The sequence below is a fragment of the Diadema antillarum genome, unplaced genomic scaffold, assembly GCF_040938485.1.
Source record: "Diadema antillarum isolate AM-2024a unplaced genomic scaffold, OU_Dant_1.0 seq00001757_RagTag, whole genome shotgun sequence".
Classification (NCBI taxonomy): domain Eukaryota; kingdom Metazoa; phylum Echinodermata; class Echinoidea; order Diadematoida; family Diadematidae; genus Diadema; species Diadema antillarum.
The window spans coordinates 332995-461589 of record NW_027272439.1 but is presented as its reverse complement, the minus strand read 5'-3'; the positions used below and the strand labels follow the sequence as shown (position 1 = coordinate 461589).

The 128595-nt window shown below is 39.2% G+C and overlaps 2 protein-coding genes across 2 annotated transcripts; both read right to left on the bottom strand.

Annotated features, from left to right (window-relative positions):
- Window positions 1–6990: 6990 nt before the first annotated feature.
- Window positions 6991–30499, bottom strand: LOC139712092 (uncharacterized). The gene is made up of 13 exons (XM_071623927.1): window positions 30367–30499; window positions 26530–27156; window positions 25510–25635; window positions 24858–25049; window positions 23028–23110; window positions 20897–21074; window positions 16709–16865; window positions 11644–11814; window positions 11084–11177; window positions 10485–10658; window positions 9771–9900; window positions 8935–9255; window positions 6991–8440 (listed from the first exon to the last, which is right to left on the bottom strand). Exons 1-13 carry the CDS (start codon window positions 30380–30382, stop codon window positions 8118–8120), a joined length of 2592 nt encoding a protein of 863 aa, XP_071480028.1. The 5' UTR covers window positions 30383–30499; the 3' UTR covers window positions 6991–8117.
- A 7648-nt stretch (window positions 30500–38147) lies between these two features.
- LOC139712091 (uncharacterized) lies at window positions 38148–54148 on the bottom strand. The gene is made up of 8 exons (XM_071623926.1): window positions 54092–54148; window positions 47714–48755; window positions 47136–47367; window positions 45251–45382; window positions 44108–44233; window positions 40235–40340; window positions 39037–39186; window positions 38148–38314 (listed from the first exon to the last, which is right to left on the bottom strand). Exons 2-8 carry the CDS (start codon window positions 48748–48750, stop codon window positions 38148–38150), a joined length of 1950 nt encoding a protein of 649 aa, XP_071480027.1. The 5' UTR covers window positions 48751–48755; window positions 54092–54148.
- Between the last annotated feature and the right edge of the window lie 74447 nt (window positions 54149–128595).

The window sequence follows — 128595 nt, the reverse complement described above, 5'->3', positions numbered from 1 at the left end:
CATCCCCATTTTTTTTTTTTGGTCAAAATAAAAGAAATAAAAGTAAAAATAGGAAACGCGTGCCCCCCTTTTTTTTTAATTTTGTAAAGTCACCCCCTCTTTACGGAATTCCTGGATCCACCCCTGCACTTTTATAGCAGAAAACTTAATTTTCATCACCTCACTCAACTTTGAACTGATCCGGAATTCTCCTCCAAAACTGTCATTACCAGCGGCAACAGTGATACATAACAAATTTCAAATGTCATAATATGCAATGTAGCGGTGGTATGAAAGCTTAGGCTAACAGGAGGGTTAAACGGAAGTGAAAGTGGCTTCCTCCTACAGCAGAAATCAAAAGGTAAATCGTAGAGCTTCGAAATCCCAGCATGAAAACAGGGCTTTTACAATCAGGCTTCTCCGTATGCAGGGAATTCACTCCTTGCGTCACACTTGGCCACACTTTGATTTCGGCGTGTTTCTGTATGAACTACTGATGCTTTCTGGTGTTATTCAGGATCACACGCTATCATTTTAAAGGGACTGTACAGTTCTGGTTGAGGTGAAGATTTCGCTTTGAACGTTTTGCGAGATATCCAGAAACCACTCTATGAGATGTCAAAGAGCATGCAATTCCAAGGGGTATCAAAAGTTTATTTGATGAAAATCGGTTTTGAAATGGCTGAGATATCCAAAAACAAGGTGAAACAGAGGTCCTAATAAAAGTCGTTGCCTGTCGTCTGTTATTATTATCACTTTTTTATCTCTCAGCCATTTGAAAACCAATTTCCATCAAATAAACGTTGGATCCTTTGTAAAATTACATGCTCTTTCATATTTCATAAGAGATTTCTCATTATCTCACTGAGGAATGTTATAAACATGAATTCCCACCTCAACCAGTACTGTACAGTCCCTTTAGAAGGCTGCAGAGGAGAGTAACTAACATATTTGAAAATGATCAAAATTGGGAAATGACCGGATCAAGCATATTTCATGTACCCAAAAAAAAGTGTATATACGAACGTGGGTCAACTTATTGTTGAAATGCCGAGTCAGTTTGGTGAGGAATTGCGTTGGCCTTTTTGACGAGAATTTTTCCGTTGGCAAATGGAAAGTGTTTTGAAGAATACTCTTCGAAAACCGTCGAGGGTCATGTCAGAAACTAAGTGAAATGTCTCATTGCCATTACTAGACGATGTTACAATGCGTTTTGCGTTTACCCTCTTACTTTAATCCCCCATGCAACCTTTTTCATACTGCGTCAAGGGACTATCATATGCAACCCATCCGACGCCACATTACGCCTCAGCGTTCTATTTGTGATTGATTTCAAACTTTGCCCGAGACGTTCTACGGATGGGTGGTGGTGAAGAGTGTTAGCACGAGAGCATAGCATTATAGTCAACTATTCCATTCTCAACAATAGTCACACTTGGCTGTATAAAACAATGATAAAGCAAATTTTGCTCTATGGCTGTGTGGAAAAACATGGGTGCCGCTGTGATTATAGGCTAAGCATGATCCCAGCGCAATGTGATCGGCAAAATGAAGTAAGGATACTCCATAGCGCCTACCCCCTTCCGAGTCGCCTCGTCCACCCGGTAGCCTAGTTTCGGCGGACGTAGTCCGAAGCCTACCTGCTCCTCGTCCATTTCGGCCTGCGATATCGAAATCGCAGAGCAGACGACAGCCACGACGAGCCACAGCATCATTTTCAGAATTTTTGTTCGCGTCATCTTCTAGGCCGCTGAATTTCGCCCGAATCTTGTTGCAATACCGGGAGGAATGTTTGTGTCGAGTTGGTAAATCCGTCTTCAACTCGTCCAGTTCTTGTTCGAATTCACCCCGCCTTCTTCGCCGCTGGTGTTGATACTTACGTTGGACCAGTCTTACAGGGTAGGCCTACTAGCTGGGTACACGTGTCTCTGACGTGTATAGTCCCAATTGTTATTCCGCCCCAAGATTGACAACAATAGAAACTATTCATGCAAATCTGGTCTATCGAGATTGAGATGCGCTCAAGCAGGGAGTTCTTATGGTGTTTTCGCGTTGATTGTCACGAAAGTTGCTGGGCCAACAATGAGACGCCAGCAGTCGAGAACGGCAAATCGATATTGAGGGGTGGGGTGGGGTGCGAATATATCACACCTCGTTCAACTTTAAATAGCCATCATCACAATCCCGCTCGCGTGTGAATTACCTATGAAAATTGATCTTTAGTGATTACCTGATGAGCCAGCCGATCAGGCTCAATGCGGAAACCACTCGCTCAGGGCTGCTTGTTCAGGGCTGCCCTTGATAATGCGGCAAATAATTTAGCAGCCGAATGATAGCTGAAATAACGAAGAATACAGGTACTACAGATCAACTGAGCTGAGACGGACACATAAGAAAAGATTTAGGGTGGGGATGATCTTATTTGTATGTGCATAATGGCGCTCTCTTTGTAAAATCGAAAGACACATCCCATAAAGGACCTCGCAGGGATTACTCTTTAATACCTCAAGTCTCCTAAAGTGAACAATGATGGCGCCGTATCGAAGTCGACGCAAAGAGCGATAAATCGATAAGTGCTCGGCCAAAAGAGGACCGCTAGGTTGAGGAAGATTTTTTGTTTATCTGATTTGGCTTTTAAGCAAACATGCCTATTCAATCTCTCTAAACATGGCTACGGTATCTGTGTAGAGAAAATTTAAAAAGATAGTAGTAATAAGAATTGACTACGTCGAGTAAATTAATCGAGTGGCCCTATTTAAATTCCGGACGTGAACAGCGAACATGAACACATCACGAGCGCGAAGCTATTAAAGTTTGAAGGTCCGTTTGAAGGCCTTTAAGCGGGCCTTGGAAGATCTGGGCGATAGATACTCTGGTCCTATTTCACCTTTATTTCTTTTTCCAATGTATTACGTATGACAAAAAAAAAAATGAATGAGGTATACTCCGATTATAAAGATCATGAATGTCTTTTCTTCGGTTTTTTTTTTGTTTGATTTTTCTTATAGATTTAAAGAGGTCGTTGGACAGAAGAAAGCTGAATTTTAAGAGGGAGACAAACAAATCAAGCTGGAAAATTCAAACTCTGGATAATCGTTTCTTGATATCTATTCATCAATCAAATCATGGAAATGAAGTTCTTTATTTTAAATTGTTCTTTCACACAAAGTTCAACAACCTTTGCACATTTCACATTATGGGACTTTGCCAGCAATCTGATATCAGAACATCATCCGATCACTCTTAATCAAGGAAAATGACACAACGGCATTTTTTCTTCCGTTTAATCTCATTAACAATATTAGGATTGGGTGGACACATGGACAGCTCAAAAAGCAATACAAATCAGTTTAGTCCACATCTTGAAATTAGTGCATGTTGCAAGATCTGAATGTGTGAATACTGTATTGAGGAAATTAGATGTGTGTAGAGTGCACATCACGAGTGCGTGCAAAACGTCACAGCTTATTTCCCGTTGGCTACTTACATTCAATGTTCTATCTAATTTTTGGGCACAAATTTTCTAACTAGTGTGCTGTTATTTAAGTTTTGCAAAAATTTTTACACGTTTTATACATTATTTCGAACATGTCGCCAATTCTTGAGGATGTTGCATGACATGTTGCTGGCTTTTGAGGATGTTGCACAAAAATTTGAGCATGTTGCAGCGACAAACTGAAACCCACCATGGACCATCCTCAGGCTAATAATCTAATGTCTCTAGCACTCTTCTAGATGGAAGCATCAAAATGACCTGATTATTTGTCCCAAAATTAAAATAATTGAATACTAATAATTGAACAAAAGAAGAGACAGCCTCTAGTAATGACAGATCCCATGAACTGCGTCATATTTTCATCATGACTAGGAAGCAAATACTGATCAGTAAAATGGACCTAGAAATGCATATAATACCCTGGAGAGTGAAATGAAGGCTGTGATGATGCATGTCAAAGTGGTCAAAGAATTTAATGTGCAATGTTATAATATTAAGTTAAACTTCCTAGCACCTGAATCTGTAACTGCCTTTGACATTGTACACACACCAATGGCATTGAAACATTAATGGCAGTTGGTGTAACCTCATATCACAGAAACCATAGCATTCTCTCTCTCCCTCTCTCTCTCTCTCACTCTCTCCCATCTCTCCCCCCCCCTCTCTCTCTCTCTCTGTCTCTATCCCTCTCTCCTATCTGCCTGTCTATCTCCTTCTCTATCTCTCCTTTCTCTCTGCTGTAAAATGCATACCACAAATTAAACAAAATCAGGTCAATTATTCATTGGTATTGCTGCTGCTAAAAGTTCTGTTTGATGGAAAGATAAACAGGGATGCCAAGTCAAAAAAAAAAAATACGAGTGAGATTTTCATGACTTAACTGGCATCTCGGCATGCGAATGTGCGCTGCGAGCGAGAGTGTGGGAAGGGTTTTCCCCCCTGTGGCCTCCCACGGTAGGGAGCTTTTTGAATTTTTAGCTCTTTATGGTGCGATCTTATTTTGAAAGACAAAAGGGAAATATACCTTCATATATCACTTTAATTTTCTGAGCTATGCTCATTATTATAGGCCCAAGTTGCAGACTTCGCCCGATGTGTAAGAAAAATGGGTGCCATGCGTGAGATCGTGAGATGGCCCCTAAATGTTCGAGTCTCTGGTAGCTCTGGATAAATCACTTTGATGAACGTGAAGTATGTTTCTTTTTGATGCATTGGTCCATGTGTCAGTGTGAATTCAATGATACTGTAAAAGCGGACATTTTCGTGGCGTGTACATTTTGCTCAGCATAAAACTAGCATGAAAATAAAAACACACTTTTTTTTTAACTTGCTGAATGTAATGCTGCTTTTATATTTTGATTCTGTGTAATAAACTAGAAATGTCACTATGGCGACTGGTATGCCTCCGCCATAATGCATGATTCTCCTAATAGGTACAGATAGTACATGTGGACAATGTGTGATTACATTTTCACAAAAGTGGCAAAATATTAAAACGACAAGTTTGTCACAAATGTGTTAAATGTTCACCTTCCTTGACCTAGGTTTAATTGGCTGAATACAACTGTAGGAGAGCATGTATTTGGGAGTTAAGGACTTTGACTTGACTTTGACCCATTCATATGTTTATGCATCTGAGTTATTTTCAAGGTACGGAGAAAAAGTGCAATTTCTGTATTGAATAGTAAATTGTTACCATTTTCATCTGGCCTTTGACCCTAAAATTCATAAAATAATCACTGTCAGGCAGAACATGCATAAATATGTAGTATGTTTCAGATAACTTGAGCCACTTCCGAGATATGGAGGAAAAGCTTAGTTCAGCACTTTCACTTGATCTTTGACCTTTTGACCTTTGAGGCAAAAACAAAAGAAAAAAAAACTTTCCAAAGAATCTCTATTAGGTTATGCATGCATACACCAAGTGTAAAAAATATAATAATCCTGCCAGCATTGCATACACATGACGGAAATAGTAAAATTTTGAAGTGTTTCCCTTGACCTTTGACCCTTGACCTTTGACCCCATGAACCCTAAATGTTCTAGATAATCACTGCCAGTCAGTACATGTATATATACTATGTTCCATGAAGATACCTTGAACAATTTCCAAGGTACAGAGAAAAAAGGTGAAATTTTAATATTTTTACTTGACCTTTTGACCTTTGACCTCATGACCCAAACTTTCACCAGAGAATTTTAATTGGGTAATACATGTATACACTAAGTTTCAAGAAAATATCTTCAGGCATTGCATAGATATGGTGGAAATAGTGAAATTTTATGTATTTGACCTTGACCTTTTGACCTTTGACCTTGAGCATGTGCACCAAAAAGTTGATAGGCACAACTTCACCCCCTAATACACATACATGCCAAGTTTCATTAGGATACCTCAAAAGGTTTTTATAGTTACCCTGTCCACAAAATTCATTACGGACGGACGGAAGGACGGACGGACAACCCGAAAACATAATGCCTCCGGCACCACTTCGTGGCGGAGGCATAAAAACGGGCAAACTTTATCTTACCAGGCCGAGCACAAAAACTTCCTTGCGCAAACATTTCCACTTTTACAGTGCCACATAAAACTCTCCTACTGAATACGAAACAACACAACAATTTCATCACATCATAAAGGCAATCCTCTTTCCTTGCATATATTTATTCTATCATCCACTCCAATACCAGTAAGGCAGCCACACTGCTCATGAAAAGTGATAGCAAGATTCTTCCATGTTATAAATATAGAATATGTTCACATATAAATGTTATTGTTGGATTCTTTCCAATCATTTGGAAATACACTTTCATTGATAATCCAAAATATAAGAAATGACTGTTTTGCATATATTATTGCAATATATTGCTCTCTTGCAGTGTTTTTCATTTTTTTTTAATTCGATTTTCACTTTTCCTTGGGTCAGCCCCAGAACTCAGGATTTCTAGCCACTCCTTGAGCTGAAGATTCAACCCGCAAGAACTGATTTGTGACTACTGACAGTTTCTCTGAAATAAAGGTAAAATAATACAGAAAGTACCAGGTACAGAGAGAAAAATCGGGAGATATAAAGAGAATGTACGCAACGACACTATGCTTTATCCTCTCACAAAAACGAACTATTGCTTGTGGGAAAATTCTACATGATCTCTCCTAATACACTCACTTTCAATGGGTGTGTGTCAATAGAAGAAACTGCATTGGGGTGAACAATTACATGTGTGTAATTAATACCCTTTCAAATGCAATTCATCTAAACAAAGACAACAAAGTAGAGGGTGCTGTTTAGCACTAAGCTCATTTCTTTTTATCTTGTGATGCACGATTTCCTTTGTGCCTTAGAGTTCGATATTTCATTTGCTTCTCTCTTGAGGAAAGAGGGATTATAATATTACCTCTCTTATTTCCATCTTCCTTTTTCTACCCCTTTCATTCCAATTGCTGCATATGCCCAATAAAAGTCTCCTGCACATACGTAAATCATACAGATTTTTTTTCTCTCTTCTGCTTATGAATGAACAAGTATCTTGATGTTTTATCTTGCCTTGAATAATTCAAACTTTAAGGCAATTAAGGTGTTTGTTGTTTTGATTAAAAACATGCGATGAATCAACCAGTGAGATAAATAATGACCAGCAAGATAAGACTACAATCGAAAGCTGGCTTACATACCTCTTTAACACTACGTGTGCGGTGCATTTCACCCCAACACAAAACAATATCTCCAGTACAATTCAATGAAAGCCAGCTACACAGACAACATGGTTATTCCACACCATGAACACAAATTCAAACCATTTGTGGATTTGGCAAAGCCATGGAAATCTTGAGATACAATATGAAAACACAAATAAGTTTTTGCAGAAACGGCCAGTAAGCGTTACCTTCAGAAGAGATCAAAAGAACAGGAGGACTTGACTTTGAGGCCTTCTTTCAACAGGTAAAGGAATATCTTCTTTGAAACATAATACTGCATCCCAATCTCTGCAGTTCTTTGGGTTTTTGTTTGTTTGTTTGTTTGTTTTTCCAGAGTGGGTAAGAAACATTCACTTGATGGACATAGATATACTGCTAGGTTTCAGTTCCCATGTTTCTTTCTTTCTTTCTTTTGTGTTCTTCCTTTCTTATTAAATGGTGGAGTTATGCTTGAGGTATCATTTCATGTGTTTTAATCAATCAAGACCACCACAGTATAACATCAATTCCCTCTGAGCATACATGGAAAAAAAAAGAAGAAATATACATATATATTCTGATGCCCACTTCAATAAACCACATGTTAAATATAAGATGCCCATCATGATTAAACTGCACACAACATACAATTATGCCATATTCACTTTTCTCCCCAAAACGCTCAAAAACAAGGCAATAGTAATTCACAAAAATTCCTAACTTTAAGCCAACAATAAGCACTGACTCCTTACATTTCAAACAAAAAGAAAAAAATACAAAACCTCACTGTCCTTTATCATCAACAGAGCAATACCTCAACTCACATGAAATAAGCCAAGTTACATAGACATTTTCACTGATACTAATGGTGTGTACATAATATACGTTCATGTCACACTATGACGCATAGGCCTACTGTTGAATGCTGGAGTAGAATCTGCCATGGAGATACATATATTATATTTGCTAAATGTACCACCCGCTCCCATCTGTACCCATATAACCCCACCAAGACTGGACATTGGTATCCATGAGGTCAAAGTGGCCAAAGAGGTCGCCACCAAAGGATGAGTTCCCCACGCCGGGGTCGAGGTAGGTCTTGGTGGGGTCCAGTCTGGGCCTATTCTTCTGGTCCACTGCTTCCTCAAGCCAGAATCGGTGGATGGCAAGATGCTGCCGAGGACCGGATGTTGAGGACGTGGACTGGTCACCATGTTCTTCCGTGGACAGCATGTTCACCAGGACTATTAGTTCCAATGATCCATCATTATCCAGATCACCTATGACACCTACACAACACAGCATAATAAAAAAAGAATGCAGTACAACAAAATGATGTTACTCAACTGTATTTAACAAGTATGAATCCTTGCTATATGAACTGCAAGCAACAATGCCTCAAGATAAGCAACAGATTGTAACTTCTATGCATCCTAAATGATGGGCAAGGACCATTTTACTCTGATTTTATGTAGCTGTGAAGTTCTGATTCATCCTCATCCTACTACGTAAAATTGTAAGCTGGTGAAAAACGGGGCAAATTGTCATAACAAAGTATCAACAATCGATATAAACAAAGATTAGCGACACAAAGATGAGCTGGGTTTTTTCCTGTTGTGTTACTTTTACACAGATTAATGAACATCACCACCAAAAAAATTTAATATCTAAAATCAAATTTCGGGAACATGTTATGCAAAGCGAAGCAAACACTGAAGCCAAGAATGAAATCTCTGGGTGAACATCAAGCTACTGAATCCCAAGGATCAAAACAGACAAGTACCTGTGCTGGTCACAGTTGGTATCATCTGGTAGCAGCCTCCACCAGGAATTGGGCTCACATCTCGCCGTCTTCTCGCACTGCCTGTGGACCACGTTGACGATGCAGAGGACGGCGGCAGTGACGTAGATGTCCAATTGGAGGGCGGGGAGGAAATGGCATCTGAACGTGTGTTCAACATGGATGTGATGTCCAGGACAGTGGTTTGAGATGGATCAGTGGGTATGGGCGGTACTGATGATGAAGCCAAGTGACTGCCCGTCGCCGTGGTTACTGATGGTTCACTTGTAGACATGGGGTCTGGGGAGGAGCCCCCTGATGAATCTGGAAGAGATTAGTAAAGGCAAATTCCATTGTAGATGAGAAGTCTAGCTCTTACACACAAAAGGAACCAAGTTGTTTGAAACTAATTTAAGAAATGCAAAGCACTGAACTCTTAATTCTTTTTATTTTCTGACCCGTGTTGTAAGAATGCAAAGGGAATAGATAAATCAAGATCAGCACCAATAAACCTGCTACACCTACACTGGCAAATAAATCACAAAAGGATCTCCTACAAATCGATATAACACACTGATACCATGGTAGCACCCATGACACTACTTCTGACTACGGAGAAAACAGGAGCCAATACATTCAAAGAAGACATGATTAACTTTTGCCTTCCAAAACCACTAAAATGGGGCTCAATACCAGCATTACTGACAAAGGACTATTACCAGTATCACAGTGTTATCATATGCCTATGAACCAATTTGTTTAGGAAAAGGGTCTAGTGATGATCCCTATCTCTACTTCTGTGCACAGTTGGCCCACACTAGATGCCAATGTATACGTACTGCTGTAGTAGACGTAGGAGGAGGCTGACAACAGCACAGCAGGACTGAAAGCCATATCTCTGTCCATGATCACCAGTCGTAGGGTGCTGAGAGAGGCGGCGAAATCAGAGCACCAGTCTCCACCACTAGCCTGTGGGAAGAGAGACAAGAGAGAACACAAGGTACATTGGAAGATTACAGGTAATTACAGGTGGAAATAACCAGTAATTTAATTGCAATATTGGGAAGTGTATCATATAGTATCTCACAAAATTTGCAAGTTTTTTCAAATTCCATACAACATCTTCATATAGATAAAAAAAAAGAACTTCCCATCTATCTAACATGTATTGACTCTGTAAAGAGTAAAATTGATCCATGGACATTTTCTGCGACAGCCATATAGTGGAAACATATGAATCATGTGTGCTATGGCTGTAAGATCATACTGTAGATATATCCAGGGGAACCTATCCAGGGGAACCTTTTTTTAACAAGGACCTGAAAAACCATGACACCTACCTTTATTATATCAGGTTTCTCATAATATCAGGGTACAAAAACAAAGAAACAAAAAGAGTTCATACCTGCAAAATCACCTTCTGTTAGAGGACAGTTTTGTCATTTCCAGCCTCTTTATAATGAGATTTTGTTGTATAATTATATCTCAACTGGGGTTCAAATGAAAAGGAAGAAAAGGGGGTAGGAAACCACCCCTGAAGTCTGGTAAGATACCTCTGTGGTGGTGGTCATCTCTCCCTCGTCTTGGGACTGGAGCCAGAAGGTGAAGGCATCCCGGTAGTCATCCATCTTGAGGCTCAGCGGGGAAGGGATGAGGGGTGAAAGGTCACCGGGCATGCTCACCGTGAGCCACAGCTCCTTGCCATTCCTCCCATCCAGAATTACAACCTGGAAGAGACAGAGTGAGTTCACCGGTGTAGAAAGAGAATGGATAATGGTCAGTGGAAGACATTTTATAGCAAATCTAAAAGTGTAAACTTGCTTCGCAAACAGAAGAGACGGTTGCCAAATTATTGTAAATGCAGGTCTAATTTGAGGAGAGGAGATTCATAGCTTTGCAATGATATATAACTCATCAAAACTTGGAGTTTCTGGCTAAATGAAATAAGTGATAGAAACTAACACTTTTTTTTACCTTTGAATATTACAAAACTCCTTAATACTGTCATGACAGGATTAGATTAAATGGAAAGTTTCCATTCAACCATTAGCATACCATTATCTCAAACTGATCTAAGATTAACAAACTTTGGGGAATGACTTCAATTCTTTGTGAAACACCCACTGGACCACAAGACAGGAACAGGACCTACCAAATCTTGGGCATCGGCCGAACTGTCCACTGCGCTCAGGTGAAGCAGAATGTCTGGAATGCTGTCATCATTGAAGTGACCGGGAGCTGGCAAACTGTGGATGGACAAAGGGAAAGGACATGGTCTTAGTCCATTAACCAGTCAATTCTTGGGGAATATTACTGCAAAAATGGTTAAGTTATCATCTTCAGAGTGGCACCTCTGAAATTCAATACATAAATTACATGAGGAACACTTCAGTAACTACTATAATAATTCCTTGATCTGAAAAATGTGAGAGAGAAACAGGAACTTTTATCTTCTAAAATGCCTTGCCAATTTGAAAATCAGTTAAAAATCTATCAATATATTTTTCTATCAATTATTTTGTACGGAGAAAAAAAAAAGAACATGCGGAATATGTTAAAAACCTACTACTAGGCAGCTCTGTAAAGACCATGGGGCCAGAATCAGTTGTTTTGGAGTACTTATGCATGCTTGCCTTCCAAACAGAATGAGTCATGGAGTTAAAGTTTAATTTTATCTTTAAATTGTTCTCTTGGAAGAAAACGGTAATCTACCTCAACACTTCGTGGGATGTCGCGTAGTCTGCTACACTCCACAGCTCTTGCATACTGGTGCCGTTGACGACAGTGACGCGGGCATCAGCGGAGGTCAAGATAAGGTCGTTTGTCCCATCCTGGGTCATGTCTGCCACAATGGCTGGCTGGTGGAAACCAACTCCTTCTCCTCTGCAAAAAAATAAAATAAAATTAAAAGTGAGATGAAGTCATCAGTGTCTGAATGTTCAAACAAACTATGTAAAGACTAGGAATTTAATGGAATACCAATCTTATGCATAATCTTAATAATTGTGTACCTGTGTGTGATTGTATGTTAGTGTTTCCTATGAAATGTAATGGCTTTCCAGAATAACACAGATTTCAAATGACCAATGTTAATCTGTGGGGTTTGTTGTGCTATTGATGAATGACATTGCATGAAGCTCCCGAGAGGATTTTTCCTGTGGAGCATAACATAGAACTACAACCTTTGACCTATAGAGGTCAATCCTTTTACAATGAATTGCCTAGCAGAGTTGGAGAAGGGTATGTCACAGCATCAACTCAAAGAAAAATTAAAACAATTCTTAATAGACAATATCTAAACTTGCTATTTAAATCAAATTGGGGGGGGGGGTGCCATACATGGTTGAAATCACAATAGTGGTTACTCAAAGCTCTATCTCCTATGACAACTGTTCATATTACTCTTGGGATCATCAACAAAACTTTGACAAAACTAATCTAAATCTGTCCACAGTAACAAAACTTTGATATCTCACCTTATACAATATTTCACTCTGTATGTATATCTTGCCTTTCTTTCTAAATTGATTTGCTTTACTATCAATTTCATTCTTTATGTAGACTCTGTATTCCATGGTGATTTCTTTTTTTTAGGAAAATCATGAAAATTCAAGAATTGATTAGTAACTAGATGAAATAGAAGAATGTGAAGTACAGAGCGCATGAGTGTTTTTAATACATCATCCATATGGTCATCTCTAAAGGAATTCATCCACATGAAAATTTCCACATAAACTGACTTTCTATAGACATGTGGAATGGTGTTTCATCTGCAAGTACTGCCTTCCAGGCTGCCTCTTGCACTACATTTATCACAGTCATCTACCTGTTTTTTATGGATTATTGTGGGTTTTTTATTCAAATTTGTCAATGGGACATCATCTGTTGCAAAGATACACAACCCTCAGCCAAATATTGATAGTAATCGCAGAAACCAGCAGAATAATTTGAGCTATCCTTTGTTTGACCTACAGTATGCTTAACCCATTGAAGACGGGCTAATTTTGCTACAACAAGCACTTCCCATAGACCCCTGCCCGAGTATACTCGGGACTCGTCCTCAATGGATTTAAAAGATGAAACTCTGTTCTCAATGACCGCTGAATCAAATATGGAATATGAACTCTTTTTGTCAACACCGGCTGAGTAGATGTCATGCAATAGTTGCTGAAAAATATTTGCCACATGTCAAGCCATGTGATATGCTGTTAAGTGACAACACTAAATATTGTGCATCTAATAGTCATAATTTTTTTTTCTTTTGATAGTTATCACTTAGTAATGGGAGAGCAGCCTTAGTTTATTTGGAAAGGTGAACATCATGTACTTCAGACTTTGGATCTAATGGGCTTCAAAAAGACAATAAAACATTGCAATTTGGTACTCGCTGACAGCAACCACAACCAAAAAGTACCATGAAAGAGAATCACCTTTTACGGTAGAAAATAGCACAGTCAGCATGAAAATATTGGCTGAGTCACACCAGTATCAACAGGATTACTTCCAGCATGGAGCTACAATGTGTGTACATGTAGCTCCATGATGCAAGTATGTCCTCTTCTTGAGGGCTGTTATTATATACATATCACATGATAACTGCAATATGACAGTTCATCTCGCATCAGTATTAAAATGGGTAGAGTTCCTCCTCACAAGTGTGACTCAATCTAGTAACCATATGTTGCAGTTCTCAACCAACTTCATTGACAAAAGAATTAAGTATCAAATCAATATGCATAAAACCTACGCTACACACATTCACGCATTTAAAAAAGAAAAGAAAATAAACAACAGGCAAGCTTAGAAACACCTCTCCTTTAAATTGTTTCACTTCATTCTTTCATGGAATGCTTGACACATCATCTGGTTGCTCCTAAGAGAACAAAATCATATTTTGTGCTGTAAATATGATACCGTACAACATATTGTGGACATCAACAGGGATGGTCATTCAAATTCAGATCTAAGTAGATTCCTTTACAAGATCACAACTTTCAATGCATTTGGAATTAATGTAGGTGGATACCTTCAAGAATACCATAGATATACAATTATTTTGTGAGTTTCGACTTCACAAAATTGTTATGTCAGAGCAAAGTACATTTTGTACACACCAGATGTGGATCTGCAACACATGCTATGCAGTGTGTTGTATGTATGATGGCTCAAGCATTGCTTGGAAGTTTCACGCTACAGAACTGTAGCATGAAGGAAAGGGTATCATGTCAGCACATTGTGGAATGAATAAGTAAATGAATGAATGAATGGATGGATGGATGGACGGATGGATGGAAGAATGGACAGATGGCCAGAGACATGAATGAATGAATGAATGAATGAATGAATGAATGAATGAAAGAATGAATGAATGAATGAATGAATGAACGAATGAATGAATGAATGAATGAATGAATGAATGAACGAACGAACGAACGATTGAATGAATGAATGAATGAATGAATGAATGAATGAATGAATGAATGAATTAATTAATTAATTAATCTCAGGGGCTGGTTAAAAGACATGGCAAACACCAGTTGCACAGCTCACTGCTTGACTTAAATCAATCTCTTTAAACAAACAACATAAAAAATCAAACACACACCAGACAAACAGTGTCAGGTGGAGATCTGAATTTAATACTTGGGCTGGCAAGTTTTACAGTGTTCTCAATGCTTGGTTGAGCTCCCGTCACGCAAGCTGATCTTTTTCACTCATGTGCCATGAGAAGGAAAGAGCACTATTGTTTAAATCATAATCACCTCTGACCTGGGAATGGGACCATTGTTTTTCAGTGATCATAACATTCCTAGAGAACCCTTGTGTGCAATACACTGTACCATGCAGATATACAACACAGAAGTCCAAATCTGCAATCTGCAGCATCTTTTATTCCTTTCAAGGTGCTATATTCGATGTATTGAAAAAGACTTGAGAGTACACAAATTTGATTTTCATCCAAAATCAAGTTATTGTTCTATTTGCTTGAATGGAAGTAATTACAAGAGCTAAAGTAAAGGTCCACATTCATTCTTATTCATTTAATTATCATGTGCAATTAAAACAATGTAGAGCCAAGAATTAAGTTTAATACTTCATATGATGGTACAGATAAGTGCTGAAATGAACTTCAATACACATCGTAGGTGACAAGATTATTGATTAACAAGTTCCACATTTGTGACCTTTGAATAAATAGATGATGCAATGATATGACAAAACCAAAGTGAGTCAGAGTCAGAGAAAATTATGTCAGATATAAGTAGCCATGTTTGAACAAATAATCTAGGGTGATAAAAGACGTAAATGAACAAATATGTTAATCTTTGAGTGTGCCATGAACATGTACCTTGACCCTTTAAGACTGTGTTTTGTATGTTGTCATTGCATTGTATACCTTTGTTTTTATGTCAGATACAATAAATGTAGTTTTTGGTCTTTTAATCATTTTCAGGGATCAGGGTGGTCCCCAACTTGAAATTTGAGCACATTGCGAGCTGAGAATCTGAGAATATTGCAGAATTTTTTTGTGGGCAGAGCACACAACACGAGCATGAAGTACACAATATTTCGCAGCTTATCTCTCTTTGTGCTGCTTACATTTGTGACCCGCTACAACAAAAGGATCCTAAAGTCGCTGACAGCTGAGCCGAGAAAATCGAGTTTGAAGTCACATCATCAAAATCGGTCAAAACAATGGGATTTCTGTTTTCGGCATAATTTTGTAGTCTACTGTTTTGTCTATCATCTGCTGAAATTTCGAAGCTTAATGATCAAAGGAAAGGCAAGAAATCAGCGTTTTTCTGGGACTTGATTTTCCGACTTTCAACGTAACAGAAACGTGTCCGAAGATTTGGATTTAGCGCCGCAGCTAGACTCCGCCCCTAGCAACGAGGGAATAATCTTATTGGTCAATGCATGGCATCCTGATTACTGATTGGTCCTGCGTAGACCGCTGGCGCTAAGCTTGAATGAACATCGCGAGGTCGCTAGGAGCATACCTTCTATTGTCAAGAAGTGAAAACTGTCTCACCTCCCCTTGATCATGATAGCGTCAGAAGGAAAACTTTGAAGGCGTTTTTCTCCAAACTCTGATTTCCTCGACCACTTGACATGCGCTAATAAAATCATCAATATCTCCGCAACCGAGTACTTTTATGAGTAGTGTTATATACGAAATTATTAAAAGCAGAAGAGTATGGGAATTATATCATGCCATTTTCAGAAAATTGTCCTCCCCCGACTTTCGGATCCTTTTGTTGTAGCGGGTCACATTTAATGTTCTCTCTCAATGTTTTGCACACAAATATATCTATTAGTACAAGGTAGTTTGATGTTTCTTATACTTTGCACATGTTTCTCACATGTTCGAATACATTTTTTTTTTTCAGCTTGTTGAAAATTCTTGAGGATGTTGCACAAGAATTTGAGCATGTTGCAGTGACATGCTGAAAACCCTTGTGGACCACCCTGACGGATGTGAGTTGGATAAACTTATTTGAATTGCCAGCACAGGAAAGACACACATAGAGTATTTCTGTTTCCATTGAGACTTCATACACTCGTCACTTCATATCATTTCATTCTCTTTTGTTGTTGTTGTTGTTGTTGTTTTTTCTGAACATCAAATCTCATATGTTTAGACTGTGAGAGAGAGAGAGTGAAAAGAAACACCAGAGACAGATTAAAGAAAATTTGGAAGCGGGTTAAACTAGTTGGATAATTGGATCTTGAGTATTCTATCACATCTACACTGACTCTCTAGTTTGCTTCCTACCTCAAAATTTCAGTCACGGGAAGTTGTGAGTTGCTGGTGAGGTAGGTGGCACTCCGGCGGATTGAGCGCCGTTTGTTTGATGACTGAACCTCAGAGGTGCAGTCCGTGCCAGTGACGTGGCAGAGGAGTTGATCCAACTCCACCATCCACATGGATCCTGGGGAGAAAGTAAGGAAGGTTTATAGACAAATTAAGTCGACTTCCAGTAACTTGCAGCTGATATCCATGCCTTCACTATCTTACCACAAGTAGGATCTTTGCAAACATGGGCACATAAAAATATCAAAGCACCTTTTTCCACAGTGCCTCAAGTTAAAAATATAAACTGTTATATCACTGGTATAACTGTCAAACTTTGGCCTGGCACAGAAGGAGCAGAGAAAATTGTGGGTGTGGTCCAGATGACATCCACAGGTCGAGTGATAAGGTTTCACGAGACACCCCTGCCGGACCAACAGCCCCGCATACCAAGCGCTACTGGAAGTTTCTAAGATCTTGGAAACATGAATAGAGTGTTTGGACCGAAAAGATAGCATGATAAAGTTCGATTTTTATTTTTAGTTGTCACAACAAATGAATCCTGTACCATGAGCAAAACAGGATAGCATAAAGACAAGTGATCCTTTCTTGCATTATAACTTATGATACATTATGAATAAATACTGACCAGGAAGATCTCAACTTCTGGTCATGATTATGGCATAAAGTGTCTGAGAGAATCTTGATGAGTTCGCAGCTCTCAAGCTACAAATTAATGGCACTTGGTATCTGATCGATTTGCATATAACACTTAATGTAGTATACCTGGGCCAAATATAACATATATACATGTATGTGTACCAACAAAAGACATCATGTTATTGTTATAACAAGAACTTGGGGCATGCAGATGGAAGGAAAACTCAACATAAGCATATCAAGTATGCCAGAGGCAGACACGGATGTGAGTAACACCACACTACAGTGGGGGATATTGCTGATACATGTATGACAAGACATGCAAAATGATCCTGACCTGCTCATAACACCACTGAAGGTGACGAACAGGCATTCACATGAGTGTCCCAGGATTCCTATCAAGTTGGCCCCATATAGTCAGCATTTTCATCACTTTTCACCTTTTGGCTCACTCTTTTTTCATTGGAATTGACTTTCTATAGATCTACATGTATAATATGAAATTATACCTAGCATGGAAATCATTACTTACTGGCATTCAAACTGATGGGAGGGGATCATTAAGAACTGTTCCCTTTTCGTAATTTCATTCCAGACAAAAACCCCATCAATGTGAAGAAATAAAATACCAAGTGAATTGGGTTTTTCATGTTAAGCTGGATAAGGGCTCCTAATGTCGTGTGATCTGCTATGCACAACACATTTGGCCATTAGTAGCTGACTGTGGAAATTTTGTCTATAAATGCCTATCACAATTGGCACCAAGACTGAAATTGTGATATGAAATGTGGAGCAATGTCAGATCATGAGGTACATGTAAGTTGTTGCGATCACATTGATCGTAAACAATTTTTGATCCATCCAACACTTTTATACGATCAAGATTGCCTCGACTGACCTCAAAATCTGATATGATATGATTAGATCTAATACTAGTATCACCACAATTACTCCAGGATTCAGATCACTATTTCAATTGTGACGCAAATCACAGTAGAAGACATTCAAAGAGAGAATTCCACCATCGGCTACTTATGGCCTATCATGGCATGCATAGCAGATCGCAGAACAGCGAAAACCCAGCATTGACCTTTACACTGAAAATAAACTCACTTCCAGAGAAACATCAGAAGGAAGAACACATTAGTTTCTCCCATTTTATGCCAATTTGAAATGTTCATAATCTATTTAACATGTTTCATGAATTAACAGATGAGGAGGAAACCTGAGCTAGCTGACTGAGATAAAGCCAGTTCAGACAGTTATATGAATACTAAATTGATCGCAAGCTTACAATAGGCCCATCGAGCCCACCCTCTGTGCAAACAAAGGCAGGATCTACGAAGCGCTCAGTATCAACAAGATAAGAAACGTACAGTCAAATGTCACTGAAATATCCCATTATGAACAAAAGTTCAATGTAAGAGGAAAGCAATGATTACCATCCCCTTGATAATGAGGTAAGCAGAGCCGGTAGTAGACATTTTGGCAAACTCTTTTCAACAGCTGTTTTTACTTCCTCTATCCAAATGCTCATGCCTTTTGTGGTACAATGATTTCCAATAGAGCATGAACATGCACATATAGTTCTTGCATGTTATTGGTTAACGTTAGAATTGCCACAATTCATTTTGCTACATGACATTTGTGGATTTTACATCCGTTGTTGTCTGTAATTATTTCTTACTTGACTACTGTAAAACGAGGAATGTTCACGTGCATTTTAATTTCGCGAGCGCCAAGATTCGCGAAATTAAAATGCACGCGAAATTTCTTATCTACACTATATGCATTGAACGCAAGTGGCAATTCTGCGAAAATTTCTTGAGATGAAAAAGGCTGTCGGCTCCAATTCGCGAAAATTTCGTGCCGCGAATATATCATGTTTTAAAGATATTTGAAATCAGAGGGTTATTGTTCAAATATTTTGTCAGCCATGGAGACAGAAGTTGTAATTCCAAGGGAAACACAGAATATGGGTTCTATTACCTCCACTGTTGCCTTCAATTTGGCCTATTTCATCAGTATCTCCATGTTTTCAACTGATGCAAATTTGTGGTGGATTTCCATGAGTGTATTAATTAAATGCATGCACTGCTACTTGTTTTTCAGACAGCTGTGCACTGGATCTAATCATTGGACCACATCTTATCTTCATATCCATGGAAGTCTGCCCACGACTGTTTGACTTGATATGGACAAACTTTGGACAATACACAGGGGCAGAATTACCCTGGTAAAGGGATATTGTAGATTTGTGTAACGTGTAAAAATAATCTGGGGTCAGAGTCCATGGACTGAATGAATGTCTTTTGAACACTTGGGAGATAATGGGCCGAATGCATAAAACTAGCAATTATTCGCAAGCAATTGCTTGTTTTTGTGCACATGGATTAAAGTAAAAGGCTACCACCAGCAATTGCTAGCTTTTACACATCTGGCCCATACTGGTTGTACAATGTACATACTGCCTGATGCAATCTGAGCCTTATTTTGAATCAGTTTTGACATTGGCTTCCTGGCTTACAATTGAGGAGTGTCATCCATTTACTACAAAATACATACACGTATTTTGAAAGTATAATGTATAAATTAATGTGAAATAGGGACTAATGGTCAATAAATACAACAAAAGGACTATTTTGCAAGTGGTGGAATTTGCAATCAAGAACCACACTGAAGGAATGGAAGAAAAAATGCACCCATTTTCAAGAGAAGAGTGAGAATTCTCCCACCTATATTGGCAGGCATTATTTTCAAGAGTGGTCAATTCCATGAATATCTGCCATCAAAAAAAACAACAACAAACAAACAAACAAACAAATCACTGAAAGATCTTGCAAAATATGTACGGCATGTACAATAATTGAAGTTTTGAATCTTTATCACATTCTATCTCTTACTGTTCCATTATAAAAAGCATTTGCGTACTCCAAACCAACACCTGCAAGGCACAGCTTCATTCAAGCAGTCTTTCTGTTCCTTTTTATAATATATCTACAAGTACCACTTCCAAGAACTATTGTAAAATCATCACAGCTTTCGTGTAGCCATTTTCTCAGAGACACATGCCACCAAGGAACATGCACAACACAAAAAGAAAATGTAAGGGATAAAAAGGAAGCATTCTTATCATTTTATAATTGTTGTCTACTGAATAACATCTCTATGACAACAAACACATTATGCCAAAACATGCCTATTAATTATATAATTCTCTGTATGCGTTGGCTCCCTATTCAATCAGTCAAGATTGTGTATATAGGCTAAAATACAATGTATCAGATATGATAGCAAATTCACACTACACTGTATGCAAAAGCACTCAAAACTGCGAGTTCATGAATAGCATCCCCAGACAGAGACACACACAAACACTTCATGATAAGGGCAAAGTAATGCATTCACAGGGAGAGTGTCATAAACAACGAAAAATAATAATGAAAATAAAATTAATACATTTGAATTGTTTATGAACAAGAGACTGCACAAGACTGCTTTTTCACACACCTTGAGATTTTGCCGTGCCCGAACCGAACACGACTTGCGGCGGGGAGTCCTCTGTGGCCTGGTATACAACAGGGGGACAAGTTGTCGTAGCGGCATCAGGCATGTCTAGGTAGCCCCCGAGGGACCGGCCTGTCTTGCCCGACAGAAGCAGCAGCCTGCCTGGCTGTGTGGCATTGACCTAGGGGGCATAGACAAGAGGACAATATTTTAGAGAACATGTTTCCAACCAAGAAATGTGCATCTATCAACACTGTGTTCATGAGGTACATGTAATTAGTACTTGAGCAATCATCAAGTGTATGAACAATCTTTCATGGGTGGCAGAAATAGATCAGCCAGGCAAGAGTGGCATGCCATTTTACCCTAACCTTGAATATTAGTGTGTTTGTTTGTTAGCTCTCCCCATATAAAGGCATCAATGACATGGTGAAGGTATTGACACTCACAAACTTGGCAATCAATGCATTCTGCCCACAAAAAACACTGATGCACACGTGAGAATGTTGTGAAAGTAGAATTCCCTCATGATTTTTTCCAATACACAAGAAGGTTTAAGTTAAAAACCTTTTTCTGAGATAACGAGAAACCTCTTATGGAATATCAAAGAGCATATAATTCGAAGCAGAATTCAAAGTTCATTTGATTAATTTTCACAAAGTTAAAATCTGCATCCCCTATCTCAACCAAAACTATATCATCCCCTTAAATCTCTATAAACTTGTCTTTTTTTTGCTGTTTTTTTTTCCATAGTGGGGGGGAGGTGATAGATTTCAAATTTACAGACTAATGACCACCGGGGGGGGGGGGGGGGGGGGGGGGGGAGGGGGGGATCAAATGACAAGGGCCATGAATGCATCTTTAAACTGCAAGTAGGCAAGGCACGGTGATCATAGTCGTGATGACAAAGATTAAATGATGATTACAGACGGTATAAATGTTTCAAGTGACTATACCTACATGTAGTTTCAAGTTTGATCTGTGACACCATGTTTTGGCAAAGATCTGGGGTACGATAACTGTCATACTTTTAGTTTCACATAATCGTACACTGCCAAAAAATCTCTGTATGAATGCATGAAGAGTGCAGACAGCTTGTGCACAAAGTTTTGTATGGTATTGACAAGTGTGAGAACTGAATCTGATTTCTTGGAAAAGAGGTACCAGGTATATTTCAGTACCTGATGTTGTGACAGAGATCATTGAAGGAATTTGTCATTTGACCTTTGAACTCACTGGAACTCATATCATGAACTGATCCACAATGCTAACCCTCCATTCTGAGCTTGTTTTTTAATAGTTATGTGATGAATGTACTCTCAGTTTTATGCAACTGTCTAAATAGATACCTTTGAAAAAAGACAACACTACCACAAATGTAGTGGCAAGCCAATATACTTTATTGTAATTAAATTTCATGGATTTTTCCTTGGGAAGCTTGTAAATGACAAATACTTGCTTTGCCTTCTACTAGCATTATGTACAGTTTTTGCTTGAGTAGACAAAATATCTTGTATCCCATTTATACACGAGATCAGACCCAGGAGCACTGACCTCGCTTTTATAATTGCAAGTCATGCACAAAGCCCTTGAGTAGTCTAGCAAGACTGATTACACTGTTGACAGAGTAGTCTGAGGATGCGCAAATAACCACTGTGACCACATGGGGACAGAACAGACATAGTGGACAATGATTTTACAGCTCTTTATGGTCCATCTGGTATCAGCTCTGTGAAAAATCTCTTCTTGGGTTTGCCTCTTACTATAATGTTGAGTGAATACCAATTCAGTCCTTATTTTAAGTTTCTCTTTAAAAGCAAAAAGAAACAAGAAGATACAACAGCACAATTGACAACATTCATCAGATGAAACATAAATGCCATATTATCATTCTTGTTTGACAATTGATAAAAACAAACAAAAGAAAACAGCTCATTGATGAAATCAGCACATAATGCCTCACAAATTTACATTTCTCTCAAACTGAGTTAAACTGAACTGAACAGAGGATGTACAATGTTACAGAAACACAGCAGTGAAGTCAAAATCATATGGCCTTTTTATGACACCACATGTTCACGGCGTAAATAAGATATTGATTATTAAAACAGTTATCTGAATGTGACTGACTCACTTGGTCATCTTCAATCTCTTGACCGTGAGTGACCACTAGATCCAGAACCCCGTCCTCATCCAGATCTTGGGACAGGACCTGGGCTGGTAGTAGGACCAGTCGGGAACAGTCACCGCAGGGTCTGCCGTCCAGAGGACATCACCTGAAATGAGCGAGATAAAGAGTGGATCAGGATACTATATTTCTTGATCACTTCCTAGTCAGGATATAAGTTCAGCTGTTTGTTTAAAGGAAACCAAAACCCAAAGAGCAATGTGGATTGAGTGAAAGCAACAACATTAGTAGAACATATCAGGGAAAGTTTGAGGAAAATCAGACAATTGATGCAAAAGGAATGAATTTTCAAAGTTTTAGTGTTGGAACCACTTGATGAGGAGACTACTAGAGGTTATGACGTATGTGTGGACAACAACATAAAGAAAATAGGGAATTCTGATTTTCCTCAAATTTTCACTGACGTTTTCCACAAATGTTGCTGCTTTCACTTACAAATTACTATTGGGAACTACATTAACCCACCTTGACAAATGAATTTAGGCAAGATCACTTTTCCTTTCCAAATTTGACTTAAATATATCTATATGTGCCACATTTGTGTCTACTTGGCTTCTTCAGAGTGCACTGTTCATATTTACATGTACAACATACTGTAAAAGTGCAAAATTTGCATGGCAAGAAAATGGATGTAAAAATAAAAGCATGCATATTTTTTTCTTTGTTATAGTACTACAGATGTTTTGATTACACTGAATAAAAAAAAATCAAATTAATTTCCTTTCTATCGTATCTGGCTTTAGCACAAAAAAATCATGTGAATACTGTAGAATGAGGAATGTTCTCATGCATTTTGATTTCGTGAATTTCAAAAGAGCCGAGTTTCGCGAAATTAACATGCATGCTTTATTATCATATGTACAATGTATGAATTAAATGTTAAGAGGCAACTCGCAAAAACATAATGTTTTACAGTATTTCGGCTTTTACAGTATTGTAGCTCACGGCAGAGTCCGACATGCTTGCTTTACCCCAAATCATCTTACAGTAACTGTCTTTGGTGTTTTTCAGGGATTGTATCAAATGCATGACCGACTCCATTATTAAGTTTCTAATCCCCCTGCCTCCCAGTTCTGCTTGTTTGCCTACTAAAGTCTTTTGCTGGAGTGATCTGCTGTTCCATTTCTTAAGTTTTCAGATACAGTTAGCACTGGAGAACTAGCTACACATAACCCAGCTGAAAACTACAGTGGGCTTGTCACGGGTGCACAAGCATGAAATTCTTTAAAGCTCACACTGAAAGAGGCTTTCTCGTTCTGATTACAATTAAAGTCTTGGAATGAAATGACTAGCTGTAAAAATCATGGTGGTCTGAATTTTTTTTTTTCTTTTATGAATGGTCAACAGTGCGATTCCTGTGGTTTTCGGACCTTGTGGACTATTGAAACAAGGCAAAAATATATACATTTGTCAGGTTAACTGCAACACACTGCCCAGGTAATAAGTAACAAACAAGCAAACTTCCGCTTTGGACCAAATTCTAGATATCAAAGGTTTTCTCATAAACATGTCATCCTAGATACCCACATATGAATTGCATGTACATGTTAGAAATATTTCTCTAACAAAATCTTCAGCTCATTGCAGAAAAAAAGTTTCAACACATGACGTCACACTGCCTTTCTTCCATTAAAAAACAAAAACAAACGAAAAACCATACAAATCAGAAATACACAATGTACTACGAAGCTATCTTATGTCTGGAAAATGAAGAGATGTATGAAATAACGTTGACTCTACTGTCCATCTGCAGATAGAATAACAATCAGGTCTTACCTGATCTGCTGTCAATGGCCAAGATCTGACCATCGTAGCCAGCGGCCAGACAGTCGCTCTGTCCGTCCTGGTTGCAATCCAACTGGCCGCAAACCAGGCTGGTGATGGTCTGATTGGTCCGCACCTCCCACAGCTTGTCGCCACGCCAACCGTTCATGGCCATGACCCCCCCTCCACAAGGCACAGTTACGTCTGGATAACAGTCAATGACGGCAGAGCAAAAGGATAAAAGGAAGTGATGCCAAGTGATATACTCTGGTAGCTCATTTCTTATGTTAGCCCGGCTGCATAAAACTATGGTGACCTTGTAACTATTGGTAATTACCAGAATAACACTTTTTGAAAGCCAAGATAACCAAAGCCAAGAATTCACTGATGGTTACCATTGCCCACAGAGTTATTGTACCAAACATTGTTAAGTTACAATGAATGCATACAACAGTGCCACGATGTCAATAACTTAGTTCATTTTGCTGCAGTAACTTGGCCTCAAAAAAGCATACGATGTTAAGATTGTACCCAGTAACCAAACAACTCTTATAGGGTGCAAAAATTTGGGATAAGTAGCAGCAAGCAACATCATCTTCATGATGTTTTGTTAACATGGACATGCTGGAGAAGGATGGGGCCATTTGCAACAAATTATACTTACTCCTGTCAGAACAATACTGTTCCATATCCTCAATTGAGTTGTAGTCCAAACTATTGCCATATCCAAAGACAATATCATCCATGCCATCTCTGTTTACATCAACAAGCCTCACAGGGGACTTGGAAGCTGCAAAAGAGCGAGCAAATCATGCAAAAATTATTAATATAAACTATCACAGGGCTTAAAATTAAGTTCAAAACTTATATCCTTCCCCTTGCCCAAATAGACACCTGAAGCTTTAATACACAAACATCTCGCATGAAAGATAGGGAAAAAAGAATGTCATGACATTTATCTTATCTGTGTCTTACTGTATATCGTTATCATTTTGTGATTTCATTCATGGACATGCAAGTTCATTGAAATATATGTGGCTTTCTGTAATTTGAATCTCATACCAGTAATGGAAAGTTGATTACCATGGAAATTATTTTTCTCTAAATCTAATCAGCACTCGCGAGGAGTTGATGATGTTTTCCTCTATACCTTAGAAGCATTATTACAACATCACTTCCATCTTTCATACAGCTTTACCAATTGAATCATCTGTCATTGTTTATTTTGGTTACAGAATTATCGAAAGCCTCTGAATCGCAAACTGTGGCCAGATCAGGGCTTCATGTCATAAAAGATATTAGGATAGCAAGTCTTGCTGGAATGACAATTTCCAATAGCAACACACAATCAGAAAGCTGGAGCAACGGACAATCAGAAAGCTGGATTCTTGTTATTACTATAACTACTGTCATTCAAGCAAAAAAGTAACAGTTGCTGTGATATCTTTTTTTTTTTTTAATATGGCCCTGCTCCTTAAATTGGTGACACTTTTTTTGAAGATTGACATAACATAATTGAATTGTAAATTTCTGTCTGACTATGTGCCAGTTCCATGAAATCCTTCTCTTAACTAACATACTTGGCATGTGGAGATATTGAAAAGTGCAAATGATGACGGCATACTAATAATTTCTGCAGCAACAATTATTCAATTTCATGATGGAGTTGAGGTTGTATGTCTACCTAGTGATGCTAACTGTACATTCCAGTCCTCTGGCTCACAGGGGCACGGAACCAAAAAGTACAGCAACAGGATGATAGCGACGGATACCAGAGCTAGAATCACTGCCAGAACGTGATGCACTCCGATGCCCTGCTCCTCTTCCTCTTCTTCATCCCCCGCCTCCTCATCCCCATCCTCCCCGTCGCAATCCTTCAGTGACATCGCGTCATGGTTGGAGACGGCATAGAGGCTCTCGATCCCAGTGATCGATATCACCTCGGCCATGCTGACATCGTCGTGGTGGTGCAGGTGTTTCTTACGCTTCCGGGCGGTGTTCGGTGTGAGGGCATCCTTGGTGCTGCTGACTGACTGGGCGTGGCCCCGAAGAATGAATTTCATCTCGATGTCACCACCACCGTTCATCTGTACTGCAGTCTCTTTTGCCTCCTCCTTTCCAACTTTCTCTGTATCTTCCTCATCTTTCTCCTGTTTCGATTCCGTTTCAGGGTCCTCAATCTTCCTGTAAGACTCGGATTGCTCATTCAGGTCAGCTTCCATTTTGCTGTCATTATTTGGCCTTTCCACATCGTCATTGCAATGCTCATCTTGTGCAGCCATGTCCCTGGTAGGGCTGAGATCCATTGTACCTGTCAACAATGAACATGACAATATCACTTAACTCTGAGAGCTCACTTTCCCCTCATAGCGATGTAGCAGCACACATGTTTTTGCAAGACTGAGTACTGTAGTGAAGTAAAACAGTAAACCTACATGAACACAAAAACAAAGATGTTGATATACAGTGTACATTATAATTGTGTACAAGATCAAGTACTATGAAAACAAAAAAATAAATAAGTGCTGTATTTTAATATTATGCTACATGTATGCTTCTGTGTGAATATGGCTACCAGCAATAAAATGTCAATACATACAATGTACATAAAAAGAAGACATTAGATATCAAAATAAACGTGTGCATTCTGTTAAAGCATATTAAAAGTGAAAGGCTTTTAACAAAATTTAGGGATGAAAATGCTCAAAGGAGGATTACAAATGGATATGATGTGTGAAAAGTCATGCCTTCAGACGGCAGACATCAGAAATTTAGACAGCCCATTCCCATAAGTAAACACGCTATAATGAAATTTTGGTTTAAAACCAAAAATTCAGGCCGCAACATATCAGCTTTATGTTTTATATGGTTTATTTGTTCAGTTATAACAAAAGAAAACTGCCAGTTCCAATCCCGAGGACTTTGTCTGAGTCCAGTGCACACCAAACACCAACATTCCGTCCCTGCCCTGGTTGAGAATGGAGCAATCCATTTTAAAAAGCAGTGGATGATTATAACTGTGCTGTGTCTCTATTTTTTCCGAAGTGGTATTCTGAAAATCTTCTAAAAGTTTTTTCCTAAGGTTTTGAAACTTAGGAAGGGGGCAGGAATATGCAAATTTCTGACTTAGGAAGAAGTTGGTATTCTAGAGTGCACTTCAGAAAGAATTTTAGGAAGATATTTAAGAAAGCTCCACCCCTGTTGTCAACAATCACTGCACATTGCCATGTTTGGTTCTGCCAATACCCGGTAGTCCCTTTCTGTTCGAATTGATGACTTAATGTGACTTGGTCGAGAGGAACCTGGGAGAACGACATCTTATCCGGTCAATGGATTTGAAATTTGTGCGCATGCGCTGGCCGTCAATTCAGTGTAGCTCTCCCAGGTTCCTCTCGATCGAGTCACATTAAGTCATCAATTCGAACAGAAAGGGACTATTGGCAGAACCAAACGTTGCACATTAACTGTTGTCAACACTTCAAATACACCTGTAAGTCTTCAAATTGAAGAATTTTTTCGATTTTAAGTTCCAACGATTTGAACTTCGAACGAAACAAATCCTGTGAGCTCCAACTCCTGGGTTTCATCAGTGACCTCCACAACAACTTGGATCAGGGCCGGTAGACTGATGTTATGATTTTGGACTTCAGCCAGGCATTTGACAAAGTAGGCCATCAGGGACTTCTTCGAAAATTGGGCTTCTATGGAGTGAGAGGCAAAATCCTTCAATGGATCTCCAACTTCCTCCTTCATCGAAGCCAGCAAGTCGTCTTAGATGGACATAAATCATCTCCTGTCGATGTCGTCACTGGACTCAGGTGTCCCACAGGGATCTGTTCTGGGCCCATGCCTCTTCCTCCATTATATCAATGACTTACCTGACAAGCTCTCTTCAACAGTACGGCTCTTTGCGGATGATGCCATCGTCTACCTCACCATTGATTGAGAACCAACATCAAGCGCAACAGCTCCAGGATGACCTCACTAGGTTGGGAGAATGGGCTTCCACATGGATGATGGAGCTGAACACACAAAAATGTGAGGTGATAACCATCTCCAGAAAAAGGAAGAAGATACAGCACCAATACACCCTGAACAACACTCCCCTTAGATCTGTCAATTCAACAAAATATCTGGGCATCACAATTACCCCTGACCTGAAATGGAACCAACACATCAACAACATCTGTCAAAAAGCCAACAACACTCTTGCCTTCCTCCGACACAACCTGCATATTAACTCCCCTGAACTGAAAACAACAGCCCACAAGACTCTCGTCCACCCTCTTGTGGAATTTGGAGCTACAGTGTGGGACCCTTCCATAAGCAAGAGCAACCACCATAGAAATGGTTCAACGACGTGTAGCCAGATTCACACTGAATAGATACCACAACACGTCTAATGTGCAATCCATGCTGGAAGAGCTCCAATGGCCTTCCCTTTAACAACGTAGAGAAGAGTCCAGACCCACAACGATGTACAAACTCCACCACCACTGCATAAACTTCCCAACCCAGTCCTTACTCCAGTTGCCGCACCTACCGTACTTTGTAGTACAACTTCAAGAGCTCTCCATGCACAAGATTATGTCATTCCACGCTACAGAACAGAACATCACAAAATGTCCTTCTTCCCCAGAACACTATGAACATGGAACATCCTCCCACTGAGTACTGTAACCGCACCATCACTGGAAGCCTTCCGCCATCAACTGACGGACGGCAGTGGATATTCAAGACCCTGGACTGTTTTATTGCACGTTATAGCAGAACTAAACTTTATATCACTCTGCACCATGCACCTCAACCACTATGTTTCACCCACACACTCACACACATCCAAAGTTTGCAAGAATCTTCAAGTTTGAAGGAGGCAGACTGAACCGAAGAAGAAGAAGAAGAAGAAGAAGGAGAAGAAGAAGAAGAAGAAGAAGAAGAAGACGACGACTACGATACTACCCCCGTCATGATCCTGAATACTACAGTGCGCAGCCCCCATCACGCTACGCCTTGGGGCTGGCAGTTTTAATATTAATACTCCTAGGCGGATAGGATCGCACCTCAGTATTGTAAAGCTATCCCCCTGGCCTGCTGGTTGCGGTGTACAACAACCACTAACTAGTTAGCACTGACCTGACAGAGCGACTGGACTGCCCTACTTAAAATTGTGTGATTATTAATCCACTGTTTATGTATACGAGGGTACCCGTCTTTTACGGAGTAGGTAACGTACTGAACAATGATCCGAGACACTGCATAAACGTAACAATTTAACAAGGTAAATGCTGATCGATCGAAGCCTACCAATGATTTACATGCCACCCACACGTCACACGTACATGTAACAGCACAGCAGTGCCAGTGCCTGAGGATGAGGAGCTGAGCTGCAGCGCCACGCTACGGCATTGGCGGGTAGGGCCTACCGGTAGAAACCTTATACAGCCGTTGTTTGCGTGCGTGCTGTGCAGAATAAACACAGCAAGTGATTAACTACTAAAGTAATAATATCAAAATACTTTACCTGTTTTCTTTCCCATGCTCGATTAATAGCGACTTCAGTCGGCACGAAATGAGAGAGAGTTTTCACTCGTGTGAGGTGCGGTTTGTCGTTTGTTTGCTCGTTCGGGACTCAGAGTTGCGCCGGTTCATCGAGGTACGTCTCCGGAAACCGTAACGGTAACAATCAGCTGTGTCTCGTGCGCGACCGTGTGAATCGTGGTGAATACATACAGCGTACAGCTCCAGCGGTATTGTATTCATAGTCTTTTGACCAGACCTTCTTGCGCTAGTTGTTAGAATCATTGGGAGGCCAGCCGATATCTGTATAGCTCAGAGGCTGCAAAAAGGTGATGATTTCCGCGCTTAGTCATTGGCTGTACGCCTAGTGCCTGCATTTAGGCCTGCAATTATTTCATAGTTAATGTAAAAACCACTCAATATTATATAAGTACTCCGTTTCGTCTATCATGACGACGATGACGAAGATACAGATCAACTGAAGAGAGTCTTGTCTAAAGGCTAAAATAACTGGTCACAGCTGGTTCCTCTATCAATACAAGTTCGCGCTCAAGAGTTCCGCTGCAACGTATTATGTCGATAATACAAAAGAATTTTACAGGTGTATCGTGCCTTTTATGATTGCGGGGTGTGAAGTGTTCGTAGCAACAAAGGTTTATTTTCAACTTTTGTTTATTCATAAAGTGAAAATGAAAACACAAGTCAATCCCATCCAGAAAATTAATAAGCGTTTTCAAAGTGGCAGGGGAAGTGTAAATCAGAGCTGCAGGCCTATAATGGTGTGAATTAAATCTGGAAAGCAGATTTAGTATAGTTTATCAATATATCAGATAGAAGATAGATAAATACATGTAGATATATAGATAGATAGATAATACTATTATACATATGGAGAGAGAGAGAGAGGGAGAGAGAGAGAGGGGGGGGGGAGAAAGAAATTTATGACAAGCTGGAATGTATTCATGAGCTCTTTATTGTCTCGGTGGGGATGTCAAAACAATGCATCCAGTATAGTGCAGGCGCCCTCACTATTGTGCCAAGGAGCATGTGTAATAGCTCCTTGATTGTGCAAAGCCTCGTGTCGTGAATTTACTCAGGGGCGGGTCCAGGAATTCCGGAAAGGGGTAGCAAAATAAAAACATACAATAAAAATGAAGGAGGGCGAACGTTCCCTCTTTCATTTTTCTCTTTTTATTTCTGTAATTAAAAAAAAAGGGGGGGTGCGTGCCTGGTGCCCCCGCCCCCACCGATCCGCCACCCATGTGTTACTGTCGTAATTGATGTATACTTTCTGTCATAACAACATTAGCAGCGGATCGAGGCACGCGGCCAGTGACACCGATTCAAGTGTTCTTCAAAGACATTGAGGGTGCTATAATGCAAGCGTGTGTTTGGTTTGGGGTGAGATGAAAGCAGGTTTTTACTTTTTGCAAGATAATGGGCAGTTTTCGTAACATAATGTTTTTATCTTTTAATAAATACCTTTTAAAAGAGGTGCATATTCTTGACAACCTGATAAAGCTTGTCTGATGCTTGTTCGGCATAGCCGCAAGTTGTGGCAATGTCGGACTAGCCCACAAGTAATATATGCAAATTGGGTTATAACACTTGAATTTTATTTAAGACTCCAGAGCAGGTCGGTGGAACAGCTCGTCTCTATTTGTTCCCGGGAATAAAACATCTATAAATTTGATGCATTTCGAAAAATGCCTAGGCCTATCTATAAACCACTTGTAGGGGCTGTATTGAATATCAAACAACATACAATTCTAGAGGAATTAAAGTAAAGGTTTATTAAAAATGTATCAGTTTTTAAATGTTAAGATATTAAAAAAAACCAAGTAAAACACAGCGTATATATAGGCTACCTCAAAGACGGGACCCTCCTTTAGCTGCCACTCCATTTTATTTATTTATTTATTTTTTTTTTTGGGGGGGGGCATATTTCAGCCATTTCAAAACTGATTTTCATCATGAAAACTTCTAATTCCTCTTTGAATTAGATTGTATGGTCTTTCATCATTGGAAAATTGAGCAAATCTTTAATATTCAATATAAGTGCGGTTTCTATAATTATCTTTAAAAAGTTAACACTTGAATCCCCATCTCAACTAAAACTATACAATCCTTTCAATGACTCGTTTATAGATGGTTCGAGCGACGTGCAGTGTAGTTAAGTGCGGCGCAATATATTGCATGCTGATGAGGGCACTTGTATTGAGAGGATTATTTTCCTGCGGAAGTGATAGAATAGAGAAAATGGTAAGTTGTCAGTGAAATGTCTCTTACAGGATTGAAAACTGTTTTCTCTTTGCTTCATTATAATAAACATCTTAGACTAACTTAAACTTCAAAAATTCATGCAAATGAACATCTCCCTAAGGTTACATTCTTGTTTTTATTCCGAAGACAGACACGTAGGGCCTACTTCCGGCTACTTGTATACTTATTGTTACAGGACCGATGATCATGAAGATCTTCAAAGAACTCCACACGCGGGGTTCAATGCCGAGGATGCATACAAAGAACGCCCTCTATGCTTAGAGACTGTGCAGCTGCTGTGTTGACCCAAAATCAACATTCCAGCAAAACAAAGGTTAATTCGTACATGTATATCAGACATCGTTGTGAATGGGAATTCATAAATTATGTGTTTACAATGGAGACCATTAATTTTTCTTCTTTTTGATATCTCTGCTGCTATTAACAAACACCCCAAGTTTTTTAATTATAGTGTTTCTACAGAACCATTTGTTCTTGTTCTTGGAGATGGTATAGTGATTTTGTAGGTGACGATTGGGCTTTCAACCTTTTGTGAGATAAAAATAAACCACTTATGAAATAATACAGAGCATACAATTTTAAGAGGAATTCAAAATTTATTAGATGAAAATCAGTTTTGGAATGACTGAGACATTCAAAACAAAGTTAAAGAAAGCGACAGCAATAAAAAATGGGTCCCACCTTTTATCAGGGTCACTTCGCTTGGGATATCTCGGCCATTTCAAAACCAGTTTTCATCAAATAAAGACCGACTCACTCTTGGTATTACATGCACTTTCATATTACATCAACGTCTTTCATCATCTCACCAAAATTACCAAATTTGAAGTTTGGTCTGAACCAAAACTATATGTACGATCCCTTTTGATAAAACATTTCTCCAAGAAGATACCAAGCATGTTGAAGCAGTTGCACCGCTGTGAACACCTCGACACTCTCCTTCATCTACATAATTATACTATACTCCCATCTCTCTCCTCGGCATAAAATGATATATACTGATTCTCCCCCTCTCTCTTACACACGCGCACACACACACACACACACACACACACACACACACATACCCCCCATCATGATCTGATGCATACATGATCATTTGATTTCACTCTTTTTTTTCATTTTTTTTTTTAGTTTCACACATTCTTTTAAATTTTAGAATAGGCATGGTTTTTAATTTTACTTATCTTTTAAAGGACAAGTTCACCTTCATAGACATGTGGGTTGAGTGAATGCAGCAATATTAGTAGAACACATCAGTGAGAGTTTGAGCAAAATCAGACAATCCGTTAAAAAGTTATGAATTTTTGGAGTTTCTGCTCAGTCACGGCTGGATGAAAAGACTACTATAGCTTGTGATGTCACATGAGTACAACGATATAAAGAAAGAATAAAGAAAATTCAACATATTTCCATTTTTCTTGCATAACAAAAGAACACTCGACTTCTCTCTTTCAGAAGGCAGGGGGAATAATATTACCCTTAACATACGTCAGTAGCAAGTCGAAGAAATGTGCACTTTATTCAAAAAGTTAAGTTTTGTGAAATTCTCTTTTTATTTTCCTTATATAGTTGTACGCATATGACATCATACACTGTAGTAGTCTTCTCTTCCAGCAGTGACTGCGCAGATAAAAATATTCGTAACTTTTGAACGGATTGTCCAATTTTCCTCAAACTTTCACTGATGTGCTCTACTAATATTGCTGCATTCTCTCAATCCTTATGTATATGAGGGTGGACTTGTCCTTTAACCCTATTTTAACTGGGGGGGGGGGGGTCAAATTGACCCCCCCCTCGACATTTCGCGCCACGATTCCGCAACGCTCAAAGATTTTGCCGCGTCGTTTCGTGACTTTTTTCATTGAAGTCTCCCGCATATTTTGAGACCAAATTTGCGACGTCTGGGTACACTGTTCTGAAGTTACACAATGTTTTGCATATGCATGTCAACCTGAAAAAAGCTCAAATTCATGATTTCGTGTGCAAATCCAATGCAAATTGTGTGTGTTTTTTTTTAAATGATATAAACTACCATTTCAACTTTTGGAAATTGAAATTAACTAATTCTAATGTAGATAAGCTTGAAAAAGTGCCTGCAACAAATTTTGGCCAAAAAACAATAGAAAACAAAAGGTCGAAAAAACAATAAAATACTTAAGAAATTAACAAAACAATAAACAAAAGAAACTGATTTTGATTGCGATATTTTTTAACAAGAAAATTGTTTGATGTGTCTTGAGGAACTCTGACACAAAAATTTAGCAATCCTTCATTCTTTTTGATGGATTTATAGGTGAAAATATGATTTCATGCGTAAATTTGCATAATCAATTTATTACAAAATATAAAATCAACATTTTTCTATTGTATGACCATGTAATCTTGTAGTTGACATCCAGCTCTATGTTCAGGCAAAATTTTGCGGCGATTGCGCGATCGGCACCGAGATCTGAAGGTGGGAGGGTCAAATTGACACCATCCCCCCTAAAAACTTGGTCTCAAATAGCCCAGTTAAAATAGAGTTAATACATACAATGTACCTAGGTGTATGTTTCGCTGACACCATCAAACACCACATGAAAATATGACACATGACGAGAAAGGCATAGCTACAAAACAATAATGAAACTTTAATGGCAAAAACTATGGCTCTCTTGTCTTTGAAATACAAATGTTAAAATATAATACAGAAAATTAACGAAAAAGTAATCAACAAGGACATGGATCACAAGACCAACTAAATAAATTGTGCTCATCTTTAAATGTCATGTAATCAGATGAGAAATAAATAAATGTTATCTGCGACATTAATTATAGCAAAAGTACTTTGTATCATACCTAGCAAAAAAAAATATATGTTGTTGGAGAGACAAAGAATGAGTGAAAATAGGTGTAGAGAATGAGGATAAATGATGAAAATATTCCATTAGCTAATCTTTGTGGCTAAAGATCAAACAAACGGAAATCACACAACATGAATAATTCTCATCTTCTCAAAATACCAAAAAAAAAAAAAAAACAACAACTACATCCGAGGTCATTTACTTGCAGGTTTATCTGTATCCTCATATTCATCATGATGTAAAAGGTGACGAGATACCTGTGAGCACTAGTCTGCATTCACACTGGAGTCATAGGTTTTTGCATCCTATGCAGAAATTGCTTTTATTTGTCAAAGTTCACATAAGCTGCTCATGACAAGTTATTGAGAAGTTTACAAAAACAAGAACAACAGTGACTGGAATGTGATCCCGAGCATTCATGTACACGGACCTCCTGTGGCGAGTTGCATTATGGGATTTAAGAAATTGATGAAGTCTCTGCATGCTGTTAACACACACTCTGCAAACGGCAAATCATTGAGATGTTTCAGAAAAATAAATCGGGACCACACTTCACATTCTAATGGGATCAGAATAATTGACTTTATGTAAATATGTGTCTCTCCCCCCCCCCCCCCCTACACACACACACACACACACACACAAATTACCAGTTTTTTGCATTGCATTATAGAACTTGGTTTTTTTAATTTTGGGTGTGTGTGAAAGCAGCTAGTAGTTAGGTCAACTGCCACAATATTTAATAGATGTTCATTTTGATTACGCTTAGTAATTCAGCGAATGGTTGCTTTATTTTCCTTGTTTGGTCAAGAACCAACTGTGGCAAGGTAAGCAATGCCCTGTTTCCGTAATGCCCAACAGTACTGTGAAACTACACATATTTGCAGCAATGAAACTTTCAGGAATGGGAGCCAACAGCCTTTCTCACTGCATGAAACTTTAGTGAACTGCCAACCATGAACAAAAAAAAGAAGAAAAAAAATAGTGACAGAGAGATATGCTGAACCCATGATACACTGCTGGTGGTCATAAACACACAACAAAACTGAATGCACACTACAGCTATATTAGCACACATACTACAATGTAGTACAGTACTTGTACATTGTATAGCATTGTACATGTACTGGCATTCAATGCATTGTGTAGAAAAACAAAACAAAACCAAAAAAACTTGCTCGCATTTTACTTTAGCAAATCTTGGCTCCTCGCGAAAATGTCTGGTACATGTATTATGGTATGCAATATTGACTACCACGCCATCATGATCAGTGCCACCTTGTGGCAAACAAATAAAAGTCCCCATAAGTGGCAGCTCTGGTTGCAAATTGAAGCACAACAAGTTGTGTGGCATCCACCTGAATGTGGTTGCAGCATTATGACAAACTAGGTCCCTTGGGAGTGGTAAAAATAAGTGGCTGCCTCTTGAGTCTCCAGCTACAACAAGCGGAGCCTTCTTCTTCAGTGTTGTCATGACCTCAGCTTCAACCAATGGTGTCTCTTCTTTGGTGGAAGAAAAATAAAACAGTTGCCCTGCTGCCTGCAAAACTCTTCCTCTCTACGACAACTTTCAACAATTTGAAACATGCTCGAGTTCGTGTGACTAGTTCTGATTATCGTATGTGCAGTTGGTCAGACACTGACTATGCACATACCCATGATTCAAATTAAGCAAGCTGTCAGGACTGGTTTAAGGCAATTACCCCCTGGGCAATTACCCCAGACCCTTTTCCTGACCCTAACCATAACCCTAAATCCTGGACCTAAACCTAACTCTAACCCAAACTAACCCAAAAACTAACCCTAAACCTAGTCTTCACTCTAACCTTTTCACTAATCAGTATTCAGCCGGGGGATAATTGCCCTTGCTGGTAATTGCCTCGATACGCATCGGGAAATGTAGCATCCCCTGTTTAGTTAGACCATGGCGTGTGTGACATTCCACCTATGGTCCTCTCAGGTGCTCTTATTTCAGCAACAGTTAAAAGAAGAAGTGCAAATCACTGAACAGAAATGAACTTATCTGGTGCATACACATCTGTAACAAATCTCACACAATTTCTGAAGCCCTTGCACAAAGCCTACAGATCTTATCACAATGTTTTGGACTTTGCATGATATCGAATCCCTGTAGCTGGTGCATTGACAACTGATATGAGGTGAAAGACTGATTTTTTTTTTTTTTGCCTTTCAAAGAATGCCATATCTTCGACATATCACAATGCATAGCAACATGAAATTTGTTTGACAACACTAATTCAATATGTGAGGGAACTGTCTTCCTTTTCTTTTCCAAATTCTAACCTCCAATTAATGCACAATTGAAAGCTTCTAGACAGCCCTTCTCAGAACAACAATGAATCATGAATCTCCAATGCCAGTGAATACATGATGACAGTGCTCACTAAACATTCATGCATTTCAAGGTGTAGTATTGCATGCTTGTCAATGAAAGCAACCACATTTTTGGTTTATTCAAGTTGGAAGCATACTTGAGTAGCATTTGGTTTAGATATCATGCTAATGATGCTCAGGGATTGCACTCAAAATGTCACCTTCCCTCATTTCCATGGCAACTCAAGAGTTGCCAATTTCACAATGCCCTGAAGGAAACTTTTTTGTGACTGTTCTGTGACTGGACAAAAAATCTTCTTCATCAGTCTGCATCATCAAATTGGCCATCTTCGGTGTTGAATTCCATGTCGTAGACAGGCAGGGAGGCTGGATGGCTGTCAGCAGGCACAAAGAGAAAATCAAGGACATCTCGACCCGCCGGGCTCCTTCTCATCCCAGTGTGAGTATACACAGTTGGCTCATCATTACCTTAATGCAAGAAATATAAAAGAATGTATGCACGTGGTGATGATGACACAAAGACTAGAGAGTTTGAACTTCTTCAAATGTGACCCTGCATCACAAAGGAGTAGATTCTGAACTAGAGCAGACTTTAAGCTTCAAAATGATATATGTAACTGAACACAAGTGGACTCTCCAAACATATATTGGAAAGAAAGTACTTCTTCTGGAAAAGTGTGTACTGAGAAAAGGGGCACTGAAGTATAGGATCTATTCAAGCGCTTAATCTTTTACCGAGAAGTGGTCTGTGCAATGAATGGGACAAACAGCAGGATGTAAAACCTCATAGCAACAACAATGAATGGATTACCACGTTGCGCAGAAATTGACCATGCTCTATTAGTATTAACATTTTCTATCCATGACTTATACAAACTTTCAAAGCAGCAGTACTATCACTTCTAAAGTTAATATAAGAGTTGAAAGTGAATACAGCTGTAGTGTGTAAAGGGTTTTTAAGGAAGGAAAAGATTACTGTATGATACATTTAATCACACTATTCTACTAAAAGTGTTTTAGGAAAAACAGCTAAAAACACAATTTCCCATTTGTTTTATAATGTTGCTCTTTCAGAGAATATGAAAAACTCAAAAGATTGACTAGGTTGAGCTGCTTCACCTATTTTGAGCACACGCTTCTCTGCACACACACACACACACACACACACAAACACACACACAAAGACTTACTGAAAGGATGGCAGTCTTCCTCCAGCTCCATGTCCCAGTTCTCCAGCTCTGCTTGCGGTTCCCCAACCTTTGAACTCTGCACCCCGTCCCACTCCACGCTGGGGCTTGCTCTACCATCACTATACAACTCACTGCCTTCCCTGTCGCTTCCTGAGCATGTGTGCAAAGTGAGAATAGTAACAATAACAATAGCAACTTTCATATAGCGCATTTCAGACTTGAAAATGAATTCATTGCACTCACTGTAATCATACAAAGCTGGATCACTGGCAAGAATGTAATCATCTGTTTCTAGTGTCATTATCAACTTTTCCTGCAACTTTCATTAAAATCGATCTGTTCAAAACTTTTTGAGTTACTTTGCAAACAGTCAAGCAAACAAACAAACCAATGCCAATGAAAACATAACCTCCTTCCTTGGTGGAGGTAATTGAAACAAAAAAGACGATATACCAACAAAAATGACACAAAATACACAGAGACTCCAACTCTCCCGCTTTCGACGGGAGATCTCCCGCCGAAAGCCCATTTTTGCCAAATCTCCCGTTCTCCCGCTTGAGATTTAATTTCTCCCGCCCTGGCTCTGTGTCCCTTGTTGGAAAGGATTTCTTACGTATTGCCATCGTATGTTGAAAAATAAGCCTTAGACAGCACGAGAGAGCATCTAGAACCCTAGAGCTGGACCCCGGCCGCAAGGAACTTCGCGCTTTGCGCACATCAACTTGGGGTCTCCCGTTTGCTAGGGGTTTCAGGCGGGAGAATCTCCAGATCAGAAGGTGCTTGGGGTTGGACTCTCTGAATACATTACCCTGCAATAATTATTTTACATGTATGTACATAAGAGCTAAAACTTGCCAATACATCTGACATACACAGTAATAACACAAATGAAGTCAAATTGAACAAAGTTAAAGAAAAAGAGAAGAAAAGACTTCTGTGAATCACAGAATGTGACTCTGCTTCTCCCACTCTTTGAATAAAATAGCTTGCACACAATAACAATATTTAAAAAATGGAAAAAACAACCCAAAATATGCTCACACTGCAACATGTTGAAAAGGTCAGAGTGTGAAACAGGTAACAAAGAACAATTTTTTTTTCTCTCTCTCTCTCTTTTCAGAAGAGGGGAATTTCGGCAAACAGAAGAGGAGAAGAAAGAAGAACTTTGGCGACAGACGTAAAGAGATGAAAAACTTACCTCCATCCCTCTGTCCCTCGCTAGATTTCATTTCGTCCTCCTCCGGTGCCACATGGGACTTCCAGATGGAGTCTCCTTTCTTCAGTGCCAGGACCAAAGAATTTGTCTGCAGGGAAAGCGGAAGTCACTGATTGAAAGGCTACAATCTGAGGTCATCTGAGGTCAACACTGTCATGAAGGCAGGCCAGCCATGTTATCCAGGAAGAGGGGACAGTAGTCAGTAAAATCTGATAGGAATTTGATTCAATGCCAATGTGATTGTATGTTGAGCCTGTAAATAATATCTTTTACAGCATTAAAGGGATATAGTTCTGGTTGAGATGAGGATTCAGGTTTTAACTTTTTGTGCGATAATAAGAAACCACTTATATGAAATATCAAAGAGCATACAATTCTAAGAGAAATTCAAAGTTCATTCAAGAAGAAGAAAAAAGGGTTTTGAAATTTGTGAAAAATCCATAACCAAAGTTAAACAAAGTGGTATTAATAAAAGATGGGGCACAACTTCTATTACGACCACTTTTATGATAGGTCATGTTGTGAACAAGGCAAGTGCCAATTGTGTCTCGCCCATTCACGTACAAGAAATTAAAATATTTGTCTAACTCTCACAAGTTGCCATAAAAACTTAACATTGGGCCCTAAAGTTCATTGTCCTCTGCCTGTGACCGTTGACCTTGAGGTACCCTTCATGTTGAGCAAAATGTGTAACTTTGTATAACCACTCTTCCCTCCAAGTTTGATTGAAATTGAAATCCTCGGTAGAGAGTTATTCAAATTTTTGTAGCGTTACGGACAGACGACGGATGGACGGACGGACGACGGACGGAGGGACGGACGACGGATGGACGACGGACGGACAGATGCCGCAGGCAATTCCTTAGTCTCCCCACACCTCCGGTGGGCTCGACAAAAATGGGACAACTTGTCTGCAAAGTCATCATGGTCTTTCTTGTCAAATTTGCATCTGTGACTGATGCTGATATCATTCTTTCCCAAACAAAATAGGATTTTAAACTGATTGTTTCATAACTTCCTCATTATCTGTCCTATTCTAACCAAACTGTCCTATCAATTCTGTCTCCTGGACCTTACTCTCATAATAACAGCAGGGCTCAACGTTAACTTTTTTTTTTCTCTGGTGGCCCACTGGGGCCACTAAAATCTTTAAATCTTATTTGGTGGCCCATAAAAGAAATGTACTGACCCCAAATTAATGGAAGACATAACAATCCATTTTGATTCCTATAGTTACCCGATCGGGCCACCATAAGATAAATTTAGTGGCCTGACACAAATTTTTAGTGGCCTCGGGCCATCACTATAGTCAAGCCCTGATATAAGCCAACTTTAACAAGCAGTGACATTTTACCTTTAAAGACATAGTAGTGTTTAAGCGGATGTATTCTCTTCACTACCAGCTCACACAAGGTACTTGTAATTAAATGCTATATAACTACACATCAATAAATGTACTTCCTGATTTGTGTTTTGACAGTGTATGATTTTACACTGATGAGGGAGTGAATGACTCGGGTGTAAAATTGCATCGTCTGAATTGATGAGCTCTGCAACCCTCTGACAAAGTGTGTGTTTCTACTGAACAATAAGAATTAAAAGGCCCGGTCACACTGCCCAAAGTCTTGTAAACGCATGAATCACGCAAGAAATTTGGTTGTGCATGCTTGTCCGTCGAGAATTTTTGCTCATTTACGCGAGGAAAATCACTGATGAATTGCGCAAGAACTACAGAAAGACCACGCACTTTCAGCGCATAGGCATGAAAAGGCCCCAAATAGAGCGAATTCGTGGTTGTGCGCGACGACTGAGGTCCACGGAAAACCGTGCATAATCTGCGTATTATCACTAGTGAACTGCGAATGAATCGCACATGAACGCGATAGCAGCAACATTTTTGCGAACGATCACTGATATTCCACACATATTTCGTGCATTGTTCACGTAAGAACTATGCAAACTATGCAAAAATTACGTAAAACAGCGCAATACTGCGTATACTTTTATGTGAAGCCGAGTTTTGAACTGTTCAAAACCTGGAATCGCGTAAAGCGCCGATCCGGCGCACATAGGCGGACAACTAGGAAGGTTCCACGTCAGACAAACTCATGAAATGTGCAAATCGCGCATGTATCGCGTTAGGTTCGAATTTCTTACTTGATTCATGCATTTACTTGATTTTTTTTGGCAGTGTGAGCGTGCCTTGAGGTAATGTGAGGTTATGCGGGTAATGCATGAATTTCTTTCACAGTGAAACACATTAAGTATTACTGTAGTGGGTGATGCGAGGTGATCTGTTATCCACCTTTTTTTAGGTGGTCAATGCAAGGTAATGCCAGGGAAGATTTTTCGTAGAAATAGAGCAGGTAAAGAAATTTGCACTGTGCCAGAAGTCTTGAATTCTTATTACCAGGAGATTTCATGCCTTATCATCACATCACACCAGCTGCATCAAACTACCATATGTCCAAAAAAAAAATTACCACGGGACCCTCCGTTATGATAACTTTAAAAATAGTGAATCAATCCAAATACAATTTCAGGGTACGAAACTATAACTCATTTCCCACATCTTACAGAAAACCCCATTCGATTTGCTTCAGTGGTCATAGAGAAATGAGGAATTTTGTAGAGCATGTCAGGAATCTCATCCCTACAAGTTATGTCTATTGTGTTTGCAAATTGATATGCAGTTACAAGAGCATCCAAGTGCTAAACTTGGAAGAATCAGACTCATGACATGCTTTACAACAATCCACAGTTCTCTGTCACCGCTTCACCAAATTGAATGGGATTTTTTGCAAAATAGAGCTGAAGTAGCATTTGGACAGTTTAATCATATTGGGTGTAATTTTTTTTTTTTTTTTTTTTTTTTTTGGGGGGGGGCATACTGTACTGTACTGCCCTGTGAACACTTTTTGTCTCTATTCAATAGCACCATCTTAACCGATTACCGTCCAATGAGGCAGTGTACTCACAACCTAATCTTTGACCTTATAACGTGCATCTTCCTGGTTCACCGCACTTTGCAAATTCTCCTGCTTTACCCCGCATGACCTAGTATCTCATTGCTCAGTAGATACATTTTGGGTAGTACAGTCAGCCTTGCCTAAGTCGAACAGTCAACCTTGCCTATAAGTCTAGTCTATGTTGACAGAAGAAATACCTTTGACTTGGAGAAACTGTGACTTTAATATGAGGGATTTAAGGGATGGTACAGTATAGTGGAGATGAGAATTGGGCTTTTGATTTTTTGCGAGATACCAAGAAAACACTTATGAAATTGTACAGAGCATACCATTTTAAGAGGAATTCAAAGTTTATTCGATCAAAATTGGGTTTGGAATGACTGAAACATCCAAAAACAAAGTAAAACAAAGCGATCGTAATAAAGTGTGGGTCCCACACTTATTAGAATCGCTCTGTTTTGGATATCTCATCCATTTCAAAACCAAATTCAAGCGTTGAATTCCTCATGGAATTACATGCTCTTTCATACAGCATATTTCATATGAGGTTTCTCATTATCTCACCAAAAAATTTTAGAAACCTGAAATTAGGTCTCAACCAAAACTATACGATCCCTCTAAATCGATAGAATATAAAGAGGACTTGAAAAGACTTTCCACTGAGGCAATTATTCGTGTTACACAAGATCGACTTAGCCCAGTGAGGATGATTTGATTTTGCTACAACACGTATTTCCCATAGATGCTTGCCCGAGTATACTCGGGACTCGTCCTCAATGGGTTAAGCAAGGTTGACTGTGGTAAAACACATGGTATTACAGGTGACAAAAGTTCACATTTAAGTGAGGTAATATGTGGTGTCCAGTAGAAACACACAGAAACTGACCAGTTGACTACCCTCCTCCTCGGAGTGAGAGACCGTTGTCCGGACAAATTTGTGGATGCCGTCCTCGGGGTACTTGGCCCGGCTGTCCAGCTGATACACCTCCGGAATGTCCAGTTCAAAGTTGTTCTAGGAATGAAAGTAAAGATCAAAGCCTGTGTTTAATGTGAGTTCAACCCACTCATTGCCAGTAGGAAGCATGTATTGATTGAGGTATAATCGTATCTGTCATGAATAGAACGTACTACAAATATTATATCAAAGAGGTACAACACCTAAATATGTGCGTGGATTGGGCAAATGCAGCAATGGCAGTAGAACACAGCAGTGAAAGTCATACAAACACATTTTTAGACTTTCAGGGCCATTAATCGCTGGATGAGAAGATGACAACAGTTAACAGTGTCACTGTACGACAACAATATAAAAAAGAATTCCACAAAATGTCACAATATACTTGTTACTATCGCATGTTAAGGGTGATATAATTCCCCTTGGTTCCTAAAAGAGGCAAGTGCTCTTTCAATTTACTAAAAAAATGAAACTATGCTGAATTCTTGTAACCAAGTGTTACACTTTCTTTTTCTATTGCATTCACTCAACCCATTATATTTGGGTAGTATTTCCCAATTCAGTGAGCCATCACTGGTATACCCACTTTGAGCTGGTTGTCATAAAATTTCTCATTTCGAAATACATGGCAGTTTCAAAACATATGAGACTGCCTATTCTTTAACACGATATTGTGATTTACAATGGAATATTCCCGAGGAATGGCAGAGGTGCCAAGTAGAACACACTCAATCTTTAATCAGAATATCCAAAATGATCAGAGGTATTAAATGGGACAAATTTCAGTGGAATTAAGAGATGAAAGCACAAGGTTTGTATTTGTTTTGTTTTGTTATATTTTTAATCAGATTTTTGTACACATCTAGTTTGATCAGTGGTTCTTTTTTTTCCTATTAAAAAGTGTGGGGTCAGCAGCCCCCACCCCATGCCCCTCCCCCCCCCCCCCCCACCCTGATCCATGCATTGTGGCAATCTTTGATACCTCTAATATACAACAAACCCACTTTCCACTCACACCAATCTATTGTCACTGCACCACAGTCAATGGTTTATCTGTATGATTCATCCACTCACATCGTCAAGGGCAACACGGATGAGGTTGGTCAGCCTGTTGAGGCACGTGGGGAACTCCCCAAGGAGATTCTGCACGAGGTCCAGCGTTTGAAGATTTGCCAGGTCACTGAATGATGCTGGCAATTCCCGCAGCTAGAAGAGATGATAGTTGGAGGGGGGGGGGGAAATAAAACAAACATACAAATATCAAATACCAAAAGGGGAAGAGTACAAGAGAGGAGTAGAGGCAGCTTTTAGAGGAGAAAACATCATGAGCCTCCAGAAAATTTTCTCCTGAGATGGAAATCCTAATTTCATACAGGTCATCTCAAAGCATTTTTGGTTGTTTTTGTCACTTTGCTTTGTGCCCTCTTAAAGTTTGTTTTGATTTTTCTAATGTTCCTGGAAAGCATGAAATATGATAGGATGTAGACTGAGAGATGAGATATACAGTTACAGTATCTATTTTTAAAAAGTTGCGTTTGATAGTGCTTGGACACACAACTGGAAGTACAAACAAAATCACCTTGAAAGGGAAATTCCCTTAAAGATAATATAAAGTTTTGGTACCTCGAAAGTTTCCCTGAATTTCCTTTTCTTAGTTTGTGTTTCAGGTTAAAGTACCTTTCATACAACTAACACTATGAGACTTACTCGCCCCAAAGTGCTCTCATGTCTTAGTAATCATGCAATTAAAGGACAAGTTCACCTTCATTAACATAAGGATTGAGAGAATGTAGCAATATTAGTAGAACACATCATTGAAAGTTTGACGAAAATCAGACAATCCGTTCAAAAGTTATGAATTTTTGAAGTTTTTAAGCAGTAACCGCTGGATGAGAAGACTACTGCAGTGTGTGAATAACTTAGATGTCACATGCGTACAACAATGTAAGGAAAATATAAAGACAATTTCACAAAATTTCATCTTTTGAAAAAAGTACACATTCCCCCGACTCGTTACCGACAAATGTTATGGGTAATATTATTCCCCCTGCCTTTAGAAAGAGGCAAGTCAAGTGCTCTTTTATTATGCGAAAAAAGTGAAAATATGTTGAATTTTCTTTACATTTTCTTTATACTGTTGTACGCATATGACTCACAAGCTGTAGTAGTCTCCTCATCCAGCGGTTCCAACACAAAAATTTTAAAAATTCATAACTTTTGCATCGATTGTCCAATTTTCCTCAAACTTTCACTGATGTGTTCTACTAATATTGCTGCATTCTCTCAATCCTTATGTTTATGAAGGTGAACTTGTCCTTTAACTGCGACCAGCAGCCCCATACGCATAGCGTAATGGGGCTTCGCATTGTAGCATTCAGAATCATGACAGATTTAGTATCGCGGGTAAATATCAACTTAAAATCCAACAATTTCTTCAATTTGAAGACTTTCCAATTAAGTTGAAGTATTGAAAACAGGCTTCGGGCAACGTTTGGTTCTGCCAATAGTCCCTTTCTGTTCGAATTGATGACTGAATGTGACCTTGAATGACTGAATGAGGACCTTGGGAGAGCTACATACACTGAATACTACGGCCAGCGCATGCGCACACATCACATGCGCACAAATTTCAAATCCATGAACGGATAAGATGTTTGTGTGCGCATGCGCTGGCCGTCAATTCAGTGTACATGTAGCTCTCCCAAGGTCCTCTCGACCGAGTCACATTCAGTCATCAATTCGAACAGAAAGGGACTATTGGCAATTATTGGCATTATTAGATGTAATCTTTTGTAAATGATAACATGTAAGATAGTGAAATTCGGGGTTGCCAGTTTGATGATGACAGGGTGATCAATTCTGCACAAAAAAAAATCTCCCTGAAGATCACTAGTTAACCAGTAAAATGGTAATGGGAGGCTGCAGGCCAGTTTCTACCGATAGCAGGAGTCAGCCCAACCTGGTTGGTGTTCAGCCGTAACCTCTCCAGCGACCTCAGTCTACCAAAGTCCTCTGGTAAGCGCTCAAGGTGGTTCTTGGACAGCAGGCATGTCTTGAGGCCAGACAGCCGCACAAACGACGAGGGCAGCTCCCGGATGTAGTTCTGGCCGAGGTCGAGGTACTCCAGGCTCTGCAGGTCCCCGAAGCTGTCGGGCAAGCCATGCAAGAGGTTTTCATCCAGTCGGAGATGTCTAAGAAAACAAGGATTGTCCCAGATGATGGCAGACAGTGGTCAAAAGGTGTTCATTTGTATCATTACCAAAATAAATAATGAAGATAACACCCCCCCCCCCAAAAAAAAAAACACAAATATATATATATATACATATACAGTCTATGTAATTATATATATATATATATATATATATATATATACCATTAAACATACTACTCAAGTTGAAATTTAAGTTCTGTCCTCTGATATAATAAAGTACTTCTGAATTGAAGGTTTGAAGAATGCCCATTTTCTGACTCCTGTCTTAATCATCTTAGTGAAACCTGGGTAAATTACAGTAAAAACAACAACAACACAAATACCTTAGATTGCACATGTCCCCAAAGGAATTTGGCAGGCGGGAGATGCGGTTGCCATTCTGGAAGGCATGTCGCTCAATCTCCATCTGATGGCTCCCAAAATGGAGGGTCTCCACTTTCTTCAGATGTCCTATGCTGGACGGTAGGTGATCCAGGTAATTTGCACCAAGATCCATGTGCCTAAGGGAAGCACCGCTCACTGTGCCAAAGTCCTCTGGAAGCTCATCATCGATATAGTTGTTGCCAAGGTGTATTTCCTGGATGGCGCCCAGCTCTGCCATCCATAGTGGGAATTTCTTGAGGAGATTGTCCACGGCGGAGAATTTCCGCAGCGAGGTTGAAGCGCTGGCCAATCGCGGGGTGAGCTGAGAGAGGAAATTGTTGGACATGTCCACATAGCACAAAGAAGGCAGGTCCCCAAAGCTGTCCGGCAAGTCCAGGAGCTTGTTCCTGCTGAGGTTCAGCACGCGCAAATTTGTGAGACCGCCAAAGCTTTCCGGAAGATGCTCCAGATTGTTTTCTCCCGCCTCCAGTACGCACAGACTCGTCAGTTCACCAAATGTGCTTGGGAGGGCAACCAGCTGATTGTCCTCCAGTGTCAGATGACTAAGGGTCTTCAGTTGGCTGAGATCCTGATGCAGGTGTTTGAACTGATTACCAAGGAGATGAAGCTCTAGAAGCTTGGGAAGCTGGTAGAGAGAGGCAGGCAACACAGAAATCTCATTCTCATTCATGGACAAGGTCCTGAGCTCCTTGAGGTCACCGAGGCAGGCAGGTAACTGCTTGAGGTTGTTCCCAGACACACTAAGAACTTGGAGGAAAGGCAGGGCACCAGCCAGTTCAGTCGGCAGGCTTGAGAGGCTGTTGTAGTCCAGATTCAGTTCGGTCACATTGCTCAATGTACCATTAAGTCTGAGCACACTGATGTCAAAAGTTAACAGACCTTGCGATTCCAAGTCCAAAGTTTCTGTCCCACAGGAGTCACTTGTCATATGATCGGATGAAAGAGTCCTGTACCACATTTTTTCAGGTCCAGGCATAGTACCTACAGGTATCAAAATTGACATTTTCAGGGTTATAATTCCAATAGAAACACAGAATGAAAAAAAAAAAATCTACAAAAAAAAAATAAAGCGAAAGTGATGACAAATGGCACAAACCAACACTCAGTATAAATAATTCTGACTTACACCACGCTTACCCTAGCAGGCACATAGCAGAAAAATGTTTTTAAAAATTTGCATCAGGGCAATTCCACGTTACTCACGTTACACTTTTTAGGCGTCTCTGCATATTGTAATTGTCATATTTTTTATACTGGAAGGTTTGACATACTCTCTGTTGTACAATAGATGCACAAGTCCTTAGTCTACCATGCAATATTAATAGAATTTTACTAACCACATCCATACCGGAAATAGAGACAAAATACTTTTGTTACTCATGTTACATTTTTTTGGGACGTCATAAAAAGCCAACATGCCTTTATTCAAAAAGTGTCCTCATACTGGGCAGTATTTCAAACAACTGGTATGATTTATATAACTCATGTTGTGGTACTCAAATATCTATGGGGTCAAAATTTTGAGAGCATTGGAAATATTTGACAGCAGTAGCAAAGTCGTCGTTACTCACGTTACACGTTACTCACGTTACATATTAGCTCATAATCACTACCACATAACTGAACATGAGAATTAGCTGGAAACTAAATGCTTTTGATGAATTTAACTTCTACAGATATTTTGTCCCTAAAATAAAACAATATTGGCACTCTTTCATACTTTTCTCACTGTCATACGGTCATATACAGTCCTGTATGCCACATACAGTTTGTACTTTACTTTTCAGAATCCGAGTAACCACTATAAACCAAATGCAAGAAAATATAAAGTAGTAGATACTAGTTCATGCAGTGAATTAAAATATTCTCCTTCTATTCCCTTTCACAGGAACTTAAATGTACGGTAAGTAGTTTTAATCATGAGTGAAACACTTGCTTTCATAAACTGTAAACTACTTTAGAAATAACATACAGTACATTGTTCACAAATTACATCCAGCTACTGTTACCAGTGTGGACTTTCCACCCTATGTCAGGGCTGCCAACTCTCATGCAATTAGCAAGACTCACGCAATTCATCAAATTTTAACTAACTGATAAAAGAATTCTCACACTTAACCCCAAAAACAGCATGTTAAAAAAAAAGTAATGTCCCTAAAATTCCTGATTATATCCGAACATGCAATATGCCCAAACCCAAACTTTTGAGATTTTCCCACAGGCAAATTTTCTCTATGGCATGTGTTGAAATCTTTACTAGAGTATGCACCAAATCTACCACTTAAAATGCAAAATTGATGAAGTTCACTCCAGTGGAAAGGGGGGAGGAAAGACACTCCCCTTCCACACCATCCCCAACCCCACCACTGTCACTTCGATTAGTCGCTTGCTTTATACTCACACTTCACTCCAAATTCTCACTCTAGTTTGGCAGCCCTGCTATGTACAGTCTTTGTATTCAGTGATCTACCTCTTAACCCAAAAAATATTTTTGTATCTTCTGGTAGTGGTGGATTCTAACTTTGAGTAAGTCATTGTAGTTAAGCAATTGTCATTATTTTGGGTTGATAATCCCAGAGAATGTTTAAAAAGCTGACAAGCTGACACTGACAATTCTTGTAAATGTCTGAAACACACATGTACGTGGTATGTGTACTTACCAGCTGCCAGAAAATGATAGATTGTTAACCCCCCCCCCCCCCCCCCAAAAAAAAAAAAAAAAATGGCATTGTAAAAAGAGACAACGCCAACTCTTGCTCAAAGTTACATCAGGTATACATATTTTTGTTATTCTATTATGCTTCCAATTCATTTGAAGTAAATTGCATCGAGATGCATCATTTTCCCATTTGTCTTACGATTGCTCCACTAACAAATTCAAAATTGTACAAATTACAACCTTAAGCATAAAAAAAAAAGCTGGCTCTAAAAGGGATTTAAAGATATCCATAGCTGATATCTGAAGTGATATATAAGACTTAGAACTTAACAAAAACAAAACAAAAATATAATGTCCATGATTATTACCCACATCTGGTGCATGAATCTAGTTTGCCAATCAAGATTTTCTTTGGATAGCAAGTGTGTTTAGCCTATTAGATAACAACCAATTCAAGCAAGGTCAGGTAAGGTTATTTACAAGACCATGCTCTCTTTATGCTCCCTCAGCTTACTCACATCACGCAAAAAAATATTTGCTGTCATTGGTATAGAAATATATTTGTATTTCGTGATTTTTTGTCGTTACTCACGTTACACCCTTGTTACAGTGTACTCACGTTACAGTTTTTGAACCTCTCTCATTATAATACAATTGCATGTACACAACTCTTTCACCATTTTTCATATTACGTAGAAGCAGTATGAAGACAATTTCCATTGGCACATTTTAAATCCAAAGGAAAATTAAGATATGAAACTATTTCAGTATTTTCGTTACTCATGTTACATTAGTTTTAGCAGTTTGGCAGTATGCATTCCACCAATTCATGGGAATACGGATCATTTTTTCCTCACTGACAACTAGTAACTAATACTCAATACATCATAAAAATCAACAAATCAATTACTTACCATTCTTTTATATTCTATGGATTCAACTCAAACATTCAAGCACATTTTCAATGTAATTCTCAATGAAAATGTAATTTGACTTTAAAGTGTAATATCTGCCATTCTGGAGGTATATTAGTGTAGAAAATGGCTGTTCCACATGCCCAGAAGTATACTGCACAAAATAAAATAGGTGGCAAGTTTCAACATAACAATTTATTTTTTCACCCCATGACACCAATCTCATGGAATTGTCCATCAGGTATTTTGTAGTAGGCCAAGTCAATTTCATTTGTACCCATCAATGTGTAGCTTCCACTACATACAACATGTAAGGGATAAATATTCAGCACAATACATCACACACACAACAGACAATGAATGCAGACTTCGATGCAAACTACAATTATGTGGTCAAACACATCTCAATCACAACACCGACACTCTCGACACTGTAACAAGACAAACTTTCTTGTATAAACACATATATGGAGATGAATGAATGAAGACAAAGACAGTGTCATACAGTTTGCTGGAAAACAGCAGACCACTAGATACTACATACTGGGAAATTGCAGACCACTGCCAAGCAGTAGTTCATTTCCACTCATATTATCATGTAATTTCCCTACAGCAGCATTCACATGCGCAAAATAGACTGAGAGAGTTAATTAATCCAAATCTTAAGATTTGAATACATGGATGTGAATTCCACTATCATAAGCTTCCTGCATGTCGTGCTGCCAAGCACCTCAAGCAGAGTGCAGCATGCGCTCATTGCACATCCAAATCTCAAAAATACACACACCTTGAACTCCAGTAAGTTCATTGACCATATTTGCCAAAAGATAAAAAATCCTTCAAAAATTTGTCATTCCTGGATGACTACAATCTTTTTTTTTTACGTGTTCCATGTGTCATTAACTTCCTGCTATACAAGTTTTCTTTTGAGTTTCTTTTTGGGTTATTCGCAAACAGAAATAACAAACAAACAAATGTGAGGTAATAATTAAGTTCATAACATTGAGAACTCCTGTGTTTTTAAGTGCAAATGAATTATTTTTGATCAATACATACTATTGCATCATCTATTCATAACCTGCATACAGTACTTAATTGCTAGGTTAGAATCGAGAACTTTATCAAGTGCAAATGAATTATTTTTGATCAATACATACTATTGCATCATCTATTCATAACCTGCATACAGTACTTAAAGGACAAGTTCACCTTCATAAACATAAGGATTGAGAGAATGTAGCAATATTAGTAGAACACATCATTGAAAGTTTGAGGAAAATCAGACAATCCGTTCAAAAGTTATGAATTTTTGAAGTTTCTTTGCAGTACCCGCTGGATGAGAAGACTACTGCAGTGTATGAATAACTTAGATGTCACATGCGTACAACAATATAAGGAAAATATAAAGAGAATTTCACAAAATTCCATCTTTTGAAAAAAGTACACACTCCCCTGACTCGTTACCGATGGGTAATATTATTCCCCCTGCCTTTAGAAAGAGGCAAGTCAATTGCTCTTTTATTATGCGAAAAAAGTGAAAATATGTTGAATTTTCTTTTATATTTTCTTTATACTGTTGTACGCATATGACTCACAAGCTGTAGTAGTCTCCTCATCCAGCGGTTCCAACACAAAAATTTAAAAAATTCATAACTTTTGCATCGATTGTCCAATTTTCCTCAAACTTTCACTGATGTGTTCTACTAATATTGTTCCATTTTCTCAATCCTTATGTTTATGAAGGTGAACTTGTCCTTTAATTGCTAGGTTAGAATCGAGAACTTTATCAAAATGTATCAAATTGTATTAATTATGTGTTAACTTCCACTAGGTCCTAAAGTTAACCCCGGCGCGGGGCGCTGTAACATAGTAACGGTACGTATTAGGGTCGCTGCTGCGGTTACACTAAAGTAAGACATTCATGCACAAAGAAAATTACTTATACTATAGAAGTTGACCGATATTTGAACAGGTCAAATCAAGGTAGCGGCCTAACCCAAACCGTTAGATGTCTATAATTTCTGGAGTATCGCATCAGAGGAGTGCAACATGATTATTGATACTTAATCTAGTACACACGCACGCACGCTAAAAGTATCATTCGTATTTCACAGTGCAGTAGATAGATACCCAAGTCCTAGCCCTGGAGACCCGCCGCTGCACATTGGGGCTGGTCGCAGTTTACCTAGAACATCGAAGTCCTAACGTTACATGTTAAAATAAAGGCAAATCTAACATACATGTAAAATTCAAAAATTCAAAGCCCTCATGCACGTTCATGCACCTCGTCTCTGTCTGCACTAGCCTAACGTTAGTAACTATGTCGAATACAGGATTTGAAGGTTTACTATAAAACTGATAGTAATACTATAGGTTTAGGCCGAGATGAGGCACTCGAGGTGAGGCACTCGAGGTGAGGCCAAGTTAGCAAGTAGATCTAAATCTAAATTAATTGTGAATTTATTACAATGCATAAACCCTGACACAGTCAGTCTGTAGACTATTTGATGTCAGGAATCATTTGCTATGTGAATTGCTATAGAACCAATTAAGGCACTTTTAATAGAAAGACACATCAGCGTGATCAGTGCAGTGCATGGTCCCGGTGATTTAGTCAAATGCGTCAGAAGAGAGTCACGTTACGCTAGAAACGCTACTTGTAAAAGCATACGCGAGAATATATATAAGGGACTAAGCGCTAATTTGTTAGAAACTTTGGTCGGTAGGTTTCTCCGTCAAATTACCTGAACTCTTTCAGCTCCCAAACAGAAAGTAAAAAATAAGAGTAATTAGAGCTAGAATCTTGGCACAGATCTTACGTAACTTCTACGACCCCGCGTGATCACCAGTCTCGCACTGAGTAGAATTCTACGAGTTTTCACTAGCAGGTGCTAGGCGCCAGAGCAGAAGGTCGCCGTTTCCAAAAGACGTGACGTAATCATTCGCTTTCGCGATCGATCGCGACTGACTGCATTACAAAAGCGGTCGGTTCGTCATCATATACAAATAAAACGTCAAAGCAAAGAACGTAGAAAAGCGCACGTTATGCACTGAAGGCAAAAGGGTGGGGGCGGAGTGCATTTGTTTTTGCACAAGACATTACTAAGGCCAAGTAAAAAAAGAAAGCAGTTTCTCGTCCGGGTTTTTTGAGCAAGGCGATGAGGGAGGTCCTTACTATTTGATATCTTACTATTTTTTCGAGGATTGTCAAAATTTAAGTAATATGTGTTTCTCGTCCGGTAATTCTGAGAAAGGTAACGAGAGAGGGGTTTACTATTTTCTATATCCAATTTATGAAATGAAATATCACTCTGGTAGCTGTGTTATGAGAGACCAGGTCCCAAGTGTATGTCTTGCCTGCACTCTGTGCATTTTCAAACAAATAGATATATTATGTACCATACTTGAAACGAAACTTCATGCATGCAGAAATACATTTGCTTTTTCTTTCCACTACAGATGTCAAGGGAAAATGACCATCTTAATACTGGTATTTCTGATACCAGTGTACTTGCAATTCTGATGTATTGTGCTATTAATTGAAACAGGTATAAAACATGTCTTTCAACAAATGTACGACTGAAATTAATTCCATGATATTCAAAACACTGCTTTATTTATCATTTGTGTTTATGACTTTTTGAGTCCACACAGCTGGTATGTATAGTTCTTCACAGTACAATTGTAGCACATTCAACTGGAAACTAGCTTGTACAATTGCAGATGGATGTCAAAATGATACTGATGTGGCATTATAGCATTAAACATTTAAAGATGTTTCTTCATGTTCTAAAAAGACATTTGATAATCACTCATCATTTGGATGATGAATTATTGTATACCAAAACTACATAAATGTAGTAAAACATGTACCTGTGCAGGTAAGTCACATTCTCCCTTCATTTCTTCCATGGCCATCATTACAGTGATACCAAGAAGCAGCAGTGATATAAACAGCAAAATACAACGTGTAATGACAATTTCAGTTCACGCTCATCAAAACTGCTTATTACTTTTCAAAGTTTTGGCTATTAACATTCGTTTGTGGGTGTATTTTATTTGTTTGTTTTGTGTGTTTTTCCCTCGTGAAAGACGTAATGATTTCTTCGTATCGAACGTAAACTGCATGTTTACCGTAAATAAGCCATTCAGCTCAGCTCAGCTACGGCGCATTCGATTCATCGAACTTGCAGTAACCTCTTATAGGCAGGAGCACATGGCGCATTCCTTTAAACTTGAAAGTGAAGCCACGTGTTTGTACATCGGCGCTTCCACACACAGCGCGGCATTTTGCGATCATCGTTATAGCAGACTTTCCGATTCCAGTCAGGGGAAAAGGAATTGGAATACTTCGGAAAAGACTGATGTTTAAAATCTAATGAAATGAAAAAAGCCTGAAAACAACGCGTGATTATGTTTTCATAGTAAACGATAATTGGAAACACGGAACAGAGTACCGGTATCGCATCCGCTCACAAAGAAGCTCTCTTGAGAAGATGAAAGCATTCCACGTCCCCTGCTAGATAGTGGAAGCTTCCATAATCATCCCAGCAAGTTTTGGAGGTACATACTTGCACTTGTACACATTCACTGCGAGAAAGCAATCAATCAACGCTGAACATTGCGTAGTTTGGCATCTTTATCGTGCTGGTGACCAGCTCGATGCTTCGGCATGTGTCATAACGTTATGTTTAGAGCCTGTAGGCCTCATAAGTCGACGAGTTTAATTCAAAATAGCAAAAAGAGGGAGATTGAAAAAATACGAATTCTGGTGGAAAAATATGAATTTTGGAGCTGCTGAGTACTAATTTGTGCTTCCAAAGGTTGGCAGCTCTGGGCCCCGTTTTATGAAGAGTTAGAATTGATTATGAAGTCGATTTCAACTGTAAGTCTATGGCAGACTGCGTAGTAAGGAAAATTAAAATTGATTTATATCTTTTGATAAAACGGGGCCCTGGTATTAAAGCCGTTCGCTGTGCACACGTGCGCTTGAGATCGGTTCTCTCCATCACTGCACTCCACGATTTTTTTTCCAGCTCCAGAACGCGCGCATGCTATGCTGGCTGGCTGGTCTCCTCTATGACTAGTATGTGGTTACATCGCGCAATCAATCTAGCAGCACATGAAGCGGGCAACAGCACGAGAAAAATGTACAGAAGGTGCACAACGTCCTGTCTACACCACGACGTACCGAGTGCGCTGTACATCACAGCCCAGGCCGCTCCCGCCCGCGCCCATCCAATTACAGTTCAACTGCTTTGTGGGTCATTCCTTCTTGCCGAGCTCGCAGTGTGAAATGCATGCGTTATTACATACGCACTACAGAAGCTACAGCTGTACTACAGCTATAAAGTAGAGGACGCAAGGCGTAATTAGAGATGAGACATCACGATTGGTAGGTGAATTGTCGATTTTTTTTTCGGCGGCCGAAAAAATAGTAAAATATCAAAAAAGTCGATGCGGCAACTGAAAATCGATGCGAGCGGGGAGCGGGCTGGGACGAGAATTATGAATTTCTTGGTATTTTCAGCGCCATTTTGAAAATAGTAAATAGTAAAAAAATCGACGCGGCGGCCAAAATCGATGCGCGCGAGGACGAGAAACTGGTTTCTTTTTTTACTTGGCCTAATACTAGCTAGATCAGCTTGTTATAGTCGAGTAGAAACTTTTTAGACCAGGAAAAGTTTTTAAGTACAATGTTTTCTTGTTGATTCGTGTTCTAAAAGGGTATTGGAGCAAATTTAGCTTGGTTGCCACCCGGGCAACCTTGGGCAACTTGTTTTATTAGCCTAATTAGCACAATTCCGTAATTACCATACATAAAATATGTAATACATTGCTAATTTTGATACAGAGAACCAGAAAATATGGGAAATAAAACTTTTTAAGGGTTTTCTATATCGAGGAACCCATTCATAACATTAATTTTCAATTTCAAATTATGTAAGAGCCTTAAATACCGTAATTACATAATGAGCGTATTTGCATACGTATATGTTGATAGTGAAGTATATGGTAATATATACCATGAATATGACCGGAAAATGCTGTAAAGCCCATCAGGTTTTGTTGGTGTTGTGGTTGGTTCATTCTTAAGACGGGTACTGAAATTATCTGAGCTTGCTTGGTGTCTTGGCAACCTTGCACAAACATTTTTATTAGTCTCCTTAGCATATTCAGCTAATTAGCGCAATATGTCATATGTTCTTAATTTCACTGCAGAAAGCCCGAAAACACACGTATAATACAAGCATACACACTCTCAAGATTACTTTTCCACGAGGTGCCTCCCCCCCCCCCCCCATGTCCTGACCCACGGCGCGCCACTTATGATGACAATTGGGTTGACAGTGACGACGGCGATTCTAAATAGTGACAGTGATGATGATATAGATAATGATTACTGTTTTCATAGGCATAATTATCATCGATATCATTAACATCGTCATCATGATCATTGCTGTGTTATCATCATTAGGCCTACTGTCGTTATAGACGGGAACCACTCCTCGTAACAAAAACAAAAGGTGGCTGTATGTGAACTATAAGTTTAACATTTCATAGCTTTGGCAACAATCTTTCGTTATGAGAGAATCCATGCTTCAGTCCACCATTGTAGTCACAAAATTCTTGCATTTTGGACACTTTCACATGCCTGTTTTAAGCTGCTACGTGCTCGTAAAATTAGAAAATTGATATGGCTTTTAAATGAAATAATACACTGCAAAAAGTCCGGTGTTAAATAGTGAACACCGAGCTGGTGTTAAATTTTCGGTGCTCATTTATGGTGTTAAATCAACACCTACGGGTGTCATTGCCAAATTTTAAATTGTTTTTTGAAGAGTTTCTTAGTAACTGCACTTCTTGTTGATTTTTAATTTAAACAAGACGATCAAGAATATTACAGCTTTTAAAGCTTAAAGAGTTAAATTACCAACTTCCAAACCTCAGTTACGCGAAACCACTAGAAATTAGGAAATCAAACAAAAGGGAGGAAACCCAAGATAGAACAAAAATTGAAATACATGAGATTTCTCCAAATTATCTTGTTTGCTTCTATATTTGACAGTATTTTTCTATTCCTATTTAGTTTCATATTTTCATTTCCCCATCATTTGTCATTCTTTACTTCTTCATTCAATATGCCTTTGATAGATAATAAGATAACCAAACCATAATATTATATTACTAAGTATAGACATCGACACTAACTTTTAGCTTTCATCTCTTTTGCCCCAAAGTGGTTGTCCCTGTCTTCCATGTCCCTCGTGTTGGTTGCCGATATGTTGAGATGCTGAGATGTTGGTGGGGTTTCCTTACCTCTATCCCTCTCCTGTTTCTTCCACATTGCCCTGGCTTCTCTTCCCCAAGTATTCCTTTGGTTTTCTTTAGTGCTTTTGTCATTTTTGTCTCTATCATTTTTGTTCCCTAAATCGCTCGGCGACAACCGCTCGATTACGTCAGTACCTGGGCGGTTGCCGCTCCGACACCTAGCGTATTTTGGGCAGCTATTGAAAACTGGTCGGCCGCCGCTGAAATTTTAACTCCGCGTTAAAGCTTTAGCGGTGACCGACCGATGCCCTAAAAATCAGTGGTGTCTGGTCGGTCACTGGTCGATCAACGGTCGTTGTCCAACCGAAATTGGCTAAAAACTCGCCGACCATTCGCTGAGGAGGCTGATTTGGGGGGTTGTGACCGTAAGCCTTATCAAGCTGCTAGTAAATTTGACATTTTTTATCGTAATGCAAAAGGAATCTCACTTGAAAGAGTAACGAAACCTTGCTTCTGCAGAAGCCACGAGAAATAACATGTTTTTACGTATATCCGTACAAAGAGGTATAGAGAATGCATATGATATGTAATTATTTAATGAAAGAACGAACACTTGCGTTTAGTTTTCATAATTATATGAATATTATTCTATTACTATGACAGTTTTAAAGTGCTCACAAAGGACCGCAGCACTGGCAATAACCAAATCTTGGAGAATTTTTACTATAACTATTCAGGAACTGCCCGATTACCTCAAACTTCACTGTCAAACCTGTCCGTGTTGAATGAATTCATAAAACACATTGGTTAGATATATATGTATATGATATGGGAAACTTCCCTATCAATTTAAGGTTACAAGTCTACGTAACAATTTTTTTTTTCCAATTGACACATATGAGCACAAACGGTAGAAATCACAATGGAACTTGTCCCGTAACTTTAATGGTACTTAAATGAACAGAGATACGGTCTACAGTGTGTTGACATCGAAAGGATGTTCCATTTCATATGATAGGCAAACGTGACATTCATTATTCATTTTGCAAATTAAATGAAAGACTCGGATATATTATTTAAGATTCAAGATTCAAATTTATTTTCACTTCCATCAAATAAACAAAGAAATACAAGGCATATGCACAGGACGTTTGAAATAAATGCAGAATGTGATTTTAAAAAGTACATATGAAAATGAGTAGCAGATAAAAAAAACACACAATTTTATCTTTGATAATATATGAAGGGGTCGCTGCAATATAGTGCTAACCCACACGTGAAAATATCATGAATTGAATTTGAATTCAACCAATAAGATGGTAAAAATGCATGCATTCATGTTTTATTAATGTACAATGTATTTACTTTCCAAACATTCAACAGCGATTATCTCAAAATGATCATTGTGTGGTTTAGCACTATATTGCATCGACCCCTTCATATACATAAAGCGTATGAAACAAGTTAACCATAAAGGATGGGGATGGAAATGGAAGGTCTCACTACGAAGAACATGTCATTATTGGTCGTCACTTTTTTTCATTGTTCGTGCTTGTGAAATCGATCAAAAAGTAAACACAATTGACTACAATGAAATTAATTGTTCAAAGGTATCAAATATCATGATGTGACCTAAAAGAAGGGACTCTTGGAATAATCCCTCTTGCTTTTCAAAGTAGATAGCATGAACATTATTTTGTAGTCCCTACTCCTAGAATTATTTACTGCAGTGTAAATAGACTCATCTTTCTCTGTTGAAAAAAAATATATTACATATACATATATATAAAACGAAGAATAAACCGGTAATGCAATATTTCGCCAATATAGAGTTTATTGAGCAACTCAAATTTTCGGTGGACCTAGACTATATATATATATTATATATATATATATATATATATATATATATATATACATATATCATTGCTTTCTTACCCATAATTCAATAATGATATTAAGGATATGGTCTTTATACTATCATGTGCTGCATATTAAAACTCTTGATCTACATAATTATCCTCTTTTTCACTATATTGCACGCTGATCGATATCCCGACTTCTTTTATGTGCCAGTAACCAGAGATGTAAATTATATGTTGCTCAAGGGGGCGAAGCCACTGAGCTGGTGCAGGAGGGCGTGTGTGTGTGGAGGGGGGGGGGGGGGGAGGAGGATGTTCCCCTCCCATCCGTAAGATGTTTTAGAAATTTCAAGCTGTAAATCGTGCTACCATAGTCCACACTAAAGTTTAGTGACATTTTGACTTTAATTTTGATTCTGAAGAATGATTGTACCAAACAGTTATTTTTCTTCTTTCTTTTTTTTAATTTTTTTTTCTGATTTTGATTTTGCTGGTTAGAAATGCATGTTCGTCAGGGGGTTTCATTATTTTTTTTTCGGGGGGGGGGGGGCAGAAAGGGATCGTTAGGGGTGAGAACAAGTTTGCGATTTTCAGTGTGAGCTTGAAAACACACCCTTGGAGTCGTGAGTTTCAAGTCGAAAGCGTGAGACTTTGCAGGTCTGTCGACCCTTATCTCTCGCAAGTTTGAGTTATTGTTTGAAACCATTATAGTCCATGGGCCAGGCCAGATATTGGTACCATCTGAGGTGGCGAAACCTTTTTGGTGTCATTTTGTTTGTCGGGCATAGATATGCTTATCAAGCTATGATAGCATTTCCAAATGAGTAGCTTAGTCATAATAAATGAATTTTTAACCACTTTGGTCTCGTTGTTATATCCCTATACTTCTGAATCGAAACTAACCGTTATACAAAGAAGAGCACTGTCTTCTGTATGTTCCATAGAGCTGTAAAATGCAGCTCTATGGTATGTTCACAGGTGTTCTGTTGTAAACACGGTGCGCTTAGTCTTTATTCAAGGCAGCGAAGGGAATATCCAAAGGTTATGATGTCCACAGCGCCTAGTCTTTATTCTAGACGGCGAAGGGAATATCCAAAGCGTATGATACAGTGTATATCCTTTTATCTAAAAACAACAACAACAAAGAGCAATTTCTCGTGAATTTTACCGTATTTTTCAATTATTTATCATTTTCCGGCGAAAACGCTACGGTGAAAACGCTAATACCACGCCAATGTCGCTTTATTTCCATCCAACAATATAAAATAATGCAAAAACAATGTACCGATACACTACGATACATTATAATGAATAATATTGTAAATGAACAGAGTGATTTTTGTTTAAAACTGATGTATTTGTTGATGGGTAGTATAAAAACAGTATAGATAATCCCTTGTATGAGGAACTTTAGATATGATAAGGGTACATTTGTCTAGATAAAGACTAAGCGCACCGCGTGACAGCTGTGGACATCATAACACTTTGGATATTCCCTTCGCTGCCTTGAATAAAGACTAAGCACACCGCGTTTACAACAGAACACCTGTGGACATACGGAAGACAGTGCTCTTCTTTGTATAGCGGTTAGTTTCGATTCAGAAGTATAGGGATATAAAAACGAGACCAAATTGGTTTAAAAATCATTTATTATGACTAAGCTACTCATTTGGAAATGCTATCATAGCTTGATAAGCATATCTATGCCCGACAAACAAACTGACACCAAAAAGGTTGTGCCACGTCAGGTGGTACCAACAACCCATTTTTCGGGTCTTGGCCCATGGACTATTAAGTTGCGCATGTTTATCAGGCATACCTTACAAGAGTTCAAAAAAAAAAGGGGGGGGGGTGACCAGGTACCCAAATTAGATGGTCTCACTCATAGAAAATTGTTTAGGAACAGGCTTTGTTGAATGCAGCATAATTAACCTTCTCAAAATTTTTTGGTTACGACAGGTGCCTCTTGAATTCACATTATACCAAAAATACTACTGAGACTGTCACGTACAGCATTTTTATGTCATGAATAGACAAACGCCCCCTCGCAGCAGACCCCCCCCCCAATGTGTGTGTGTGTGTGTGTGTGTGTATGTGTGTGTGTGTGTGTGTGTGTGTGTGTGTGTATCAATTTGAAATTAACAAATGTAGAATCCTTTGTTGTAATGTTTACTTCGGTTAGCGTCAGGAGTCGATAAACGCCCCCGTATAAAGATATTTTGTGATGTTTTTTCCTCGGCAGTGTTCAGGAAAACTATGTCGCTCAAGGTAGATTCCATCTTCACCCCCTATTAGGCCCCACTGATTTCAGCTCGCAGCAAACCATGATTCCGAGGGTTAAAATGCTTTATAATCGTGATAATGCTATAGTCTGAATAATGTCGGCATTGGGCGATACTATATACAGCGTTCAGACCAATCGGACGTCACTCGAACGAAATAATAAGCAGCAGATTCTGCAATATCTCCTGCCGCATAGTACGGAAGCTTACAAGTGCCAACCAGATGCCGCGATAAGAAGACGAGAAGACAAGTTAAATACCGAGAAGCCGAGTTTTTGGAACTCGGCAATTCAAGTCGACTTGTTTAGGTCATTGGACGAGAAAACAAGATGATGAGCTGTCGAAATTCGGCAAGTGGACTTACTTTGGACAAAAATACAAGATGACGAGTTCTTGGAGCTCGGCAAGTCGACTTGTTTAGGTTAAGAAGACAAGAAGCCGAGTTGTTGAAACTCGGCATGTTGACTTGTTTTGGACAAGAAGACAAGATGACGAGTTGTCGAAACTCAGCAAGTCGACTTGTTTAGAACGAGAAGACAAAATGATGAGTTCTCGAAATGCAGCAAGTCGACTTGTTGTCGACATGAAGACAAGATGATGAGTTTTTGGAACTCGGCAAGTCGATTTTTTCTTGGGGGGGGGGGGACATGAAGACAGAATGATCAATTGCCGAAACTTGGCAAGTCGACTTGTTTTGGACAAAAAGACAAGATGAGGAGTTGTTGAAACTCAGCAAGCTGACTTGTTTTAGACAAGAAGACAAGGTGATGAGTTGCTTGAACTCGGCAAGTATTCTTATTTGAGACAAAACGACAAGATGACGAATTGTCGGAACTTGGCAAGTCAGCTTGTTTAGGACAAGAAGACAAGAAAATGAGTTGTAGGAACGCAGCAGGTCGACTTGTTTGGGATAAGTAATAAATATGAAGAGTTGTTGAAACATGGCATGTCGACTTGTTTAGGTAGAGTAAACAAGGTGCCGAATTGTTGGAACTCGGTAAGTCGACTTGTTTGGGACAAAAAGATAAGATGACAAATCATTGGAACTCGGCATGTCGACTTGTTTAGGTCAAGAAAACAAGGTGATGAGTTGTTAAAACTAGGACAGTCGACTTATTTTGAACAAGAAGTCAAGATGACAAGTTGTTGAAACTCGACAAGTTTCTGGTGCCACGTCCGGGTTTCATGAGCTTACAAGCAAAAAACAAACAAACAAAAACAACCAAAAAAGGACTTTGTAAACAGCGCAACTTCTGGTGCTATAAGCTTTCTTTGGCTATATAACAAGCAACTTAACCACATTGTTGGTACTTAGTTACTTGTACGTATTTCATGTATATTTGATGTGTGTGTTCTTTATTCTGTACACATTTTACTTACCACGTAAATTCAATTTATATTATTATGGTCAGAATCAACCACAGCCCCTGAAAATGTATTCGCCTAGGTATATCCTTACCCATTCTTATGTCTCTTACTTTTAGCTCATTAAATTGTCGAGATTTACAAGCAAGGGCGCCGGAAAGGGGGGGGGGGAGGCAGAGGGGTCGCTTGTCCCCCCCCCCCCCCCCCCCGTGCCCTCCCTGTATTAAACAAATAATTAATCAATTATTTATACACCAAAATGTACAATAAAAGCACTTTTCTTGTCTAGGAGTAGAAAATGCAAAATTTTCGAAAATCATAATACATTATACATTATTATATCTATACACTTATATTTACTTATGAGTAAATTTAGTGTATAGATGGTAGCCTCGCGTCCTCGAGTGTGCTCTCTGAAACATACCTTAAGTAAACCTTACATTTTTCCTTTTCTTCTATGTTTTCTAGTAATATAAGAACAATGTAATCACGTTTACGCTTTTAATGAATACATTTCAGACGAATGTCCAAGTGAAAGTGGCTCGCTCGCTCTGCCCGTAGTTATAGTAAAATGAATAGTTGTCATAAGTTATGATCGTAGTCCTTTGCAGTGATTTTTTTTTACTACGTTTAATTCCCTAGAAATTTGCTTTTAAATGCTCTATAAACGCGACTTTTGTACTCTGTTTAAAAAAAGTCCCGACTCATCTTATCTCCTTGTCCCAAACAAGTCGACTTGCCGGGTTCCAACAACTTGTCAAGTTCTTGTCCCAAACAAATCAACTTTCCAAATTTCAACAACTCGTCATATCTTGTCTTCTTAAGCAAAAAAAAAAAAAAAAAAAAAAAGAAAAAGCGACTTGCCTAGTTCCAACAACTGGGCACCTTGTCTTCTTGACCTCAACAAGTCGACTTGCCGAGTTTCGACAACTCATCATCTTGTCCAAAACAAGTCAACGTGCCGAGTTTCAACAACTCGGCTTCTTGTCTTCTTGACCTAAACAAGTCGACTTGCCGAGCTCCAAGAACTCGTCATCTTGTATTTTTGTCCGAAGCAACTCAACTTGCCGAATTTCGACAGCTCATCATCTTGTTTTCTCGTCCAATACAAATCGACTCAAAAACTCGGCTTCTTGTCTTCTTGACCTCAACAAATCGACCTGCCGAGTTCCAAGAACTCGTCTTCTCGATATTTAGCTTGTCTTCTCGTCTTCTTATCTTGTCATCTTGTTGGCACTTATAAGCTTCCGTAGGATCATGAGGGGTGAGAACAAGTTTGCGATTTTCGGTGTGAGCTTGAAAAGACGCCCCTGAGTCGTGAGTTTCAAGTCGAAAGCGTGAGACTTTGCAGGTCTGCCGACCCTTTTCTCTCGCAAGTTTGAGTTATGGTGTGAAACCATTATGTTGCGCATGTTTATCAAGGAATTCATCAGTATATTATATTACCTTACAAGAGTTCAAAGGGGGGGGGGGGAGGGATGACCAGGTACCAAAATTAGATGGTCTCACTCTTAGAAAATTGTTTAGGAACATGCTTTGTTGAATGCAGCATACTTAACCTACGACAGATACCTCTTGAATTCACATTATACCAAAAATGCTACTTAGACTGTCATATACATTTCATGTCACGAATCGACCAACGCCCCCGCACAGCAGACCCCCCCCCCCCCCAAAAAAAAAAAAAAAGAAGAAGAAAAAGATATATATATATGTATCAATTTGAAATTAACAAATGAAGAATCCTTTGTTGTAATGTTTACTCCGGTTAGCGTCACGGGCCGACAAACGCCCCCGTGTGAAGATGTTTTGTGATGTTTATTCTAGCAAAGAGGACTCTCAGGCGTGTCATTTGCGATCAATCTAACGCCTCGGCTTGATTTTGAAATTAAATTGTGGAACTGGCTAAAAAACAAACCATAACAGGCGGAGCGCAACGGTAGCGTCCCCCTTCATTTTTTTGTTAAAACAAACGAAATAACAAAGGGAAGAGGCGTGAGTCCCCTCCCCTTTTATTTAGTAAAGGCGCCCCTGGATCGCCCCTGTACTCCAAGGGGTGAAGGACAAGAAGCAACGACCTATATTCAGAGAGGATGCCACAAATCATTACGACGCGTTTCCAAGCTTGCCTGCTTAACTAAACAAGGGGCAATGAAGCAGTGGCTTCAGTTTATTCTGGTGGTTTTGTTTTATCATTCCTCGACATTGCTCAGGAAAACTATGTAGCTCAAGGTAGATTCCATCTTCACTCCCTATTAGGCCCCACTGGTTTCCTCTCGCAGCAAACCATGATTCCTCGGGTTAAAATGCTATAATCGTGATAATGCTAAAGTCTGAATAATGTCGACATTGGACGATACTTTACAGCGTTCAAACCAATCGGACGTCACTCGAACGAAATAATAAGCAGCAGATTATGCAATATCTCCTGCCGCTTAGCCTTACAGGATGCTAGGAACACTTGTTGGTTGCAAAAGATCAATTGATAAGCTGGTTACATAAGAATTCAAACATTATAAACTAACCATTAAAGAATAACTTAAGAGTTGTCGGGACTGTTTTAATGATGACAGCATCGTTTGCTTTTTCACGGTCAGACGCGCCTGTTCGACGAAGACTTATAGGGTTCTAAGGATTTTGACTTATACACTTGACATTTCAAGGACACACATATGGCATTTATCTTCTGATATACTTTATTGGGGAATCAAAGAGAGTACGAGTATACATGCGGATTTATTGAGTGAATCCACGATTCCTAAGAATTTTGATCTTTATGAAATTAAATTAAGCAATTCACTACTATTAAAAAAAAACCTTCATCTTATTGAAAACATTTGTCGGGGGAAATTTATCATTTTCCATATACTTTCCGAAAAAAAGTAAAGCGATCTTCCATTATGCTAGAAAAATGAATATAAGATGACTTTTGTGTATATTCTTTTTAGAGTCCAAACGTGACGTCACAAAATAGTGTAGTCCTCTCATCCGACACTAAAACTTAACCGACATTCCTCCTTCTCATTTCTTATCAATGCTTAAGAACTATTAAAAGGAAAATACGTTGTAGATACACGTCACAATGGTGGGCGATATAAAAGATTGTCTTTTATTGTTTATCTGTCTTTGTTCAAATATATTTTTTTTCCTTTGGCTGCGATGTGTAGGCGAGAAGTTCAAGGATTCTTATTGAAAAAGTATGACCACTTTGTATCAAGGATAAGCACATAAAGAGCTTTTGCATGCCTGCATACACATTCAATGCGTGAACATGACAGTACCTATATAAGCACGTATCTCACCCGTAGTCGCCCGGAGGTGTGCACGCAAATCTTTTTACCTGCAACAATGTTTAGGCCCTGTCAAACCTTTCCGGGCAAGCTACGCGGGCTTGTTGCGTGCAGGGATTTTCCAGCATGCCGGACAATTTCTGAGGGCGGACAGGGATTTGAATGGGCGAGTCAGTAGCATGTGCTTGCTGGACGCGTTATACTTAAATTCTATTTGAGGGTTGTGACCTGTGTACCAGTCGTATGGGGACTGACAACTCAGTGAAGGAATTCCTCTGAAGGAATGGCAGAAGTCCCACAGATTGTTATTATCATGGCTGCATACGGGGACTGCGAAGTACCTGCGTGGGAGTTGCCTGCGAGGTGCTTCTGCTTCTGTTCCATTTTCCCTTTTTGCCGATGACACCAGCATTTTTTATTCGAATCGAAACTCTCATGTTCTTCTGAATACCATTAATACTGAATTGAAATCAATATTCAAGTGGATTCAGGCTACTAAATTGTCACTGAATTTGATTAAGACAAAATTTATGGTTTTAGCAATATAATCAATATTTTACGGGGTAATTTGTCGTAAACGATGTGGAATTGAATCAGGTTGAATATTTAAAATTCCTTGGTCTTTATATTGCTTGCAAGTTGACATGGAAAGTTCATGTTGATTCTCTTCGGAAATTATCATCAAAAAATGTAGGTGTTATGTTTAAGTTAAAGTAGTATTTTCCTAAGCATGTTCTGCAATCATTGTATTCTACTATTTTGTTGCCCTATATATTTTAAAGTTATGGAATCCTGGCATGGAAAAACTGCTGTACAACTAGATTTAATTCTTTAGTATTGATACAGAAAAGAGCTATACGGATAATTAACTTCGCCACATTCCTGGACCACACTAATGCCTTATTTTTTTTTCCAAGTAAAATTCTTAAGATCCAGGATCTATATTATTTAAATATAGGAATATTTTATGTATCAGTTAAACTCAGGTGGTCTCCCCGATGTATTTTCTTCCATGTTTGTTAACCCTATTAAGCCCAAGCTATTTTGACCCTTCCCATAGCAGGCCTAAGGGGGGGGGGGGGCACATTGTTCCCCCTATATAACTTGTTATTGTTTGATGTTTCATCGTCATATTTGGCACTTGGGTAGAGCAACTCATACTCTACATGAAGCATACTTGAATTTTTTCAAGGTTACCCATAGAGGGCGCTATTTACCAAAATATTAAAAAAATACATAGGCAATATGCTAAAAACATGATTGTTCTGTATAATTTCTTTATCTCCAGTATATATGTCTAATCATAGACCAATATTTTTCATATTTGCCACAAACGATGTGCAAGTCAAAACTCATCATTTGTTATGGTTGAAATTTCTCAAGGTCACCACATGGGGGCGCTATTCATAACAAAATAAAGAAATATAACATAAGACCTGTGATGTATTGTTTGGGATAGGTACATGCATAGTTATCATATATAATATTCCTATAATATTGGAATTTTAAGTTTGCAGATTGATAATGTGATAAACAAATGATATCAGAGGTATAACTTGGGTGAAGGAATCAAAATGACACCAAATACAACGACAATCTTTGGAAAATACTGTTATTTTCAAGTATCTTCATTATATTTACTGTTTTACGCCGTTGTCACAGAAAAACAACGGCAATGATAGGAGAAACATTTCAGGGCCATAATTACTTCACATTTTGCTTCTTCAGCAAATTTCAGCCAAGAAACGCCCATTTCATACATTGTAATATTGTAAATTGGAATTGGAACAGAAAAATACGCAAAATCTTACTGTCATGGTTGTTAGTTTATGGTTCCCATGGCAACCAGCAATATCAAATATAGATAAATTATATATCAAAATGTTTGAGGTAAGATTTTAGGAAAAGTCACCAAATTTGGTGAAAATTGGATAAAGGGCGCATGAAAATCTGTTAGGGGGCACAATGTGCCCCCCCCCCCCCCTTGGGCTTTATAGGGTTAAAAGATCGAAGCTCATTCTTACCCTACGAGACAAAAAGATTATTTTCATCTCTCTCCTGTATGGACCGTATCTACTTTATAAACAATAACTACTACAGGACCTAAATTTGGAATGATTTGGATAGAGAATTAATCCAATCCCAATCTCTTAATTCATTTAAGCATAAACTTAAGGACGTTCCTCAGTTGAGTTTGTGCGCATCCTAGCTGCGCAGGTGTCAGTAACATAACAAAGAGCGTAGAAGCGCACGCACGCGAGTGATGAGCTGAGCTAGCTGAGCTGAGCAGCTGCTAGTAGATCGAGCTAGAGTGTGGTATGTGTACGTACGGATACCCGACAGCTCCCCACCGCGGCCGCGCCGGGCAGCCGCACTGGGCGGCCTCGCTCGGCTCGCGTGCCGACTGTACGCGTTACAATCTGTACATACCACGCAAAGTTCAGCGGTCCGAGCCGCATATACGTGGTCATTATAGCACAACACTGATTGACGGAATCGCGAAGCTTGGAAGTGGAACAGAGCTGTTTCCATTTTCAATCCATAGATCTGTTTTGTGACATGAAGTTCATTATCCGGTCATCAACATGGTAAAGTCGGGTGCTAAGGTACCAAGGGCCTATCGGCCCTAGTCGGGGTCTAAGGCTCACTAGTCTATTGGACTAGGTGTTAAAACAACAACAACAACAACAACAACAACAATAGCAACAACAACAACAAAACAAGCATATGACACACACTGCAAAAAGTCCGGTGTTAAATAGTGAACACCGAGCTGGTGTTAAATTTTCGGTGCTCATTTATGGCGTTAAATTAACACCTACGGGTGTCATTTCCAAATTTTAAACTGTTTTTCGAAGAGTTTCTTAGTAACTGCACTTCTTGTTGATTTGTAATTTAAACAAGACGATCAAGAATTTTACATTAAAATACTAGATTTTTGAAAAAATGTGAAAATAAATTTACACCAAAGTAACACCAGCTGGTGTGGTCCCTTATTGAAGCTGGACGGGTGTTAAACCATTGATATTAACACCAGCAAATATCAAATCAACACCATGTGGTGTCATTTTTGAATTAACACCAGTACAGTGTCAAAATAACACCAGATACAGTGTCAAATTAACACCACGAAGTGTCAGGTGAACACTTTTCAACACCATCACAGTGCATTTTTAACACCTGTGGGTGTGGTCCTTTATTGAAGTTTGATCGGTGTTAGATTTAACACCCGTGGTGTTAAATCTAACACCGATGTTTTTACAGTGCACATTTCATCTTTAGGTCTAGCAGCTAAAACAATCTGAGTGTCTCTGTTAAAATCTAAATTAGATCTAAACTTGTCATTACTAGTAATACAAAATATTGGGTTTTTTTTTTAATTTTTGGTTACAAAATACAAGGTCACGAAAGTGTTATCAAACAAGACTATTCATCACTTTCACCATTCATATATTATTTTTTTTTTATTACCAAATCTGGTGTAGCAAAAGGAGTATCATTTTTTTTTTCCGGGGGGGGGGGAGGTACTTCTCCATAGCTTACAACACTCACTTTACTAACCACTGCAACAACCAACACATGCAATCTACAATCAACGTCATTGTATTAGGATTTGTTTTTCATTTGGAGGACCGTCAGTTTATGCCAAAACTCCCATTTCCTTATATTTATTCTACTTCCTCCATTATCACTTTTTGTACATGGTTACAGCAAGTGGGTAAAACAAACAAACAAGCGTGCATATCAATAATATGGAGTTTTCCACGCTTGCATCCACATAATATCATTATGGCTGTGGAAGGGAAATGATAACAAAAACACACATGGACCTTTCTTTCTGAATATTTTTCACCATATCACTGCAATTGTGACATGTTTTTGTGTGTGTGTGTGTGTGTGTGTGTGTTTTTTTTTTAAAGAAAATGGGGTTTCGAGTGAACCGCATGAGATTCATGCATCCTAGCAGAGTATATCCCTGCACTGGTTCCTGACTAGAGTTGGGGGTCTTACGATGATTTCCGTCGCAAGGAGGCTCTGCTAGCACTAACACGAGCACATGAACCCCCCATTTTTACAATTCTTCTGCATTAAGTAACCCTTCTTCTACAATTTGATAAAGTTTCGTAAAATTGACATGGGTTTTGAATGTACAGCACGACATTCACGAACCCCACCTATAATCAGGACACCCACGAGAGGTTTATAACCGGATTTTGGGGTCCGGTGAGGTGATTTATCATCTGGGGATGCTGCCAGCACAAAAATTAGGACTTGAACCCCCACTTTTTATTGTTTTTCTGGAATTAGTAAGCCTTCTTCTATAATTTGGCAAAGTTTCGTGAAAATGACATGGGTTTTGAATGAACAGCTAGCATAAGTTTTATGAACCCACTTGTCAGGGTATCCCTGCACAAGGTTCTTGACCAGATTTTGGGGACTTACGATGATATATGTCGCATGGGGGCGCTGCTAGCACAAAAACGAGCACATGAACCCCAACTTTCAATTATTTTTCTGGAATTAGTAAGCCTTCGTCTACAGTTTGGTCAAGTTTGGTGAAATTGACATGGTTTTTGAATGAACAGCATAAGCCTAATGAACTCATCTTGTCAGGGCATCCCTGCATAGGTTCCTGACCAGATTTTGGGGACTTACGATGATACATGTCGCATGAGGGCGCTGCCAGCACAAAAACGAGCACATGAACCCCCACTTTTAATTATTTTTCTGGAATAAGTAAGCCTTCTTCTATGATTTGGCCAAGTTTCGTGAAAATGACATAGGTTTTGAATGTACAGCATGAGATTTATAAACCCACCCTGTTAGGGCGACTTTGGATAGGTTCCTAACCAGATTTTGGGGTCGTACTATAGTATATGTCGCATGAGGGCGCTGCTAGCACAAAAACGAGCACATGAACCCCCACTTTTCATGGTTTTTCTGGAATAATTAAGCCTTTTTTCTACAATTTGGTGCAGTTTCGTGAAAATGACATGGGTTTTGAATGTACAGCATGAGATTTATGAACCCACCCTGCCAGGGCGTCCATACGTAGGTTCCTGACCAGATTTTGGGGTCGTACTATAGTATATGTCGCATGGGGGCGCTGCTAGCACAAAAACGAGCACATGAACCCCCACTTTTGATTGTTTTTCTGGTATTAGTGAGCCTTTTTCTACAAGTTAGGCAATTTTCATGAATTTGACATGGGTTTTGAATGTACAGCATAAGTTTTATGAACCCACCCTGTCAGGGTATCCCTGCATAGGTTCCTGACCAGATTTTGGGGACTTACGACGATATATGTCGCATAGGGGCGCTGCTAGCACAAAAACGAGCACATGAACCCCCACTTTTGATTGTTTTTCTGGAATAAGTAAGCCTCTGTCTACAATTTGGTAAAGTTTCGTGAAATTGACATGGGTTTTGAATGTACAGCATAAGTTTTATGAACGTTGTCCTTTTGCTCACCCCTAACAGAAAACGTCGATAAACAAGGATTTGAGAGATTTCGGTGTTTTCTGCCGCGTGAAGGCGCTGCCTGCTGAATAATGAGAGTGTAAACCCTAACTTTAAAACCTTTTCCTCGTTTTGGGTACCCCTTTCTGCAATTCTTGCAAATTTGGAGAAAATAACGTGGATTTTGACAGAATTATGGGGATTTACGTTTGTCAATGCAGATCATTTTGGTACAGGACGGCAGATTAGTCATATTCTTCAAAGTCCCGTAGAAGAAAAACAAGCACATGAACCTATGGTTTTATTTACATATTTAGGCTTCGGATGGGTCAAGGTTACGGTATGGAAAGTTTCAAGAAAATGACATGGATTTCACTTTAACTGAGGAACGTCCTTAAATTAGTGCTTCAAAATTCATACTTATTGGTGTTTTTTAATCCTCCTCGAGATTCTCTGCACATACTTCTTACTTCTGTCATCATATCATGTAACACGTGCCTCGCTCACGATTTCTTATTATCTCCTGGACCTTCTTTGTGCACATTTTGCATTTTTGCTATTGTGCACTGTGTCTGGCTTGTAACCTCGCTCGGGTGCTCACGCAACTCTTCAAAAGTTTTGTGCTGCGGACATTGTCTTTCTTTGTCTTTTCTTTGTCTTTTTCGTTCTTCGACGTCTATATTTCCCCATTTCACAAATTGTGATTCCTTTCAATAGTAAATATCAAGTAAGAATTCATCTCATATCGGCCATCTGGGAATCTACACCCTATAAGTAATGCTTCTATGTAGATTCCTCATATTTCACGTGTTAAATCGTCTTAGATGCTGTACTCGACAATTTGTTGAAATGTGAAATATGGAACAATAAAAAAAGGGCCTCCTACTGTCGTTCTGCGTGGATCTCTCCGGGCATCCCCGCGACTCACCCGCAAAAAGTTTTGGTCATGCTCAAAACTTGGCTGCTGATGCTCAAAACTTCGCTGCTGTTAAATCGGACTTACGTGCGCACCTCCAGGCAACTACAGGCGAGATACTCGCTAGAGTGTAGGTATAGGCCTACTGTCTGGTGCGGACCAAGTGCGGAGAGCTCCGGGTAGCAAATTTGTTCCCCCGCAAGTCAAGCCGAAAACTTCCCCAGATACGTTATGGCAAGGCCTTGAGCATGCTCAAAACTTGTTCCGAGTGAGTCTTGGGGGTTTGCTCTCAGAAGTACACGCAGAACACCAATAGGAGACCCTTACCGGCAGCACCTCGCAGGTAACTCCAACGAAAGTACTTCTCAATACCCGTAAGTCGCTCGTAACAGAAAACGTATCGGTTTCAAAGCTCTCAGGCAGGTCACACGGAATACACGCAAGTAGAAGATAACTAGCACGCGTTTAGGTTAAGAAACAAGTGCGAAACTCGCAAACATTCTTGTCCGCCCACGGAAAATTCTCCTGAATGCTGGAAATTCCTCCTCGGAACAAGCCCGCGAAGCTTGCCCGGAAAGGTGTGACATGGCTTAAAGTGACTCGGATGGAGGAGGTATCTAATTGAAACTAACTCATAGTCAGTGCTCATCAAACAACTATAACAACACTTCAAACTCGGGGTACCGATGGTCCGAAGTCCTTAACACAGGACATTGCAGAAAGAGCCCTTGTCTCTGTAACTGTGGGCGTGATTCTTTTACCCTCTAGAAGTTATAAAGATATTAGAAACTGAGGTCTGAATTCACGAAGGTGGTACCAATGAAGCCATGGTTGAAACCATGGAAAAAAAACCATGGAGCGCCACTTGTCGCACGGAATATTTTATTACGAAATTGGTCATTTCGCCGACAAAATGACAATTTCGTTAATGAAATTATAGTTTCGTGGACGAAACTTTCATTTAGTTACAAAATGTTGTTATTTCGTTACAAAATAACCATTTCATCGACGAAATCACTGATTTCGTAACTAGATATTCTATGCGACACTAAATGGTGCTCCATGGTTTTTGTCCATGGTTTAAAGCATGGTTACATTTGTACCATCAACTTCATGAATTCGGGCCTAAGAAATCATTTCACGCTGTCTTAGAAGTGCTTTTTGAGACTGGAATCTGACCTTCGATTTTGTACAGAAAAAACAAAACATCTGATTTGAAATAGCGTCTGCCGCCGATGACGTCGAAGACTAGTAATAACGGATTTTCGTATCTTTCTTTAAATTAATGTTAAGTCATAGCAATAAATTTCATCTTGCGTGCATTCTGTCTAGCTCATTTTTAAGTCATCATTATCATTCATCATCTGGAAGTCACACTAATCAGTTTTATGTACTATTGAAAATCATTTTGAAGAGTAAGCAATATACAATGGTGTATCCCGAAAGTAGTAATTTTGTTTTAAAAAAGCAACATGATAAAAGATGAAAGGAAGATATTATTCAGGGGGTGAAGGTTCATATGCGAGTTTCTTCACTTTGTCTCCCTCTTATACAAGTAAATTTGTTAAGATCGCAACTGCTGATCTGTAAATTAACAAACATGTCTGAAAAAACGAACCCATATGGAAAGCTTGTCTCTTATAATAGACACAGAACACGCGCGCACCCTGTGTTATAACCTATGAAGACGCACAAGCAAAACCCGATATACTGTCATTAATGGAGAAATATCATAAAATAAGTAATGTCCGTGGACTTGGGGCTAGCGGTTTTCTAGTCTTAGGACATTTTTCTATAGAATACTAAAATTAGAAGATAAATGGACTTCTAATAACGTCGGACTGGCTGCTCAAAAACAGCTTTGTGAGTTCACTTCAGAATAACTGCCCTACAGGATTGTACACACTTCCTGAAGTATTCGCCGTGTGATGCAGTAATACCTCCCTATTTGAAAGGCTGTATCTCCGCAACCGAATAGTACATGAAGCTGGGGCTTCTACCATATTACGCGCCAAAAAAAATTTCTATCATATATGTCAAACTCATTGGGATTGAATTTTAGGTCTTGTCGGAATTGGCAAAAAACTGAGAAGGTTCCGTCCTCACAATCCAATCACAATCAGCGACACCGAGAAGCTCATTTTTATGAAACATGACGTCGCTGTTTATTCGTGGCTGCATTTGGACGAGTTATGATTTCATATACCGTGAGTTATAACGTAAATTGGATATGTATTTCTCGTTTATAAGTTTCCTGAAGTCAGCAGTGAACCCTTTTATTAACTGACCACATACTGTACCAGTTATGACTTTATATGTTGCTGAGAAGATATAGAAAACGGGAATTTTTTTCTTCTTCGATGATGTTCGATAATCATATCTTTCTCGGCTAGCACATATACGCAGAGTGCACCATCGTGTAATAGGGGTAACCGCGAGTGAAGCATGAAGCGCAGTGCAGTGCAGTGCAGTGCAGTACAGTGCCGGTGGAACTTGCAGTGGTCAACATTCCAACATGATTGTGAATCTACACTACATCAGCTTAATATTTTTTACACTTGTGCTTCTTAACCCCGTACTTTCTCTGACCCAGGACTATCGTTAGTCCCGTACCAATTTTTTCAGCTTTTTACACTCGCCAATTAGTCCCGTACTAAGCTCTTGTCCGGGGCTAAGGAAAAAATTGACCTTTTTTTACACTCGTATTCTTAGTCCGGTACTTTCCAAACCACATGAATATTCATGATTACGCTGTGCACTGTACATGTACACGCACGCACCGGCAGCACTTGATTACCTCGTTTCTGATTGGTCAGTGGGGGTCGGACTTCGTCTCCGTCTCTGTCGCTTAGCTCCGGATTATTTTTTCGTTCTGTTTACACTCGCTTGCTTGGCACCGCAATTAGCACCGCATTTGCGGTGCTAACCCTGCTATTTTGCAGGGCCAGATAGTACCGGACTATCGGTGGGGCTAGCCCACTTTGGCAAAAACAAGAACTTAGTGTAAACAGAAAGTGGGCTAAGGAAAGTCCGGTACCAACGGTGGGGCTAAGGCCCCCCCCCCCCCTTAGCCCCACCGTTGGTACGGGACTAAGCAAACATTTGCAAATGTAAAAAGCCCTTATTTGTGCATCTTTTAGAGTGTACTTGGGTTTGCTATTAAAGGGTGTGTACAGTTCTGGTCGAGCTGAGGATTTAGCTTTTAACGTTTTTCGAGATATTCACAAACCACTCTATGAGATGTCAAAGAACATGCAATTCTAAGGGGTATCAAAAGTTTATTCGATGAAAAACGGTTTTGAAATGGCTGAGATATCAAAAAACAAGGTGAAACAAAGAGATCCTAATAAAAGGCGTGGCCTGTCGCCTTTTATTATCATCACTTTCGTGGATATCTCAGTCATTTGAAAACCAATTTTCATCAAATAAACGTTGAATCCTTCTTAAAATTACATGCTCTTTCACATTTCATAAGAGGTTTCTCATTATCTCACTTAGGAATGTTCAAAACATGAATCCCCACCTCAACCAGTGCTGTACAGTCCTTTTAATTTACTGAAGTTGCTGCACCGGCGACTGTCAGCAATATATGATTGATACCTCAGTGAGTGTGTGTGTGTGTGTGTGTGTGTGTGAGTGTGTGGTCAGTTAAAAAGCAGATAATGTAAACAACTTCATGAAAAGCATGTAATTCATGTTGTCAATGTAGGTTTAAGCGATATAATGCTATGTCTATGACTGCCCCTATGTTGTTTCTGCAGCATTTTACCCATATTCGACAATGGACCAGTCCGTATCACTGCTGTGTACACGACGTGTGCGGCAGACCGTGTAGGCTCATGAATAATTCAAAGCGTGCACCTTCGCGTTCTGTGTGTGCGGACAGCGTGCACTCTCAGCCGTAGAATGATTTTAGTAGACTTCTGGCCAAAAACCTTTTCATACGGTGGGACTCGAACCTGTCATCTACTGCTTTCTGGGCAGCGACACTATGACCACCAGGCTGTCCCTGGTTGCCGGCAGTGACACGATGAACATGGAACAAATACCCAAGCTCCGAGATTCTGACATTGCTATGTTAAGTAGTCCAAGGCGGACAAGGCAGTTGCGATCTTAACAAATTTAATTTGTAGAGGGAGATAAAGTGAAGAAACTCGCGCATAATAAAAGATATATGATATATACATTAGTGTTTGTCACAGCGTCGTATTATACTTGAAATATCAGGTCAAAGTTCGGTCAGCTACTCGTTCTTAGTTGCTTAAAAACGGACGGTAACAAAACGGTGAGGATGACAGCAATGAAGGTGACAATGATTATGAATAACAATATTTAGAACGATTAATACAGCAATTGCCATTAGCATCATTTTACTACCATACACCACAAACACCATCTTGCATAGCTTAGAAAAGTTGAAAGTCAATCTGATAGTCATTAAGTGCGATTGGATACTACAAAACATGATGGCGATTTGTAAACACTTTCTTCGAAAATTTTGTGCGCAGAGATGGAAGAATATGGGAGCTATGACCATCAACATGAATATCAAAACAGCTCAAAGATTCACATTTATTAGCTGTTATGAAAAACAACCCGAACAATAGTTTTAGATCGTTGCGCACGGCAGGCTGTCTGTAGATGCGCTCTCAAAAGTTGCAACCCCGTGTGAAAAGAGTTTTTTTTTTTTTGTTTACCTTTTGGTTCACGCACAATTAGTGTCGTGTTTTTCTACATTCTATTGATTTTTGGAGGCGGGGAAACATAGACGTAAACCAATCATTCCATTTGGTACGGTTCAATGATTTAAACGCAGTCGAGAATTCGTCCGACTAATAATAATTGTTACATGATCGCCACAAAGAATTGACTGTCCTCTTTTAGCAAGAGCGCGATGTGCGGCCCTTGTCTTACTTGCGTTGTGACAATTTATTACTACTCTGAGTTCATGCTGCTAGGGAGACTACAACCTCTTCAGGAATTGAAACATTGACTCCATCGACAGGCACTGAAATTCCGAAAGTCGAATATAGCGCATTGCCCATAAAAGGCTACATGGTTTCTCGGTATATGTTGAAGGCCATTCTAAGAGGAACGATTTGGATTTCGTCCATACATCAGTGGATGTAGGCATAAAGGTAAATGTGTGTTCATGTGCATGTGTATTTGACAGTGCAATGATTGAAAGTGCTAGGGTTATGATGGGTGCTGTTCGTTACTCCGAAGATTCGTTAATCCGAAAATGAAACAAGGTTCGTTAGTCCGAAGGCTCGTTAATCCGAAAATTAAATAGGGTTCGTTATTCCGAAGATTCGTTGATCCGAAAATGAAATAGGATCTGTGATTCCAAAGGTTCGTTATTCCAAAGTTTCATTAATCCGAAAAAAGGGCATTAGGTTCGTTTTTCCGAAGGTTCGTGTTTTTTTTTTTTGCGAAGGTTTGTTAATCCAAAAATGGAATAGGGTCCATTCTTCCAAAGGTTCGTTTTTTCCGAAGGTTTGTTAATCCGAAAATGAAATAGGGTCCGTTCTTCCAAAGGTTCGTTAATTCAAAATTGAGATAGGGCTCATTAATCCGAAAATAAATAAATCCACAAAAAGTTTTGAGGACGTTTAAAAAGGACGAAGTAACAGACATAATATAACGCTTTGTAACGTCCATTGACGTTTTCAAAACGTTTTCCAAAAAATCTGTGCTAAGTCCCAACTTTGACGTTCTATGTACGTTTTAAAAACGTCCATTTTATACGAAGACGTACGGAACCTCAAAAAACGTTTAGGAAACGTTCTGAAAACGTAACGTGTTTGCTGGGAAGTGACTAATTCACTTTACTGATGGTCGCTGATTTCTCTTCGTCCCGAGTACATCAGAGGAAATGGCGCTCCAAAGATACTTGAACTGGTCAAACAATCTTCAACTGCGTGCCTTTAGTGGAAATGGTTGGTGAGTTCCTGGTGATAGCTCGCGGAGGACTTCTGTCTTGTCAAGGCTAATCTCCAGAGTAAGGGTTCGAGCGGCCTCAGCAAATCTGTTGACGGTGGCTTGCAGGTCAAACTCTGAATGTGCCATGAGGGCACTACCGTCAGCAAACAAGTGCTTCTTGCAGTAGTCGCTCGAGAGTCTTTGTCTTTGCATTCAGTCTTCGCAAGTCAAAGAGTGATCCATCCAGTCTGTATGTCAGGTACACCCTTCAGTCAAGGTCCTGTACAGCTTGGTTGAGTACACAAGTGAAGAAAAGTTTGAAGAGGCAGGTGCCAGTACACATCCCTGTTTCACCCCATCGGAGATTTCGAAGGGCTTTGAAGTTCCAGCACTTGAGAGGACGAGACCTTCCATTTCATAATGGAAAAGACGAATGAGATTCACAAACTTAGTTTGATAGCCAAGCTTTGCAAGGATCGTCCAGAGGGCCTCTCTGTTCACTGTGTCCAATGCTTTGATAAGGTCAAATGAAGCAATGTATAGGTTCAAATAGTTTTGTTCTATGCCCTTCTCTTGGACTTGTCTTACTGTAACGACCATATTATTTACAGTGCTTCTGGCTGCAAAATGATTAGGAGATGCTGGTAATCGGATGATTCAGAATGATAGGTGCCAGTATCTCACCAGCAATACACAGAAGCTATATGCCCCTATAATTACCTCGATCCGACTTGTTGCCTATATTTTTGACATAGAGTTTTTATCAGGGGTACTGAATAGAACGTAGATAATGCAAGAAGTTCGGTTTCACATTCTGTGTACATGTTTCAATTCGTTAATTACATATAATTTTTCATTTTGAAGTCGGCAAATATGAACTGAAGATCATGTTCTTTCGTATCCGTACACTCTCTATACACGACATTCATTACCTCCCAAATGCTGTATTTATGTATAGGTTCCCTTCCCGCGAACTCCTACCAACCTTTTACGCTCCAACTCAGCTATACACAGATTTTAGTTAACCTACACTTAGACAATCCAAGAAACGTCCTTGCCCACCGATCCGTACGACATGCTGGCTATGATGTCTGGAATTCTCTTTCTCATGAAATACAATGTAGGACTGTTGTCAAACAGAAGATATTTTTAGAACATATGTGAAGAATACCCGTCTTTGTAAATATGTTTCAGCAATACCACCTGCATGGATTTTGCCCGCACTTCCAAGGTTCATATGTTTATTTTGTAATGAGCACATCACGTATGTTTACATAGTCTGGGTGCCAAAGCCTATTTTGGGGGTTAATCTTGTTTTGCTGTCTGCCCGATGTTTTTGATGGTTTTAGCCCATCTTAGGGGTGCTTAATCTGAATCTGGATGAACTCTTGTTCCCTTGAGAGCTTTGAGATATTCAAGATGGCTGCCAAATAAGTTGCCGCCCAAACCGGAAATTCCTGAATTATTTCCACCTAAATTGTGAAAAACAAGAAACATTGAGGTGTTATGCCATTTCGAGGATGCGGAATCCGAATCTGCGTGATGCAACTCTTGCATCCTTGAGGGTTTCGGAATATTCAAGATAACCGCCAAACTGGCCACCCAAACCGAAAATTCCTATGTATTTCCAACTGAATCGTAAAAAAAAAAATGGAAACAATTGGTGGTTTTACCCTATTTGCGGATGTTGATCCGAATAAGCATGATGCAACTCTTACATCATTGAGGGTTTTGAGGTATTCGAAATGGCTACCAAAATGGCTGCCCAAAACGAAAATTCCTGTATATGTCCATTTGAATCGTGATAAATTAGAAACAGTTGTTGGTTCTACCCAATTTCGAGGATGCTGAACCCAAATCTGCATTATGCAAGTTTTGAACTCTTGAAACTTCGAAGATTTTTCAAATTGGCTGCCAAAATGGCAATACATTCAAATGTTTCTCCTTCTATGGTAAAAGAAATTGAAAACGTTTATTTTATTTAATTTGATTTGATTTATTTCCGCATTTAATCAAAAACAAATTGAATACAAATTTCAAAAACACAAAGACAAAGAATAGCAAGGGCAATGAAATAAAATAGTACACAAATAGGTATACATGAGCAATTGCATTGGGCAGTATACATACAGAGAAACATACAATAAAACGTCGGCCTCATGTCAAAAGGGCCTTAACACCGTAGACTTTGTACACTGTTAGGGCCCTTTTGGCATGAGGCCGACGAAAATATATAGTATTTTTTTTCAGTAAATAACAGGGGTCAAATTGAATGCAGGAGACTGGGTGAAGTGGATGGGGACTCATAAAAGGACTATCCAATACAACACAACTCTCTTGGAGGAAATTAAGTGATCAGATGGACGTAGTGCAGTTGCAGGTGTGGGTGCCAGACGTAGTTGAAGGAAGAAAATAGAGATTGAATGAAAATAATAACCATTCACCATAAGTATTTGTTATCTGAAAGGGACTGTACAGTACTGGTTGAGGTGAGGATTCATGTTTTGAACATTCCTAAGTGAGATAATGAGAAACCTCTTATGAAATATGAAAGGGCATATAATTTTAAAAAGTATTCAACTTTATTTGATAAAAATTGGTTTTCAAATGCCTAAGATATCCAAAAAGTGACAATAATAAAAGGCGTCAGGATACACCTTTTATTAGGATCTCTTTGTTTCACCTTGTTTTTGGATATCTCAGCCATTTCAAAACCGATTTTTGTCAAATAAACTTTTGATACCCCTTTCGAATTTCATGCCCTTTGACATCTCATTCAGCGGTTTCAGAATATCTATCGAAACGTTAAAAGCTAAATCCTCACCTCAACCAGAACTGTACACGCGTTTAGCGTAATGAGGGAGGAGAATATGATTGTATCAAATACCGCTTTAGTGAAGCTTTCAAAGAATAGATAGTTGAGCAAGACTTTTAAGTTGTCCGGGAAATTATTCCAAATGTCTGGACCCGAATGTCTGAAAGATTTGTGTGTAACTAATAATTTGGGATTCAAAAGATGGACATTTCTACATATACGAGTAGGGCAGGAATGGACAGAAGTATTGAAACTAAACATGTTATTGAAAGATGATGGAAGTTGATCATGAATAAAGCTAAACATGATTACTGCTACTTGAATAATATTCATGTGAAAAACCTTTAATGTTTTAAGTTCATGCAATAAAGAATCAGTATCAGCTAGAAAATGCGATCCAGTACAAATACGCATAACTTTCTTTTTTTTGATTTAAAGATATAATCTATTTTGGTAAAACCGCAATTTCCCAAAACAGTATTACAATAACTTGTACATGGACGAATTAAGGTGCTATATAAAAAAAGTAAAGTTGAACGAGGGAGGAAAAACTTTAGGAAGTAATTAGGAAATAATCCCTATATTTTTAGAAATACACGTCATAACGTGATGCAAATGCTCATTCCAGGTCAAAGTTTCGTGTATGTATACTCCCCAAAATTTTGAATTTGTTTTCTTTTCTAATGGTATATCATCAATGCTAATATAAAGTGAAGTTTGAAATACATAAAACGAGTTTTTTTTTTATATGCAAAGAAAGTTTATTAGACTTCAAACAATTTAATACTTTACTAATTTCAACATTTAAGATATCACCTAAAACTTTAAGATTTTCATATGAATAAAATATGTTAGTATCATCACCAAATAAAACGAAGGAAAGAAGGGAGGATGTATTAATGATATCATTGACATCAAGAAGGGTGTGGGCCCCAAATTGAGCCTCAAGGAATACCGCATTTGATTAAAAAGGGAGCGGAATTATATTCCATTGGTTCAATAATCTTTAAATCATAAAAACTGCTTGACCTCGAACACCATAATGACTAAGTTTGGAGAGTGGAATAGAGTGTTTAAGAGTGTCGAATGCCTTACTCAAATGACAAAATATACCTACAACATGTTCTTTATTAGCAAAAGCGCTGGTAATTCTAACATAAATTTGTGTCAATGCTTAATCAGTAGAGTGTTTTTTTTTCTGAAACCATATTGATTTGAAATAAATATATCATATTCAGTAATTTATTTAGAAGTCTATTATAAACATTGTTTTTTTCTAAAATTTTGAATATACTAGGCAATGGAGAAATGGGGCGATGATTACTAATTCCATGAGGATCATCTCTCTTATCAATATAATCGACTTTAGCTATTTTCAAATAAATTTTTACAACCTAATTTACATTCACAAATTGAAAATATTTGTAAGTGATTAGAAATATCAGAACATAATATACCCCCTATAGTTGTTTTGTTATTTACATTCGAGAAAATATTATCAATCTGAGTCGATGAATGCGGATTTATCCTGGTGAGTTTATCAATAACCGACACGAAACCGTAAGAGTACATTCACTGCATAAAAATTAAGATCTTAATGCTAAAATCACCAAATATGAAAATATATATTCTTTCATTACCTATCTTATGAAGATGTAAATCCAATTCATCCCAAAATGATTCACAACTCAGATCAAGGGGTGGATGAATAAGCCCTATAATGAACATTTTAACAGATTTGGTTATCAATTTCAATAAATAACGTTTCTGCATATCTTCAAAGTTGATTTCAGAACGAATTTTGAACTGTAGATTTTGTGTAATGTAAAACGCAACACCGCCGCTTTTTTCCTTGACTATCAGCCCTAATGAATTTATGATTAGGTCAATTGAAAATATCAGGGAGTTCTGATGTAACCAAGTTTCACTTATTAATTCCAATAACAGAAAATTCAAAATTGTTTAAAGATTGCAAAAGATTTTCGAAATATTCAAAGTTTTTATTCAAACTCCTAGAGTTTATATGAAGAAGTGAAATATTATCTGGACTATACGGTATGGTATCACTGAATTTCAAGGGGTGCGTGATATATACTGTCGTGCACAGGTACAACGTCAGCAAGATCGGGAGTATTCACCTGTGACTCCATTCTAACGTACAGAAATGTATAGAGTACCGAAGATTTGGAAGACAAAAACTGCATAGGTGCACAGATGCATTTTGCAAATGCATAATACGTGCTGGTTTGTGTACAAGTGCTAGTGTGTGTGGGGTATCAATAGACAACAAAGAATACGATACGATTAGACCCATCTTGGTCACAGTTACAGTGATTACTCAATTACAACAGATCATCAGGGGGATAGCCGGACCACCCGGTATAAGGTTGCTGTGTTTTAAACACGTATAGAGAAAAGGAAATGAGCTGTGGAAAATAGCTTTTGTATCCGCCATCGTAATTCACACAGCGTGACGTTCATGTATGTTATGAGAGCTATTTAACGCAGGCCTACATGTTTGCGAATAATCATAATTCTTCAGAACACATATAGTCTACATTCCTATTGTGAGAACTAGTATTTTGGCATTTCCAAAGAATAAGAAAAAACTATCTAATTAATACTTTCTCATTAAAGTTTAAATTCTGAACAAAAACAAACGAGCAAACAAAACGCAAGTTAGAAATCTGTATCAGGCTGCTCGAGCAACCTATTATACAGTGAACCAAATGCAACATGCGTCGAATTTGAGAGCACCATGCCACATTGGAATGACGTTGGATTAATCGGGAGGAGAAGCAACGCCCTTTTTCGACATGACACGTATCTAAACAATGTTATGTTCATTTTGAATAGGATGTCATGTGAACAAGGGCGCGCGTTAGACACATGAGATTGCTGCAAGGAAAAATAAAATGTCCTGCATGTCTGAGGAAAAGGACACATGCATAGTTATAATGGAAGTTCGAAATGAAAATAAACTGAAAATAGGAGTTTTTTGTTTTGTTTTGCTATGTTGTGTTTTGCTTCGTTTTGTTCTGCTTTACGAACCCACATCTGTTATGAACCATTCATTAACTCTCATTAACAATTATGATTATTTACAATCAGTAGGAGTTATTATTGTCCTCGAGCTCTCCAGAAATGCTCAAACTGCGGCTCGTATTACTCGCAACAACATGCATACACTGGTCATAGAGCCAGTGAAACTTGAAGTCAAGTCTCAACCAGAACTGTCCCTTTAAGCAAACAGGGAGTGTCTCAGCGTCATAATGTCGGGGTGTGTCATAACAATGCATGTTATTTGAAAGCTCAAAGAAACAACAGGATAGTAGTTATAGACGTGCAACTTACATAGGTTTAAGGTAAGTTGTGTGTTGGGACATCGACATATCCAAGAACATTAAATGTCTGTTACCTTCCTCATATTGTATAATTTAAAAGACTTTCGAAATTCTATGGAGTACACGCTATTTAGACATTTCCAGAGATTCTTCGTCAAATTTTATCTTCAGAATATTATAGTAAAGAATAATCTAGCTATCTGTTAACTATTCACGTGAAAATGTCATTCACCAGATAGCAAGGTTTCGAAGAGTTGCCTTGATCACCTTCCTATTAAGAATGAAGACATAATTGACTTGTCTTTTAGTGCGGATTGATGCTGGCTCCAGAAGAACGTATCACTGGTCCTCGCCATCCTGGTGCAAGTTAAAGAGAAAGTCAACTCTATGATGGAAAAAACTGGAATAATTGCTGGTATCATCTTTCTTCTCATCGCTAGTGGCGTCCATTCACTCTCAGAAGTAAGTATCGCTGTTGATTTTTTAATTCATTATGGCCCGAATTCACAAAGATGGTACAATTGAAACTTATGGCTTCAACCATGAACAATTTGTATGATGCGCCAAGTGTCGCATGGGCTAATTCGTCACGAAATCAGTCATTGCGTCGCCGAAATGACCATTTCGTTGACCAAATGTTCATTTTATCGACGAAATATTGTCATTTCGTTACAAAATGATCATTTCGTCGACGAAAAATGAATGATATGTGTGCATATCAAAATAGATATAACTTTGAAATAAGGTAGCAATAAGACGTTACTGAAAACAAAGACATGTAACAAAGACCAAGGCTTACAATGTGTTCCTATTAGCATGCAAGCAGAAAAGTCTATAATCAATCAACCAATATCTCTATTCTATTCGATCGCCTTTTAGTCAATCGACAGAAGTGCTATTTCTTACTCTGATGTGTCAACAATAACAAATCTTTGGTATTCCCTTTGCCTTGCAGTTCCAAAATGTGCTGACAGAAGATGAACTGCGTCTGTATGCGAGAAAATCAGAAATAAAAGGTGCGTTGATGATGATTTCTTCTTTTATTTTCTCTTTTGCCCTCTTCATAATGTCTTAATCCGTGTGCAATATGATTTTTGAGAAGAGGAGTTACTGTCCTCCAGATAAAGTACCGCGTAGATGCAGAAATTCAAGATATGCTATAATCGGTCCAATTCATTTCTTCTGTTTTGGACGCCAAAAGTTAAGCGGAAGTTACTGTAATGTCTTTCAAGCTATGAAAAGTCCTGTATGATGTAAATGGGCCGAATGCATAAACGCTAGCAATTGCTTGTGCTAGCCTTTTACTCGAATCCGTATGCATAAAAACAAGCAATTGCTTGCGAGCAGAAGCTTTTGCTAGCAAGCACAAGCAATTGCTTGCTGCCCTCAAGCAATTGCTTTGAGACCAAACATTTGTTTAAAAACGTATGCATAAAACATACCTTTTGCTAGTTCTTGCTAGCAATTGCTTACGATTTTCCAAGCTCTGTAAAATGAGCTTGAGCTTTTGCTTAACTGGAACGTTCCCTTTTTTAAATCATTTTCATATTCATGAAAGAAAGACCACATTTGTGAAGGAGTGGTATAAATCTACAAGAAATTACTCCTGAGTAGTGTAGGACACTTTTTCATTTCAACAACTGGAATGTCCAGTGGTTAGCACGCAAAATGTGATGGAAATCAGGGATGTCTGACTTCGATGGAGAGCAAGGAGACCTCCGCGTGCGATCTGGCATCCGGGCTACTACATGTATAGGTGCAGTGATGGGAATCAGCCAGTAATACGTGTGTGTGTATAGATGTGTGTGTATGTGTCTGTGTGTACATTTCATAGCTCTTGTGCTATGTCAGGAGATGTTTCCACACACATGTCCTTTCAAATACATGCTGTCACACTCGCCTTTGTTCTTGTGTTCGCACAGGCGTGAAGTCCCTTTTGTTGAAAACGCAAGCAATTGCTTGTGCGGGACAAGCAAAAGGTATTAGCGTAATCAAAAGGTTATGCATATGGATTTAAGCAATTGCTTGAGCTAGACCTTTTGCTAGACGAGTTTGTGCTTTTGCTTGAAGCAATTGCTTACAAGCAATTGCTTGTTTTATGCATTCGGCCCTCTGTAAATATTTGCTCTATATCACACATATCCTCCACTTTTTGCCTATTGTTAGCATTAAAATCCAAGGGAGGATTTGTCTTCAATTGAAAGTCTTTCAAAAAAGAAAACATGAACAACAGATACAAAATAAGTGTGAACATGGTCTGTTATAATTACTGTTCAAGTGTATATCAACTTTTTGAGCTTTAATTGACTACAAGATGGATAAGACTTTAAAAAATCAATTGCATGTTATTGAAACATGCATGGGACGATAATCGAAAGCCAGTAACGGACATTTTGTTTTAGATACAATTTGTTTCATTGTAATCTGATGTTCTAACATTTTCTTTAATCACATTCAGAATACGACATCATTTTACCTAGCTTTAGTCACTCCTCTGGAATTTCAAAACGTAATCTTGGTCATCGTGCACACTATCCGAGAAGGCACGAAATCACATTTACAGCCTTCAATGAATTCCACCATTTGAAGCTCGAGCGAAACGACTGGCTTATGGTGCCTGGTCTGGAGATCGAGTACCTTGAGGCAGACGGTTCTATCCGACGAGAACCGATACGGACCAGAAACTGCCACTATTTCTCCAACTCACTTTCACACGAGAACTCATCGGGAGCTTTCAGCACATGCAATAAATTGGTATTAATTGATTAAGTTCACGATAAATTGTAATAAGTTTAAGACAAGCAAGGTTCGTCAGTTGCATTGGTTTGGACCATTACAATAAAGCAGTCCTAAATAAGCTGTTAAAGAGCGACATCGTGCTAACCTATATCGATCAAAAGATATTCGCGAAGGACATATATCCTTACAACTGGCAACGAATGTGTCATGGCTTCAGGGAAAACATTCCAACTAATCGATAAGTGCAAGGGACTATAGGCTACTATATGCTTGTGTGTTGCAGCTCGTTGTACTTATTTATGTTTGCTCGGAAAGACTAATTATATAGGGATGTGTATTTGTCGTTCTTATTTGATCATACCTATATACAGGCTTACCTTTATCATCCACATTAACTTTCATCCCCATGCATGGACAATACCCTTGTTGAAAACCTAAAGAAACGGGAACAGTGTCTCCAAGATATTAGCACTATCTTGACATTTCCCTTCCACGTTTTAACAATGGAGTATGTTCGTCCTTTGGGAGCAATTGTAAGAAAACATAACACCTGCCATTTGTGAGCGTTAACCAGCTGGCGAAAGATATTGAAGTTAGTCATTCAATACAATAAATATTACTTCTTTTTCATTTTTAATATAGATGACTACAAATGTGTCGGTACATTTTCCTTATTGTTGTCTTGTGTTGTTAAGTTGTTTCGGTTTCATTATGTTGTTTCTTTTTTTTTTTTATGCCAGCGTGGAGTGTTGACAATCAAGGATGATGTACTGTACGTCGAACCTCTCAAAAATGACCACGCCCAGAGAGTTCGGAGGAGTCCATCGGAGACGTCGCATCCTCATCTCATTTACAAGCGAGAGGCGATCAGCGAACATGAGGAGGGTGTTCAATGTCCCGTTTCCGGTAGGCCTACGGAGCAATCCTTTCATCCCCCTTTCCGCCATGTGGTGTAAATGTCGAACGACATATCGCCAATATTGACTAAAAAAGGAAGAAATGTCGAAAGACAAAAGCGGACAAATATGGTTTCGTAGGTTAGCATATAGCAGGATTATCATGTGTTATATTGGAAAAGATATGCTCCGGATGTTACACATAATAATGACGTATTGTTCAAGCTAAGCCCTTACATGAAAGAACCTATTGGTATTTAACAATCTTAAAGGGGAACGGGTTACCTCGGTACGTTAATTCCACTGGATGCAGAGTATAAAATTGAAAAAAAAAATATGTATCGTGCGTGAACTTTTTTCTCTTCTTCTTGGAAACCCAATGACAGATCAAACTGGCAGGCAGCATTCCCAGGGTAATAGAAAATTGATTTTTGAAGTGGACACCATTCCCCCCCCCCCCCCCACACACACACGGGAGCTACCAAATGCTCTTAAATTAGGAGCTGCTTCTTTATGAGTACTTACATTGGAGATTGCATTTTTATTTTGCTCATGGCGGGTCCGGGCGGCCCCTCAGGGCAAGGGGATGCCAAGTTTGGGCCGAATTTTCACATTTTAATCTTTTTCTAAAAAATAATGGTTGAAATTAGAACGAACGTGGCAGATATTTTTGCTTGGATGATACAATGTGTAGCCTGTACAAAGTGATGGCAGAATTTCCCACTTAGGACCTCTATCAGGTCTCAGAAATCGCAAATTAGAAAAATTCAAAAAGAAGATCCTCTTCTATAAAACCATAGTTACTAGTAATTGAGAGTTTACTCTTAGTTCTTAAGAATTACTTGTTTCGAGCAAATGTATGCGGGGTGGCCCCGGCCTTGGTGGCCATTTTCGCATTTTAATCTTCCCTTGGAAAGCATGTTGTCATATCTTCTACAAACGTGGCGGGTATTCATTGTCAGTGTGATAGAATGTAGAAACGGACACCATACCTTCTGGGAGATCCCCCAAAGCTTCCCGATTCTGCTAGGTTCTTCTGGGCAATAGTCTGCAAGAATGTGTGGAAGGGACACTTGTGATACGCAGGCAAGCACCTACGGATCTCCCGGTTTTTGATGTTGTTGTTGTAGTTGTTGTGTGTAAGTGTGCGTGTGTGTGTGTGTGTGTGTGTGTGTGTATGTGTGTGTTTTGGTTGGGGAGGGAGTGACAAATCCCACAGAAACCTACATTTATAGCATTTTCTTTAATTTACCATTTCATTTGTTCATTTGTTTCTTTTTATTTCACCCTGCAGGGTTGACCGAATAAGTTGCATGATAAAACTAAAAGCACATCCCCCTAAAAAAAATGCCCCATAGCTTTATAGTAATTCTCCATTAAAATACGTGGAACATAAATTAGACAAATACAGTATCATGTCAATATCATGTAAATACACTCACTCTCATATCAACAATATCATAATTGAAGCGGTAAGAAATCCATTTCTCCGCGCTTACTAAGAAAAAAAAAAACTAAGAAAAACCCTCTTGTCTGTTTTCCGTACTTTTCTGTTCATCAAAATTCTATTATCATCATTATTATTATCATTATCATCATTACTGTTATTATAAATATCATTATTAACATGTTATGATTATTATTAGTATTTAATCGTTATATTTTTTTCATGCTTATAATTCAAGGAATCAGTGTGGCGGGTATTAATAGAGATGGGGAGAATACCAATGCTGTGCCTGGGAATGAAACATTGTATGACGGCCCATACCTGGGCAGAAAATATCTCGAGGTCTTCTACCTGGTGGACAGTTTGGTCTTCCAGGACTTCGGGGAAGAGACGGAGAGTTACGCCATGACTATTTTGAACATTGTGAGTCTTTAGTAAAAGTACGTGACGACGAACCTGTTTCGTTAAGAACCCACTCTAAATACTTGTAAGACTAAGTGTGGTTGATCAAGATTGCTTTTACTTGCTTGTTCGCTTAAAAACACACACACACACACACACACACACACACAAAAGCATAGTTTGCTCGTAAGTATATGTAATGCATAGGCCAATACAAGGTATATCGTAAAACATTTACATGATTTAAATGTTTCTTAGGGAGGACACTTCGTCAATTTCACGTAATTACGACAAACTGGCAAGTTGTTAAAAAAACCCATTTAAAGCAGAAATTTATAGAGAATCTAGAAATATGACAAGTTTGATATCTACGGAAAGCTACGAAGCTAGTTAACAAAACTGGATATCTTTTAGACGATGTAACTTTACCCATAAACTGTTTTTGAGATTGAAAAAACACCCAATTTCCATGACCACGTAGCTCCGTTCGCTACAAGAAACATCGGATTTGAGCGACGTCACCAAATGTGTATGAGCTGATTTGCCGTACGGCTATTATGAGACCCGCTCTGCAAAACCCGAAACTGTGATTTCGCGCTTCAGCCCGAAAAAGGTCAAAAAATGACCTACCTCAGGGACCAAATTGACATTTTGGTATCACGTTGTAGGGGAAATTTTCTAGTTTCTGATTGATATCATCAACATTTCGAAATACAACCTACAAAATGTTGAATTTCGAAGAGAAAAGTGGGATGTCAATCTCAACAGTTGGCCAAAATCTTACGTCTAAAGACCAAATCGCCTTCGCTTACGGCGAAAATGACTGTTCTTTTGGCGATCGTGTCTTAGATATTCTGCGTTGAACCCTGACACATTTGGTACCTACAGAAAGCTCTACCTCTGCCTATTCCAAATATGATCATGGCATGATGTCATGCTATTCACTTTCATTCATAAACTCGTCTGAAACATGCGTAAGTTTATGCAAATCGTCTCCCAAACGCGTAAACAGCGTTATTGCTTACCAAGACACGTGATCGAAATACGTGTTCACGATTGGTCAACTGCGCCGAAGACCCCCTTGTTTACAAGCAACCTACGTGTTATACTATGGGGATCGCTGCAGCAGCGGTGCATGCTTGCATGCAACACGTGTATCGTGACTGCTGCTCAGCACGGAAATGTTGCAGTTTCCCGCTTTGTTAGACTGTTTTTTTTAAGCAAGTTGAGGTAGAAATTAGAATTTAAACCAACACACAACAGAAAAAGAAGGTCACATTTATCTAACAAACCTTCATCATGCCATCACGAAGAAGAATCAAGCTGAAATCACGGCATCAAGGAATACCTCTTCACTGCCGATTCTGCTGGTACTCTTGTGCGTACACCTGATCACGGCAATCGCGAATCTTGAGCTGATTACGGTAGGTTTTGTGCTTTACAAACGTCGTATTTCTGTAAATTTATGGGTGTAAAAACGATTTCCAATCAATTACAGCTCTTTGACTTAATTATCATCCTCTATGAGTATGTAAGATTACCTTAGCTATACGCAATTCCCCCGCAATGATCGATTTGTTGTGTCAATAAAAACAGCAAATTGTGGCTGTACGAAGGAACAGCTGATCACGGCAATCGTGAATCTTGAGCTGACGATAGGTTTTTATGCCTCCGCCACGAAGTGGTGCCGGAGGCATTATGTTTTCGGGTTGTCCGTCCGTCCGTCCTTCCGTCCGTCCGTCCTTCCGTCCGTCCGTCCGTCCGTCCGTCCGTCCGTCCTTCCGTCCGTCCGTAATGAATTTTGTGGACAAGGTAACTATCAAAACCTGTTGAGGTATCCTAATGAAACTTGGCATGTATGTGTATTAGGGGGTGAAGTTGTGCCTATCAACTTTTGGGTGCACATGCTCAAGGTCAAAGGTCAAAAGGTCAAGGTCAAATACATAAAATTTCACCATTTCCACCATATCTATTGAATGCCTGAAGATATTTTCTTGAAACTTAGTGTATACATGTATTACCCAATTAAGATTCTCTGGTGAAAGTTTGGGTCATGAGATCAAAGGTCAAAGGTCAAAAGGTCAGGGTCAAATGCATCAAATTTCACTATTTCCACCATATCTATTGAATGCCTGAAGATATTTTCTTTAAACTTAGTGTACACATGTATTACCCAATTAAGATTCTCTGTTGGAAGTTTGGGTCATGAGGTCAAAGGTCAAAGGTCAAAAGGTCAGGGTCAAATACATAAAATTTCATTATTTCCACCATATCTATTGAATACCTGAAGATATTTTCTTGAAACTTAGTGTATACATGTATTACCCAATTAAGATTCTCTGGTGAAAGTTTGGGTCATGAGGTCAAAGGTCAAAGGTCAAAAGGTCAAGTAAGAATATTAAAACTTCTTTTTTTTTCTCCGTACCTTGGAAAATTGTTCAAGGTATCTTTATAACACATGTACTGACTGGAAGTGATTATCTAGAGAATGTAGAGTTCATGGGGTCAAGGTCAGGGGTCAAAGGTCAAGTGCAACACTGCAAATTTTACTATTTCCTTCATATTTATGCAATGCCAGCAGGGTTATTATTTTTTTTTTAACACTTGGTGTATGCATGTGTAACCTAATAGAAATTCTCTGGAAGTTTTTTTTTTTCTTCTTTTTTTGCCTTAAAGGTCAAAAGGTCAAAGATCAAGTGAAAGTGCTGAACTAACTTTTTCCTCCATATCTCGGAAGTGGCTCAAGTTATCTTGAAACTTAGTACATATTATGTATGTTCTACCTGAAAGTGATTATCTTATGAATTTTAGGGTCAAGGGCCAGATGAAAATGGGAACAATTTACTATTCAATTCAGAAATTGCACTTTTTCTCCACACCTGTACCTTGAAAATTACTCAATGCCTAAATGTATGAATGGGTCAAAGTCAAGTTAAAGTCCTTAAATCCCTAGATACATGCTCTCCTATTCATCCAATTAAACCTAGGTCAAGGAAGGTGAACATTCAACACATTTGTGACAAACTTGTCATTTCAATATTTTGCCAATTTTGTGAAAATGTAATCACACATTGTCCACATGTACTATCTAGACCTATTGGGAAAATCATGCATTATGGCGGAGGCATACCAGTCGCCAGAGCGACATTTCTAGTTTGCTTTTAAAACTTTGTTTTTCCGTAAATTTATGGGTGTAAAAAATGATTCCAATGAATACAAACAAACAAACAATTTCACGACGTTAATATATAGTTTTGGCGGACGATTTATGCTATAGATTGACAACAAATTACACACCAATTTTTTGAAAAGTGCACACAGTTTGCCTATAGATACGTAAATCCCACTGGGTTGCATACACGTTTAGTGACGTCGCAGATTTGGCAGTTTTCGTAGCCGCATCGAACTTTTTCCAGTGCTCAAATGTGGTAAAAATAGAAATTCTTGTATTCAAAGCAGAGACAACTTTATTGCATGATTTATGTCAGAAATTAATCAAAATAACATTAAATGATGGAAAACAGTCAATTTATATGACATTATTTCCTATAAATGTCTTCTTTAAACGGTCCAAATTGTACAATAGAATGGAACGTTTAATCGATATTCGTCCGTTGTCCATGAAGCACAGTGTACTAGGGAGAATTCTTAATAATTCCAATACGTCTGAAGCATTCTAATACGCCTCAACACATGGTACCGACCATGCCAATACAGTCATGTACGCATATCCTTGTCACCGGCTCTCGATAATAGGTCCATACCTTGCGTGCAAAAAAGACAAGAAAAAACAACTGAAACATGAATAATTTTTATACACACTTGATGACGATGAGCTCACAGTGGTGTACAGTTGTCTTGAAATAAAACTTTGGTGACAAACTAACAACCATCAAACCTGCACATTACATAATACCACCCCCCCCCCCACACACACACACACAAACCCCAAACAAAACAAACCAACAAACAAACAAACACACGAATTACCAAACAAACTGGTGGGCGTTGCCATTACCCAAGGCACCATCAACACTGGAAAAAACTTACATATTCATAAACCTGCTATGTGCAATCTGGTCCGTTTAGCTTAGTGCAAATGTAATTTATTTTTCCTACAGGAAGTAAACTTCTCTACTTTCTCAATAAAGAGTAGATAGTTAGTAGAATGTTTGCTGCATGGCTTGATATCTTTATGATAACATACCAAAATATACTGTTTCCCTATCAGCACCAGAAAATTAACCATCCACATATTATCATGTTGATTTTTTTCAGCACTTCTGTATACTATTCAATCTACTGATAACTTTTCTAAATGCAGTTCTATGAAAATAGCCCCTAACTTATGCTAAAACTTTCTAGTTTCCAGATACTCAACAACATTATAGATGCATCAAAATCTCAGGATCCTATGATACAATGTACAGCTATTATCAGTCTTTCTACCAATCTGAACTAATCAGGTGTTCAGAAGGATGAGCTTATTCAGAATTTTGAAATGTTGAATACGTAACTTTGAATCAATTGTAATAACTGAAAGGTAAAATTCAGTCCAAATATATGTTGTCTGATAAGAAAGAGTAAGATATTACGAGTTCAAAGGTAAAATTTTGCTCGAAATCGGATGAGAAATAAGGAAATTATGACATTTTGAAGCTGCGTTAATTTTCGAAGAAAAATTCTTAAACGGTCAATATGAATGTGCAAATGGCAAAGTGAGCATTGTCGTTCCCGCCAACTTGCCAAATAGTTTGTTCATAAAATTTCCAGTTTTTTATCCATATGCAATTATACCCGAGGCTCAAATCCTGATAAATCTAACCGACCACTATTCTGAAGTTATTCAACCAGGAATAAAATAATATTTCAGACTTCAATGACAGAAACATTGAATTTTCGTCATTTGTTGTACTAGTCATTGGAAAATTGTGAGATTATGACATAGTCAGCTCACTCATTTGCATATTCATATCCACTGTACAAACACTGTGTTGCAGAAATTTGCATAACTTTCTTATTTTTCATCCAATTTCAGTCAAATTTCAACCCTTGAACACATACACTTTTACTCTTTTTATAAGAATAAGGAAATCTGAGAGGGCGCCGTGTCAGCTGCAGCCGTACTTCAAAATGTGTCCTGGATTTGTCTTGGTTATCACCTAAAATCCAACTTTCTGATACGCAACTTGTGGATGTTATAGTTATGTGTTGTTCCTCAGATCTCGTCGTTTCACGTAAGTCATCAAAATTTTGTTTTCTGACGACTTTTGTGGAAAACTATGTCTCCGCTCATCACGGCACTAACATTGCTAACTACATACGGATGCCTGATGTTCAGCCTGCCCGAGAGCTCCCGGTACTCAGGCCGTTTAGGAACAGTGATGGTCACCCAGCACTGGGGTCATTCGATTTCAATAGGCCCCCCGACACCTATAAGATACACAGTAGACCAATTGCACCTATTACGTAACGCATCAAAGCCAAGGCTACCCAATGATGCGTATATAGCAGCGAAGGAATGCGGGATCTTTAGATACCGTGGCCGCCGTGGCGGCTCGAACACAAAGAGACCAATCAAGGTTATACATCGGGACAGACCTCAAAGGATCGCCACAGCGAACAATGATCATGGCCTTCGCTCTTCCTTAATACGTGTCGTGACAAATCGAAACCGGTGTCAGCATGATCTAACATTCCCGTCGGTGTACTTGTGTAACCCGCGGTCACTGAATAACAAACTTGATGAATTCGAGGCTGTCATCAAGGACCTGGATGTGGATTTGTGCGCCGTCACAGAGACATGGTTCAAAGGTGATCAACCGGAACACTCCTTTACGATAGATGGTTATGCTGTCTTCACGAAATCAAGAAATAGCAGACGAGGCGGAGGAGTAGCGATTTACGCGAAGCCTGGATTTAAGCCAGATTCTATCGGTTTCCTATCAGTCCCACCGGAACATGAGGTGGTTTGGATACAACTCCGCCCAAGACGCTTGCCTCGTACAGTGTCGTCCATTTTCGTGGCAGCCGTATATTCACCACCGGCAAATGAAAATGCAGAGGAGCTTGTCCGATACCTGACAGATTCAGTGGATGACATAAAGACAAAACATCCCGACGCCGGAGTCATCATATTGGGTGACCTTAATAGACTTGATATCTCGCCACTCGTCCTTGGAGAACTGCGCCAAGTCGTCAACAAGCCCACTCGTGGAGACGCTATATTGGATCAGATCATTACCAATATCTATCAGTGGTACAAGGAACCTCAAATGTCATCTCCTCTTGGGCGCGGTGGCGACCATAACGCAGTGGTATGGACGTCTAAGTCACCTATCATCAACCAGACTAATGCTGTCACAAAGCGGTTGACCAGACCTATGAAAGACTCCTCCATCCGCGGATTCGGCACATGGATTGCTCAGCAGAACTGGGCAAATGTAGCTGAATGTGTTGACACACAACAGAAATGTGATGCCTTTTATGAGACCCTAACCCAAGGATTGAATGACTACTTTCCAACCAGAATTGTCAAACTGCATGGGAGGGACAAGCCATGGTTTACTCCACGCGTGAAATCCCTGATTCAGCGGAGACAAGTTGCCTTCCATAAGAACAAGAACGAGTGGAGAAAGTTACGCAACAAAGTCCAACGGGAAATCGTGAGCGCCAAAGTGATGTTTTATCGCGATCGCGTCCAGAACCTAAAACGCGAGAACCCATCTGACTGGTACAAATTTCTGAAAGTTATGACCTCCCAAGAGAAGAAGGAGACTACCATAACGGTGCCGGGCATCTCATCCTCAGACAAAGCCGGGATAGCCGATGCCGTCAACTGCCACTTTGCAAATATCGCTGACGATATCCCCGAACTTGATCTCTCCAGTCTTCCTGCGTTTCTTCCCTCACCTGTGCCGATCCCTCACGTTCAACCCTGGGATGTTGAAAGGGAATTGAGGCGAATCAAACCTGGCAAATCCGGTGGGCCAGACGATATCCCTGCTCGGATTATTCGGACTTTTTCCGTTGAACTAGCTGAACCATTGTGCGAAGTGCTAAACTCGTCATACGAAAGCTGCTACGTACCACACCAATGGAAGGATGCAATTGTGTGCCCAGTTCCTAAAGAACAATCACCAGCACCTGTGGACAAACTACGCCCTATTTCTCTGACTAACCACTTTGCAAAAATCCTTGAGCTGTTCGTCTACAGACGCGTTATGTCAGAGTTAGCTCCTCAACTTGACCCAAAGCAATACGGAGCACGTGCTGGACATTCCACTACGCATTGCCTGGTTGACCTGATGGACTTCCTCTACAGGAACATGGAGACCGCCGGCCAAGAGATTACTGTTGTGTCAACTGATTTCAGCCGCGCATTTGATCGGGTCGACCACACAATCTTGGTGAGGAAACTCGTGGACTTACAGCTTTCCCCATCGATAATCAGATGGATCTGTGAGTTCCTCACTAGACGTAGATGTCGTGTCCGATACCAAGGAGCGTTGTCACCATGGCAACCTGTCACAGCCGGCGTCCCACAGGGTACTCGTCTTGGTCCTGCATTGTTCCTCGCTCTGATCAATGACGCGTTGTGTGGTGATCTTGATAGCAGATGGAAGTACGTGGATGACATGTCGCTCGCACTGTGCCCTGATCGCTGTTGCAACCCATACAACCGCATGCAGGATGTCCTCACCTCGTTGGAAGATTGGTGTGACAACAATCGTGTGAGGCTCAACCCCAAAAAGTGCAGTGTCATGAGGCTTTCCTTCGGGAAACGAAGCCTCCCAGATTTCGATTTTACACTTTGCAACGAAGTGATGAACGAAGTCACGTCAGTGAAGCTCCTAGGCGTCATGATACAAAGTGATCTCAAGTGGGAGTGCCATGTCCGTACCATGGTATCGCGGGCAAACCGTCGCATGCACATGCTCCGAATGTTGAAATCATTTAACATGCCTAGTGATGATCTTGTGTCTGTGTATATTGGGTTCATTCGACCGCTTCTGGAATACGCGTGCCCAGTGTGGCACTCAGGTCTCACGGTCGCACAGGCAGGTGTACTTGAACGGGTCCAGAAAAGGGCACTGAGGACCATTCTACCGCACTGCAACTACGATGTAGCACTGGAAACAGCCCAAATCTCCAGCCTAGAAGTGAGACGCGAGGAGTTGTCTCTGAAATTTGCGCAGAAATCGGCAAACTCTGTACACTTCCAGAAATGGTTTGTGTTGAACGCGTCCTCTCGAAAACTCAGACACACAAAGCGCTACATGGAAAAAAGATGTCGCACTAAACGCTTTGAGAATAGTGCAATTCCTTACCTCACAAGGCTGTTGAATTCTAAATTAATGTAAATTATTTTGAATTGTTATCCCGGGTTAAGATTACTGATAAGTCTCTGTGTGGTGAATGATGACACGCCCCTCATACTCATTCCTTACACTTTTTTTTCTCTCTCTCCTTCAGCCTTTTACTTCTTTCTTGTTCATAAAATGTCATCAAGGTCATAATTTTTATATCATTACCCGATTACATAATACAAATGAGTTCTATCATGCTATTTTCTTAATGGATAACTTTCCCGATCACGTCACTATTGGACTTCTGAGTAAGGTTGTACATGCATCTATGGCTGTGTTCGCATATGCATACCTATTTGTGTATACACACATTCACATATTCCTTTCTTTATCTCTCCTTCTCCTACTCTATCTTTACTAGACCCCTCATTTACAGTACCCATTCTACCCTGGTCTTTCCATCTGTTTTACCATCAGGTGAAAGCCTTCATTCACTCTGTTATCATTTTGATGGGGCCACCTTCCCTTTCACGTTGTTGTATCTCTTTATTTTTGCAATTTTTAAAGTGTGCGGTCCATGATAATATGTATGTATGCATTTATTACTGTGAAAGCTAAATAGGATATAAATGTGTCATTTTTCATTCTGCATCCCCATACAAACGTCTCCATTTATGTACATGCATATGACTGTGTATGTATGTACAGTATGATTATACCTATATATGCATGTATTACATAAACATCAAAATATTGGTTAGACCCTTTTTTATCCAGTTTGCCTTGTCCTTCCCATCTGCTCCGGCAGGCGAAATTTTTCACTGATGTTATTATTTTGATGGGGCTATTTTTCTGATTATGTTGCTGTTCATTACCGATTATTTTTCTATTTTTTCAATATCTATTAAAATCAGATGTGGTTTATGATATTTGTTTTACTGAGAAAGCTATATGTAGAACATAAATATGTTATTTTTTTAACTCTGCCCCCCCCCCCCTTAGAAAGGTTCGTTGTGTGTACATGCAAATGACTGTGTATTTGTGTGTATTGTGTACACCTGTATATGTATTGTATACACATATCTACTTATTCCTATCTTTATCTCTCCTTCTCCCCCTATTCCTCTCGTATCTCTACTCCACATCTCTTCCGTATTGATACTTACGTTGAGAATCACTCTCACAACGTTATCTTTTCCCCATATTTCTGCAAATTCTGAATGGAGAAATATGAAATTTGTATCCATACTTTTATACAGTTAGACGAATTTTTCTGTGAATTTGATGTTAATTTGATGATGTTTAAAGAAGAATGTGGGTTACGGGGCTTTGGAAGGGTCGGTTGAGAGTGCTATATGTAGGGTATATAAGTCATATGTGATAACTCAGCCATCAGAATGAAATTTTGTTATGAAATGTAAAAACAGTGATTTAATTATATTTGGGGTTGTGCAATCACATTTCGAAATACCTTTTATTTATCAGTCATGTAAACCTGGTGTTTTGTGTATGATGTTTTGTAGTTTTAATGGAGTAGAGGCAAATCAGTCGTCACAGTATTTTTTGTGTAATTCTGTTTGTTATGACAAATGCGGAATATGTTCTTATCTTGCATAATGCTCAACTTATTGATTTCTGTAATTATGATATTTTCCCACTTATTTCTATCACACGTGTAAATGCTTTATTCTGTAATTGTCTGAATGTTTGAATTTGTATGTACATATTTTATGTTATATTACACGCAATTTAGCCCTTGGGCTACGAGATGTGATATGAATAAATAAACCTTTCAATAAATAATTAAGTAATTTTTGGACTGGGTTCACCTTTGATGAAAGTTTCAATAGTTTAGAGACATATTCTTCTTCATAACCATATTGATCTTTGAGCTTATCAAACACCGATGATGTCACTGGATTAAATCAAGCATCATTCGATAATAATGTTTCTTGGGTATATTAATTATTGATGAGTAAAGTGTCCCGTTAATCAAGAAGCAATGAATTGATCAGAGATGACGTGAACAAACGATTCTTCTATAAATCTCTTCTGAATTTTTTGTTTACATGACCTCACTATGTCTGTGTAGATGAGTCGGAGATTTCTCGACCCCAGCCTGGATATTGACTTACGCTTCTCAGTTGTGCGGTTTATGATAGCAACCACAAGTACGCCATCGGTGAGAAATCCTGCAACATTCGTTTTCGGCGTCACTAGGGTGGCATCACATTACCACGAAATTGACACAAGATATGGATGCGGATTTTTCAATTTAAGTTAGCCCCAAACATGGTTAGAAACGCTGATCAAAAGCCAGTGCAAGCATATTATATTTTTGCTAGCCACCTGAAAGCTCCATTGGTGATTATTCGATGGCTTTAAGATACCCTCACAAACATACCGATGTTAATGTTGATCAGTACCAAACTTGAACATTAACATTTATGACCTTGCATCACAAAACCAGTACAAGTTCCCACTCCCTGATTTCACATAAGGACCCAAAATAGTTGAAAAGGGTCAACTTAGTCAATCTAATTTTTCATATTTTCTGAAAGAGCAATTATTCTTCTTCTGCATAAGGCCTATTTTAGAGTTTGGAAACATACCGTATGCCCCCCCCCCAAAAAAAAAATACATCGGGAACCTTCGCAACGATAACTTTTAAAAGTAGTGGATCAATCCTGATACAATTTCAAGGTACGAAACTATACCATATTACCCACGTCTTACAGAATACCCCATCTGATTTGCTTCAGTGGTCTAGGAGAAATGATGATCTCTGCAGAGCATGTCAAGAATCCCTTCCCACCAAGTTCTGCCCATTGTGTTCACACATTAACACTGATTACTATGCAATTCCAAGAGCATCCAAGTGCTAAACTTGGAAGAAACAGGCCCACGGCGTACTTTACAACGATTCACATTTCTCTATATTAAACCACTTAACCAATTTGATGGGGTTTTCAGCAAAATATAGGTAATGTGTTATATCATTAGACCCAAGAATAACATTCAGACCGTTTAATTATATTGAAAGTTATCAAATGCGGAAATGCAATTATAATTTCTTTTTTTCGGGGGGAGGGGAGACATGCTGAATAATTAATTGGAAATTGTGTTTTAACCATTTTTTAAAACACTTTTTTTGTATATAGGTTAGTGTGTTTAGCTATGTCTTAGAGGCCCCTTTTCATTTCTTAAAGACCCTTTACACACTTTTCACTCTCAACTCTATTAACCTTTGAGAGAACAGATGCTATACTGCTTTCGAAGGTCGTAATCCTCATGGAGAGAATGTGTTTATAGAGCATTTTCAATTTTCAGCTTAATGTGATATCACTTCATTGTCCTTGCCATGGAGTTCGACATCTTGGTTTTTGTTGTTGTTGTTGTTGTTTGGTGTTTTTTTTTTTGGTCACATTCATTGCACAGAACACGGTATGGTACCATTTTTAAAGCACCTGAAGAGACTCCACACTACAAAGCCTTTTTCTCGCAACACACTTTTCCAGAGTGTGTACTCCCTTTCCATTATTTAGTTATGAAAGTCCATATACACAATTTCAAAGCTTAAAGTCTGGTCTTCTAGAATCTGCCTTTATCCTAAAAGCCATGACTGGCGACTTTTTGCTGGTTTTGAGCAAGGAGCTTCTGAAGCTCCTTGTTTTGAGGTACAGGGTCACATTTCGTTTATCGTGTAGGCCCTATCCATCTTTACTCATCTTCGGGACAGTGTGACACCTGCATTATTTACAGAAAGAGTCACGATTCATTGATTTTTCTCATTTGGTTTATTGTTCAAGGGAGCAACTGCTCTAGTAAAAACAAATGTAATAGATGTAATCAAGTTGATGATTAATGATGTACCAACTGGGATCAAAGGTCATAGTTAAGATATGCGTACAAGGGATTAAAGTATACCCTGACGATACGTGTGAATAAAATTTAAAAGACACGTTGTAACTGACAAAGCTATTTTATTCGCAATATTTTCATTTCTGACCTACGTTCATTTGTGATCGTGCATCACAATACCAACCTAAAGTTGTATTCCTTGATTTTAAGTGAGATGAAACCTAGTCAGTCTTGGGTTTGTCATATTGTCTGAAAGAGCAATTCTTCTTCTACACTTCTAACATCCTGTTTCTTTTTTTTTTTGGTTCTTTTTTTTTTTGGGGGGGGGGGGTGGCCTACTCATTCTGTAGAGCACAGCTTGAAGAGATTGAGAGCTTGAACAGATCCTATACTTCAGAGCCTCTTTTCTCAGTACATACTTTTCCAAAGTGTGCTTTCTTTCCAATATTTGGATAGAATAGTCCATATGAATTGAGTTATCCATCACTTCATAGCATAAAACCTACTCTTTTAGAATCTCTCCTTAACTGCAAATCCATCTCTGGCAATTTTTTTTTTTTTTTTGGGGGGGGAGGGGGTTGCGACGCAGGGTTACATTTACTGTCATTATATTACATTATGTTTAACACTGTATGTTATCCACAAGACATGGCAGAGGTATCTATTTAAACGTTCTTGAAAACCACTAAGAAGTTGAAGGCATGTGTTAGTCTAAATAAGATAGAACAATAATTGTTTTAAAGAAAGATGATATCAATTAAAATGATTAAGTTACCATTACCTCTTTGCTTGTGATTATTCAAATTTCGTTCCTTCGCACATGACCATATATCTTCATGCTATTTGTGTACGATGAGAATGCGTTCATTCATGCTTTGGGAATCGCTATCTTAATCAGCTGTCACAAAAAAGAGGAAAGTAAAGTTGTGGTGTCATTCAAAATTTAACAAATAACACAAATTATGCAGAGCAGAAGAGAATAGCTTTCAACTATTAAAACAGCATGTTCAGAAAGAAAGCGCATCATCATTAGTATAAGTTAAGTGCCGATGACCTTTCAACAGGCCATCGCGCGGTATGGTGGTACCGAAACGTTTACAGTGACAGCAGACGCATCAACAACTTTGGATGACTTCTGCGACTGGCAGGCCCGCATAAGTCCCCGTGATGACACGAATCCAAACGACTGGGACTTAGCTGTGCTCTTCACTGGGTATGTGTGTTTTTTACTAGCAATAGAAAAGTACAAATTTGAGCACAAATCTATTAAAGAAACTCTTTAATCTGACCTCTGAATTTTTAGACATCAAAAAGGTACTCAAACAGATCCCAATATGAATGGTCTTCCACATCAAAAAGGTACTCAAATGTCTTCCACATGCTCACGCATATTCATTTCTTTTTGTACTTTACTTCGTATTGATTCGTCTATAATATAATGTATACGCTTGCTATCCTGGACTTGGACAGTGTATATTCCTTTTTTTAACCTTTTTCTCCTTGTTTAGGGAGGACATATTCCACTCCAACTCATCCAGTCTTCTCGGGCTATCAAAGGTGTCAGGAGTGTGTGTCCTGGAATCCAAGTGTTCCATCACCGAAAACAATGGACTGCAAGCTGGAATCGTCATGGCACACGAAACTGGTCACTCGTGAGTGTTTGTCACTGGTTTTTTAAATGTTGCTCACACCTCCAACATACGATATTGGAGCAAGTCCATTATTATATACATTGAACAGGCTTGTTTGTTTTGGACTGCTCATGGCTTACTTGCTCTACACGCATTCCCTTTTCTTCACCTCAGTGTCATACACTTTATGACTCAGCAGTATGATTTTAGATTATAGAGTATATGTGAAATATTTATGACATGCTATGATTTCCCATTACGGGATTTCAACGTATTCTGAGACTGTTTTATCCTCTTGAAAATGGCTTGTCACATTATTATCTCAAGGTATTCGACGTATATTTCGAACCAGTCACATTACGTGATAAACCCAACGAAAGATGTATTATAATCACAGCTAGCGATTCAATCCAGCTGGGAGAACGCAGCTGCAACGCAAGCAGAGATGAGTTGGAGTTGTCGTTAAAGTACAGTTTCCTCTGGCCACGTACGTGTTGCTTGTGCTGAATCGCAAGTGGGCGTTAAGCCTGATGGCGACTCCGTAGATACATGCTTTCATGAATTGTTTTTGAAAATGCACCACAGGAAATAAAAGTACATGAATAGACACTTCCGAAAGCAAGGAATTCGCCGAAGGCTCTAGTGGTATATTGCGATAATTCATCGCCCGCGTCCGTCGTGGGTCGGGCGTGGTGCGCAATTTGTATAAACACTGAGAAATTGCCATGTTTATCATGTAAACATGTCACATGTTTAGTGTATGCAATTTTGTGATCGATCTAAAAATGTGTTCTGAGAATAAACACTAAAATGGCAAATAAACATGTCGCAGTGTTTTTAATCTGTCACAGCGAATAAACATGTCGCAGTGTTTACATAGTAAACAGTGCGTCATGTTTATTTTTTGGTTCAGTGTTTAGATCTTAAACATTGTGGGTGATTACGTGACTGTACGGTGTTTAGTATTTAAACACTGTGAGTGATTATGGTGTAAGCGTTTGGTGTTTAGACTATAAACAGAACAGGTGTTTAGTTTTTAAACATCAGAACCGTTTAAAACATAAACATGTGCGTGTCATAAACACCTATAGGGTGTGCTGAAAATAAACACAGCATGTGTTTAGCTCCTAAACATGTTCAATATAATACGCGTCGCAGTGTTTTAAAACTGTCACATAAAAGTGTTTAGTTAGGTGTTTAGAAACTAAACGATTTTTTTACAGTGTAGATATGGTTGTTGGTTGCTATCGACCCATAAACTTTTATTTTAATGTATGGTACACTTTGTCTGCCATAATTATGGCAAGCCAAATGTCCCATAAAGCGATAATATGAGTTTGTCGGCAAAAACCTTATCGCTCGAAAAACTTGGTTTATCGGTCGAAAAACCTGGTTCCTCACCGGCAAACTTGGTTAGTTGTTTTTTAATGATTAACTAAGGTTACCTTGTGAAAAACTAAATTTGTCATGATAAAGCTAAATTTTAGCTCGATAAACAGTTTTGCTTAATAAAACTGGTTATATCGACTAATAAATGCCCCAATTACGACATCAAAAACAGCATGTTTCGTCAAAATCCTGTCACTTTTTGATGCGACTATACATGTGCGCGTAGTTAGCTAGTTGATCCTTTTTTTTTGCACGTATTACTTTGTTAAACTTCCGCGCCGTTTTCTAGCGTTTGCGTGTAGCGGCTCTAAGGGCCCTTTTCATACGTCACGGCCCATATGTATTATATATATATATATATATATATATATATATATATATATCATATCATATATTATACAAGAAGAGCTTGCTTCCAAAAGACGCTAAATTCATTTTAAAAGATGGATTTAGCGCCTCTTGGAAGAATGCTCTTCATATAAATATTACAGATATGAACAGTGATGATAGCAACAATAGTGATGATAATTATAATTATAATTATTGGGATAATCGTATTCAAAAGAGGATACCCGTGCCGCTAAACGTTAGAGTTTCTGTATTCTTTGGTCCTGATTGAGTGTTTATCTGTAATGCCTCTGCACAGTCTTTCGTTATCTCATGATGAAGTGTACGGCTGTACGGAAGACACAAACATCATGTCTGCGATCGTCCCAAGTGGCATCGAATCCTTTCGCTGGTCCTCCTGCAGTTCCAATCGTATGAAGATCTTCGTAAAGTAGGTGGAATAAACAAATGCATGGTGATCGGAGTCGTAGAGCTGTGTTTTTAATTTGTGTAGTATTTATTGTTTTTATTTATCTTTTATATGTTTCCGAAATACCAGGTGTATAATTATTCTTCTCATCACCATAACTTTCAAGAGCATTGTGTCACTTCATAGCTTGTATATCGAAATTTCTCTCTCTCTCTCTCTCTCTCTCTCATCTTTCTGGAAATGTTCTAATGTAATGTAATTTCTTGTTTAATTGTACTCTGAAATACAGCACTGTTGAAATGGTTTCGACATTCCAGTTCATGAATACAAATATATGAATGATACAAACATTAAAAGCTGGAACAATAAGTAGGACTATATATATGATCATGATGTATGTTGCTAGTTTCATCTAGATTCTTTTGTCTGAAGATGTTGCTAAGTTTATCGATATTCTTTTGTTTTCAACATTCATAAACTGCTTTTGCTTTAGTACCCAACCCTGTTTGGATGACATTCCAGGAAGTAATCTAAGCAGCATTGTTGACCTTCCGGGTCTTACGTATGACCTTGACCGACAGTGCGAACTTGCTACCGGAAATAAGACTGTCTTCAGTAACGCTGCTGTAAGCACTTAAATTTTTAACTATATCCTGTCACTTTGTGTCTAAGCGATTGACTGAAACATTTTGAGTAGTTAGCCTATCAACATTAAAGGTTTCGTATAGTTTTGGTTGACACCCAACTTCAGGTTTCTGACATTTTTGAGTGAGATAATGTGAATATTGGATGTCTCAGCCATTCCAAACCGATTTTCATCAAGTAAACTTTGAAATCCTCTACACTTAAAAGAATGGTATGCTTATATTATTTCATGAGTGCTTCCTTGGTATCTCTCAAAAACTTAAAACCCCAGTCCTCATCTCCACCAATACTCTACCATCCCTTTAAACAATTTATAAATCCTCGTCAAATGAACTCGAACGACACTATATGAGCTTTAGTTAAGATCTTTTTTTTTCTCCACTTATTCAAATGAAAACATTATGACCAATCGTATCCAAAAGTACTTATGAGAATGCAAATAAGAGCACTTAAAGAGTATTTCAAGTGAAACGATATAAATACGTATGTAAGAAATTTCATTTTGTCGTATCTCAAAGTACAAGTGGAGGACAACGTCATCATTAAGCAGTTAGCTTGACTCTCCGAAATGACCGATTAAACAGAGACGAATGCCAGGGGACAAAGAAAGGGATACCCCGAATAGGGAGAGCTTGAGAGAAAAGGAGGGATAGCAGTAGTGTTTTGAATTCGATTGACGAAGAATTGACTTTACCTACGAATTTTTATTTTGAATCTATAAAAGTAAAGAAGTATATGGTAGGCAAAGTATGCTTATGATTCAGTGACACGGTAATAGTGGAGCATTGTATAATGGATGTACGTATGCGGTTATGGCCCTGCAGATTCTTAAGGATGATCGCAAATACAAAGAAGAGGTTGATATAATAAATTTTCACCAACTAGACAAGTGACATTCATCCGTATAAGGGCGATAGGATCTCAGTTTGCTCAAATGAGCACTATATCCTCCTCCTCCCACAAAATTAGAGCCATGTTTTCATATTCAAATTTTCGTGGAAACGCATGGTCTTATTTTCATCACATTCTGCATGTACATTTTATTAGGGTGGTACATTTGTGAAATGGGTACCATGCCCCCCTCCTTTCGCTATGTTCGTTAAAGCCAAAACACAGTTATCAGCTAGAAGGGCTCAAAATTCATCATTTTATCAAAAAGGGTCTACCAAGAAACCTGTCTGTCTGAAGCTATTTGCGAGGATACTGAGTTCTTCGGGAGTATGTATGGTGAGATCAAAGGTGTCAATTTATTTCGATCGTCCATACGACTTTAATCCCGAAGCGCCCTCGTTCTTCAGTAGTAGTTATGTAGAACGCATAATTGTATTTTCCGACAAGGTGCGTCCGATTTACTCGAGCGTGGAAGATCGATGGATACTGTTGTGATCCGATTTGTAGATTAACGATAATCGATGATGAAAAATTAAGTAGCAACCACGATATCGCGTAATCTTCTGAGATTGCAGTAGGTACCCTACATCCGGCGAACCTTTATGGCTAATATTTCGCCTTTTCGTTGTTACCCAATCTATTACTGATACCGTGCTATTACAATGTCATTTCACACATTTCTTACGCATGTGAGTGCATTTGAGAAAAATATTTACAGTTCTTCAGGGACTATTATGAGAACTATGTTTTCTTTTCAATACATGAAGTCCGCATGAATGCGTGGAAGGTGAACTTGCGGTATTCAGGTGAGCGCATAACACAAGTATGACCATGAAGAGATGAAACTGATAAACCATTTTTTTTTTTTCACGGACAATTTCAGATTTCCCGTCTTAAGTATAATGATGAAACCAGCCATGATTACAGTTTATAGGCAACTCGCTTAAGGTACGACGGAATTACGATGTGTTTGAGATGCAAGTCATGGTTTTCATGCTAGCATTTGCTGTTTTTATTTTTTTCCCGACAGACAACCTGTACGGCGCTTTGGTGCTCCTATATCGACTCCCCCTCCTCTAAGACAATGATTGGGACACCAGCTGAGGGAACGACGTGTGGGGATGGATTGGTAGGTAAAAGCAGAGGTGTGCCACATCCCTGGTAAAAGTACTTCGTCCCATATCAGGAAACGGCGAATCTCCAAGGGGTCTAGTGAGTGATGAGGATCGGGAAGAGCATGAGCATACCAATTGAATAGTCACTGTTACAATAGAAAGGGGAGCTATGCCGCGAAAGTAATCATGTTATTGTGCTACGTTGACAACTTGACGGCTTCAGGTTTCGGGGGGGGGGGGGGTTGAAGTTTTTTTTTTTAAACTACTCCAAAGCCGTGGACGAAAACTTCTGTCGGTTGCCGGATTGTGTGGCTGACCGAGGAATAAATGGGTTCATTACATGACCTACGACATCAAAATTCCTAACGTCATAAAGCGCGTACCGCTTTATGAAATCAAATCTTATTAGTCATTTATTTATTCATTTTTTTCTGCTTTTCGGATCTGTTTGCCAATACAAAAAGGAAATGAATAAAAAAGGAACATAAATTTTCAAGAGTAATAGGCCTAATCGTTGCTTCAAAACCCACTGGTGATGAATAGGCTGTCATCATAGAACTTGTATAAATGGTGACATGGGGAATTCAAAGATCTACTTTTGAACTGAACCACAGTCCATCAAGTTGAATATCGAAGTCCAGTTCTCACCTTCGCAGGGGCCGTTAAATTGACGGTGCTGGGCCTGCAGCCCCCCTCCCCGCCTTCCCCCCCCCCCCCCCACACACACACACTTTCTTTTTAGATCTTTAAAAAGATATCGGAAAATAATCGGGGAACAAAATAAAAAAAACGAATATTCACAACACCCATGGACTTTCCCAAGGTTCCGTCATAGGAGTCCACTCGTGTAGCCGGGGAGGGCAGGCGCGCCGGAAGCAGTTTTGGATTGGGGGGGGGGGGGGGCAAACATTGGAGGGGGCTCTAGATTAGACCATGCATATGTTATACAATATACACATACACACACACACACACACATCTATTGTATATATATATATATATATATATATATATATATATATGTATGTAAAGTGGCGTACGGTGGGTCGAAACATGGGGGGAACCACAAAGTAATTTTGACGGTCTGTTGCTTGTGCGTGTGTGCGTAAGCAATAATGGGACTACAATACATTACGGAATGTGATACATTCAACAACGCAGTCATTGAGGAACATTGTAAGTTTTCCTTACATGGATTATGGAATGACGGTGTGAAACGATCGACAAATTATATACTGTCAGCAACATAAGGTGAATGGCATAACAATAAAACGCGAGCGAGCGAAGCGAGCGAGCTTGAAAATTTTGATATTCTACAGTTCCAAAACTGGAGTTTTAATTGTAGCTATATATTTCGCTTTGGAAATAAATGGGGGCGCATTAGGCGCAACTGCTAGCAATTATTGGCAACAACATTTATAGGAGAATGGCATAACAATTCAATGCGAGCGAGCGAAGCGATCGAGCTTGAAAATTTTGACATTCGCCGTCTACAGTCCCAAAACTGGGGTTTGTAGCTATATCTTTCACTTTGGAAATTAATGGGGCGGCGCATCGGGCGCAACTGCTGGCAATTACTGGCAGCAACATTAGGAGAATGGCATAACGATTCTATGCGAGCGAGCAAAGCGAGCGAGTTTGAGAATTTTGACATTTTACAGTCAAAAAACTCCCGTTTGTAGCTATATCTTTCGCTTTGGAAACGAAGGGGGGGGGGGGGCATCGGGCGCAACTGCTGGCAATTACTGGCAGCAACGTTAGGAGAGTGGCATAACGATTCAATGCGAGCGAGAGAAGCGAGCGATTTTGAAATTTTTGACATTTTACAGTCCCCAAACTCCCGTTTGTAGCTATATTTATCTTTCGCTTTGGAAATTAAGGGGTGGGGGCATCGGGCGCAACCACTGGCAATTACTTTCAGCAACATTAGGATAATGGCATAACGATTCAATGCGAGCGAGCGAAGCGAGCGAGCTTGAAAATTTGAGATTCTAGAGTCCAACAACTGCCGTCGTAGCTATATTTTTCGCTTTAGAAATTAAGGGGTATAGGCGCACGGGCTCAACTGCTAGATGCGAGCGAGCGAAGCGAGCGAGCTTGAAAATTTTGACACTTTACAGTCCAAAAGCTGCCGTTTGTAGCCATATTTTTTCCCTTTTATTCATATATATATATACATATTTATTTTATATTCTTTGTTTATTCATTTATTTTTATTATTTTTTTTTTTTTTTTTTTTTTTTTTGGGGGGGGGGGGGGCTTTTTGGGGGGCAAAAATGCGTTTTGCCCCCCCCCACTTTTTGGATTGAGGGGGGGGGGCGGCCGCCCCCTGCCCCCCCCCCCCCCCCCCCCCCCCCCCCACTTCCGGCGCCTATGGGGGAGGGTATCATTGACCCTCGACTCCCCATCTCACCCCAACCCTGAGAAAGCTACTGCTATTTTCAGGAGTGTGTCGATGCGTGTAGCTCCATGATCGGAGGGTTATGTGCCAACATAACGCAATATTGAAATATATTATGAGCAACCAAACGATACAACGTAGCGTAATTGATGGCTGATGGCTTTCATTGGAGAACGACTATGACACCTGATATTAGCGTTTTCAGTTATTGTTGTTGAGCTGAACTGTTGTACATTAAAGTTAGACTTTGACGCCCACCTCTCACTTTCTTTGCTCACCAGTGGTGTATTGGAGGTATGTGTGTTAACACATCGCTGGACGTAGCCCCAGCGGTGGCCGGCGGATGGACGGAATACGGCGACTACGGCGAGTGCTCACGAACCTGTGGGACAGGAGTTCGAATCAGAAGTCGCAACTGCACTAATCCGACACCCCAGTGGGGTGGACAGCCGTGCATTGGCAACAGTCAAATATACGACCTGTGCAATAGACAGGTACTGTTAAACATATTGCTTGGCTCAAACCAATAAGGATTGCATTTGACAGCACCACATAATTCATGTAGGTAGCAATAAGTATATAATTATGCTTCAGCATTTTCGTGCTTCCAAAATAAAACACTGGCACAAATCTTTTCATCATGTTTGTTTTTACAAACGCTTGTACAATAAAGCATTTTTTCCTGAAAAATTCATTCACGTATTCATTATTAAACCAAAACTTAGTTCTTGAATGCCAGCAGAACTGTCGATTGTTGCTCTAAAGTTTAGACGTATGCATATGCATAAGAAATGTATGATTTGTGTAATTTGGGTAACGACGAAAATCAAGTCAATTCAGTTCCAGTCAATTCGATTTTATTGTCCATATCTGGAAATTTGTTGGGTTTTATTTTTTTTTTTTGCTTGCATATTTATACATAGAATACATAAATACATACAAACACACGTATAACGTAGATACATAGTCATGATAGACATACAAGAAATGTACAGCAATACGATACCAATGTTGTCAAAATATATAACATTAAAGGAAATATAAATTTTTAAGAGTACACATTGTGCTGTGTGTTATGAGCATGTGTACAGGTGTGAAAAATGTGTGTCAAATTAGTGATAACTATACAGTTTAAAAAAGCATGAGTGAATGCATTCTATGTCTAAATAAATGATTGTATAAAAATCTTGAAATGCCAAATATTAGCCAAAAAGTTTTGCTGGAGTTCAACAATATCTTAGCTTACCCAATCGTGGTTGGTGCGCAATTTTTCATAATCGATTGGCCGTATAATAATCGACAAAATTATTATGGAGGGGATAGTTCGGGTTCACGTGCAGGGGCGTCACCAGCTTTTTTTCAAGGGGGGTGCGTTTTGACACTAAATGTTTACGAGATTTTTTGGACAGACATTTGGAATATAGGAAGCTCTCAATCCCTAGACTTTTACTGTTTTTTGAGGGAAACCAAGCGGGGAAAGGGCACCGGCGTATAGCTAGGATTTCATCTTGGGGAAGGGGGGGGGGGTGTTAGTATGCGAGGGAGCGAGCAAGGGTGGGGGGAGGGTGTGGAAGTGCCGGAGGGGGTTGTACCCCCTATAAATGGATTATGGAATGACGGTGTGATACAACAAATTACTGGCGATATCAGGAGAATGGCAAAACGACTACATGCGAGCGAGCGGAGCGAGCGAGCTTGAAAATTTTGACATTTTACAGTCCAAAAACTGCCGTTTGTATAGCCATATTTTTTTGCTCTGTAAATGAAGGGGGGGGGCACCGGGCGCAACTGCTCACAATTACTGGCAGCAACATGAGGTGATTGGCATAATAATTAAATGCGAGCGAGCGAAGAGAGCGAGCTTTGAAATTTTGACATTTTACAGTCCCAAAACTGCCATTTGGAGCCATATTTTTTCGCTTTGGAAATAAAGGAGGGGTGGGGGCGCAACGGGCGCAACTGCCGGTAATTACTGGCAGCAACATCAGGAGAATTGCTTAAAGGGAACGCAAACCCAAAGAGCAAGTTGGATTGAGTGAAAGCAGTAACATCAGTAGAACACATCAATGAAAGTTTGAGGAAAATTGGATAATCGATGCAAAAGTTATGAATTTTTTAAGTTTTGGTGTTGGAACTGCTGGGTAAGGAGACTACTAGAGGTTATGACGTATGAGTGGACTACAATATAAAGAAAATGAAGGGGAATTCAGTAAAAAAAAATCATCTTTCATGAAAATTACACATTCCATCAGCTTGATACTGACATAATGTTAGGGGTAGCACTGATCTCCCTGCCTTATGAAAGCGGTTAGTCAAGTACTCTTTCATTTTGCTAGAAAAGTTAATTCTTGTGGAATTCCTTTTATATTTTCTTTATATGGTTGTCCACTCATACGTCATAACCTCTACTAGTCTCCTCATCCAGCGGTCCCAACACCAAAACTTAAAAAATTCATAACTTTTGCATTGATTGTCCGATTTTCCTCAAACTTTCACTGATGCGTTCTACTAGTGTTAATGCTTTTACTCAATCCACATTGCTCTTTGGGTTTGCGTTCCCTTTAACAATTAAATGCGAGCGAGCGAGCGAGCTTGAAAATTTTGACATTTTACAGTCCAAAAACTGCCGTTTGTAGCCATATTTTTTTGCTTTGGAAATTAAGGGGGGGCGCACCGGGCGCAACTGCAGGCGATTACTGGCAGCAACATCAGGTGAATTGCCTAACGATTAAATGCGAGCGAGCGAAGAGAGCGAGCTTGAAAATTTTGACATTTTACAGTAAGAAAAACTGCGTTTGTAGCTATATTTTTTTTCGCTTTGGAAATTAAGGGGGGGGGGGGGGCGCACCGGGCGCAACTGCTGACAATTACTGGTAGTAACATCAGAAGAATGGCATAAAGATTAAATGCGAGCGAGCTTGAAAATTTTGACATTTTACAGTCCAAAAACTGCCATTTGAAGCTATAGCTTTTTTTGCTTTCGAAATTAAGGGGGCGTAGGCCTACCTGGTGCAACTGTTGGCAATTACTGGCAGCAATATCAAGAGAATTTAAATGCGAACGAGCGGAGCGAGCGAGCTTGAAAATTTTGGCATTCTCACAGTCCCCAAACTGCCGATTGTAGCTATATTTTTTCGCTTTGGAAATTAGGGGGGCGCACCAGATGCAACTGCCGGCAATTACTGGCAGCAACTTCAGGAAAATGGCATTACGACTAAATGCGAGCGAGCGGAGCGAGCGAGCTTGAAAATTTTGACATTTTACTGTCCAAAAACTGCCGTTTGAAGCTGTATTATTTTTTTTGGAAATTAAAAGGGGGGGGCGCCTGGTGCGCCCCTCACCCTGGATCCGCCACTGGTAGTCAAGGGTGTGGGTTTATGTTCATGACTGGGGAGGTATGACCAGCGAGGGGGCGTCGAAGTGACCAAGCGGGGGAAGGATGTCCAAAATCTGCACTTTAGAGCATCCCCTAAACTAATTGTGCGTGTTTGTTTGTGTGTGTGTATTATATACATGGAAAAGTTAGGAATTAGCCCAGGTCAAGTCTTTTTATTGGCAATGCAAGACATTTTTATATAGACTAGTATGTAAAGCAACACTGCAAAATCAATGATCTAGCTTTGATATAACGAAGCGTAAGGTACAAAGGTGTACATTCTACATCACATTGCGCAACATTGTAGCGACTCTTCGTTCGGATGTACTGAGTATACTGCGCACATCCTGCTTATATGCAGAATGCCAACCAGGAATCACGCTGAATCACAATCTTCTGTCGAGTCCGGGCTTTAATTTTGAAGGATGTTTCACACTATATACCTATTTGATTATGGTTAAAAGAAATCATAGAAAAATATCTTATTTCTTGATCACCCTTTCATTCAAAAGCAGTTTACTAACACTTGAATTACTATTTCGGTAAGTTTTTTTTTTTTTTTTTAGCAGCGGATTGGGAGGAGGCGCACCCCCCCCCTCCGTAGTTACGCCACTGCTTTTGGGTGAAATAATTGGACAGATTTCTTGAATTCTAACAAAAAAGCAAGACAATCTTTTCATCGCGGGAATTATGATTATGTGGGGTGGGGCAAATGGTGCGCTTGCCTTCCAATATTTTTATGGGGGCAACATTATTATTTTCTTTCAAAAGCAAGAAAATCTTCTCATTTCGGGAATAATCAATTATGGGGGGGGGAATTAAAATATGCTTGCCCCTCCAATATTTTTATGGTGGTAACTTTTTGTTTTTCTGTCAAAAAAAAAGAAGATAAAATCTTCCCGTCTCTGGAATTATGGAAAGGGGGGGGGGGGGTGGGCAAAATGATATGCTTGCCCCTCCATTTTTTTTTCATTTTTTTTTTTTTTTTTAATGAGGCTTAGGCTCGCTCTTGGGCTGGCAATATGGATTGGTCAGAAGTAACGTACATAGACCCTACATACTTGTAAGTAGCACACGTACATGCAAACGTGTATAAGTGCTCCGTATCGTACGGATGTACAGTACGGTCGATAAATAGTAAACACTGTAGAATACTAGTAGATATGTATAAAATCAGTGCTGCCAGAACCAGGGGTGCGAACTGTTTTTACCGACGATTTTTTTTTTTTTTTTTTTTTTTTTTTTTTTTTTGTCTCTGGGCCAAAATATGAAAAAAAAATTAGAAAAGAATAATCATTTAGCGTTCGGCGTTGAGGTCGCTCGCAGACTGATTTTTTTTTTTTTTTTTAAGGATCTAAAGCGGGGTGCGTTCGCACCCAACGCACCCCCCCCCCCCCTGGTGACGCCCATGACGTGTACCCATGTTTCTTACTTTTTGGAAAGGCATGATCTGAACAAAGTGGTTGACTGTGATACATCATGTACGATTAAATTTGATCAAAGACCCCTTCCATCATTTGGTAGCCCTTCTATGCCGCCCTCAGCCGCCGATAACGACATTGATAAAGACATTGGAATGCACCTTCCCCTCGACTCAGCATGACTTGCATGTTCCCTCGCCATGTCTTTTATTAGTCACATTACTATCACAGAAACATGCAAGTTATGCTGAGTCGCGGGTAAGGTGCATTCCAATGTCTTTTGTTAAACATTTCGGTACTTTAGCAATGATTGACAGATGAGGTCATCTGAGGAATGTCGATTAACTTTGGAGGATTTTTTTTTGTGTGTGTGTGGTCGTTCCCAAGTAATCTGAAGAAAAATAGACCAAAAGATCGTTTAAAATAAGGATGGAATGTTTTTAGATATTCGTTTCACTGCAAAAGGGATGTTTAGGGTATCATAAATCAACACAAATCAACATGCATTTGGATTTCAGAGGCCCTTTAAGCCTTGCGTGATAAAACACTATACACTTGCACGTACTGTGTGTAACAAAAACATTTCCCACTTTTGATGCTTAAAAGCTCAAAAACTATATCAGATGAAACCGTCATTGATATGAGTAATAGCTGAATAGCGTACAATTTGGTTTGAGGCGATTTGAATATAAAAACCAATACCAGTTTCATGAAATCCATTATCAATTGCAAAGTTAGGTTCCAGATTTCGGTAAACTTTGAACCCTTTGTACAAAACCTGAACTTTACACAGGAACTAATGATGTGTATGTGGGTGTGTACTTACAATGACCCTGAACAATGGACATGGATACCACCTGTTCAGAGCTCTGCTCCAAGTACGGAGCCCCTAAGGGGACATGGCAAGAATTTTTTTTTCCTATTAAGTCGTTCCCTCGACTAACTTAGTCGTTCCCACGACTAAGTCGTTCCCTCGACTTACTAAGTCGTTCCCACGACTTACGGAGCCTAAGTAATTCCCTCGACTTACTAAGTCGTTCCACGACTTACTAAGTCGTTACAATTCACTAGACTTACTAAGTCGTTCCCTCGACTTACGTCAGTCGTTCCCTCGACTTACGTCAGTCGTTCCCTCGACTTACGTCAGTCGTTCCCTCGACTTACGTCAGTCGTTCTCTCGACTTACGTCAGTCGTTCCCTCGACTTAGGTAAGTCGTTCCCTCGACTTACTAATTCATCCATAAAGATGCTCCATAGCTCAATGTGTTGTGTCTCTCCTGTGGTTGAGGTCTGCTGTGCGATCGCTGGAGATTCAAAACACAGTAAGTTAAAAAATTGTCGATTTTGATCCATTATTTGCTCATTGTGTCTTGTATTAAAAAGAGCTAGTTCCTCAGACTTACTTCTTAGAAGAGTTTTCGTGAAAATGGGAAACTATAGTGTTTCCTAGAACTGACAAAGTTGTGGCGTCGCGAACACTCTGTGTGCACACAGTTCATCGATAATAGTCCCACACATAGCTTTTTGTGTTGGCATTTTTGTTGTGGCATTGGCAAGCTCCCTTTTTTTTTCCTGCTGCCAGCTAGGGCTCTTTATGTCTAGTACAGTATAGGCTAGCTTTGAAAAAAAATCTATATCAACTAGACTTTCTGGAAGTATGAAAGTGTGAAAAAGATTTGAAAATGATGTTCATTGTCAAAAAACCGCTACTTTCAAGCAGGATACAGGAACTATCGGTAGAGTGCTGGTGCATGGTGATCCGTGATTATAATTGCTACTGCTAGGCCTACGGCTACGCCTAAAGGATAATTACATACCGGTACCTAGTTTATTACTACATAGGCCTACCCCACCCCTTGGTCTCATTCCCCTCCTATACATGTATAGGCCCTACAGATCATGCTTCTTGAAAACAAGTGGTTGAAGGGGTATTTGAAGGCTACAATGGCCTGGCATTCCAGTGATTTACTTGATGGAGTCATAGCTATGAGTGCAACAAACTGACTTCTTTACGCTCTTTTGTTTGTGGAAAGAACAAAAAATCCTTGTTAAAATGCATTGAAACAAATGCTATTATGGACACCAATTTGATACCAGAGTTTGCATAGTACTAGTACTCTACTACTTTAAATAAAAGATCTGTGCCACCCTATAGCGTAGTTGTATGTAGGCCTACTCAAGCCCCAAGTCACGGTGACCTCGGGATTAGGAGATAAAGAAACATGAGTGGAGAGTGTTTGCAATAGGCAGGGCGCATGAGGGCCTGATGGATATAGGATGTACAATGTATATAAAGCATTTCAAAAATAGATTTTTGTACATGTCTGCATATGAATATGAGTGGGGGCTGATGGATTGATGTACAGTCAACCGTGCCTAAGTCGAATTTATTTGGACTAAAGAAGTAGATTCGGCTTCAAAAAAAAATGCTTTTGAGGGATCAAATTTAATAGAATATAAAGAGAAAAGGATGTGAAAAGATTGTAGGCTTTGGTGATCATTTGACTTCAATATGCAAGGTGAATGACTGTATAGAGGGTTAATATGTTACAGAGGGGAGGATATGAAAGCAGTTTAAAGAATGCTCTTACATTATTGTAATATTGAGAAAAAAAAAGTGACTGCTTCTAAACATCAGATGTCCATTTTGTTCCATTGATTGCAAATTGTCATTCCTCTGTTGTACTTCTGTATGATAAGACAATTATCTCTTTTATCAACAGGCAAAGGAAGAAAAAGAGAAAAAAAAACATGTTTCTTCATGGCCGAGACTCAAAACAGCATGAGAATTCTCGCTAGTGCACACAGACAGTAAATGAACATTGTAAATTGTACAACTATGTCTAGTTATAGAGAGGGAATGAAAAGTTTAGAACCTCACAGCTTGAAATGTTTCTAGATTGATTTGTTGGAATCTGTATTGTTTTAGGAAAATTTTTGATATGACTTCTCATTTGAGGATACTTGTACATCCGTGACTTCATGCTACTGAACAAGAAAATGTACGGCATGGCATAAAGGAATAAAGAAGACTTTACAGCAGTTCATACAAGATTGTAAGCAAAAATGATGCAATGAAATTTACATAACCCAAATTTACCAATAATGAAAGTGTTTTGTAGAGTAGTAGCCTATATTGTGTTTACTAAAGAGTTTGGACATTCAAATCTCTTCACAAAGCCCTCTGAAAATTGAAAATGCATACATGTATACATACTGAAAATCAATACATGTCCTGAGAGAAGTACAGGCCTTTCATGATTCAGGTATACATTGTATAATTTTGGCGCATGAACTTGCATGTAATACTCATCAGTATCTTACTGATTGTTGTGTGAAATTTCCCTCATTTTTAAATGAAGATGTTGGCACCATCATATCTTTATACAAAACACCTTTTAGATCTCCACAAAATGACTTTTTGAGTGCAATGCTGCCATACACTACAAAGGATGAGCAGCTTGCTGTCAACAATGAGGAAAAGTGCAAACAAAACAAGGCGTTGATTTTTTAAACACATTTCATCAGGCTGAGGTCATCACCCTTACAAAGCAAGAGAAACACGAAACAAGCAGTGTTTCAGAGCTGCAACAAGTGCATGGGCCGTAATAATCTCGGCTATGTCAAATGCATCCAAGTGTGATAATTACAATGATAGCACATTGTGCTTTTCAAAGATATTGAAGAGTCCTCTGGATATTTCGCCCCTGATGAAACTCATTTATTCTGCAGTATTAGCACGGATAATGAGACACATCATCATCCTTTCACTGTTGTAATAATGAACATTGAACATGAACATTATTGCGAGACATTTCACGTTTCTCGGTGTTAAAAAATAATGTTCTTGAATAAGGACTGGTTAAAATTATGATGATGTTGATCTTGTTTATTGTGAAGCACCACCTGGGGGCAGATGAACCTGTGCTGTGGCAAGATGGTACTGAATTCGCTTTCTCAGCAAATAAACCACTTATTGTATTGCATTCATGGGTCCAGGGGTGGTTCCTTCAGGTAGTTACTAGGCCATGGGGTGAAGCTGAAAAAGAGGCTTAGAAAATGGGTTTCGTTCCAGCATAGGCGTACCCAGGATTTTTTAAAGGGGGGTGTTCAGTGGCGTACCGTGGGTCAAAACATTGGGGGGGGGGGCACCTCATGGAAGCAACATCAGAATTGCATAACTGTACAATTAAATGCGAGCGAGCGGAGCGAGCGAGCTTGAAAATGTTGACATTTTACAGTCCCCAAACTGCCGTTTGTAGCTATATATGATAATATATGTATATATATATATATATATATATATATATTTTGCTTTGGAAATTAAGGGGGTTGCACCGGGTGCAACTGCTGGCAGTTGCTGGCAGTAACATCAGGAGAATTGCATAACGATTAAATGCGAGCGAGCGAAGCGAGCGAGCTTGATAATTTTGACATTTTACAGTCCCCAAACTGCCGTTTATAGCTATATTTTTTCGCTTTGGAAATTAAGGGGAGGGGGCGCACCGGGCGCAACTGCTGGCAATTACTGACAGCAACATCAGGAGAATTGCATAACGATTAAATGCGAGCGAGCTTGAAAATTTTGACATTTTACAGTCCCCAAACTGCCGTTTGTAGCTATATTTTTTCGCTTTGGAAATTAAGGGGAGGGGGCGCACCGGGCGCAACTGCTGGCAATTATTGACAGCAACATCAGCAGAATTGCATAACGATTAAATGCGAGCGAGCGAAGCGAGCGAGCTGAAAATTTTGACATTTTACAGTCCAAAAACTGCCGTTTGTAGCTATATTTTTTCGCTTTGGAAATTAAGGGGAGGGGGCGCACCGGGCGCAACTGCTGGCAATTATTGACAGCAACATCAGGAGAATTGCATAACGATTAAATGCGAGCGAGCGAAGCGAGCGAGCTTGATAATTTTGACATTTTACAGTCCCAAAACTGCCGTTTGTAGCTATATTTTTTCGCTTTGGAAATTAAGGGGAGGGGGCGCACCGGGCACAACTGCTGGCAATTACTGACAGCAACATCAGGAGAATTGCATAACGATTAAATGCGAGCGAGCGAAGCGAGCGAGCTTGAAAATTTTGACATTTTACAGTCCCCAAACTGCCGTTTGTAGCTATATTTTTTCGCTTTGGAAATTAAGGGGAGGGGGTGCACCGGGCGCAACTGCTGGCAATTATTGACAGGAAACATCAGAAGAATTGCATTACGATTAAATGCGAGCGAGCGAAGCGAGCGAGCTTGATAATTTTGACATTTTACAGTCCCAAAACTGCCGTTTGTAGCTATATTTTTTCGCTTTGGAAATTAAGGGGAGGGGGCGCACCGGGCGTAATTACTGCTGGCAATTACTGACAGCAACATCAGGAGAATTGCATAACGATTAAATGCGAGCGAGAGCGAAGCGAGCGAGCTTGAAAATTTTGACATTTTACAGTCCCCAAACTGCCGTTTGTAGCTATATTTTTTCGCTTTGGAAATTAAGGGGAGGGGGTGCACCGGGCGCAACTGCTGGCAATTATTGACAGGAAACATCAGAAGAATTGCATTACGATTAAATGCGAGCGAGCGAAGCGAGCGAGCTTGATAATTTTGACATTTTACAGTCCCCAAACTGCCGTTTGTAGCTATATTTTTTCGCTTTGGAAATTAAGGGGAGGGGGCGCACCGGGCGTAATTACTGCTGGCAATTACTGACAGCAACATCAGGAGAATTGCATAACGATTAAATGCGAGCGAGCGAAGCGAGCGAGCTTGAAAATTTTGACATTTTACAGTCCCCAAACTGCCGTTTGTAGCTATATTTTTTCGCTTTGGAAATTAAGGGGAGGGGGTGCACCGGGCGCAACTGCTGGCAATTATTGACAGGAAACATCAGAAGAATTGCATTACGATTAAATGCGAGCGAGCGAAGCGAGCGAGCTTGATAATTTTGACATTTTACAGTCCCCAAACTGCCGTTTGTAGCTATATTTTTTCGCTTTGGAAATTAAGGGGAGGGGGCGCACCGGGCGTAATTACTGCTGGCAATTACTGACAGCAACATCAGGAGAATTGCATAACGATTAAATGCGAGCGAGCGAAGCGAGCGAGCTTGAAAATTTTGACATTTTACAGTCCCCAAACTGCCGTTTGTAGCTATATTTTTTCGCTTTGGAAATTCGGGGGGGGGGGGGCGCACCGGGCGCAACTGCTGGCAATCACTGGCTGTAACATCAGGAGAATGGCATATAAACGGTTAAATGCGAACGAGCGAGGCGAGCGAGCTTAAAAATTTTGACATTTTACCGTCCAAAAACTGTCGTTTGTAGCTACATGTATATTTTTTTCGCATTGGAGGGAGGGGGCGCCCGGTGCTCCCCCTGGATCCGCCACTAGTAGTCAAGGGTGTCGGTTTATGTTCATGATTGGGGGAGGTATGACCAGCGAGGGGGTGTCGAAGTGACCAAGCGGGAGAAAGATGTCCAAAATCTGTATTTTATACGGTATAGAGCATCCCCTAATTTGTTTGTGTTTGTGAGTGTGTGTGTTTCATATAGATGGAAAAGTTGGGAAATAGCCAAGGTCAAGTCTTATTATTGGCAATGCAAGGCATTTTAATAGAGACTAGTATGTATAGCAACACTGCATAATCAATGATCAAGCTTTGATAGCAAATGTGTACAACCTATCAAACATCACATTGCGCAACATTGCAGCGACTCTTTTTGCCATTCCGATATTCTGAGTCACTGCGCACATCCTGCTTGTATTCAAAATGCCAACCAGGAATAACGCTGAATCACAATCTTTTGTCGACTCCGGGCTTTTTGAACAATGTTATACCTCTTTATTATGGTTAAAAGAAATCTTAGAAAAATATCTTTTTTTCGTGATCATTCTTTCATGTCGATTTCAAAAGCAGTTTACTAACCCTTGAATTATCATTTTCGTAGGTTTTTCCTTTTTATCCCTTGTTTTTTCTTGTTTTTTCTTTTTTTCTTTTTTTTAACCAGCGGATTGGGGGAGGGGGGGGGGCACGTGCCCCCATGCCCCCCGTAGTTACGCCACTGTTCCTAGACCTAGATATCTAGCGAATTTTAGGCGCAATAAAGTCATCCAACCACAATTTGTAGACTCACACTCAGTTATCTTTCAGTTTTAACTTTCAGTCATTGAAAAATTCATATCTACTATTACTAAAGATTACCAAGTCCATGTGCTATTACTAATTACCTTGAGTAGCAAGTAACTTGCTACTCCCAGAGCTTCCAGAGCTTGCTGCTTCCAGTAGGCTACTATACTGACTGTACTTGGTAGTCAGTGGCGTATCTAGGGAAAACGGCGCCCGGGGCAAGCGCGAAAATTGCTCCCCTAATTTCTGAAAAAGTGTTCAACCCCATCCCCATCCCGGTAGGGACTTAAAAAAAAGTCCTCATGATATGCTTTTTGAAGCACTTAAGAGGGGTCTTTTGAGGGTGATTTAAATGTAATAGGCAACCCTAAATTTTGATATATTTTGGCGAGCGAGCGCAGCAAGCTAGCCGAAAATTTTTATATTTCAGCTTTATACATAACATGGAATTCTTGTCATTTTTGGTTATTAAATCTTCGAATTACAATTCTAACTATAGTGACGGCCTTATAGATAACGATTTATACCAACAGTGTCCAACCCCATCCCGGTACACACTAAGAAAAAATGATTCATTCTTGCACCTTTTAAGGGTGCAAAGTGATGTCACACTGGTGGCTCCCTATGGGCGTTATCTTGCACCCTCGAGAAATGGGTGCAAAAGTGGTACCTTGCGCAAGGGTATAACCTTGCAACCTGTGGGTGCACCTTTGCACCGCCAAAGAAGGTGCAACATTGCACCCTTTATTGAGGGTGCGAAGTGGTTCCCTTGGGTACATATTTCCACCCACACTAAGTGGTGCTGAGTTGCACCCTTTTATTGAGGGTGCATCTTTCCACCCACACTAATTGGTGCTGAAATGCACCTTTCTTGAGGGTGCGATCTTTCTCCCTTTAATTTTCGGCGCAACTTTGCACCCTCTCTTGCCTCTACTTTTGGTGCAACTTTACACCTTTCGTGAGGGTGCAAAGAAGCACCCTAAGTTCCAAGATTGTAGCCTCTTTTGAGGGTGCGATTTTGTGCCATATATATAGGTATAATGTTGCACCTATGTGGTGCTTATTTGATCCATGACTGCAGCAAAATTGGTTCTTAAAGGAGCCAGTCAGTGTCACTGTCTACGCCTTTAGAGGCGCAATGTTGCCCAGTATAACCTCAAGTGAACCTTGAGATTACTGGGCAACATTGCGTCTCTAGAGGAACAGGCAGTGACACTGATTGGCTCCTTTAAAGAAGCAATTTTGCAGCAGTTATGGATGAAATAAGAACCACATATTTGCATCATTATACCTATAAGGTAAATATACTTCACATCACATAACAAGGTACAATTTGGTTACTTAACTACTTTAAACCTTGAATAGTGCGAACTAATGCAAGCCTGTTTGCTCAGTATATCAAACTTATGCTGTTGTTGCACTCTGCAAAGTAAATAAGATTGGTGTAATTTGGATCCTGTGAATCATGAAATGTGTGCGTGGAATTTGTGAGTTTTGAAATGTTAATGTAGAAGTTAACTTATAGTTGTGTTTGAATGACATACTAAAACCAAATATTTACCCAATTACCTTTCCAATGAGGTGAGCACTAACACTATCTATCAAACAAACCCTCTAGGCAAGAGCATACATCTGCATGAAGGAAGAGGTAAAAATATGATATACATTTGTCTGGATACGTTTTATTCAAAACGTAGTTGAATACGTACTTATTCACATAATCTATAAGAATAAGATATGCTTTTTGCCAGTACACAAAGCCTCAAAAAACGAAAGCATGCTACGTACATTTCTAAAGTATGTACCATATCTTAAAAAAATGTAAGAGGATTTAACAAGTTGTTTGTATGCATTTAAACGAATAGGCCTACATATTTCCATGCGTACAATATTCATGTAACAGTGACGTCATCATGAATCATCAAAAAGATATGTTTCCAGCATAGACATTAATTTATCTAAAATTTAAAACATGTCTTACAATTAGGAGTTTGTTTTATAATGACGATGCCAATTGTCTTAAAGTCCTTATCACGACATGTCTTGGTGTTCACACTTATTCAAATCATGAGATTCTTGGCACTTAGATTACGATTACAATTTGTTATGGTTTAGATACTTAACTGACATACGCATACCATATTCAGGTATACGGGCATTTCGATGAAAACATCTAAATACAAGGTATAATTATAATATGAAAATCGAACTTGATACCAGCCCTTATGGGCTACCAATGGAGACTAGGCAGAATCGCAGTTATCATGGTTATGTATTCAGATTTTGTTTTGGGTGATCAATTCGAGTCCCTCGAGCTGAGATTCCGGAACTGCAATGAGCAAATCATCATAATGACTAACAAAGTGACTGAGAATAATAATTGCACCAGTTTCTGTTTCGTTGTTCTATACATAGAAAGTTGTTAAAGGTGTGAAAGGTGTTTCCAATCCTGTGTAGGCACACAGGGATTTGCAGATCACCTTTGGCTATAACGCCATGGTCGCGTGCAAAATGATTGCAGCGTATCTAACTTGTAGTTTCCGAATAGGGGACTACCGTGCTTATACATATTAATCGGATGATAGACCCCGTCAAAGAGTAAATTGCGGATATCGTATACCATTGTCAAATCCAATTTATGTTCTGTACACAGTTTCACTGGACTCTTATGAACCACTTAAGCATTACCAAATCATGGAGTATAAGAATAATCTTATGTTATTTCCTTGAAACGGCTGCATTTGTATGAGCGGGAACTGTTTGGCATCATACATGACTAAATGCATGTATTATACAAGGTTTCAGGACACTTTGAACCGTGTCCCCCCCCCCCCCCCCCCCCCCCAAAAAAAAAAACACACAAAACAAAACAAAGCAAAACAACAACAACGAGTGAAATGTTGTATACCCTAGGCCAATTAGTGTATGATCTTTGTCCTTTGAATACATTGCCCATATTTTTCAACGAATAAGCATCTGGATGCAACATAGGTTTCATGTTTGTTCTCGTCTATGAAAGTGTATATCTGGTAATCTAATTTTCAGTGGGCTTCCAGACTTCTTCCTCTTTATTATCTTTTGTATCCAGACTTCTTCCACTTTGTTATCTTTTGTATCTACGATGATTCGATTCCATCAATGTTCTTTTCCAGAGGGGCCCACACACTACAAGCTCTGTCTTTTTTGTGGGTCCCTCCATTTTTCGCACGGTATACATGTACTTCATTTCGATCACTTCTGTTTCTTTTTTACTATACAATGTATGATTACTATAGGTCCTCAATTATTGTACAGTCTTTTCATTTCACTATGTTCTATTTACCTTGTTCTCTGTTATCAAAAGAAGTGAAACATATGTTATGTCGAAAAAATGAAATAAACTTTGAAAAAACTTTGAATAGGTATATATGAAATGATTTTTTTTAAGGAAAATACATTTAACCACTTCAGAAATAACTATGGAACAAATAGCATAATATTGAAACGTTCCCTTATTCCTAAATGACGTGACAGAAAACTTTCCTCACCGAAATCATTCTGTCGTTATTCAAGTACAAGACATTGATGATTATATACCTAGTTCGATTAAAAGTATACATGGAGTCATTGCAAAAGTATCTAATGAATAGCATGCTTCAGAACTACATCATTGTCATTTATTCTATGACGCTAATAATAGAGTAATTGTTCCGCCATACTGCCTTGCAGGTTGTAGTCCTCCTACGACGTTTGTTCAGCAAATAAGGCACAAAATAAAATTTTGCGAATTTTACACGCTGTTGCCAAAGTAACTAATCTTCTTTACCACTATTCTCAGACATAATGTATGCTGATGCTGTATGAATTAGAAACGGAAGCTTCACAAATATTCACCATCTAACAAGGTAAAAGCGAAGTGATGTCTTGCCCACATATCGAATTTGTGATTACACTGATTTTCAAATGTAAGCTCATTGACTTTTTGACTGTTGACGGAGTCGGACTTCACCAATATCAACACTTGACAGCCATCTTTAGATGTTCTGGGGAGTGAATTTGGTGGTCATATAGCTCAAAAGTGTGGAAAGTTATTAAAAGAACACCACAATACTATGTCGACAGTGCTTACAAGGTGAGATACAAAGAAAGAGCACGAAATGACATTGTAGAATTTGACAATGACCTACAATATTTGACCTTGAACGCTGGCACCCACAAGGTGGTAGAAGTAACTTCATCCAATCGTACATACATATGCAAAGTTTCATTTGGATAGCTCAAACAGTACTTAAAGGGGAATGAAACCCAAATGTACCCGTGGATTGGAGCAATATCATAAG

Coding starts and splice junctions, on each gene's coding strand:
- LOC139712092 (XM_071623927.1), bottom strand. Junction 11,815..16,708: donor CCCGTGACTGAAATTTTGAG/GTAGGAAGCAAA, acceptor ATTTTTTTGCAG/AGGAGAAGGAGTTGGTTTCC. Junction 11,178..11,643: donor ACATCCCACGAAGTGTTGAG/GTAGATTACCGT, acceptor GTCCATCCACAG/TTTGCCAGCTCCCGGTCACT.
- LOC139712091 (XM_071623926.1), bottom strand. CDS start 48,750: ATGCCTGGACCTGAAAAAATGTGGTACAGGACTCTTTCATCCGATCAT. Junction 40,341..44,107: donor AGGAGGAGGGTAGTCAACTG/GTCAGTTTCTGT, acceptor CTTTCCCTGCAG/ACAAATTCTTTGGTCCTGGC. Junction 39,187..40,234: donor CGAGGGACAGAGGGATGGAG/GTAAGTTTTTCA, acceptor ACACATGCTCAG/GAAGCGACAGGGAAGGCAGT.